Source organism: Acomys minous (genome assembly GCF_964271855.1).
Source record: "Acomys minous genome assembly, chromosome: 10".
Lineage (NCBI taxonomy): Eukaryota > Metazoa > Chordata > Mammalia > Rodentia > Muridae > Acomys > Acomys minous.
Window position 1 is genome coordinate 117,054,053 of NC_140491.1, and position 144,179 is coordinate 117,198,231.

The window sequence follows — 144,179 nt, forward strand, 5'->3', positions numbered from 1 at the left end:
CAGAAATTTGGTCACCTTTGAAACCACAACTTTTCAGTTTCTTAAACCACAGAGGAGAATGTAAAATAAACATAAAAACCAGCTAGAGATGTTACTCTGATGTCCCCACCGCTGACGCTGCCCTTTCCTGGCTTCTGTGGGATGAGCCTCTATGATGGCAGGGTACCAATCCTGTAAACACACGCAGGCAGGGCCACAAACGCCAGGCTCCAGTGAAAGCATGCTGAGTATCCAGATTAAACGTACTACTCGTTTCTTTTTAACTGTATTTAGTAAAACACATGAAAGTAGAAGGTGGAGTAGTTTTGAAGAGGGAGGGTTCCAGGGGGCAATTGGTGGGTGGGTGGATATGTTCAAAGTGTCTATGTACATGAATAAAAATGCCATAATGAAACATGTTATTCTGTATTCTTGGTACATGTTAATAAATGGAAGTTCTTCCCTTCCAAAAGCATTGCAGTAATAAACTGGATGCTAATAGAAATAGCATGACACAATCCAGGGCACAGTGTCCAGGGTTAGCTGCCCTCGGATACAGTAGGGTTCCTTACAGGCAAATGGCAATTCACAGATGTGTGATTTGCATAAGACCAGGTAGACAATTTTATTCTGTTTCTTACCAGCTTTTTGCTCCAGTTAAAAGTCTCAAATGTTGCAGTCATTTCCAGAGATGATGACCTTTAGCGACCCACATGAAATCAAAGTTAGCTTGTTACAGGAAAAGAAGACACTTTTTACGTTTTATTTTTAACTTATATATTCACTTTACATCCTGTAGCTCCCACTCTTCTCTCCTCCCTGCCCCTCCTTCCTACCCTCTCCCCCTAACCCCCTGTCCGGTTACCTTAGAAAAAGGAAGCCCCCATCAACCCACCCCAGCACATCAAGTCGTGTCAGGACTGAGCTCCTCCTCATCCACTGAGGCCAGGCAAGGCAGCCTGTTAAGGCAAAGTGATCAGAAGCAGAAAACAGAGCCCATGTCACAGACAGCACCTGCCCAACTTACTACGGGACCCATATGAAGATCAAACTGTCCATATGTGTACGGGGCCTAGGTCCAGTCCATGCATGCTCTTTGGTTGGCGTTTCCATCTCTGGAGACGATACTTAAGCTTAGAGCTGTGGTATGTAAAATATAAATCTGGTTTCATTATGCTATGTGGTTTTTTGCTAGAAAAGTCTTGATGGGTTGGGAAAAATAGAGTCTGAGTTTTAGTTAATTTCCATTATGATTTGGGGCAGTATCCATGTTTTTTTTTCTGAACAGAAGCATATTTCTATTAGTGAACTGGAACTTTGAATCTGACATAGTGAAAATGTGCAGATAATTAAAAAAAAAAAGTCCCTTATGCTGATGAGGGTTATAACTGTAGCTGTATGAATACAGGTCCCCAATAGGTGGAGCTGTTTGGAGAGCTTTAGGAGGGTCAGCATTGATGGAGAAAGGATATTAGGCTCTCAGAGTTTCTTTTTTTGTAATTTATTTATTTATCATAATTTATTCACTTTACATTCCAATTGTTATCCCCTGGCTCTTATCTTCCAGTTGCCCCCCTCCCTCCCTCTTCTGCCCTACTCCCCTCCCCTAGGCCTCTGACATGGGCAGGAGAGGAGGAGAGTCTATCATGTCTCATCACAGTGGTCTGCATCCCCTTCCTCTGTGTGCCCGCAAGGCCGCCCGGCCAAGGGTCAGTGATCAAATCAGACACTAAAGTTGATGTCTGAGGCAGTCCCCTCTCTCCCCACTCCCTACACACATGGAGCATGAGCTGTCCATCAACTACATCTGAACAGGGGGTCTAGGTACTCTGCGTGCATTGTCCTTGGTTGGTGCATCAGTTTCAAGACTCCGTGCCATCTCTAGTTCACTCCCTCAGCTTCACACCTGTGATTCAAAGTGTGAGCTCCCAGCTTCCTGTTCCTGGCATCCTGCTTGCTGCCTGCTACCTGCAGCTTGCCGCCATACCTCCCTGCCACGACTGTGATAGACTCTCACTCCATCGGAACTGTAAGCCAAAAGCAACTTTTCTCTAAGCTGCTTTGTCATGGAGTTTTATCACAGCAGCAGAAAGGAAACTAATACACTAATCTAATCTCCAACCTTGACCACAAATGTGTGTATTCTAAGTCTACCATGCACAGCACCATACATAACAATTCTAAGTTCAGTACAGCATACAAAAGCTTATAAATAGCATAACCCACAGGCTGTCATTCCTGAAAACACGGCTTACTATTTACTCTTAGGCCTGCCATATCTAAGTACATCAACAATGATTTATTAGCTAGGCACCTATAGTCAGATCATCCATGATATCTCACTGAGGAACACCTTGCTTGTTCATCCTGTTATCTACAGATTTGGAGAGGTCATAATCAAAATGTTCTCAAGGCATGAAATAGAAGATTGTGTCTGTAATAAGTGTCAGTTGTAATACAGATCAACTAAAGGCCCTTTCATGCTGAAAAAAAAAATCAACTGTAATCAAAGCACCAACAGAACTGGCTGTTTCAAGAACCGGCATTAGGCTCAGCTTCAAGTATGATGAGCATTTATTAATGGCAGTAGGCAAGTTCCTTTTGTCAAGAGAAACCCAAAGCTGGTGGTTGATATTTTAAAGCCACCAACTCGCTACATCTCAAAGTGAGGGATCCTCAGCTGCCATCTCAGGGACAGCTGTGCCACTTTTCTCTGGAAGCTTTAATCTGCAACCTTGAATTTACTCTTAAATTTTTACCTTTTTTTTGGTCCATTTTCTGACAGATTAATAAGGCAACACATGGACTCTATCTGACCATACACCCAGAATCCTCCCTCTGCCCTCAAGCACAGCTACAGCCACCTCCACCACCACACCTTTTTACTTACACTGTCCCTTCTTCCTGTGCAGGGCTTAACCCCAGCCATCCTATTTTAGAGAGGTGTATTTTACAATAAACAGTTTTAGCCCCTGCTCACCAAAATTAAGCCAAACGTTTGCCCCCTCCTAGATGTTATCACCCCTAACAGGGCCCTTAGATCACCCCAGACTCTCTATTCTGATCATACCAGGTTTACTGTAACATGTGTGCCTTAGATTTACATGTTTTTCTTAACCTGCAACATAACCAAAACCAGATGTCTGCATGCAAGCCCTTAGGCACTCATGCTGTCAATCATGCTGTCAGAGAGCGCTCTTGCCGCCATAGTGAGCGCTGCTTTCCCACGTCTTACTCCACACACCAATGAGCTCCCTTCTCTGTTCGATTATGAGCTTCCCTACGGAAGCATGCACTACCCATACACACTGGATTATTCGTTATCTTCGTGTCGGTTTATGCCTTTGTGAAAGAATGTTCCTGAAAAGACCCACACGTTCCACTGAAGCCTTAGCAAGGTAGAGTGATTGATTAGAACTTCAGTGACTATAAGGTTACAAGGTCACAGGCCCAATTATAATTTATTTTAGGATCCTTTCAACACTATGGGTAGCCATTCCATTCCCACCTCTGTCTATCCTAACGTCCTTGTGACTAACAAGGAAAACCTTTCAGAATACGTTAGCAGACCACTAGCTTCTACCCACCACAAGGTTAAGAGTGTCATCAGATAGCATCTGAAGCCTGTTTGAATCCATGAATTAATGTTTCAATAAACATATTTCAAACATGCCTTGATTTATTTCCAGTCTCATTCTGTTGCGACAAAAACTTCATTAAATTGTTACCAACTTGGAATGTGGAATTTGGGGTAACCTAAATCTGCATTCCAGGGCCCTGTTCACCCATACCTATCTCCAGAATAAATATTTGTCATCTCATTTAGGATGAGTATTGTGTTTTACACTGGCAGCTTTTTTGCTTTGTTTTTGTTTTTGTTTTTATTAAATGATCTGCACCAGAAAGGCACTATTTTTTAATAACATCGCAATTAATTGAAACAATCTCTGATACATAGTATGTATTAAATAAATGTTTCTCTGAATAATTAAGAACCCTGTGATTGCTTCTTAAAATAAAATGAAATAAAATAAAAGTCATCCCCTTCAAAATAAAGGTTACTCTGAGTTCCCAGTGTCTGGAGCCTGGTAGCTAGGAATGTGGTTTTACTGGAAACAGGGTCACTGCAAAGACACCAAATTTTGGTAAGATCGTTATGGCTAAGCCTAATCAAATATCACTGGCATGTTTATAAGAAGGAAACTTGAGGACAGACGTATCCACAGTGGAGTGTGTTACATGAAAACAGATGCAGGCAGACCCCTAAGTGAGGATGAAGACAGAGGATGAGGTGCTGCAGCGGTAAGCGGAGAACCCCAGGGACCGCCAGCAAAGGATGAAATGTCAGAAGAAGGCAAGAGAGACTCTTCCAGACCTCAGACAGATGACCTTGCTGACACTGAGCTTTCTCACATCAAGGCACATGAACAAAAAGAGCTTTTATTCCTATTTTAAGCCCCGTGGTTTGTAGTACCTTCTTTTAGCAGGTCCTAGGAGACTAACACAGTAAGTTTGTAATAAGCCATTACAAAGAAAAGTTATGATAAAGTTATCATAAATAAGTTCACTGATTTGGAGGAGCAATCTGATGCCAATTTCATTATTGTTCAAAAATCATTACAGAATATCTAGAGATCCTTTGGATTTTGTGATAAAAATTATTTTCAGTCTGTTAATCCTTCTTGATATGTGTTTTCAACCTAACTTATAACATCTTCCTTTTAAATCTCCGCTTTTGATTATTATTTCTGCAAGGTACTATAGATTTATTTTTCTACTTTTTATGAGATGTGTATACTTCTAATCACTATGATATATCCCTGAAATTACATAATTTTGCTATATGTACTATAAGCTTGTGTTATACATATGAAAATATTTACATACATACCTATATGCTATACATACAAATAAAATGCATATATTTATAGTCTATGCCACATTAATAATTAATAATAAAAGGTTTATTTAATACCCAACTGAAGCATTAAAACATTAATATTTATATATAAATGTTTATTTGATATTACTTCTGATCTGAAAAAAGAATGATATTTTTGTACAGTCAAATAGGAAAATATGTTCTAGAATTACAGAAAGAATTCAATGATAAACAGCCTAAGATCCAAAAATAAGGAAATAACTAGCTGGTGGAAGTTACCCTGATTTGATTGTCATACATTCTATAAATATTAAATTATCCCATTTTACCCCATATCCAAACATAAATAAGTAGCTGGTAGAAGTTACCCTGATTTGATCATCATGCAGTCTATAAATATTAAATTATCCCATTTTACCCCATAAGCATATGTAATTGCTATGTGTTGATTAAAAATTTTTAGGAAGTTCCATGCTTAGTTTTATAGATTAATTTAAGCAATGTATTTCCTCATTAAAAATCAAAATCTCTAGTTCAACTTTTAATCTCTTCAGATTTTAATTGCCAATGCATCTCTCTGGGTTTAGAATATTTAACTGATTGTAACAAACATAAATGCAAGTAAATTATAGTCTTTTGATTTTTTTTACCATATTAAAAGTTTGTTTTTAATGGCGCTCCAAGACTATTACCCTTTAGGTTCAACCTTTCTGCCTAGTATCCCACTTCATTAAAATATATTCTTTGTCTTGGTTGTTAGTGATTGCCAAATAGCCATAGGTAAAATGAGCAACTAAAACAGCAGATAGGCTGGTTTCATTTACCATGCACAGGATGTTCAAAATTCATAAAAAATTCATGGGCTTAAACCATGATAGCTGACAACCTTTTTCTCCTTCAACGTTTGGCACGGCTACAGGGGCACTGAGCCGGAAGGGCACGTTTCTCCACCGGAAGATCCAAGCACCACTGGTCTCCAAAAAAGGACACAGAGCAGGGTCCTGAATGAGTGCAGAACTAAGGCCGTGTCTCAAGACCTCCAGTCCGAGATGGAAGTGTGGGGAAAAGGAGATTTTCTCTTGCTTTTTTGTCTGGACTCCTACTGCCAGGCCAGTTGGCAGCGAGGAGCTCAGGGCTCCAAGACCCACCGAGTCCGTGGCTGCAGAGTCCTAGCCTGGCTCAGAGGAATCAGACAGCTAGCTGCTTTGGGAACAACCAGCCGCTGGCTCCCCACAGATCAGCACTGAGACAGAGACAAACAGCAGAAACTTGCTGAGGTTGGGTGAGCTCTAGCGGTGACCTTGGGCCTGGCCAGCAATGAATTAATTACTCAGGGAGAAGGGGGCTACAGCTGCGCCACAGTGCTACAGCTCAGAATAAGCAGACAGTCCCAGAAGCCCTTTAGTGAAGCGGATGGTGCTCATGGCTTTATTACATGTGAAACAGGGATTTATAACCCTTAGGCTGTGGGGCGGGGCTTCGAGGATGAACGTGTCTGGCTGGCTGAGACTTAGGATGCAGGCAGTGCTGAGTTTGCATGCGGAATGATAACAGGTGATAAGCTCTTGTGATGGACAACTGTACCACCTAGGGGTTGTGCCATGTGCTCCCCAGACAGGCGCAGAAACAAGGAGACAGCTCTGTCCCCCACTTTCCGTTCTTAGGATGAGATTTCAGATCTCAGATTGGAGATTTCCAGCATTTGAGCATGCTCCATCTTCCTAGTCCCATGCCAAGTCCCCTAGAGGCGCGAGCCACGAGCCTCGCACATGCGCACTGTAGCAGTGCTCATTGCCTGTCTTGTCCATAAAAATACAACGTCACGGATATGTTATTCGTTATAATAACCAATCACTTTAGGATCAGCAAAAAAGAAATCAGTTTCTAGAATTATGACACATTGGTCAGTCCATATAAGTCATCATTCATATAGTTCTTGAGATTATTAGCGATTAGTTGGAATATGAATTGGTAAGGGGGAGAAAAGAACTGAATTCCCCTGGAATTCGATGTAAGCTCATATTCCTTGGTACATCACAATCTTATACCATTCGGAATTATACATGTTTTAAATATTAATATATATTGTTGCCCTTTATAGATACTTTAAACTATCTTAAAGTTCCACCTCCATACTTGGTGTCTATCTACTTCCCAAGTTCTACCTGGTGCACAGAATGCCGATTTTATACTTAGACCATGCTAGCCCATCCTCTTAACAAGACATAACAATTAACATTGTCTTCACCTCCTTGTCACTTCGGAGAAAATGTTAATAAGCACCGTTGTGCGTGCCCTGCATTGAATTATCTGTGTTGGCTGATGGGCAGGGCATTTGCACCCATGAGCACAACAGCTAGGATTAGAATAGAGGCAGTTGTCTTCTAGGATTCATGAACCACTAAACGTTCCCAAAGGGGACTTATTTTTATCTTCTCCAAACTCAGAAACGTTGCTTAAGTTTTATATAAATGCCTCATTCTTCCACTCTTAACTATTGAATAAAAACCTGGTCTGTCAGAGGAAGATAAGCGGATTAAAGGTAAAGATTTAATTATTGCAATCAAATGTACCGATTCTGTACCTATAAAGACTGAAATAATCTGGTGCTGAGGAAGGAAGATCTCAGACTCTGCCGAGGGCCTAGGAGGGAGAAACACTAGTGATTTCTTCTATTGTAGAATTATTCTTACCATCTTTCCCGTGAAAGAAACCTCTCTGGTATACTCTCGAAAAGTGTGATGAGTATCATAAATTTAACTGGCTGTTGGCTCTGTGATGCCTCTGCAAATATCTCTAGCTATGAATTGCTTGCAATGGGTTTTAACCTTTTGCAGAGACCTATCTAAAATAAAAGGATGCCTCCAGTCTTTGTATCTGCTCAGCAAAGAAACCCACATGTGTTCTGTGCCTCCATTCTCAGTCATTCTATGAGGGAGTGATGGAAGCTTCTTATTTGACAGCATGGGCAGGAAGGACACATTAGATTAACTGCCCTCGTATTGTCAACCAAAACCAGGCATTCAACTCAATCATTTATATTGAACTTATGACCTTTTAATTTATCACATTAGAGGTACTTTCTACATGAATCCAATATTGATCTCATTAGGAAAGGAATGTGATCATTAATAGTGGCTGCTTTTTGCGGGTTCATAGTTACATCTTGCGTGGAAGCTGAACATAAGTGTACTTGTTTTCTACAAGCCCAGTGCATTTTTTCCTTCGTCTTTGGTGAGTAGACAGCTCTCATTTGATTAAGGAGTTTGTGTAAATCCAGAAATTTGGCATTATGTGTATGCTCCAAACAAATTTTCCATTAAGAGTTGTCATTTCATTTGGGAAGTTGGTACCTAATTTGTCCCTAATTTTAGTTCAAGTCACTGGTTCCATGTGAGTCATGAAATGAATTCAAGTCAGTTTCAGCTCCCTAGGTAGGGAAGCTGCACTGTGCTGCTTCCCCAGACTTCTCTGTGAATCAGAATGAAAGCTGCACAGTAACGAATGCATCCTGCTACATCTGGATCAAAGCCTTAAGTTGGGTGAAAGGGTCAAAGTGTTTTTCTAAAGATATTTATGTGCTTACTAAGTAGATTTCGTTAGGGTTTGTTCAACAAATTGATGTTGGGACTCTGAGGGTAGGCCTAGATAAATAATCCAGATTAACAGTGCTCTGTGGTGGTCCAGTCCTTCAGTGGTTGCTCAAGTGCATGTGGTGTGAACGGAGGGGAATGGGTATGCTGCCATCCCTGACAGTCAGAGGAATAAATCAGTCATGCGGGAAATTTTTATGAAACTAAGGCTGAGAAATGAAAGTTGTATATTGTTGAGACACATTTATGCAGAGGCTGCTCACAGTTTTACATGCATTATGCATAGTGACACAGACAGATTTAGTTCAGCTCCTCTTTTTTCTATGATTTGTACTAAATCACTTTTAAAGACAGATTATGATGGTACATGGTTAACTTTTTTGTCAATTTGACTGAGCTAAGATACACCCTGGTAGCTGGTGAGACATTTTGGGGGTGGGGTTTGCTCTGGTTCATTTACAGGGTTATATAAAATATCACTAGTTTTATGGGGAACCCAGAACAAGAGAAGGTTCTGAAAATTATCCAGGGATGCTCTGTATACTGTAAAGCACACATAATCCAGCACCTATCATATGATCTAACTTTTTCAATCCAGTACATGTAATAGTAACAGACAGAGATGTTATTAGGGGTCTTTGAAGCACTGTTAAAAGTAAATTTAAGTGTAGTCCTACAGGAATTTGGGAATTGAGGAGACAATGCTTGGCCTGTTACTGAGTCATAGGGGAAACTGGAGGCTTAATTATAGTTAAGGCTACCCAAGGATCTAAGTGTCTGACCTACGTTTTATGAATTGAGTGCTAGATGACACACCACATCACACCATTATGCATTCCCAACAATATTCTACTACTACAATCTCTTCATAGCTATTATGGAGCTCACTCATAGTAGCCTCTTTGTTACCCAGGGAACCAACTATCCTAATAATGTTCTACCATGTTGTTAAGATGAACTTATGTGTCATACTATAAAAAATAATAAGGTAAATCATGAAATTAATTTAACAAAAAATGTTATCTCGTTGATACTTATTCATTATTTTGAACTGCAGTATATTTTTTACTTTATTAAATATATAATCTTCTAAATTGCACATGGTAAATTATACCATATGTATTATATAATCGTCTGCTTTAAAGAGCCTCAACAATCTAGAAAAATTGGTACTCAAGTTGGAATGATCCAGTGCAATACAACTGGAAATCATCTTGAGTATACCAATACTCAAAAAGTAGCAAACATTCATAAACAACCAATGAGACAAGTCAGTCTAGATGCCTAAGATGATTTTGAGACAAATAAGAACACATAATATAGAAAGGAAATGTATAACAACCAATAACAAAAATATAGAAATATCTCAGATAAAGACCTACTGGTCTACCTAATCAAGCAACGAAAACTATGAACGATTTATGCACAAATTGGCAGAGGAAAAGAAAGAAGAAAACTAACAGTAGAAATCAATGAAGTAGGAGTAAAGGACACAAGCAGAACCACAAAAGCAGTCTTCCCCAGCAACTCCACTAGTCACACCACCACAGAAACTCCACTAGTCACACCACCACAGAAACTCCACTAGTCACACCAACACAGAAACTCCACTAGTCACACCAACACAGAAACTCCACTAGTCACACCAACACAGAAACTCCACTAGTCACACCAACACAGAAACTCCACTAGTCACACCAACACAGAAACTCCACTAGTCACACCAACACAGAAACTCCACTAGTCACACTAACACAGAATTAGGTAGGCAACTTTTACTCTCCTTCTTGTCCTTTAATTCCGGTTTCCCAGTCTTCTGCGCAGTTTGGTAGCAGACTACCTGCTGCAGCCCCTGTTTCTCCTCTGCCCCAACTCTCACGGAACTAAGCATATTCTTTCCTACATTCCTCATTCTTCATACCACCTTTCCAGCAGATGCCCACTCCTGTGTGACAGGATTCCCAGCAGTCACAACTGCCAGGGACTCAGAAGCACTCGCTAACAGATAGACCACAGATACCACATGCTCCTAGGATCCAAAGAGGGAAAAAGAACAGTTATGGAATATATATTAGAAAATTTATTGGAATAACACAGGCTGCAGTCCAGTTAATCCAAAATGATTAGCTGTGACTAGACAGTCTAAGAATCTACTAATTGCTCAGCCCGACAAGGCAGGAGGCTCTCAGCTGGTTTTCTGTATTTGTTGGAGTCCTGAAGAGTAGGCACCTGTGGTGCCAATGAAGGAACAGATGTGCTTGCAAGGTAAGGGAAAGCAGGCAAAGAGCAAAGCCTTATGTAGACTCTAGCACAAGGCATGTCTGGACTAAAGGCCTACGTCATTCAGCCTCAATATCCAAGTCTAAACCCTGAGGCTTCCGACTTCAATGTCCATATCAAAGATACACTATCTTCCTGCTTCAAGATCTGCATCACAGGTATGGAGGCCAGAAGCTTCCAGAACTAAGCCTAGGTTAACAGATGGAGACAGCAAGCCTCGGAAGCAAGAGTTAATACATAAAATATATAAAGAACGAAACCAAACCAAACCAAAACAAAACAAAAACACTGAGCAACAAAGAAAGCAAAGAATCTGATTAAAAACGGTTTACAGATCTAAACAGAATTATCAAAAGAGTAAACAGAAGTGACACAGAAGCACTTAAAGAAATGGTCAACCTCTTCAGTCATCAGGGAAGTAAAAGTAAAAACTACTTTGAGATTTAATCTAACACCAGTCAAAATAGACACAACCAATGAAACAAATAACAGCTCATGATGAGGAGAATAGAACACTCATCCATTGCTGGTTGGAGTAACAACATGCACAGCTACCATGGAAATTGGTGTGTCAGTTCTTCAGGAAGATGGGAAATCAGTCTACAGTAAGATTCACCTGTACCACTCTTGAGTATATACCCAAAAGGCTCAACATACTGTTACAGAGATATTTATCCCAATCACATTTAATACTGCACTATTCATAAGAGCCAGAAATTGGAAACAGCCTAGATGTTTGTCAGTGGATAAACAGATACCTTTACACAACTGAATATATCTCAGCTCTTAAAAAATGAAATGATAAATGTCACAGGTAAATGGACTGAACTAGAAAAATATCATCTGAGTAAGATAACCCAGACCCAAAATACAAATGTGTGTATACACATATGCATATATATGCTTATATGTTAGCTATTAAATAATTGATAAGCATGTTAAAGTCTTTATAGTCACAGAGGTTAGGTATAAAGTAGGTGACTAGAGATGATGCAAGTGTAACTTTTATTTGCCTGTTTTAATTTCTGTCTCAGACGCTTACTACTGAATATACTGGCCTTTTCTAGTTGTTTCTTTTTATTTTTCCTTTTTTAAAATGATTTTTCATTTTTTACATACATGTTTATATTCTTGCACATATATGCAATAAACTACCTACAGCAAGAAGAACAATGAAACAATCAGGATCTATGTTAATGTTACATTCATAGTGATTTGGTCATTCGTATTTGGCAACTTTGAAGAAAACTTCTTTCCTATTTTGCTGCATCTACAACTCTGAATGTAAATCAATATGTGTCATATCTCATCATTATTAACTTAAAATGCCTATCTGGAACTAAAAACATTTTAACCCCTAAACAGTTAAGCTTAATTGTAAAACTAAACTATCTGGTCTTCAATGCCATCAGAGACTTGAGAAGGCATAAAACTTAATTACCTGAGTAGATGGGAAGTGCAGGTTAGCAGCTTTCAAAATGAGAACATGACGGTTAGTTTGCTGCCTGAAAAGTCACCCAAAACTCTCTATAACATGGGAGCATCATCTTCAGCCTTCTGGTCCAGTATATCTGACAGACATATTTGTGAGGCAGGAACTGTTGAGGTTTTGCTTACACTATCTTGGCAGAGTTTGGTTGTCAACTCTGTCTGCATCCAAGCTTGCCCATTTTTAGGCAGAATTCTGTCTGTGGCAGAAACGAGGACATTTCATCCAGTGGCTTGTTTGCCACATTTGAAGCCATCTCCATAAGGAGGTTCTTTGATGCGCATTATCTTCTTTGAGGTAGGCTAGGTGTTGCCAGGAGTTAACCTGTCTTATTGTCAAAGAATCCTTAAAATAATAAAAAGATCCTTAAATGCCATATTCTGAATGTCTCTGAGGCTTTTGAAGACCTTATCTAACTATTTTTACCTTATCTATCTATAGAATTATATCTATATTTTAAACCTAGGATATATATTCTTGTGATAAGAATTGACTAGTTATTGACATGACCATGATTTGGTCAATTATCAATTAGCTTGTATTACTTAATTATTCTCAGCAGCCTGCAATAGCACTTTCAAAGTACTTTAAGTAAACCTTGTATTATAGAATCTTTAATCCTCTTGGATTTTGCTGGATACCCCATATTTTGGAGAGCCATGTAATACCTACCAAACAAAGCTGCAGCTCTGGTGTGGAAACACCCTCAATGGAAATAAGTACATTGCAGTCAAAAGGCTGAAAGAAATTGGAGATCTGAAGAATGCTTTGACATCAAACATGGAGAAACGGAATTTGGCACTTGCCCTGCTGGTTTCCAGTTCAGCATTTCCTCACTAAGCTATCTTCCTTCCTTTTAGGATTGTAATATAGACCGTTGTATGCTGGAAGTAAGTGATCAGCTTTTTATTTTGATTTTATAGAGGATTACAGTTTAAAAATGCCATGAGAAGAGATTTTGGACCTTTAACTTTTAAGCCATGTTGAGGCAGTCATAGACTATGGAGACTTTTGAAGGTGAACTAAACGCACTTTGGCATTATAACACGGCTATAGACTTATGAGGGCCAGGGAGTGGAATGCCGTGGTTTAAATAGGGGTGGCCCCATAGCTGCTATATTGGAATGCTTAATAATCAGGGGTGGCACTACTTGAGAGGGATTACAGGGGTAGCCTAGTTGGCAGAGGTATTGCCTTGTTAGAGGAAGTGTGTCGCACGGGATGGGTTAAGCTCTTAGTTCAAAAGTCCAAGTCTGGACCAGAGGCTCACTGTTTCTTCCTGCCTCCTACAGACCCAGGTGTAGACCTCTCAGAATCCTCTCTGGTACCGTGTCTGCCTGCATGCAGTCATGCTTCCCATCGTGATGATAATAGATTAACCCTTTAGAACTGTAAACAAGTTCCAAATAAATACTCTCTTTTATGAGAGTTGCCATTCTCATGATGTCTCTTCACAACAAAAAAATAAGATAGTTTGAAGCAATCATTGATAGTCTCCCAACCAAAAAAAGCCCAGGGCCAGATGGTTTCAGTGCAGAATTCTACCAGACCTTCAAGGGCGAGCTAATACCGACACTCTTCAAGCTACTCCAAGAGATAGAAAGGGATGGAACATTACCAAATTCATTCTATGAGGCCATAGTCTCATTGATACCTAAACCTCACAAAGACTCAACAAAGAAAGAGAATTTCAGACCAATTTCTCTGATGAACATCGATGCAAAAATACTAAATAAAATACTTGCAAAATGAATACAAGGACACATCAAAGATATCATTCATCATGACCAAGTAGGCTTCATTCCAGGCATGCAGGGATGGTTTAAAATATGGAAATCCATCAATGTAATCCACCATATAAACAAACTGAAAATAAAAAACCACATGATCATCTCTTTAGATGCAGAGAAAGCATTTAATAAAATCAAACACCCATTCATGTTTAAAGTGTTAGAGAGATCGGGAATACAAGGCACTTTCCTCAACATAATAAAGGCTATATTCAGCAAGCCAATAGCCAAAATTTAAGTAAATGGTGAGATACTCAAGGAAATTCCTCTAAAATCAGGAACAAGGCAAGGCTGCCCACTCTCTCCATATCTCTTCAATATAGTACTCGAAGTTCTAGCCAGAGCAATAAGACAACATAAGGAGATCAAGGGTATTCAAATGGGAAAGGAGGAAGTCAAATTATCCCTATTTGCAGATGATATGATAGTCTACATAAGTGACCCTCAAAATTCCACCAGAGAACTCCTACAGCTGATAAACACCTTCAGCAAATTGGCTGGATACAAAATTAACTCAAAAAAGTCTGTAGCCTTCCTAAACACAAATGACAAGCTTGCAGAGGAAGAAATTAGGAAAACCACACCCTTCACATTAGCCACAAGCAATATAAAATATTTAGGAGTTACTCTAACTAAGAAAGTGAAGGACTTGTTTGAAAAAAATTTCAAAACTCTGAAGAAAGAGATTGAAGATGACATGAGAAGATGGAATGATTTTCCTTGCTCATGGATCGGGAGAATTAACATAGTAAAAATGGCCATCCTACCAAAAGCAATCTACAGATTCAATGCAATCCCTATCAAAATACCTACACAATTTTTTAAAGACATTGAAAGTTCAATTCTGAATTTCATATGGAAAAACAAAAAACCCAGAATAGCGAAAATAATCTTGTACAATAAAAGGTGCTCCAGAGGAGTCTCCATACCTGATTTCAAACTGTACTATAAAGCAATAGTAATTAAAACAGCATGGTACTGGCACAGCAACAGGCTGGTTGATCAGTGGAATCGAATTGAAGACCCAGATATGAATCCACACACATATGGTCACTTGATTTTCGACAAAGAAGCCAAATCCATTCGATGGAAAAAGGATAGCATCTTCAACAAACGGTGCTGGTCTAACTGGATGTCTATGTGTAAAAAAATGCAACTGGACCCATATTTGTCACCATGTACAAAACTCAAATCCAAGTGGATTAAAGACCTCAACATAAAACCAGAGACACTAAGTCACTTAGAAGAAAAAGTGGGGAAGAGCTGGGAACATATTGGCACAGGAGACAACTTCCTGAACAGAACACCAACAGCCCAGGCATTAATGTCAACAATTAATAAATGGGACCTCATGAGGCTGAGAAGCTTCTGTAAGGCAGGAGACACTGTCAAGAGAACAAAGCATCAGCCTACAGACTGGGAAAAGATCTTCACAAACCCTACATCTGACAAAGGTCTAATATCCAAAATATATAAAGAACTCAAGAAATTAAACACCACCAAACCAAATAACCCAATTGAGAAATGGGGCTTGGAACTAAACAGAGAATTCTCAACAGAGGAATATCAAATGGCTGAGAAACACTTAAATGTTCAACCTCCTTAATCATCAGGGAAATGCAAATCAAAACAACTCTGAGATTCCATCTTACACCCATCAGAATGGCTAAGATCAAAAATTCAAGCGACACCACATGCTGGCGAGGATGTGGGGAGAGAGGAACACTCCTTCATTGCTGGTAGGAATGCAAACTAGTACAGCCACTTTGGAAATCTATCTGGTGCTATCTCAGAAAAATGGGAATAGGGATTTCTCAAGACCCAGCTATTCCATTCCTTGGAATATACCCAGAAGATGCTCCAGCACACAACAAGAAAATTTGTTCAACCATGTTCATAGCAGCCTTATTCATAATAGCCAGATCATGGAAACAGCCTAAGTGTCCATCAGTAGAAGAATGGATAAAGAAACTGTGGTACGTATACACTATAGAATACTATTCAGCTCTTAAAATCAAGGAATTCCCAAAATTTGTGGATAAATGGATTGAGCTAGAAATGATCATAATGAGTGAGTTAACCCAGAAGCAGAAAGACTCAAATGGTATATACTCACTTATATCTGCATATTAGCCCAAGGGGCATGTCCCGTGAAAGCCTTCACTTACCAGGAAACTGAGGCAGAGGGGAGGACATTCTATTGGGACACTAGATGAGAGAAGCATGGGAGAATGGCAAAGTAGAAGGATCCAGGGGGTCCTAGAAGCCTACAAGTAGAACATTATGATAGGCAGATTTGGGCCCAGGCGTGCTGCTCAAAGTAAGGCACCAGCCAAGCACAATACAGGCCATAAAACTTTAAACCCCTACCCAGATCTAGCCAATGGTCAGAACATTCTCTACAGTAGAGTAGAGAGTGGGATATGACTTTCTCACGTACTCTGGTGCCTCACTTTTGACCACATCCCCTGGAGGGGGAGACCTGGTGGCACTCAGAGGAAGGACAGCAGGTTACCAAGAAGAGACTTGATACCCTATGAGCATATACAGGGGGAGGTAATCCCCCTCAGGAACAGTCATAGGGAAGGGAAATAAGGGGAAATTGAGAGGGAGGGAAGAATGGGACGATACAAGGGATGGGATAACCATTGAAATGTAACAAGAATAAATTAATTTTTAAAAAGGGAAAAAACAAGATAGTAAGCAAACAAAATCATATGGACTCTTGCTAGTCTGAGAACCCCAAGGCTGCAGTCCTGTCCTCCAAACATTTTTACCCAGCTTGCTACCTCTGTGTGAGGTGCAGATGCAGAAAGGTTATTTACCATGGAAAATACGGCTGCTACCCAATAAATTTTTTGAGCTGAAAAAGTATACACCACAAATGCTATACCCAAGAAATAACTGGAACTAGAAAGAAAAAAAATAGAAATGAAGCAAACAAAAAACAAAAACCCAGAGACTATTTACAGAAAGGGAAATCTAATACTTTCATGCATAGGCAAGCAAAGCTAGTATATTGATAGATTCTTTAAGAAATTGATGGAAATATTAATGTGAATCTGGAAAAGAAAGGAAAAGCGAAGCCTGCTGGAAATAATTTACTAGGAAAAAAACTCACAGAAGAATATTGTTTTCCAAGGAAGACCATACATTTAAATCAGGAATATGAGATGACAGCTTGAGCTTCATAATTTCCGCTTTGTCTTCCCACTGAAACACTGCCAGTCTTTATGACGATAGCATACTCTCTGCTGCCAATGCCACTAATGTCAAATGTCATTAAATCAAACCTAGGTGTTCAATGATATTAACATTCATATTTTTCTCCATAAACACTAATGCGCCATTCCTAATACAACTGTAAACATCATCTCTCAAGTTATTTTGATAAAATTAGAGAAAACTTACAGAAAGCCTGATTTATTTGAGTAGAGACTCAATGAAGAAACTTAAGAACATTCAAGAAACAGAATATTTATTTGAGTCACTTTGGTCACAGAATGTATAATATATTCAAACACATACTAATTTTTGCCTCCATAGATGGGAGATAAAGCGCTCATAATAAAATGAGAGCAAGAAATAACACATACTAAGGCACATCTGTTAACAACTGCACAGAATCCTCTTGGATATTATTTTTTAAATGCTATAATGATTTTAAATAGATTTTATAATTATTACCTATCATAAATTGGGATTGTGATGTTTATTGCCCATTGGGTTAACAGTTGAAGGAAGCAGAGGCTGTGATATTTGAATACCTGGTTTTCAGTTGTTGACCCTGTTTGGTAGGTGTCTTCCTTGTCAGAGAAACCATGTAACCAGGAGAGGATTTTGAAAGTTTAAGATTAGTCTTAAACTGGCTGGAGCCAGTTCTAGTTTGTTTTCTCTGCATTGTGCTTGCATTAAAGATGTGGCCTCTAAGCTCACTGCTCCATGCACCGCCCCTGATGCCACAGTTGAAGCTCCCTGTGGTGAGGATGGACCCTTATGCCTCTGGAACAGTAAGACAAAGTAAGTTAACCCTTCCCTAGGGAAGTTGCCTTGGTCACGGTGTTTTATCACAGAAATAGAAAAGGAACTAATACAGAATATAAACTCACAACTATCATACATAAATGCCTAGTTGTAGACTCAATTTTCTTAACAAATCTATTTTATTACAAACATTAACTGAGAGTAAGTCACTTATAACTCGACTAACCTAAACAATAGGAAAAGAAGATTAAAGAACACAATGACAAAACCATAAGGCTATCCATTCTGGGGAACGATTCCTGGCACAATCAGCAGGATTTCTTCTGCTGGAACCTGGAGTAACCAGAACCCGAACCTTACCAGAAGCCAGAGCCCCGAAGCCTTCCCTTGAGTGGTTCTCTCTAGGAGCATCTTGAAGTAGAGCGATGAACAGCCAAAACTATCCCCAGTCTCCAAAAGCCCCGCCTCCAGTTTTCGGCTCATTTATATATCTCCTCCCAGAGTCTGTTCACAGGATCTTTTCAGCTGGCAACAATTAAGCTCCCGCATGAGGTGGTTTGTCTTCTAGTGGATTAACCTCACCTATTCTCTCTCAAGATGGTTCCCCATTCCACACTTGGAATCATAATAAAAACAGGTTTGTCTCTCCTTCACCTAGTGGGCTTTGCTTTGTTTTATTGCTTGTTTTTAGTGTAGTAAAGAAAACGTGTTATTCTGAAATAACCAGCAAGAGCTCTAACATATGATGAACACTGCCTTTCTAATGAGTTGTGTTGAGGAACCTATTGTTCTAAGATAACTCAAAGGCTTACATTTTCTTGTTATTCTTTTTAAAATATTTTATTTTATTTTTAATTTGTCTACTTTATATCCTAATTATGACATCCCTCCATCCCCACCACCCTCCCAAAGTCTTAATTTTCAAATAAGGCATACATGATTCATGAATCTTACTTACTATAAAGATTTACTAGTAATTTCAAATATATACACAATTAAAACATAGACAAATCAGATTTAGGATTTATCTATGTCTACAGTAGTACTGTCATATCCAAGTACCCTTCTATAAGCTGTAGCCCCACATAGTCACTTTTAAAAAGGTTAATTTACCAGAGAAATTAGTGTGTATTTACAATATGAAAATCTTTTTAACCAGGAAAATTGAATATATCATATGACATTGACAAAGAATACAAAAAAGTCCATGGGCAAAAAAATACTAGATTGCATTGTTTTGTTTTGTTAAATTTTAGTCTTTAATGAATACAGGTCTTCTGGTTGCCTATGTGTCTGTGTACTGAGTGTGTTTAGTGCCCCTTGAGATCAGCGAGGGTGTTAGGAATCCTAGAACTGGACTGACAGAACACTGTGAGCTTCTATGCAGGTGCTATAAATTGGAAGCAAGTCCTCTAGAAGAGCAGCCAATATTCCTAACCACTGAGCCATCTCTCCCCGAGACTAGGTTGTTAAACCAGAGATACCCTGCTCAAAGGGCTGTATTGGTTCCAGAGAAATGTCATCACTTTCTCTGAGGAGAGGTCAAGTATTTACATTTATTTTTACTGGTGAGATTTAAAAAAAAAAAAAAAAACACTTTATTTTCCCTTGGGAACACTTACCTCTTCTACTTTTTTTTTTTTTTTTTTTTTTTTTTTGGCTTTTCGAGACAGGGTTTCTCTGTGTAGCCTTGACTGTCCTGGACTCACTTTGTAGACCAGGCTGGCCTCGAACTCACAGTGATCCGCCTGCCTCTGCCTCCCGAGTGCTGGGATTAAAAGCGTGCGCCACCACGCCCGGCAACCTCTTCTACTTTTAAATGGAAGGAGAATGGACTTAGAGTTATCTGCTCTGTAAAGGCCCAGTGAGATAATTCACATAGGGAACTTAACCCAGTGCTCACCAAATTTAAATATACAGGTAAAAATTTGATCTTGCTGTTGTGACACAAGCCTGAAACACAAGCCACTTGGGAAGCTGAGGCATAAAGATGCAACTGCAAGGCTTGCTTGGATGGGAGCTACTGGGTTCAGGGAAAGTACGTAAATTAGTGATACCCTGCCTCAAAACAAAAAGTGTAGGTAGCAATTTATCGTTATCAACCTTCCGATATTCATTCACAGTTTACAAATTATCAGCCATAATAAAGGTGGAATTCAGTCATATTTAATATGAGAGAATATAAAATTATTGTTATCCTCTTTCATTCACTTTTGGTTTAATCACTAAACAGAAAATACCTTCTTTGCAAGAACAGTTCTCTTTTTAAAAGATACTAACTATAAATTATTGTCCTTATTCCTCAAAAAATAAGAAAGGTTGAAATAAAAGGAGAGTAGCAGTATATTACTTAATATTGCTAACTCTAAAACATTATGCTAATGATCATTTTTAGTTTTTTGATAAGGACTACTATAGCATGAAGCCAAGTTTCCTAGAATGTCTTTTGTAGCAGAGTAAAATCATAGAATTACTTTTAAATTTTTAAAGAAAATGTATTTAAGTATCTGAGCTTTAAAATCAAACTAATGAAAACCAGTTGCCTGATGGTTTCTGTTATATAAGGATGGGAAAGTTAAAGCTCCAGTATTATAAATCTTCCACGGCAAGAACTGCTTCCTGAGAGATAATTGTTCCACAATTAAGCTTACATCAAAACAATGGTTTCAGGATTTGAAGGTTATCTAAAGCAAAACACAAATTCAATTTTAAACAACAGAGCCAAAACAGGTGTTGATTATATTTGAAATCAAGTAGCTGTGTGATGTGGACTTAGAGATATTTAGCCTTTAAACAGCATGTTTTTCTCTGACCCTTCTTTTCTTGCTCAAAAATATTTTAATTTTGTATCTTTAATATCACAGACAAAAGCAGATGGTTCTAATGGTCCTTTAATAAACATCTTTTAATGATTCCAAACTTTAATAATATTCGCTTCCTGGGCCAGGACAGAAAAGAAATCTTTCACAGCATTAAGAAGTTCACACCATGCATGGAAAAGTCCATGCCTATAACCCCAGCAGTCCAGCAGCTGATGTAGGACAACTGTGCATTCAAGACCAGCCTGGGCTACATAGTTCGACCCTTTATCAACTGCACAGATAGACACAATGAAAGAGCATATCTTTATGAGTCCGTACATTAAAACTTTACTGTGATATTTTTGCATGAAACTTTCAAAAATAGAGGCAGTATTTATAGCTCAACTAAGATATTTTTTTATGAGAAGAGTGAGAGAAAAAGAAAGAACCAAAGATATAGTGAATATAAAATGAAACAACTTGAAAGTATATATAATATTTTTGGTAGTAAGTAAAAATTAGTGAATTTATAAGGATTACAAAGATTTTTTTTCAAAAGTGCACAGGAATGTTCTGTTTGTAGAGCATCTTAGTCAGGGTTTCCATCACCATGATAAAACATCATGACTGACAGCAGTTTAAGGAGGAAAGGGGTTACTTTGTTTACTTATCCTGAGTCCTAGTTCATTGCTGAAAGCTGAGGCAAGAATGCCAACAGGGAGGGACCTAGAGACAGAAGCTGATGCAGAGGCCATGGGGAGGGCTCTTTGCTAGCTTGCTCTCCAAGACTTGATCAGCCTAATCTTTTCTACACCCTAGGACCACCTGTGAAATGGTGCCACCATCCACAATGGCATGGATCCTCCCACACTAATGACTAATTTTAAAAAATGTACCACAGGCTTGCTCACAGGCCAATCTGGTGGGGAGCTTTTCTCATTTGAAGGTTCCCTCTTCCCAAATAACACTAGTTTGTGCCACGTTGACATAAAGTAGGCATTACATTGGACAATATCTGGAACAGCGTGACCAAGAAGAGTTTTCAGAAGAGAGATTGGAACCAGTATGACAAACAAGCGTGGGAGCTAACATGACAGCCGACACTGACAAGGGAGGGCTGTATGGAGACGCCCGACGAAGGGCAAGATGGTGGAGAGGGTTTTTGTTGCTTTGTTTCTTGCAGAATGTCTCCAAAGACTCACTTTATTCTCAGCTTCCTGTGTGCGAAGCCATATTAAAGATAAAGCTTTTCTCAGACTGTTGGCTAATTAGGTGAAAATATTAGCAACAACATAAAATCAAGCCACAGCTGATAAGCAGCTACCTTAAATAGCACTGCGATCCCCTGCACTGTTAATATAAACAGCCAGCTGGCACGGGATGATAAGAAGGTAGTGATATTTTAATTGGCACTTGTTCTGAGCACAGGCACTAGAATGGTTACAATACAAACTACATGAATCACTGACAATTATTCCATGTTAACAAAAAAATAGATTTCCTTTAATTTAGTATTATGAAGATCAAAAGTAAGGAAATTACAAAACCACAATTAGAGGCACCGTACTTAACTGTGTTAAAATGAATATCTAGTCTTTGAAAACATTGAAAAGCACCACTTTATTTCTGTGGGGGTTTTACACAATATGGTGTGGTTTTGAAAAAAATAAAAACAAAATGCTTCTGAACGCAAACATACTTCAGTGTAATAAGAATAAACTTAAATGTAAATAACTGGACAGTTAGCATGAGTCTCTGCTCTGTGAGAGTTTATGTGGTTTACAACTTTAAACACTATTATAAGTTTTTTGTTTTTTAATATTTTATATAATATAATTTGATCATATATTACCCTCTCAACGTCTTCCAAAATCCTCCTCATCTTCCTATCCACCCACCTTTATGTTCTATCTATAAAAAGGAAAAAAAAATACACAAAAGCAAAAGTCAAAACATTCAATGAGCCAATAAGGAAAATAAAAGCCCAAAAAGTCTAAAAACAAATCTATGGCATTCATTTTAAGTTGCTCAACTACTCCTGGGCACGGAGGCATGAGGCCTTCCTGGAGTGTGGTTGATACCCTTCAGAGATGAGACTCCATCTACCTTAAACTCCTACAGGTCTTGTGCATGCTTGACACAGTCTTTTTGAGTTCATATGTGTATCAGTTGTTGAGTCTAGAGGACACTGTTTCTTAGAGTCATTTGTCCCCTCTGGCTCTTATAATCTTTTAACCTCCTTTTCAGATAGACCCCTCAGCCCTTAGGGGAGAAATTTGAGGAACATATGCTATTTTGCACTGAGTTATCCAAAGTTTTTCACTCTTTGTACATTGTCCACTTGAGGGTTTTTGTGTTAAGAAGCTTCTCTGATGAGGGTTGAGCAAGGTACTGATGTTTGGATTAGCAATATATCATTAATCAATTTACTGCCCTGTTCTATTAGCACAATAACAGTGTAGGCTCTGTCCTGAGGCCCACGACCTATCTAGCCCCAGGCTGTTGGCCACTTTAGCAATGTCAAATAAGTGTTCCATCACATGGAGTGAGTCCTACAACCACTGAAAGGTGGTTAGTTACGCCCACTATTGCACCAATACATCTTGCAGACAGGTTGTTGCTGTGGGTAGTGGAGTCTTATCATGCCCCCCTAATAGTGTGCAAAGCGGCTTCTAGCACCGTGGAATCTGGTCAGCCAGAAATGAAGCTTCTATTTAGACACCCCCAGATCTATTTCTTCTTGTTTGACTGGCATAAGCAATGCCATTAGCAGTAGTGCCTTACAAACAGAAAGCAACCAAGAGCTTTGACCACAGCCTGTGATATTTGTGGGTGTGCGTAAGACTCTTGACTACTGACTCCACCAAACGTAACCCATTCTTGGCACTGGAAGTTTTACTAGTTGGAATAAAATGTTAGGGCATTGTCTCCCCCATTAGCTATTGTAATCCTTGATTTTAAAGGTAATCCTGTTTCACACAGTCTCTGTATCCTTCCTACAAAAGTATTCAATTAAATAATACTCTCTAGTAGTTTCTATTTTTCTTGTTTGGAAGGATGTAACTTTTGAGATCTTTCTTTGAGATCTTTCTTGAGATCTTTGAGAACTTTTCTTAAACCTAGTAAATAAAAAGGTGTCTATTGACGAGGTGTTTATAAATTTGTGGAGGATTTTAGTATATGGAGTTAATAGTTTTAAGTGGTCCAGAAAGAGTGGTAGTGGATACAGGAATCTTTGAAACAAACTTCTACTTCTTAGCCACACAGATCACTACTGTGTCCGGTCAGCTGCTCAAAAACAAGCATCTTGTTTTATACAATGTGCTCATCCCTATCCAGTCATGACTGACTCAAAGGGGCTGAGAACTTTACAAAATTAGGTTGGGTGGCTGAGAATAGGAGGAAGCAGGGTAAAGGATGCAGACAGGGCAAGAGAGATACTAAAGGAAGAGGGCAAAACAGAGGAAAGAGGAGGCCGAAGGGAGCAGGATTCTTTGTGGGATGTGGGTCTAACTTGGAGAGTTATGAGAGCTTGGAAGTGAGGCTATACAATGTCTTCGTTGGAGAAGATGGGTGAAGAGCCTTGCCTCTGGTCCTAGGTGCTCATAGAAGCACTGTAGAGCTTTGGTGAAGGGGATACTAGCTACCTTGGCTCTCTTATCTCAGCTTCCTGCCCAATACAATGTTACACTTTGTTTGGATTGTCTAAGGGGTGAGGGGTTTCCAAGAGAACCAGACTTTTGATCGAGGTCGTCACAATACAAGTCTCGGAGGCCCTCCGTCTCCTACGCAACCCTCCACTGTTCCGTGCAGAACGTAAGCTCGTGGGGCCACACGGGGCTGGTACCGGTCATTCGGAACCGAGGGACCAAGGCAAAGGAAGCCAGGAAGCATCAGGAGAGGACGTGAGGCCCCAGCTGCCATGGAGCTGTACCTCAGTGCCTGCTCCAAGACTGCCAATGTGGCCGCCAACAAGGCAGCCTCCAGCAGTGTGGCTGAGGACAGTCAACAATGTGGAGATGTGAGTGCAGTACCCTCAGGCTGGTATGGATGTCCTGGGTCTCTGGCCCGGAAGCATTCATCGTGGGCCTGGGAGGGTTAATCATTTCACCAGCTCCTGTTAGGCTATAGTAGGGTGCCCTAGGCTGGCTAGAGAAAGGGACCATGCAAGGCCCTTTTGGACCTTACTCTTTAATTCTTGAGTTTCTACCCTTGTTGTGTGAGGTATGGGTCAAAGCCAAAGACAAATTCTCTGATTATATTCGACAGGGGGCACGCAAAGCCCCACCCCCAGGGGTGGGAGCCGCTCAGCTCCTGGATCTTCCCCTTGGGGTCAAGCTGCCTATGATTCCAGGAACTGATACTGTATATTTTACTACGAATATCAGCGAAAAGGTAAGACAACTTCTTATAATTACATTAACGGTCTTAAATGTCTATGCTCATTTGTCTTTGTGTTAACAGAGTATAACACATTACATTAGGAGCGTGTGTACTAACAGACATGGTGCCACAGGTCCTGTTTAGACTGTATATAAAGCAATTTCATCCAATATCGATTTATGGAATCGTGACCAAAAGGATTTAGATCCTCAGCCCTATCCGAATTTATATTACAGAACAACATATTAACATTTAATTTCATGCCTATGTACTCAGTTTAGTCTTAGATTCATTTGATTGGAAAGCTATCACTATTGGCTATTATGTACTGGAATTTTAACCAATACTAACCTTTCTAGGAGAGACTTTTGTTGTTTTTGTTTTTTCTTTTGAGCCAAATGTTCTCTCTTGCAGTAAGTTTTTTTTTTCTTAAGCCGTTTTGAAATAATTTTTTTTATGTTTAATATTATAATTCTTACAAATGGAAAAAGGCCCTGGTTCTGTGAGGATGAGGCCCAGGATCGTCTTAGCTTCTCCCTCTACGCATAGCTTCAGAAGGAAGTCTTCCAGTCCGTGTGTCCTATGCCCAGTAAACAAGCAGCCACCGTATTTTTGGTCTAATTTGTCTCCAAACTTGGTTTGCTCTTTTTTTTTTCTTTCTTTCTTTTTTTCCCTCTCTCTTTTTCCTAGCTTGTTAATCTGAGTCCCTCTAGAGAATCACTTGCAAATTACATCACAGTTACCAATTTATCTTTTGATTGTATCTCACATTTCTTTAGGCAGAAGGATTTCACTCATCACTCACACTATACTGTGTGATATTGCTTACTTCCCTTAAAATGCTTGATTTTTGTTTGGTTTGGTTTGTCCCATCCCAAGTAGTCTCCATTCTTGGCCAAATGATTCTGAAGAAGGAAAAAGGCTTCATACATTTATGTTGAGTGATTACTTTAATTAACATTGAGAACATGTTTGTCACCATTAGACATCAGCATCTGAAAGGAGTTGCTAGCCAAATGTCACCACTTAAGAGAGGAAACCAGCTCCTTGCTTGACTTATTGTTTCCTTCAGGATAAGATGGGTACCTCTTATCCTATCCAGTCCTATTTTCATTTAATTATACTTTAGGTTATAGTCTAATTTGAGAGGGGTGGTGGGATGCATTCTGGGAAGCTTTGATAGTCATTTGATCTACTTTTCTGATTAGGCCTTTTGAAAGTTATTAAAGTTTTGACATTAAGAGCTCATAGACTTCACAAAGGCATGTTTTATGAGAAGAGCTCCTCTCCCAGCTCTGCTCCCTTCCGCTTCCCCTTTCTTCCAATAAGAAGCACTAATTCTGCTGCCTAGTTCTTTTTAGAGCCCTATTCCTCCCAGCTTTCCAACATTCAAGATGTGAACTGAGCTTGCAGCTTTAGGGAAACTGAACAGAGGTCACAAACTGGTACCTTGAGAACTTTCTGGATTGGTGCACAATACTGTGTGATAGTGTGAACTGAATTATATGCCTACAAGCATGACGCATTCTCCCTGCATTTCCAGGCTTGCTATTGCATTAGTAAGCATTAAAGCTGAAAGAATACAAAGAGGGCATTAGCACATTCCCACACAGATTTCTCTCATCCTCCTTTCTTTTCTTCCTCAGAAGCCCTGGTACAAGCTATTATCATCATTCTCCCTTTGAAAAATTAACTAAGAGTTCACATCAAAACCTTACTCTGATAATGATTTAGTTGATAAATGAGATTAAATAACTTTGGTGTTTCCTTACTAGTAAAAAATAGATAAGCACAGACATTGTTTGACTGTCTTTCATTATTATGTTATTTATATAACATTTATATTTACATGGTAAAATTATATTTATATGATATTATTTATTGTAAGAGGTTGTTTTGTATTAACACATAGGATGAAAACCCATTTTCTTTACATATGCCTTAAAACTAGTATTTAAGTGTGTTGGATAATTTGGCATACAGATTGACTTTTTGTATGACTGTAATACTCAAAGTGCATTGGGTTTGTTAAAGGTCCCAAGACACTATGATTCCTTATCCTTAGTCTTTAGTACATGAGTTCTAATTCTACTAGTTATGCACATTATTTCCATTTCATTATAATGAAAGATTTTCCATTATTTTTCTTTACTTGCAGATGATTGAAACATAATAATTATTATTATCCTTTTTTTTTTCTTTTGAGTATAATGTCTCACTCTGGGAGAGAAAGAAAAGACAGGGTCCTGGCATTGGCTTTATTTATTAAAACAGATTATACACTATTCCCTTTCTTTTCTTCTTCTCTGTTTTTATCTCATGGCCAGAGGGTGATGCATCAGGGAACGAACTAACTTCACAAGGCCAATTGCTTAAATGACTTCACGTGGGTGAGAGACAAGAAGGAAAGCCTTTCTGAGTAAATCCTCCTGTTGCTTGCATATTCCCAGTTCAAATTTAAACTGCATGTTTGATTTTCTAGTCATGTCAACAGGTTAATTAAAAGTGAAAATACATTAATTTATATTTGTGATATTTTATTATCTGTGTTTGCAGCTCTTTCGACCTTCCTATGGTTTCAACCTGAGTGATCCTTACTGCCGACTTTTGGAAACCCAATATAAAAGTCTCCATGATCCACACTTACGAACATACTACAGGCGCAAAGATATTCTGAGGAAACTAAAGAAAGGTGGCTACATCACCAGCAATAATAAAGTGAGTTGACGGTTTCCATTCTTTTAAGTCAATGAAAACTTATAGTATGTTGTGTTTGTTTCTCTATCCTAATAGAAAGCCAATCTCTTGATGAAAAAACACTACTCTTACCTCAAAGGAAATAAAAAAATAATTTCTTCTGGAGCCAAAAATGTGTGGCCATAGCACAGAAGCACAAATTTAAATTACTCCAAATTACATGATCTAATGTGGAAATAGCTACATGAAGCTTTTATAATAACCAAATAGAGAAAATCATAAATCAAGAGACTTTTCAAATACATTGGTAGAAAAATCAGAGAAGTTGGCACAGCCAAGCAAAAAACTCTCATCCATTAAGCCCAAGTTGCTGTGTGAATAGTATTCTTAGCCCTTTGATAAGGAAAATGGGGATTTTTGTTAATACATTTTAAAAGGCTTTTATCTGTGAGTGAGTAACGGAATGTTAATTCCAGAACAAGTGGGCAAGGAATGAGTGAAGAGAGACCCTAAGATCAATGATAACTGGGCTCTGGATCTGCCACATCCCAAGCTCTCCTTACTGCCTATCTCTAGGCAGCAGAGCAGCCTTCGCAGACACAACCTCCTTCCAGGAACTGTCTTTCAGAAACATCATTAACTTTGCTATAAGCAGATACTTCACTGGTTTTACAGAATATTCAGGGATCAGACAATGAGACAATGAGGTTTCACATGCGATTATTTCCCTCAGCCTTTTCTCTCTAATATTAAGAGATTCTTGACAACTATTTAGAAGAAGCAAAGGTATATTTATATTTTCAGGTGTCACAGTTCTCTTTTTCTGTCTGTAATGATACTGTTTTCTTGTGTGTGATTTATATTTTTTAAAACTTGAAATAGAAATGTATGAAAGTGTGTTAGCATCCTGATAGATTATTCTTATTGCATTTGAACAGTGTTTACAATCATAATCCAATTAATATTAATTCACATTATATTAATAATTACAATTATTTGTGAACAATAAATTTCTTATTATAGCAATCAGAAAGTTTTATTTTTAGATAGAAACTTCTTGCTTACAAATATGGAGGTACCACCTATAAAATTGTTAATAATTTTTTATTCTTCACATTAAAATGTTATTGTTGTCATTGGTTTTTTTTTTTTGTCCTCTACTAATCAACTGTTGTGACTGTTCAATCTTTATATATTTAAAATACTTATACAATTTTGGTTTTTGTTTTTAGATTGTATGTAGCTTGAGGGAGCTGAATAAATACAGGCAATACCTTACCAGCTTAAAATTAGACTTTGAAAGAAACTATTTAAGAGAACAGGTAAGTTATGAATTTAGTTTGTTTAAATAGAATATATAGAATGTTTTACTTATGTGTGTAATATTGTCTTATATTTTGAAGTTTAATTGTTGATTAAAATATTGTATGTGAAATTTGGAAGCAAAAATTAACAATATTTGGAACTTGAAGCATTTGCCCAATAATGGAAAAGGAGTTAGATCATATCATTAGTATAATTATATTTATTATTATTTATACTTAGTGTTAGTTTAGTAAGTACTTTAGTACACTCAGCATTCAGTAAGTCAGTTATGCTACTCACACGTCAGCCAGCACCAGAAGCAGTCTATTGTACTAGAAGATTCTAAAGCTAAAACCAAAGCAGGGTTTGAAACAAGTGATTTCTTTATTTCTTTTCTTTTCTTTTTTTCTTTCTTTCTTTATTTCTGTTTTTTTGTTTGGTTTGGTTTGGTTTGGTTTGGTTTGGTTTTGGTTGTTTGGTTTTATGAGACAGGGTTTCTCTGTGTAGCCTTGGCTGTCCTTGACTCACATTGTAGACCAATCTGGCCTCAACTCAGAGATCTGCCTGCCTCTGCCTCCCTGAGTGCTGGGATTACAGGTGTGCGCCATCACACCTGACCAGGTGATTTCTTTTGTTACATCTATGATATCCTACATAATACTTAAAAATCAAGCTGACTCTGTGTGTGTGTGTACATGAATTCACAAGAAAATCATAAAAATGAAAAAGAATTCTTAGATTATAGTGAGCCTTGAATCAAAGTATTGAGTACCACAGACTTCTCTCTCGTCCTCCCTTCCTCTCCCTCTGTCCTCCCCCGTCCTCGCTTTCTGTATGATATATATATATAAATGCCTGCAAGTTTGTCCTAAGAGTCAAGAGACCCCAAAATAGGGCAAGTGTTCTTAAAATGTTTTTATTACAAAGTATGAATGTTAAAGAAAAATGAGAATGATTCGCAATCCCAGCACTCTGAAAAGCTGGAGCAGGGGCACTGTGCGCTGACGGCCAGCATAGGCTGTATGTTGTGAGGCCTTGTGTCAGTAAAACTAGACAGACAGACATGAGTGGGAAAATAGAGACCAAAAATGTAGTATTGGTGAACCAATAAAATATTTCTTTTATTTTCAGAAAGACAAATCCTTATTTTAGTTCATCTGTTCACATTTGTAATGGATTCAAACTAGAATCAAACGCAATCACACAATTTATCATTTATAAAACATGATTTTTTATGATTTTATTTATGGGAAATGTAAAAAACATTATACATTTCTGACATTCATTTTTAAATTTAAATAGCAATTGATTTCAAAGCAACTACATAAGCTGCAAGAAACAAGCCAACTTCCTAAATGTTCTGACGTCACACGCTTCCAGAACTGGTTGTTACAGGACAACACACTGTCTATTAAGGACCAAGAACGCTTGTTAAGGCACAGGTGAGACTGAAGTTATAGCAGCTGTGTGTGTGTGTGTGTGTGTGTGTGTGTGTGTGTGTGTGTGTGTGTGCACGTGTGTGTGTGCACGTGTGTGTGTGCACGTGTGTGTGTGTGTATGGTGTGTGGACTAAAATTAATTATACTTAACAGTACTGTGAGGAGGACTTTTATTTTTTAATTAGTAGATAGTGTTTAATGTTCTCCATGAGACAGAGAATGGAAGGGAAGTCAGAGAGGTACGAACAAGAATTGTTTGTCCTAAAGGTGGGATCTTTTTCCAGGGGAGTTGGCTTTTCTGAGAACCCAAGATTTAATGAAGCGATAGGTGAAGGAAGCACCAGATCCCAGAGCCTTTGTATAGGAGAAATTATTTTAGCGGCAGCTGAAAAAGAAAAGTAATGTTTTATAACTGTTTTTTGAAGACTGACATTAAGTCTGAAAAAATGAGTGCAAGTCGAAAACAGGAGTTTAATGCCTCTGAAAAAAAAAAAAAAACAAAACCATTCTAAATAACAGCAGATTTTTCAGATAGTTCCCATTTATAATCACTGATTAGTACTCCATTACTGAATTTATCTTTCTAAAAGCAAAATGATGTTCCCGTCTTTTTTTCTTTTCTCAGAATGAGAGTTTTATGCTATGTTGTTGCAGTTAATATATCTGCATGGCCTAGGAAGCCAATAATTGATCCGTCTCAGTATGACCTAGGACACACATAACAACACAATGAGACAGAAGTGTAACTCAAAGCTGCAAGCACTGTGCTGAGCAGAATCTAAACCGCTACAAACGCACCAGTAAACTAAACTACTCTAATCCTCATAACCTTCTACATCCCGAGCACTTACCAATCTCATGCTCCTTGGGCAGCTTCTCTCCACCGGCTCACTCTGTCAACTGTTTACTCTCAACTCTCAACTCTTGGCTCCTCCTCCTCTCCTGGAAGCCCCGCCTTCCACTTCCTGTCCTTCTGCCCAGCTGATTGGCTAAACAGCGCTTTATTGACAACTACTAAATCCACTCAAGGCATTCCTCCACATTATGTGACTTTTACACTGTGTAGTTTTGTTTCTCAGACATAAGACAGGCCGCTGTCATTGTCCCAGACCATTGGTGAGAGTTTTGTGTTACTACCAAGAGCCTATTGTCACTTTGTTGTGAAAATGTCTTTCCAGTGAAGGTATTTGAAGCTTTGCTTGCTTTCTCTGTTGTTTCGGTGAGTCCAGATTTCCAATGCCACTGAGTTATCATTTGCCCACTGTGTAAAACAGTGAACCAATTTGCCCTACACTCCAAAATTTCTTTGACCATGCTAACAAATACATACTCAATGGGAAGAATTTAAAATAAGGCAGATGTTATGAGTACATCTAATCAGAAGAATAACGATTGGAAACAACCAAAACAAGAACGCAAATTACGAAAGCTCTGCGACATTTCTGTGGTTCAAACCACGTCAAGCAAGGCAGGGTTTGATTCGGAGTATAAGGAGAAAGCGTCCCAATTCACCCGCAATCATAATGTTTATCCTAACCCAGATATTTGGATATGATAAGTAAAGAGTTAGAGCAACTTGAGCGCACGGCAGAAGAGCAGCGCCTACTGCGCATGGACAGAGAAGAGAGGCGACAGCGGGAGTACACAAGAAAAAAACTCAGCCTTCGTAGAAAAATTGAAGAGGTAAGAGGAAAGTTTGAATATTATAAGGGACAACTACGTATAGTTTTTCCAGTTGTGAGTGAGTTTAGCTGTATTGCACTGTTTGAAAATGTTTTAGTTTTACACTTTCATATCTATACAGTGCACAAGTTACTTCATAAAATGTGCAGGCACAGGCAACCAATTTGTGTTTTTAAAGATCACTGTAAAAAGTTATTAAGCATTACTTCATTTCCCATTAAACTCAGTGTGCACAAGAAATACTTTTAAATTATCTTTAGTAAAAATTAACCATAGCTACTTTTTATTTTTAATTAAATATTGTGAAGTTATGTGAGCACGTGGCAGAGTGCAGTGGAGAAGTATTGACCGCTGCGTGAGTCGGTTCTTTCATCCTACCATGAGCGCTCTGGGAATTGAACCCACGCTAACAGGCTTGTCAGCATGACCTCACGCCCAAAACAGCCCCCCTCGCCCAGCTCCTTGTACGCTTTCTTAATACAAGTGCAGTTAGGAAAGCTCATTCGAAAAAGCGCTGGGTGGCTTTAAAGTATCTGGCCCGTTATCTGTTGAGCCTTTGGCCTGCCAGTATTTCTTGCTGGTGGACAAAGGCGTTTGCCGTGCACACAGAACGTGCACGCGCTAAGCAGGCATTGCTGTGCTCCCTAGGAATGGAAGGCAAAGGAGATGCTGCTTCTCACGAAGATCGGAGAAGATGTTAAGAGAGAACAGAGAGTAGAAGAGCAAAGGCGGAGAAGCCGAGAGGAGAGTGACAGAAAGGTAGGGTGAGCTTTAAGTTCTTCCCTGGAGTGTTTGAAAAGATGGTGTTTCAAAGGAAATATCTGTGTGACCATTATTCAAACCTCAGCCTTATGAGATGCATGGATAGGCCTTGTACCAACTGCCGTAAGCCACTCCAGCCGTCCATGAACACTTTCCCATGTCGTGTCTGATGCGTTTTGATATTGTACGAAGCCTCACGCCACTGTTTTGTGCTCTTTCGGATTAATCTTCACAATGAAACGGCACTTCTAGTTCCTAATCTTACTCTTAGAAAATATTCTTTTAGAGAACTACATATTTTAGTAAAGAAATCTTTGATTTTTCCTTAATTAAAAAAAAGTTTTGTCTTTTAAGATTAATAGCATGCTGTTGTTTGTGTTTAGAATGTAAAACAGAATTTTTTTAAAAAACTGTAGCATATAGACTCCTTTTACCAGCTTACTGTTAAGCGGACACACACACACAATATATACAATATTTATCAACATTTATTTACTCCAAAAAAGTAAGCACATTCTTTTGTATCTATTTTAAAGACGTGTTTAGGTTTATGAGTGCTTAGCAGCATGTATTCATGTGCACTACACGCATGCATGAACCTACAGCCTGCAGAGGCCAGGAGAGAGCCAGATGCCCTGGAACCTGAGTTACCCGTGGCTGTGTACCACCGTGCCAGAGCTGGGACCTGAACCCAGCTTCTCTGCAAGTGCTCCTAACCCACGAGCCCTGTCTCATGTTCTCGATCTTACATCTTAGAGATTATTTTGTAGGCTGATTCTTCAATTAATAAAACAGTAAATGATTTTTCATGTTAAAAAATGTAAATCTAAAATTCTAAATTTCAGACAATTTATTCTTTATAAATATAGATGTAAAATGTACAAAGTTTGATTTGTATTGCAGTATATCATTATACTTAAACCTCATAAAATATTGGAAGCTAAAGTATTTTATTTCACAATAAAAATATCACAGATTTAAGTTCATATTTTATTTTTATTTTGCTTCCCCTTATACATCTTAGTCTTGTGTGAGATTCACTGTTCATGTGAATAATTAGGCTTGTCTTATTTAGTATAATCTGCATATCACCTTATGTTCAACATTTTAACAGTTTTGTAAACAGCTACAGATAGAACACACACATACATACCTAAAAAATAATTACAGTAGGTTTGAATAATAAAACTGCAGTAGGCATAGTAGCTGCCATTGCTGTAGATTCCAGGGGAAAAAATTACATTTACTACAGTTAACTATAAGGTTCTCTGTGACTTTCATACACATTTTCCATCATGTTTTTAAAAATTCTATCAGTACATTGCCAAAAGTTTTATCAAGTGGGTTTGTCAAATATTTTCTTTTATGATTTTGTTGAATTTGTATTTATGGCTCTTTAGAAGTATATAATGTAAATCAAATATTAATTGTTCAATCAATCTAGAATCAATTCATTTCATCAGATTGTTTTGTAAATTATATTTTTTTGTAATTTTGATACAAAATGTCTAAATTTTGTGTATAATTCTACACTTGTTTTTAATCCTGTTTAGTATCTAGGTCTCTATTGGTGTGGCGCTGTCTCGTTCAGTCGGTTTGTAATTCCGGTCAGGTTTCTCCTGAACCTCTGGTTTCACTATTTGTAGCAACTTTAGGAATTCTTTGGGTATCCATTCTCAGATATTTTAACTATATCTCATGTTAGTTACTTTTCTCTCTGTGGTCAAATGTCTGACAAGAAATTACTTAAGAAAAGAAGAGTTAGTTGTGGTTTTCAGTTTGAGGGGACACAGTTTATTGCCTCTGGGGAATGAGATTGCAGAACCATAACAGCTGGTCACATTGCACCCACAGTTTGGAAGAACAGAAAAATGAATGTTTGTGGTCAGGTCACCATCCTCGTTTTTATTGGGTCCAGTGTTCTGTCTCCTGAAACAGCACTGCCTACATTTAGGATACGTCTTCTCCTCTTAGTTAAACCTTTCTGTAAACAAGCTCATAGACCAACTATGTGGCCCGTATGTCTGGTGATTCTGAATCCTAAGAGGTTTGCAATGAAATCCACTGCAGGTGTACATATAGGCTTTCCTCTTTCCAGGATGCTAGCTGTGTTAAACTGTCTCCTATATCTCTCAAAGTCTGGGTAGTTTCCTTTTCAGTGTCTCCTTTAAAGTGGTTTCTGTCACTGGACTCATACAAATGTCCTCTAAAATGTCAGATCTGTTACCAATGCCCCCTTCTTGTCATCTCACATACTAAATCATGTGAACACTTTTGCATCCACAGTATCCTTATATTATTTTTGCAAGCACACAGAATGCAACTATGCTGAGTGGACTGATACTCTTTGCTTGAATTCTAACTTTTTTTTTTTTTGGTCTTTTCTAGGTTAGTTTTAATTGCACGATTTATTTGTATTGGCCACGGGGCCCTGTTTCTTTGCACGCCTTGGCATCCTTTGCTTGACGCCAAACATTTGTGTATTCAGTCTTTTTATATTATTGGAAACAGTTTGATTAATCAGATTTTTTGTGGTTTATTATCTGAGGCTAGTGTTGGTTTTTAACTGACACAGTTGTTCCCTATTGCCAAAGCAAGGCTCATTTTAACATTTTAGCCAGGATGATTCTTAAAGCATTTATACTATGGCTTATATATAAGCTTCATCTTCATGGACACTCCCGCTATGCCATCTTAAGTGACAGTTTCTCTTATGGGATGCTCTATGACATTTGCAAGGCTCTCTCTGTACATTGATCTCTCTTGCTATGTCCATGGTCAGTAGTATCCCAGAGACACATAAAGAAAAGTTAAATTTCAAAGGCTGTATTAATTTTACCAAAGTACTCACTGAGGTAAATTTTACCTAAGTATTTGTCCAGAAATAAAAAGTGGACTCCTTTCTGCTCTCTAAGTTTTATAGTCTAAGTCACAAGACAAGAATAATTAATTATTTCTACTGTACCACATGGATTAAATCATTTTTGTGTTTACAAATGTCAAATTAGTACTAATCACTGTGCTTTCTTTAATGTTTTAGAAACAAGCAATGCTAGAGAAAAAAATGGCTTATCATATACAAAAAATGCAGGATACTGGCTTTAAAGATGATGCGGGAAGAAATGCATTTGAATATAAAGGACAAAATGGAACAACTTATGAATGTGAGAATATTATGACACTAAGCATTGATCTCTGTACCATGTAATATCTTATATACTTGTACCTGCTACCTACTTTATATGGAGTGCTAAACTAACCATTACCACATTTCTGTTGAAGTTGAGAAGATCACACATGGATATGCGCACACACACACACACACACACACACACACACACACACACACCTTAATGAAAATAATTTTATCAAATTTTGTTTCCCTTGCTGTTTTTAAATGAATTTTCCTTTAGTTAAAATAATGTATATTTTACTACTAAGACATTATAGCTAATGTATGAAGTAATTGTTCTCATACATCAACATGGTACTTTGGCTTATTGTCAGTTAGTAAGAATAGAAGGAACCTGGGAAAATAAGGAAATAAAGATGGAGGAAAAGTTGCAAAGAAAAGAAGGAAGAAAGAAAATGGAAAGAATGGAAGAAGGTGGAAAAGTAAATGTGTATGACATGGCTGTGTCCGATGCATATTAACTGCATTTTGTGTAACATCAAGAAGTCACACCCATTAGTTATTAGTTAACAAAGCAGATTTTTTTAAAGCTCTAAGGATACATACTATTGAAAAAGAACATGGCCATCCTCAATCTTGTCCCTTATGGGTCCCACTTTTGGCAAGACTCTCCATTTGTCACCACATTACCTTATTGCCTGATTGCAGTTGGACTCTGCTTACCTTCCCCCAACCCATCTTTGTATCTCTTTAATTCTGGTAATTTCTTCTGCTGACCCCAAACCTCTACCTTTCAAATTCAGTTTAAGTTGCATTGGCAAGCAAGCAATCATCACCACGTGAAGAACAGTCTTATTTAAACATCTAAATTTTGTTTTACACTATATGCTTGAAGATGACAGCTCTCCTCTACTGTGCTGCCCTGGGTCCTGGAGCCAGACTACTGCTGTGTGACTCCTCCTTAATAATTTTAGAGACCTGTACATGGTTTTGGCAATTTGTTTAGCCTTTCACAGACACTTTCAGAGTCTAAAACTGAATATCATACACTGAACAACTTCTGTGAAGACCTTCAAAATTCGAACACATAGTAAGGCTTCATAGTGCTGTCAAGTAGGAGTAGTGACCATTATTACACAGATTAAATTTCTCATCATTTTGCCTCTCTGTGTCCATTTTCTCAGCCCACATCCACCTACTCCCTGTTTCTTTCTAATCTTTCACACTCAATTTGCGTTCAATCAAGTATTACTTGATAATCTTAATTGCATGATCCCTCTTCTTGAATCACTGGCAGCTTGCAATATTCAATATAGCTACAGATTTATAACAGTTTTACTCACTAATACTAAATTTCTATTTATGTACATCATAATATTTTGAGCAAAATAACTCTACTAAATAAGTTTCCTAGAATTAACTCATTTTACCTCTTTGAAGGATTCCTACGGCCCATAGCCCCATGCTTCAGATTACAAACCACTTTACCAGCTTTCTAATCCTGACATCCCTTTCTCATACAATAGGGAATGTGAATTTTCAATGTCTTCAAATTTAAAAATGTATTTTCTGTGCAGAGTCTCTTTCTGTGTATATTTATGTACAGTATATGCATACTATGGCATCTGTACGGTATCTGTGGAGTTTAGAGGAGGGAGACCCTACCTCTGTGACTGTCCTGGGAAACAAACAAGGTCTTCTACAATAGAAACAAGTGTTCTTTACTTCTGAGGCATCAGCTCATCCCCTGAAATAGCAATCTTCAAACATCAAATCACCCTTAGTAAAAAAAAAACAGTATGTCAATATTTTTGTAATATTGAGGTGAGAAGGAATAAAGAATCAATTTCATAATTATATGACACTGTAGTAATATCCTCTTCTACCAAGTAAAAATCTCCAAGAGAAATTTATGTACACAGACAGATAGACGCACACACGCATACACAGAGAGAGAGAGAGAGAGAGAGAGAGAGAGAGAGAGAGAGAGAGAGAAGAGAAGAGAAGAGAAGAGAAGAGAGAGAGAGAGGAGAGAGAGAATCCAAAAAAACCTATAGTGCTTTTGGACAGTGGATCTCCATCCGTGTCACTCTGCAGGCATGCATTCCTATAGAAAGGAAGCTATATGTTCCAATACATGTTTCTTTCTTTCCAAAATAAAAAGGAAATAGTCTCTCCACGTATGCCTTTTAAGTTAAAGGCATATTTCAGAAATAGTTAATTTGGCAGTTTATCTGCCTTCCACACCTTCGTTCCCCACATTTAGGTTGACAAGGACTTGCCTCCTCCTGAGCAGGAAAGGACAGTCAACTTTAGTAGTTCCACTACCCAACATCACTACTAATAATATCCTTTCTTCCACTTTAAAGCTTTAACAAAGAAGAAAAAGAAGCCGTTGGATGATATAAAAGTAGTTTATCCTGGTGGTGACCAGAAAGCAAGTAAAGGAACATCAGGTAATTGACTATTTTAACAAACTAAATATTTAGAGGAGTGGTTTGGGAGTAAGGTTGAGCAAGGGGTGGCCTTCAGCTGAATGCAGAGCGACCTTCGGTTTGTTGTGATGAATGGTTTGTTTTGGGGGTGGCATGCTGTGTTCTGTTTTCAGAACTTAATCTCTCTATAGCTGAGGTAGTGTTTTCAGCTGGTCATCAGACTACCACCTAAGAACAGCTAAATTCAGCATTTATTACTACTAATTGTAGATAGAGGTTCATTGTAGAACATGTTAACTTCTCAGAATGATTTTAGAAAACTCAGAAATAGTTTATAAGCTAAATGCATTGATCCTAAATTACTGTGAACATTTGACAAATTAGCACTTTGTATTTCTTATACTCTGTCACTTTATGTTCTCAAATTAAGCTCACCATACTGGGAGTCCTCATGAAGTACTCTGATAAACTCCAAAAAAGAAAATAAGTAATAATATGATGTTCCTTTCAGTAATAACTCTCAAAGCTGCACTTAATGCCAAAACTTAGAATAACCCTGAAATTTACTGATTAAAAAAAACTAAGGAAAACAGAATCCAAGTTTTTCTTTCCTGTGTGGTTGGTTTTTGTGTAGCGGACACAAACTATATTCACCTGAGAAGGAACTTTGGTTGAGAAAGATGTTCCCGTTAGCTTAGCCTGTGGGAAAACACGGAGGCATTCTCCTGACGGATGAGTGATGTGATGGAGCCCAGCTGGGGCAGAGGCAGCCCTGGGCAGGGGGTCCTGGGGCAGATAAGAAGGCACAGTGAGCAACCCTCCATGGCTCTGCTTCTGCTCCTGCCTTGACTTCCTCCAATGATGGATTACAGTGCTAAGATAAAGCACACCCTTTCCTTCCAAAGTCACTTTCTGTAATGATCCCCAGTGCACTAGTAGAAATGTATACATAGGAACAAGAACAATATGACACTGCCACAAAAAAACCCCAAAGACATGTAAAATAACAGAATAAAACAGAGGACTCCACATGTTCACGCTACCAGACAGCTAACTGATTTTTGACGAAGATGAAAACAAACAAACAAACGCAAATTGGAGAAAACAATATCATCTTCAGCAAATGGTTTTGGGAAAGCTAGACAGCTACACATAGACAAATAAGCTAGGAGCCTGTTTCATGCCTTATCCAAAACTCCATCCAAATATATCAAATGATGTAAAAATTCTGAAACTGTTAGGTGAAAAATAGGGGAAATGCTTAAAAGATGTAGGCACAGACAAGGACTTAACAAGAACTAACAAATGTGATTACACAAAATTAAAAAGTCTTCCTCCCCTTCATAAGTTTCTAGACAATGGGATAGTGGAATGGAATGCTGAGTGCTGAATGCAGTAAAATTCTTACTACACATCTAATTTTTTATTAGTACCTGAAAAAATATCAGTTGTGGATGCTTACCCTAAAAACTTAAAACAAGTCATATAGAATGCTAATCAATGTTCACTTCAGTATCATTTATGATAAACTGTGAAATCAAGATAGCTACCCTTCAACAGAAGAATAAAGAAAATATGTTATATATACACAATAGAATTATATTTAGTCATAAAGAAAACAAAATTGTGTCATTTGCAGAAAAAATGTGCAATTGTAGAATATCATATGAAGCAAATTCAATGAGACTCACTGAGAAATGCTGAATGCTTATGCTCCTTTGTAGATTCAAGCTTTTACATAGATATACAAAATCTTTTATAAGTCAAGAGTGTAAAAAGGAAACCGTGTAAGAGAAAAGGTGACTATTGGGAAAGGGAAGAGAAAGAAAAGGAAAATCATGGCAAAAAGTCTATTATATACCTATATAGAAATGTCTTTATGAAGCCCAATACTGTATAAAGTGTATATGGCAATTCAAAACAATGGGAATTCAGAAATGTTTGCACTTCAACATTTTGTAAGTCTGTGTAAATTTCAGTTCCCTCAGGAATTTGTTGCAATTCTATGAAATCACTTAAACTGAAGAAGTCATTTGTATGTGGAACCTCTTTGTAGAATATGCTTTAAGCTAGTATTATATTAATTTATTAGACAATAATTTACATATATATAGGATTTGATATATGAATTTTTAGAGACAGTATATTTTGTGTTCTTATATCATACATTCTGCACTGTACTTCTTGATCATTTGATAGTTATCTGTAGACTCTGCTGTGTTGATTTATTTCCTTTCTTTTTCCTTGTCAGTCTTGTTTTTCATTTTTACTCAATTTGGAGAATCACCTGTTGGTATCATTACTTTTGATTTGTTTTTGGTATGTCTTTAAATACATAAACACACAATCACAATTTTCTTTGTTAGGTATTGACAGTAATATGTGAAAGAAGTAAAATTATGATCTATTGATGATTGATACTAAGATAGAGTGATCACTATTGTAAAGTTTTTGCGGTTCCTTAAAGTTATATTTACCATATATTCAGGCAGTTTTTATAAAAAGTTTTATTCACTTTAATTGAAGTAGATATAAAGACATTGATAATTTGATAGATCAATAGATTGGTTACAACTGTAGAGTATCTATTAATCGATATACATGTGTTGTGTTTACACACATACACACACACGCATGCGCATAAGTTCGTGCATGAAGTTTACAGAGGATCATTTCAGAAATTGGCTGAATGAGAACTGAGATGCCCATGCACTGATGGTAGAATCCAAAGTCTGGTACATCTGAGTGAAATGGGACAAACTTGAAACATGCCATACCATTATGCTGCATCAAAGAAATCACTTTACTTCCCCCAAAATGAAGACAAAGGAGAAGTATACAGACTATATAGTTACATTCGTGTAAAGTATCAGAAAACATGAATTACAGATCAATACTGTTGGGAAATATGGATTGTTTACAAACATTCAGGGAAGTGCTCATTTGAGTAATTCCAATGTGTTATTGATTGAATGAGGCTGTCAAGTGTATCTATTTCAGAAGTACTACTATGAATATTTCAATTTTTAATAATTAGTCTGAGAAAATGCAATTTGTTGCAATTAACAAAATGTTCAAAGCCTAAGGATGTCTTTCTCATTTACCCCTAGGACAAGTATCAGCTACAGTTAATCAGCCTCAGATTAGCTCAAAGACTGTTTCAAAAATATCAGGATCCTCAGTCGCTTATCAAACAGACATACAGAACAGTAGTTCAGAACAAAAGGTAAAATGTTTCAATCATATTAGTTCATCTTCTTAAGTTTTATTTACATGTGTTATCTCTTTTACTAACCTGGTATAGATTAATTAAGGGAGATGAGTTCTTGCAACAAAAACTGATTCCTCTCTGGGGCACGAAAGAGTCAATTTAGCTTTATTATTGATGTACTGTGAAATTTAGCAAAAACAAATCCAAAGCCATTATCAACTGTGGTGATGATGATGTTGCTATAAACTGGCAGCATAAGAAATCTATGTGCATGTTGTTGATTGGTCACTGGGAACATAAGGAATTCAGGCCATTAGAACGCGAAGGTGGACAAGACAGTCCCTTGTCTTAGGGATGCTTTGTCTAGTGAGGCGAGGGCAAAGGAAATGTTACGGTAATCTGGAGTGACTAATTTTTACTCTTGCGCTGGCTGGCTCTGGAGAGTTTTAAATAAGCATTATATCATGCTACATAGGATTTGGATTGGCAGAATTGTGACTCTGAAGTTTTAACACTGTCCATCAAGTGGGTTACTGTGGTGTTAAATAAGAATGGATGGGAAGAAGAGCGAGCTGTGCGTTGCTATAGAGGGAGCTCAGTTCTGAACCAAGTTTGAGATAGGGAAAGGTACCTTTGGAAGTTAATGATATGCACAGTTCCTCATACACTTCTTAGGACAAACTTAGGGCATGAAGCATAGAAAAGAGTATTTGGATCCATTTAGTTATGTGATAGAAGGCAAAATTTCTTCCAGAAGTATTGGCACTTATGAATAGTTTCTCTTTAATATTTTGTCTTATAGAGAAATGGAGTAATGAAAAAACCAAGTGATGAAAGAGGTAAGGTTATGAACAGTACTAATGATTCTGGTGTTAAGCACATAATTTCACTGTTATATAGTTTTGAAAGCTGTTTTACCTAATTTTGAAAGGATTAATGAATTTTTCTTAATCATTATGGTTCCCTTATTCCAATCACTTCTTCCTCTTTTTAGCTCATTGTACATCTTTCTGTGGAAAAAAAGTCATCCCCAAACTGATTTTTATCATTTTTATGCCTTTTGCCTAAAATCATTTTAAAATATGGCTTGTTTATTTCTTTGGACAAGTTGTGAGTTGTCATTTCAGACTGAATATAAATAAAACAGTCCAATGTCAAGAGCCCCATTACTTTCATAAGACTAAGATAAGAATTTCAGATTTTTCTTTGGCAGCAATGGGAAAGCAGTTACAGTTTTAGGCAGTAAGCATCCAAAAAAGATGTTTTATTTCTGGAGAAGCTTCCTTAACTTAGATTTCTAATTGTGATTATTCTAGCCAGTGTATCAGCTTAGTCAGCAGAATCCAAGCCAGCAACTTATGAGTCACCTTTGTTCCTGCAGTAATTTCATATTTAAACTATCTTTTATCTCTCTAGTTCCTGGAAACACGTCAGCCAGAGATTCAATTATTTCAGGTCAAAATTCGCCCACAAAGAATGCTAGGCTTTCACAATCATCTTTGCATCCTCAAAAAGAAGAGGTATGTGTCATTCTATTTACTCTAAATTCAATCAGAATAAAGGACATATCTTATAATCATTTCAATATATGAAAATGCCATCCTTTAACCTTATAGTATAATGTAATCCCAGGAGATGTATCATGCTATAGTAAAAAAACAATTCAAGTTCAGTGTGTCTAAGTATAATCCACAAGGCTTAATATTTACTGTGTACATAGAGCCTCAGTGGAATCAACTGACCTCCTTAGTGGGCTTATAATAATGCTGATGTAGCATTTTTCACCAGTAATCAGGTATCTGCTAATGGAAAGTTATCATTAGGGATCCAAAGTTTTAGCCATTATGTATAAAATAAATACATCTATAAATTGTCAACCTGTTGTCTTAGGGATAAAATCAATAACCTTTATTACAATATTAGCATGATACTAGCTGATTCACCATGCTAAGGAATTCACATGGTTTTCAAGAACTTTCCATACACTAGAGATTTAACAAATTCTTCATATTAAAGTAGAAAATTACATTTGATCTTACTTAAATATGTAACATCTGGCATCAAATAATGCAGAATATCTAAAATGTATCATGCTTCCCATGATATTATCTCTCTGTGATACATTTTTTTATAAATAAATATTTGTAAACTGTATATTTTACAGTTCACTCTTCTGCTATGCTACTAGTCTGGTATATATGCTAACAATCAGGGAAAATTAAATGTTGGAATAGTCACATTTTAATCATATTTTAAAGCCCCAAACGTTTAAGAGATAAGGGAGACCTAATAATACTGTCTTCTAAAACACTGCAGCACACGTCTTTGGTACATTTTCAAAACATTGCAAGGAACAGAGGCAGGAACGCTTGCTTCAGTTCTGTTCACGAGAACAGGAGTGAACACAGGCATGATACTGTACTGAGTGTGCTGATCGCTTCAGCACTTCAGACGCACAGTGAGAGTGCTGTGCATTACGTGTGGATAACTGTTCATTAAGGCACAAGAAAACGATTTATCCTGATGCAGTAAAATAGAATTGTAAGCTGCATCGTTGGCCTCTCTGAGAATAGCATGTTCTGCTCAATTTCCTCATTAATCCCAAAAGGGGAGCAGATGTTCACAGACACCAGCTATATGACAGGAAGTTGAACCGTGCTCCGGCACACCATGCAGAGCCTAAAATTGTCAGGTCTCAAATATTGAAAAATGAAGATGCCCATTGTCATGATTTTTTTTTGCAAGCAGGTTCAGTGCTAAGAAAAGAATCAAAACTTACAATCATTCATGGAGGGCGGACGCTCTCCCTTTTAGTGCCCCTAGATTGATTTTTTTCCCAATAATATTCTGCACTTCTAATTAAGTTGATTGTCTTCTATGCATTCTTCATGTAGTTAATTTGGTGTTATTATTGCATGTTGTATTTGAAGGAAAGAGGTTCCCTAGCAGGTGGACAAAGAACCTTTCTGCTAACCACCTAGGTCTTCATTTTTTCACTCCTAATGTCAATTCAAATTTTATATAAGTTCACTAAATTTTTTTGACATGAGTACCACTATATTCTGATGTGTGAGTGGTATTGTGGATATTTTAGATACACATTAGTTTTAATTATGTAAATAATAAATATGACATAGGTACAAACCATGCATATTTCTTATAGAGATTTGTGAGCGATGTAATATTATTAAATTTCTGACATGTAAACATACAAATAGTACTCAGTGGTGAAATTTTGGATAAATCTCCCTTTTTGATTATGCAGAAGGAGATGCAAGGTGACTGGAATGGAAGACCAAGCAAGAAATCAAGTTATGTTGGTGAGCCAGGTAAGCACCAGCAATAAATAATGGCGCTATTGAAATGTCTCTTCACCTGGTACTTACTATAACCATTCCAAATTCTTTGCCAACTAATGTATCAATGCAGCGGTTTCTGCTAGGTCTTATACAGAAGGGCATAGTAGCCCGGACTCTCACCCAGAGCTTTTACCTTGTAACAGAGAAAATCTTCCTGACAAACACACAAAACAAGATTATGAACACAATTAAATTGCATGTATAAAAGCCATAGCCTGTATGGAAAGAGCACCTAGATCAATAGTATTTGGGACACAGGGAAAGTCTTCTAATTCTGTTCATTATTTTTTGAGGTTATAGTGTAATATCATTTCTCCCTTCCTATACCCTGATCCAAAGCCTGCCACACACCCCTCCTTTCTCTCTCTAAAACATATGACTGTACTGAATATACTGTTAAATACTTAGGTACCGGGGGCTTCTTTTGTATACTGCTACCTATGTGTATGTTTTCAGGGCTGACCAATTGATGTGCTTATCCCTGAGGAAGACATTTCTTTTCTTTTCAGCATTCTTCAGTTGCCTGTAGTTCTGTGTTGGGACTGAGGCATTCTGGGCCTCTCCCTTCTGTTTTAACATGTCTATTACTTTGTCATTGCTCGGCTCTTTTCCAGGCAGTCACGTTGGTGCGACCTAATGAGTTTAGCTTCTGACATTTCTAGCAAACAAACTGGCAGAGCACACTCTCTGTTTCTCTGGCTCCTACCGTCCTTCTTCTCCCTCTTCCTCAATACCGCCTGAACCTTCCAGAGCTTTGTTTTAAGTCTCCGGCTGGTTTTAATGATCTATTTCTAATGATGACAGACAAAACTGAAATAATTCTCTGACACTTTATACTTTCTATTATATCAGTTTTGCTTGCGTGGCAGCTCACTTTTTCCATCTTCCAGACTTTGAGGCATAGTTTACAATTAAAATAGTATGAACTTAGGATGACTTATTTATTTGAGATCTGTATCCAATAAACCAATTGACATATCCTTCACCTCACAATTACACTTGTGTGTAAATATTTGCATGGTTAGAACACTGAATAACATCTCTGTTAATAAGTTTTTGTTTGCTTTTCTTATTTATTATAATTTATTCATATTACATCCCAATTGTTACCCCTTCACTTGTATCATCCCGTTCCTCCTTGCCCTCTCTCTTCTGCCCATTGCCCTCGCCTAGACCTCTGACCTTCTTCCCCCACCATCTGACCACAGCCTACCAGGTCTCATTCTGATACCCTGCATCCCCTCCCTCTGTGTACCCACAGGGAATCCCTGCCAATGGGAAGTGATCAAATGGGGTGAGGACACCAGAGATCATTTCAGAGGCACGCCCCTCACACACCACCCCAACTGTGGAGAATGACTTGTCCATTGGCTACATCTGAACAGGGGGTTTCATGTTGTGGTTAATTTAGCAGTATGGCCTAATAATGTTTATAATTAGGCCTATAATTATTATTATGGGGGATTTTCTAACCCACAAACAACCAGTGAAGACACAGACACCTGTTATATTTTTAAATAGCCTTAGTTTACCTGAGGCAAGGAAGATATTAGTCCTGTAAACTAACTCCCATATTGGGGTAGGTATCCCGTACACTTCCCAATCCCAGGCCATTTGCTTCTAATAATTTCTGTCGCACTACCTCCCATCCACAGTCCCAAGTACTTGCTAATTATCATCATCTGGGCCAAATCTCCATGTGCTTCTTGCTGCACCTAACCAATGATGCCAGCCCCTTCCTTATCTCTTCCTCCTGTCTCTCTCCGTAGATCATCAAACTTAGCAACACCTATCCCAGTTTCCCTGCCCAGATGTGATGACTTTTTATTGGTCAAACAGGAATAAGCTCAAAGGCAAGATATAATTAAGGGTACGGTGAGTCTGCTCATTTGGAAGGCCAGACCAACCTGCAACAAGTGTAGTTTCTCTGCATGCATCGCCCTGGGTTGGTGCATCAAATTGTGCAGGCCCCCTAAGTCTCCTTGTCAGGCTCCTGATCTTCTGGATCCTTCCTTATGCCCAGTCTTCTACACAACTTTCAGTGCATGTCCTGGCATGTGTCCCTGCCCCTCCCCCCAGCTGGGTGGAGTCTCTCAGAGGATTTGTATGAAAATAAAAAAAAAACTTAAAATGTCTTAAGAAATAAATGGAAGATGTTATCAGAAGACGGAAAGATCTCCCGTGAACAGGAAAATCAACACAGTAAAAATGACCATCTTACCAAAAGCAATCTACAGGTTCATTCAATCCCTATCAAAATACCTACCCAATTCTTTACAGCCCTTGAAAGATCAATTCTCGACTTCATATGAAAAATCAAACAACTCAGAGTAGCTAAAATGATCCTGTACCATAAAAGATCTAGCAATTTTTAAATATGTAACAAAATACTGTTAACAAGTGTCATAGTGCATACTGGATCTGTAATTATTGATTTTACAAAAGACACAACTGTACCAGTAGCTCTCCATTTTCTTTCCCTTTAAGTTCATTGAAGTCTGTTGTTGTGAGTTTGACGATTTATATCTCACGTGTAAGGGATAGCATGCAATAGTTGTTTTTCTGCACTTTTCACTTATTTCATGTAGCATAAGGCTTTCCAGATTTGTGAGTGCAGTTTCAAATGGTGCTTTTCCTTTTTTAAAAAAAAAAACAAACTTTTTTTCATTCTGAGACTGTCCTTAATTTTTTTAATACTTCTGCCTCCACCGTAAGATCCATCTTTCAATGTGCAACAAGTGTCCATAACAGCACATTCTGTGTTTTCAATCCCACGCAGCTATGAGGTGTATACTGTTTATCTATCCTAAGTATGTGTACCTTTATCCTGTAACCAGTAGAGATAAACAGCTATTGACACAATAGACTGTGTACTGTTTGTTTTTATTAATTTATAAATGATCTGGAGAATGAAGTACACAAGAGATATGGCTAGGTCATGTACAAATTCTATGCTGCTTTATATGAAGAACCCTCAGATCCACGGACTTGGTGATCCTCAGATCCCTCCCCGCTAAACAAATCTCCTAACAATACCAAGTAATAACTCTACATACCCACGGTCTTTATCCATTCATCTATCAGTAGACATTGCCCTGTGTTAGTACATTTTTGTTCCTCTAACAAATCACCCAACATGAAACAGAACCCAGTGTCTTCAAAACTCCATCTCTTGGGCTTGAGGAATTGGCTCAGTCAGTAATTACTTCCTGCTCCTGAACACTCTTTCATCTTGCTTATCGTTGTGTGGGGGAAGGGTTTGCATGCTTGTTGGTGTGAATGTTCACATATATGCAGGCACATATGTATGTGCTCATGTGTGTATAAGTGCAAGAATTGATTCTTGCAAATCACACATGGGAAACACACAATTTTTCCCCTTTTAATCAGGAATTCTCACTGTCCCGGATTTAAGCAGGCTCTCCAGAGAGGTCCAGGGATCTGCCATATTCCAGCTCCCTAGCAGAGGCTTTATAAGCATGTGACAATACATAACTTTTCTCTGTGTGTTCTTAATCTCAGTTTCTTCTCCAAAACCAAATACATGTAAACACACTGAAAAAGTATAGAATTCGTTTACAGTATACGTACGATATATGTTCTCTATTCATTATTTGAAAAGATTAAGAATTTCTAATTAAGTTGATTTTGAAATAGATGTAAATGAAAACACACATTTTTTCTTGACTTTCATTTCCTGATTTCCTGTTCAGTTGCATAACTGACATACACACATGTACACATGTGATCCTGTAAAGCAGTGGAGGAGCTCTACAGAAAAGCCTTATCTATGTCTTTATTAACCATAGTCAGGAGCAGAATCTCACTATGTTATACACAAAGTAAGTCAGACATTTGAAAGGGATGAGATAAATAACAAATCAATGAACAAGTGCTAAGAAAACATGAATCAATTAATATACTACACAAACAGGTGTTACTGAGAATATTGTGGTGAAACTATTACATTTTCAGAAATATAAAAGTAAACTTGTGATCATGGGATTATACTTAGTTTTTTACTTTTAATATTTATTTTTTAATATATTGTGTATGCCTATGCACAGGTGTACAAATGCAAATGCCTAATGAATATAGAGGATGGATTCAGATGCTCTAGAGTAGGAGTTACATAGCTTCTTAAGCTGTTTGACATGGCTTCTGGAAACTGGCCTTGTGTTTTCTGTGAGAGTGGTGCCTGTTGACAGTTCTTCTCAGCCCTTATAAATTCTTTAATATAAGCACTATAGAGTGTTTTATAAATATATATATTTGTTTAAGTGAGCTTCACAGAAATTTTCAAAAGTCTTAACACAGACTCAGCAAAATCTTTAAAAAATAAGAAGTATAAATATAACATACTCCAAAGGCCAGAGCAACAGTCCAGATGCGTAGCAAGCACATTACAGTAGGAGATTAAATATAATCCTATGTCCTTAGGCCGCAGAGTACGTACAGAGACTGGGCATCAAGAGAAACCAGAGAGGTAAATAAGGAGTTGATATTTTACAGTATATTGAATTCTATGCTAAGAACTTGGGAAATTGCTTTTAAATGTCCTCAAAAGCTTGTAAACTTGTTAGTTACAATTGAGAACTGGTACTTGAAAATGGTATTGCTGTTTAAAGATTACTGAGGATGGGGATAAATTACAGTTTTCTTTTCTTGCTTAGGATCTCAGAGTGGTGCTCCACCCCCAGGAATTTTTTCTTCTCCTGCTTATTCACGTATGTAAGTATCTAAATTATTTATTTGGAATTATGAATTCATATTTTAATAATTGCATGAGTGCATGGCTACATAAAATCTTTACCCTCTTTGTAGTTCTATTTAGGCTTAATGAAACTTCAATGCTTGAGAACTTTCAAAATTTAGCTTGAATTGTAGACAAAGTAAGTGACATCCTTCCTATATCCAGTACTTTGCTCTCTGTAGCCAAAGTCTTTTCCCTTTTTCTTCAGGAGGCTTCACGTAATCAGGAACTCTTTCTATTTCACTTTGAAATATTTACCTATGAATTCTGAGATTGTGGATTTTGAATGGCTAATAAAATACTATTTTTGTCACCATTTTCAGCAGACCTTTCTGATGAATTGATCTTCTTTTCCTTCTTAAAAATATTTGCAGTGTTGTCCAGAGTAATACCAGTGTTGTAAATTGAAACATTAAGAAAAGACACATTGAGTACCAAAAGTTTTCATTCCGTAAACAAATATTGAGAAACAGCTATTGTAGCTTTTTTTTTTCCGACTTGAGAAGAAGCTACTGTTTCAGCCCCATTGTCATCTTTGTAAAAACATGTTTATTTGGGGGTGGTGTAGATAAGTCAACATCGCTATTTGTCTTCATCTTCCTTTTGGTAGTTTATTTTTTGAGGCAGTCTCTCCTTCTGATCATGACGAACTTTGATCCATGTTCTCAGGATCTGAATCCAGCTCTCATGCACATCAAGCTCTGTGCACAGAGGACAGTCTTCTCAGGCTAAAGTCTTAAAAATAAATCAATAAATCAAATGAGGTACAAACTAAACAACATTATTTTTTTAGACTGCATTATTTACAAGCCTAGATTTCAATGTGAAGGACTATATATAAATGTAAAGATCACTGATGAGAAGTGATTTTCACATTCAGACTAAGCTGTGTCAATGAGGACTTTGAACTTGAGGTTGAAGGGTGTCAGTGCGTATAACTTAATGAATGTTCACAGAATACATAGAACTGTCCTATAGCCAGAAAGAGTGGATCTCATTTAAACGAAAAACGAGGAGGGAAGACACCCACCATGTGCAGATGATGGTCACTTGTGTTTGTTTCATATATAAGTGCTACAGGAGGAACATTACAGTGCCTTCTGCTGTTTGACGAGACACACACTGACTTAATGATGTGTTGTGAAAGGTTTTACCTTGGAGACCCCAGGTTCCATTCTCAACCACCTTTCACCTCCTTCAAATGCTTGTCTCATTTGTCATTTTTAAAGGTGTAAATGCGAAAGAAGGCTAAGGTATAAATGAAAATTCACATCAGAGAATGCAGAAAAATTGTGTTAGTAGTAGGAATGGAGTTGGAACTAGCAAGCATTAGATTAAAAAGTTTGAAATCCTCTGTCATATAAACTATGATTAGAACCTATGTTGTTCATTAAGTAAAAGTCCAATAGTTTGGAATAGCAATCTTATGATCAAATGAGTATATAATTAATTACTTTGTCAGCAATACGTGGATAAGTCTAAAGGCAACACATGAAAGGATATGTTCATCATGTATTACATAAAGATGATTGAAGTTAGCTTTGAATGTAGCCAGAAACCCATGAATCTAACCAGTAGTTACTGAATAGTTATCCACATACTCTCTTCTTACTGTGAGATGTAGCAAAGGCATGATGGGACTAGAGGATCTTAGAAAGGCAACAGAGGATCACTAGAGAGCTATGATCAGAAAACTTACTATTCCATCATCCCTTTTAATCAAAATTAAGAGAGTAATCACCTGTGCACTCCACTCTATTCCTATGTCTCTCCCCGAAGAAGCACAGAATGGACATAGCTAAGGTAAATCGGATTTCCAACTACCACCTACCTGCATTGTTTATGTGGCACAATTTGTACTATGATTCTACCCTCCTGAGTAAAAAAAAAAAACACACACACACACACACACAATCTTTTAGTCTGCAAGTTCATATCTTAGCAGACATTAACTAGGAACATTGAATAAATCAAAATAAATTTTAAGATGTTTTGTGTGTATGTAGAAGGATTCTCATGAAAAAGGAACTGAATACATAACAAGAATCTAAAAGTATTTTTAAAAATTATTTGTCCTAACCTAGCTAAATTATAACTATTTCTTGACTTTTACAGGCAGCAAAATCTACAAAACTGTTTGCAAGATAAAGTATGTATCAGAAAACCAACTTAATAAGTGCCACTCTAGAAAATAATTGTAAATTAGATACTAATAATTATCTACTGATATGTGTTGTTCTTACTCTTTGCCTTTGATTGTAATGGAAGTTTGTCTTTAGGTAATTTTAATAGCTTCCTGTTTGTCCAAGGTTATTATCAAAAGATACTCTTGGCACTATAGGAATGGTTCTTGGATGCAGAGTGGAGGAGCAGTCAGGACCAGCCGTGATGAGCAATATGAGATAAGAGAGACTCGCCTCACGTGGGAGCTTATTAATCAGTAAAATTTTACAGATATTCCTGCTGAACTCCATAGAGAATGAGTCAAGATGCCTGCATATATTTATAGCAACTCTCATGGGAAGAACCTGCTACTTAAAGTAAAAAACATAGATATGTGATCACCTATGAACTGAAACTTAACACAGAAAAAAATGGCATATTTTAATATGACTCAACTTAAGTCTCATCAGATTAATCAGGGGCATTAAGGAATATCATAGCAATGGGTTTTTTTCTCATGGAATCCTGCTGAGTCTGTAGAGAATGAAGTAAACAAAGCTTCAATGTAAGGAAGTATTCTTTATGTAATATTAAAATGGAAAGAAATGTAAAAACTAAGATTTCTTTAACCTCACTTTATTACATGCAAAATTTTAGGCGATGCCCTCATTTTTATGTTATAGTTGGAAATGCTTTATCCTTCACCCAGTTTAAGAATAGTAATATGGGTCTGTTGTTCATTGTATCTTGTAATAAGAAAATAGGTTAGATAGTATAAAATACGCTTTCACTGTTATTCACTTAAAATAATTATCTTCTAAGTTAAAATGTATTATTTATTATTAGAATTATTGAATAAAGATATATTTTTGCAAACAACGATTTGCTGTCATCTCAACCTGTGCTTACCAAAGCACTAGCCATCACCTATAATATTAATGAGAAACTTCGTAAGAAATTGAGAAATTTGAGCTAGGTGGTCTTTTGTGAGACGCTCCATATGAGCTCCAAAAACTGACTGGCAGAGAGCGTGCTACATAGACATTTAGTTTTTCTCATAATGTTGACCTAAACCATGAATAATTTCAGTTTCTTTTAGATATACTTTGAGTGGGATCAACATGTCAGGCTTGCTGTCATGTCTTGTGTTTTCATTTCACCCTTTTCCTGCTTTCCTAACTAGTTTATACTGATAAGTCATGTTACCTACAAAGCCAATCTAAAACACAATAATCTTTGTATTTCATAAAAATAGACTGTATACTTATTGTTATGGCATGAAATGGATATGAAGATGATTTTTAATCTCTGTATAGGAGCTAGAAAAATGTTTCTGAAAAGTCCAAAATAGTTTTACTATACCTGTTTGGAGAAATACTTTGAAATAATTTTATCTATTTTCAAAGCATAAAGCAGAGTTATAAATACCATATTTGGTTTGTTTTCTAAAAACATTTCATGAGATGTGATTAGGTAGCAGTCTGATAAGATTAATTTTATGGTAATTTAACAAAGTAATGAATGTTGGGAAATTTTTATATAGCTTCTTATAGCATATAAATAAAATTAAATTTTATGTTCAAAATATTTCTCTTTAATATGGAATAAACCAGCTTAAAACAGACTGAAATTCCAAATATATTCATTGTCATTTTCTTATAAATCATGATGGCATTAAACTTACGAATTGTTTAATATAAAAAGATGAATGCTACCCCCTATCTCCCAAAATAGAGTAAAAAGTTAGATGACTTTCTTTTTATATGGTTATCTTTTTTCTAGGTAACTTCTGAAGAACTAAATAGCATAATTCAAAATATCATGACCTGGGTTGTAGCTACAGTAACCAGTATATTATATCCAGCCATCACAAAATATGAAGAAAGAGTGCAGAGTAATATGTACCCCGTGTCTAATGACTCAGATCTTTCTTCAGATAGTTCAAGTTTCTGCAGTACATGCAGTGAGGGCTTTACCTTCAGAAGCTACACAGCTGCAGCAGCTGCAGCTACAGCTACAGCCACAGCTACAGCCGCAGCCACAGCCACAGCTACAGCCACAGCTGCACCTGAAGCTACAGCTACAGCTAACACATTTCAAGCAGATCCGTGTACACATACCAGTGACATGCCTGTGAAGAAGCCACCCACACCTTTGAAACCTCCCTCTGCGCATGTGGAGAGAACAGTTATTGGCAAAGCCTATCAAAGGGAGGGACAATCTATAGCTACACAAGTCAATTACAAAAAAACCAGCTTGGACTATCCGCTTCCTAAAATAGGAAGTAGTAAATCCGATAGTCAACTTTTAACATCATTTGAAGAAAGCACTATAAAATCCAAAGACGCTACCACAGAAACAGAAAGTTTAGAGGTTCCGTGGCTTTATGATAAAAAAGCAAAGGCCATGGATCAGGTGAAAAACTTAAAAAATGTCTTTGTAAACTTTAAATGTCACTTGAAAGGAGAAACACAACTTATTCTGGAAAGTATTTTTCAAGAAATAATGTCTGACTTAAGTCAGGCCATTCCTTCTCTCTCTTCGGTGACAGCAGAAGTTTTTGTTGACCAAAGTGAAACCGAGAGAGAAGAGTTGCTCTCCAATGTTGACATATGCTCAGTAGCTTCAGAGATTGTGGAAAACATGCTTGAGAAGCTGGAGTTTGCTGTTGAGAAAAAATGTGTGCAGATGTTTTCACAGGAAGATTTCTCAGTGGACATTAAACCAAGTTTATCAGCTAGTGGTGAATATTTGTCATCTGCCGAAGCCAAACCTTCAGAAGATATGCTGACTTATGCTTTGGAACCAATGTGTGATATTGCCGACGATATGGTACATTCCATTTTAGAAAAGCTGGTGACTCTTGCATCTTATAAGAAAAATGAACCTCCTCCTGAAGACCCAACTAAATATTTCCACCAACAAGTTAAGACAGAGCCAATGCATAAAGTCCATCAAAAAACTGACCAAAGGAAATCTAGTCCTGCGTCTGACGCTGCTAATCTTATTGTGAAAGAAGAGATACAAAACCTAATATCAAATATTTTTTCGCAGTCCTCTCTGGTTGGTTATGTAGAAGAGGCAATCAGCACTATACTAGGCTATGTCCAAACAGAACTCAACAATGAGAGACTTATTGCATCGGAGGAAACCGTAGTCCTTCTGCAGCTGCTGGACGATGTTTTAACTCAGCTTCACCAGGATCCATTAAAAGCAGGTGGTAAAAAACGTAGACAACCCAGAGTGAGAAACCTTTCCGACCCCGAAGAAAAGTACAGACTCGCCGGCACTAGGTCATATAATGGACACAGGAATAAAAGACCATTTCCACCTGTTAACGTCCCAGGCATGGTTCTCTATTCTGAAGATGATAGTGAGGAAATAGAAAACTTTGTGCAGAGCGTGCTTGATTCATCCTTCAGTGATAAAAAAGTAAAATCACCAGAGCAGATTCCTAGCTATTGGCCTCCAAAGAGAGAAACTTGTTTTGAATCCAAAGTAAGTAATAAACTACCAACAAAACCTACTCCTCAAAGCAGAGCTGGACCCAGTGACTGGGGATTAAATTTGGACTTCTCGCTTAGTAGTGAAGACATTAGGATGACAAGGCACTGCTTGAGTAATGACACTCCAATTTTCAGCCAAGACCAAAAGCACCAAATACAAAAGGCTTCAGAAAACATTGTGAAATACATTTTGGAAGACATGGTCAAGGATATGTCTTCCGTTCCATCTAGTCCCTCTGGAAGCAAACAGGGAGAAGAAGCTTCTGTTTTCATGAATGAAAAAGCTCCAGGATTATCTGATCAAGAACGAATGGAACAGATGTTCTCTGGGCCAGAAATCTGTGCATTTGCACATGAAATAACAGATTCTGTGATAAATATACTTCATAAGGCCTCAAAGTATATCCCTAATACCATTAAAAGTGCCTTTTCATCAGCTAATCAAACTTGTTTAGATCATTCTGATATTGCCCACTCAGCCAAAGAAACATCAAGTAAAACACCATTCAAAGTATGGTTTGACAGTGAAAAGAAAATGAAATATTTATCTTCTCTCAACATAGACCTTGAAAAGACTTCACAGACAAGATCTGGAGAATGTGGACCTAAACATGTAAATGATATTACTGATAAGATTATTAATACAATTTTTAAAAGACTAAAGCTGTTTATTTGTCCGAAGTTGAAGACAGGCAAAAAATCTTCACTGATAGAGAAATCGTTACATTCTCAACTTAGCTCTTACACAATGAAAATAGTCAACATTGTTTTGCATGCTATCCAGAATGAACTAGAAATCAACAAGATAAACCCAGCTCTTAGAGAGACAGGTCATACCAAGTGCCACACAAGTGAAGGGTTGTTTGCTGGTTCCAGTGAAGCAGTGGACCCCCATATCACCAATGTCAATGACACCATGGAAAATCCATTACTGACATGCATCTATGAAATTATATCAAGTACAAATGAGGATCAAAAAAATGCTTCAACCTCTACGGACAAGGGAATGTCTACAACTTTCTGTAGGTCAGAAAATACTAAGAAACAAAACATTTTGTCAAGTAAACAGGATAAAAAATCTTTCCGCAAATGTTTGGCTACACCTTGTGTTTACCACAGTGTCACTAATGGAAAGGATTTTAAGGATAGTTCCAAATTGCAGGTGTTAGATCGAATTGGAGAGACGCTGCATGAAATGTTAAGCAAACTCACAGGTGCGCATAATGATTCTCAACCATCTTGCAATAAGGAAAACACAGAGAACTTACAAAAAGATCCTCCCAAGCTGTCTAATGTTCAGCTCATTTCCAAAGCAATTCTGGAATATGTCCTTGCAAAACTATGTGACATTGACATAGATACCAGCACCAAAAACTCTGGATTGAAAACTGTCTCAGAATCGCTTGACATTGACAGCCTATCATTTTCCTCAACAATGGAGGAAATGGCCAAATGTACCAACATAATCTCTAATATAATTTCCAAAATCATGACCAAAAACACAGTGTCTTCTGAAATAGAGAACTCAAAAGAAATATGCCCAAATAAACTGAAAACTATTGCTTCAGATATTCTTAACATGGTTTTTGCAAAACTAGAACGATTTGCCATTGGAAATGTAGAAAATATTGATGGTCTTAACGATGAAAATAAAAAAGAGACTACGCTGGGTTGGGAATGTGAAAGCAACAGTTCCCTCACAGATTCCCATGATAAATCACTGCAGTCTACTATATACACTCATGCAAAGAAGGTATCAAGCGCTATTTTGAAAGTCATTCAAACGGAATTAAATATGAACCCATCAGAGAGTAGGGCAGATAGAAAAATCTCAGAGCAGGAGACAGAAACACTTACAAACATAGTTGATTTAATTTTAAAGGTAGTGTCCCCAGATGCGTTTGTTGAATCTGAACCCGAGGACAGAAGCATGGAAACTCATGGATACAGACCAACTTACGGTAATTTCCTCCCTGGAGGAGCTGAACCAGAGGCATTTCCAGATGACCACATACAAAATGAAGAAGGCACCAGAGATCAGACATCACTCAGAGAGGAAACCGGAAGTTTCTCTACTGACCAGTGGGTTCTAGAAAGAACCTTAAACAAAATTGAAGTGAAACTCAAAGAACCACACAAGTCTCCGATTGTTCCCATTATAAGAAATATTTTGAATGAAATCTTTCGAAGTGCTCTAATCCGTCAACTCAATGCGGTCTCTCTCTCTTGCTCTCATTTCCGTGGTATGCCCCACAGTGCTCCTGCGTCAGCTACTCAAACATCTTCTCATTTGGTGGATCAGCTGATGAGCCCGTTAGTGTCTGACACAGACGTCACTGTAGTGGTGAACGATGTGGTTAAGACGGTATTTCACAAGCTTTATTCAGCCGCTATGACAAAGAAGCATGTAAGTGAAAGCAGATGTGAAACCATCATCTTTTCAGCCAATGTTTCTTTCCATGAGCATACCTATGGAGAAAGCACCCATGTCATTGGGTTAAACGGAAACTCATGTGATCTTCAGTCCAGCTGGAATGTTGACAAACAGACCAAAATAAATGTCGTAGAAGATATTGTGCAGGCAATATTAGAAAATTTAGAAAACTTTGCTGCGTCCAAAGTAGAATCACTCTTTTGTCCCCAAGTCGACTTCAGAGTTCCAGTAACTTTACCAGTACAGGAGGAAGGGGGGACGTTGAGCAAAGTGTTGTCAAGCACAGATTCATATTCTGATAAGCAATTTCCCTGTTGTTCATTGGATTATAGTAATCCAGGAAATGTGGACTCATGGTGCCAGCTGTCACTGTCCAAATTAAATATTTACGCTAAGGAAGTGGCAAGGAAAATTTTACAAGGTATCAAACATGAGTTAGATAAAGAACAAGGAAGTCCTCTCTTGACAAATAACATTGTGGTTACTGAGAATATTGCAAGTCAAGTTGTTAACACAGTGCTCAATATTGTGTCCTGCAAGAGCAAGTGTGACAAAGCCAGCACTGACAACGAGAGTTGTTCAGAACAGCAAGACCCTATTATTGAAAGGCTAGTCAATAAGACAGACTATGGAAAAATACTCGAGTTTCAAATTCAGGATACTATCGAAGGGATCTTATGTGATATTTATGAAAACATTGTGTACCAGAATAATATCTCTCTTACCACACCAACTCTGAAATATAGTATACCTGGAAAACACCCAGACACAAACTTCGAGCAAGTTGTTATGGGTACAAATATGATTCCAAAAGTGTCAGTCCCTAAAGCAGATGTCATTTTGGTGTCCAAAGATATAGTGGACATTGTGCTTCGTAGCCTTACGTCCTTGGTCATGCTTGCCATAAATGCAAAGGATTCTGCTTCTGCCAGACTGGCCTTCTGCGATCTGTTCCCCAAATCACTGTACCAACAGCCTCTTTTTATAACACAAGGAATGGAAGGGAAACCAGAGCATTTGTCACATCCAACAAATAAGGATTTAGCTTATGCCGATGCTTGTCAGATGCCTGCGAAGGGGAAAGAAGACACCAAGGAGCCTACTCCTGACTCATGCGAAAAAAATGCCAACTTTATTACTGAAACCATTTTCAATCGGTTACATTCTTTTGCCACCGAAAGAATGAATTCATTAATGAGTCTTGCCTTTCAGTCTAAAGAAAACATATTTGTTAGCACAGAATTGACAAATGGTAAACAAGATGGCAGCATTTTTCATGAGTCAGGCCAGGTTGAACATGATGTAAATGCCCTAAAATTAACAACAACCAAAACAGTCTCCAGCCAAGAGCTTGCAGAACCCATTTTTGCCAGTTGTGGAGAAAATTTTGAAAGCACAATCCATTTATCACAAACCAGCCTTAAGGAGTATGCTGACTTCATTGCCAGTGCTATTTTGAAACTTATTAAAAATGACTTAGACTTAGAAATACAAAGTATGCACACATATTCAAACCACATTTTATTTCAAAAACATAAGATTGTGAGTGAAATTGTTAATAGTATCTTAAAGATTTTACATAATAAAGAATCTGTAAAGGAATTTTTTCTATCCTCACCAGAGAATCCTAGCTGTTCACAGTTAAGCATATCAAATGATGAAGTTTTGCTGGGAAACAAAGAGAAGGAGAAGACTACCATATCATCACAGTTAACAGATGACCCCTTAGAAGAAAACCAAACAGCACTGGAAAATGAAAGTGAGAGAGTTGTTTTGGAAGAAATATTTATGCAAAAAGGAGAATCAAAAGCAAGAAGAAAAGCTGAAATACTCAAGGCAGTGGAAGAGATTTTGAAGAACTTGAGTCAAAAAATAGTGGAAATGATCGGCCACTTACCCTCATTTAATGAAACTCCCTATATTGTGTCTAAATGTAGAAGTAAAACATCAATGATAACACAGAAGAAAGTCCTTCAGCCACATATTAACAACGTATCAAATTATATACTTGAAAATATTTTGGGAGAAATGCACTCTGTGGTTGTGACATCCTTGTACAAAAAAAGTAAAAGCAAGAGAGAAGTAGAAATGCACGACAGCAGCGACACCTCATCGACAACACAACCATGCTTTAGAGAAACTAAGCCGAGAAAAAGAAGCAACCACCTTAGTCCTGGGGCACCACAAATGCGTCCTTCTGTTGACAATGTAAATGCTCTTGTGTTAGAAAACACTTCTTTGCCATATTCACCTTTGGAGATTGGAAGATATTTAGTTCAAATAGTTCTTGATAGGTTGTCACATTTTGTCTCCATGCATCTAGAAGAGACATTTCCCCCTGAAGGTAGTTATGATGACTTGTACCTCCTTAGACTACATAATAATAAACTTAGCCCCAAGAACAGCCCTAGGCCAGGATGTAAAACAAGTTTAAAAGCGAGGTCAAAAATTACCCCTCTCTCTAAATATAAAACAAAACCACATCTAGGACTTAGTAGTACTAAGTCCAAAAGCAAAACCAAGTTAGGTGCCGGAGAGAAGAGTCCAAGAGAGAACCGATCCAAAACTGCCATTGGGCTGCCACAAACGCCACCAGCAGCGGACGCCAAGACCGTACTGAGAACCAATCTTCCGGTTTCCGAATTAAGAATTCATGCCAAGAATATAATAATTGAGATTTTAGAAATAATTATGAAAGAACTTGAAAGAGTGGCGCAAAGTAGAGCCGTGCTAAATACAAAGGCTTTATCATCTGGCGAGATCTTTGAAGCAAGTAAAATTGTTAATGCAGTGTTGCAAGAGTTGTACGCTACAAACAACCACAATTCGGCTTCTCCAATTCTCTCGAGTCTGCATGATCTTCATTTATCAAAGCAGAGTCTCGGTGCAGGTTCCCCGATTGAACAACACGCATGTTTTTACTTAGAGAATGTTTCCTCACAGTTAGAACAAATTTTTCCTAAAGAAGGTATATTTAAAAAAATGTTTGACATATGGCAAGCAGAAACAAGTGACACAGAAAATGAAAAGTCTAACCTTTTAAGCATAGCTGAAAACATTTTGACTGAAATTTCAATTAAAGCAAAAGACTTAGAGTATTCACTTTCACTTTTAAATGTGCCGCCTCTTGAAGCACGTGAAAACAAATTCTATGGTGGTTCTACCAGGTCTGAGGATACAAAGGCACAGATCAACATGTTTGGACGGGAAATTGTCGAAATGCTATTTGAAAAATTACAGCTGTGTTTCTTGTCTCAGATGCCTACTCCAGATAGTAACAGAGTTCTGGCAAGTGGGAAAGAACATGTTGCTTCGAAAAGTAAACATGGTGTCCCAACCAAGCATGTCCTCAGCGCCGTGAAAACCTGCCCCACAAGGACGAAAGATCAAGTGTCTATGAGCCCAAGCAACCAAATCGTGCAAGAGATTGTAGGAAGGGTTTTAAACATGTTAGAGTCGTTTGTGGACCTGAAGTTTAAGCATATCTCTAAATATGAGTTTTCTGAAATAGTAAAAATGCCCATAGACAATCTTTTTCAAGTGCAGCAGAGGCAATTAAGCAAAAAGATGTCGCCAAAGTTACAACCACTTAGAAAGGTTGGTGATGAATCCAAGTCAAGTACTGTTGTATCCAAGGAAAATGTGCAGAACACACTCCTACAGGTTCACAGCTTCCATTCAGAGTTACTTACGTATTCTGTCACTACTGTCACTGACATGCTCAGTATCATCAAGAACAAACTAGACAAAGAAATAATCCAGGTGGAAGCGTCCCCAGTTAGCACACTGAGAGAGAGCATTGCAGCAAGTGACATCATTGGTACACTGATAGACCAGTGTGCTCATTTTAGTGAGTCTTTAATCACAAACCTTCCAAGCAAAAATTGGTTTAACGGAACTGACAATGTTTACATTGTTAATCCAGTTGAATTTGCACCTCATGTGAAAATATCTACACCAAGCATGGGGGACACTAACGCCCGGGGCAATACTCCACGAAGGAGTTCATCTGGCTCGCGGTTTAATTCGGAGGATGACACGGAGGAAAAGCATGGCGTCACACCTACTTCACCCTCACAGATCAGTTCCTGTGTTGAAAACACAATGCAAAGCTCAGAGCCAATGAGAAGGCCCAGTTCAAAAGCCATGCCATCATATTCTAGAAACAAAGCCCAAGACCACAGCCAAAGGAAACCCAACCTTAGGTCTTTTGAGGAAGCCAAAAAAGGTAACAGCTGTCTCCCTGAAGGCAGTGTGTTACAAAAATTGTTTAAGAAAGCAAACGACTCCACGGAAGAATCGTTAAAACAAGTCATGTCATTTATAGAAACAAGGAAAGGTGAAAACCCAAGGGTTTTTCATTATGAGACCACCAAGCCAACTGAGCCAAATGAAATTAAGACAAATGCTTCCCCACTTAAAATATGCTTAGCTGCAGAAAATATTGTAAACACAGTACTGTCAAGCTATGGCTTTCCTCATCAGCCAGACCCTAAGGAAAGCGTGGAGACCATAAAACCATTTTTTGTGTCAAAGCAAGACTCTTTGTCTGAAGTTTTTGAAGGACAAAAGAATAAAGAGACAAATTTGCTCGGAATGTGGTGTAAACGAATGACCTGTGTTCACGACAAAGAAACTGGAAGTCTTGAAGGCCACCAAGGAGAATTTTCTTTACTACGAAAGTGGAAAAATAAAACCCCAAAAGTGCCGACAGAGACTTCGGAGGAAACTGACACCATTATTTTTGCTGATCATGAACTGGGTCCAAATGAAATGCATTTAGTGGCAAGACACGTTACTACATCCGTGATCACACATCTGAAGAATGTCAGAGCTTCAGGTAAGCAAGAGATAACTTATATTTAATCCGGAATAATTTAAGGAAAACAGTGTAAGATATATTTGAAGGATTCCTTCTCTGAGAGTTTACATTTTTGTTTTTCTGAAAATAGCTTAGAACAGTACAATAACTATTTGATTATCTTTAAACTTTCATGGTGCATAAAAGATGTTACTAACTAGAGAACTTTGCTTGAGCATACATCATGAATTAAAAAGTGCTCAAAGTACTTATGCATGTTTCTGCTGTTCCTGTCTATCTTTAACCTTTCTGGAGTTGATGCACTTGTGTTTTATTCAGTATGAAAATATAAGACACCTTTTTATATCTTACAAGTAAAATGCAGCATAGCATCAAATATTTGACCCAATACACTTTTAAATAATCACATCACTGGAGCTATGCCAGGATGTTTCAGTAAACCTGAAAGTCTGCTCTCTTAGTATAGATAACTATAAAATCAAGGCAGAGATATCAGTCCGCGACTTGGAGATTTGAAATTAAAGACCTATTTTCTCAATATACAGGGTAAGAGTTCACAATTGAGAAGTATTTAGGGAAAATCCAGTTTCCTTTTAAATTTCTTTTATCTTTTACTTTAGTAAGGTGGTCCAAAGACAAAATGCATTGCCAGTCTATTACATTTTCCATATTTTCTATAATCCATACTGAAAGTTCTATGTTTCTATTTCTCTCTTTCTCTTTTTAAGTTTCAACTGAGACGTTGTCTCCTGTATCTTCACCCTTAAAGAAAAATTATGATGCAAAACAGCCTCTAAAAAGCATATACAGTAATTCTTCAGTTTATCAGTTTTGTGAATGCCTCTCGGAATCAGTTATTTGCTACCTAATTTCAGACATTATTGATGGCACCAAAGAGAAAGCATGGGAAACCCAAGATGCGATATATAACAGAAATATCTCAATCCATTCTCTAGTGTATAAGAACAGATCTACTTCGATTGGAGAACTCGCTTTAAGTATTTTTGAAGTTATTATTGAAATTCTTTCTAATGGTAACATGATAAATGCTATCAAGGCACATCAGGCTTCCATAAAAGCAAAGTACATGTTCTGTCCAGGAGTGACATCTTCTGACTTTGATGATATCTTTCAAGATCTTTTAAAAGGGGTGATTTTTGTATTGTCTGAAGCACTAGGAGTAGATCATTTTGAAAATAGCGTAAGAAAGAAGTCATATTCCACATTTAGCAATAGTGTGCCCATTTTCAACAGATTAAATACCATGGAAAGTCAGAGAAGCCCCAGAGACTGGGGACCATCTCCCGACCTAATTGATCATCTTGCTCAGAGAAATAAATTAAATTGCCTGGCCTACAGATTAAGTAGCCTGGTGGGTAGCCTAAAATCTCACGAATCCAAAGAAGTTGTTAATGAAGTTTTCAATATTATTTTAGATTTGTTTTTACCAGACGAATTTCCAGCTGAGGGTATGAATTCCAGTAAGCTAGCAAGAACATTTTTCTCCTCGAATAATCAAGAAAGCAATAGAATTGTTACAAACAATCCCGGGCTTTCCCCCAAATCAGTTTTTCTTCTCAATATTGTGTGTGAGAAGCTTATTAGAACACTTCTAGAAAAGTGCACGGGCACTGCGTTTTTTGAGGATCGTCCGTGTTTTCCTGAAGTAGCAGACCAATGCCAACATGTCAAAGTCCTTCCAAGTGTTCAGGGTGGGCATTTCCATTACTGTAAAGTACCAATGGACTGTGAGCAGTTTCAAGGAGATTACACGTCAGAACTTCTAGAAAATCTGGCAGACATGGATCAAGATTTATCATCATCAGACTATGTACTTAATTTTGTTTCCCACAGCTTGGTTAAATCTTTGATGGATAATCTGTCTCATGGTTTTCAACAAGTTCCTTTTGAAAACAAATACATGAACTACAGCACAAAAGAAATACAGCCTTTTTATCTAAAACCAAAAAGGCAAGAACCCATAGCAGTAGGACAAACTAAAGCTCATGTAGGGTTCATGACCTACGATGATGATTTTTTCACCAGGCCCTTTAATAATTCCAATGCAACTAGCTTTAAAAGGCAAACGCCATTTGGCAAACAACATTCAGTAAAACCTGAGAGAAAAGAAACAAAGGGGATGAACCCAGAGGCCTTTCACAAGCTATGTCAAAGAGGTTTAAATGGTGCTGTTTACTCAGCCACATTTTTGGAGGAGATAATCTCAGAACTGTTCTTCAATCTGTCTATGTCATTGTGGAAGAAAAATGTAAACATCAGTGAAGCCTGGCTCAACGAGATAAATACATTACTAATCAACAGTGTAGTGAATGAGTTAAACAATGCCCACATTACTGTTCTAAGGTATCCTGAAGAGAGGTTATATTTTCCATCAGCACATAAAGGGTGTGTGACTAAGATCGTTGATTCCATTTATTATAACGTTTTACAGCAGTATGAGTTTACAGTAACCTGTGGCAGTCATCTGCCACATGATAACACTTCAGTAGCTGAACGAATATCCAATGGCATATTGTTGGAGGTTGCAGACTATCAGCTTCCATCCTGCTTCAAGGGAAAGCTCAAATCAAATTTATACCATACTCTCAATGCTGAAATCATAGTGTATAAGCTTCAAAATAACCTAAGAAAAATTATTTCCGAACCCATGTCTTCAAAAGGTTATACCACCATGTTACCACACTCATTTTTAGAATATGCCATCAGAAGACTTTTAGCTCAGCTTATTCCATTTCATATGAATCCTTCATCTTTAGAAAAAAAGTATTTGATGAGTTCAGATTTTAATGACATGTCCAACTGTATAACAAATAAGGTTATGTCAGCCATTTCAAAACATAAAATCTGTTTCACCGTCTATGATAATCAATGTTTGCACACAGATAGAAACCTCCAAAAGATGGTAGATTCTGTTTACAGTAATATTTTAGAAATGTCTGGTTCTCTCGATTTAATACAGAAAAATATAGTCAGCCGAAGTCCAATTATGATTGACCAAATAGCTAGTTTCATTATTCAAGAGATTATTGAAAACCATCTTCGGCCATTTTTGTGTGGGGAGAGTTCACGCCCCAAAACTCCACTGGATGAGGTATCTTACATGGTTAAACAAGTCCTCAGTGAGGTTGGAGACTCACAGAACCCCCAGAAGCCATCACCTTTTGGCATGTGCCCCAATAAGTTCGTAGGGGAAATTGTTACCAGAGTTTTAGCAAAGATTTTTAGTCCTAAGCCTAGTATTAATGTGGAGCTAGAAAATATGACCCAAAAAATAGTAAACTCAGTGAATAACAATTTGGACGAAGCTAAGATTCAGATTCTCCATGATAAGCAGCCGTCCTTTCCCTTAGGCGATACAGACACTGTCGATGAACTTGTCACCTCAGTTTACAGGAATGTCTTGAAGCAGCATGGGCTAGACCCTGATATTAATGAGTCTGAAAATGGTGATGCTTTTGTAGAAAATATTTCCAAATTTATCACAGCAGCTATTTCAGACTACCTTCTTCATCCATTGTTTTCTGGTGACTTATCATCTGCTTCCTGTTCTAATTTGATGGCTTATAATACCGTTTATGATGATCTTGGTAACATCAATAAATCTAGTAAGCCAAACCAGACATACCCTCCATATAATACATTACTTCCATATACATTTTTAGAAGATATGATCAGAGTACTATTATCTAAATTTTTCCCTTCTCCTAAGACAGTTTCAAATATAGCAGCTACAAGAGACAAAGGAGTAAATTTTAATGAAATTGCATCCAATCTGATCAGTGATATTAGGAGAAAAATTTCCCAACATGAAATTAGATTTTCAAAAGATGAAGAGAGAACCAAGTCTTTTTACTCAGAAAATGATGTTCAGCGTCTTGTTGACTCTGTTTTCAATAATATTTTGGAAAACTTTGGTTCCCAAGAATCAGTAGAACAAAATATCACAAAAAGTAATGATGTTTTAATTAATAAAATGGCAGGCTTTATTATTAAGTATATCTGTGAACAGCATCTTCAGCCATTTGTGGAAAAAAAGCAGTCACCTACTTCAGCAAGCAAATACTTTGAAGATAGCAGACAACACTTGTTTTATGCTAGTGTGTATCCTTCCACTTTTTTGGAAGATGTGGTCTCTGGAGTAGTAAGCAAAATAGTTCACAGGGCGGTTGGCATTGTACAAGTGGAATCCTCAAGAAATTCAGAAAATGTTTTGTTTGATAAAGCTGAAAACCTCATATATTGGATAACAGAGGAACTTTCAAAAGCCCAGGTTACCACTGTAGAGAATGCTGAGGAGCGGTTGTGTTTGTCCCCTGTAAAGAAAGATGTACTCCAAAATATTATTGACACTGTGTACAGCAAAGTTTTAGAAAAATATGAAATGGAAATCATGCCCAATAAAGATTTTCTATATGACACAAAGGCATTGGGTACTGAGATAGCCAAAATCACCCTGACTGAAATTCTTGATTTCCAAATTTCACCAGATCTTGTAGCAAGGTTGCCTTTAAGCTTCCATTCTAAACTTAGTCCAAATATTTTGGTAGATAGAGTTCATTATGACATTAGTAAGTCAAAATTCCGGAGACACGCTTCAGCAAAATACACCACCATGCTCTCACACGCTCATTTACAGAAAATAGTCACTCAGCTTCTGTCTCAGATGAGCCCATCGCACTCCTGTGTAGAACATGCTGATGCTTCTCAATCAGACTTGAGTAACACAGTCATAAAACTAATAAACGAAATCATGTCAATAATTTCAAAACATGCAATATGTATTGTAAAACATGGGAATGAAAAACAGAGTATGATTTCAGAAAGGGACATGCAGTCAATGGTTGATTCAATTTATGCTGACCTTTCCCACTCAAATCTGTACCAGTCTCTTACAAAAGATAAAAAAGGTCTAAGAAGCATACCTGTTTCAAAGATAGCAAGTTTTATAATAAAGGAGATCTTCAATCATCATCTGGACTCATTCTTATCAGGAGATAGAAATATTCTTTCAGCTTCAGTTGCTGAAACCTGCAAGCCAAAAGCAACGAACTTTCAGCAAAGAGAATTGTCTTCCATTGTGAACTCAGCTGTGTTTTTGGAGGAGGTAATTACTGAGCTTCTGTGCAAAATCCTTCAGACATTCATACAGAATTGCTTGGCTGCTGAAACCACAGAACGAGCAGTAGCCGAAATCATGGACATCGTTACAGCATTAGTAAAATCAATTATCTCAGAGTTCACCACATCTGAGATTTTGGTTGCAGAACATTTGGATGAGAGTCTATGGTGTTCAGAAATATATAAAGAAATGGTTCAAAAGACAGTCAACTCCGTCTACGGGAATCTGTTAGATGAATATGAATCTCTGACTCAACTACACTGGTCTGTACAACATGAGACTTGCTGTTTTGCAGGAAAAATATATCACTTACTATTGGAAGAAATTTACGATTATCAGGTACAGTCACTAGTTTCGGGCGAATTAATGCCTTCTTCTTATTCTTCCCCTCAAGCTGCAAATATCATAAAAAATGTGCTCAATATCATCTTGAAGGACACCAATGCTTTGCCTTCATGCATTACAGTGCTCCCTTGTTCTTTGATAGAAAACATGATTTATAAGCTTTTAGAAAACATCTTCCCTTCAGACAACACTGAAAATGAACTAGAGGGAGGTGACAGGCCGTATGATGATGATGAGTTCCTGGCAGCAGCCTCAAAACTGACGGATGAAATCATCAAAGAAATTTCTGAACATGAGATCAGATTTGCCACCACAGAGAAGGATGCAGCCAATATACAATTAGAAACTACTGAGAATTTCATTGACTCTATATGTAATAATATTTTGAAAAATTATGAATTCCAGGAAGAAATACAGAAAGGTGCACATAAAAAGGGAGACTCATTTCTCAGTAAAATAGCTGGTTTCATTATTAAAGAAATCTTGGACCATCATTTGAGACCATTTTTATATGGTGAAGACTCACCTCTTAGTAGCTTGCCTGATTATGCTGGTGCTTCTGTTGTTGCTAAGTCTGGGAAAGAAAAGGCACAACCCTCTCTATTTTCAGCTGCATTTTTAGAAGATGTAATTGTTGACCTTGCTCACAAATTTTGTTCTTTTGCAACTCCTAGTGAAGATTTCAGGAAAAAGAACATGCCAGATGCAGAATTTGTAAGCTTAGCTATCAACTTTGCAAATTCTCTTATACAGGAGTTTAAAAAAAGTGAAATTAAAGTTTTAAAACATGCTGAAGAAATATTTTCTTTGCCACCAATTGCGAAGGAGACAGTTGATAAAATATCTAATTTTGTATATGATCAGTTTATAGGGAAATTTGGATCTGATGTTATTCAGAAAGATGACACTGGTAACATTGTTATCGAAATGGTTTCCTCTTTGGCCCAGAAAGCAATCTCTGCATTCAAGATTCAGCCACTGTTTTCAGGAGACTGGTGTTCAACTTTCTTTTCATTTCTAGACCCAGAAACTATCACCAACAGGGTTCAGCTCCTACCAGAGACGACTCCCATGCAGACTAGTAGATCCTTACAGCAGAGCCACACTGCTTTACCTAAAGACGCGCCGAGGAAGGACCATGGTGTTCAAGACCCAATAGTTGCCTCGATAGATGCCATTATGAAATCCGACATCATCAACCTCAAGTCAGAATCAACTGCAGGTGCCACAGACACAAAGAAAGACGATGAGAAGGAACTGAAACCTGCCGCCCCAAAAGATGAAAATGACCCAAAAGTCCTATCTCCAGCAACCAGTATGAAGAGCAAAGATACTCAGGAACAACATTTGAGTGACACGTGTAAAAGTGACGAAGTTGGGAAAGAGAACTTAGTCCTCGTCAATGATCAGGGAAAAGTTCTTGAGATATATACCCATTTTTCAGTTTCTACTGTTGATAAAAGTTCCAAGAAGGAGGTACTTGGATCAGATTTTGAAACAAAAAAAGAAAAGAAGACTGACGAAGCTAGTAAAAATTCAGTGGAAACAGATGATGAGCCTAAGAGTAAGAGTAAAGAGACCATGGTACAAAAAGCTGTAAAAATAGCACCAGAGTCAATCAAGGAGGAGAGCAGACAGTCCGTAGCTCAGATGTATATAGAGGAGGGACACTACTCAGAAACTGTTGAAAATGTCATTGAAAACATTTATGACAATGTTTTAATAATATCACAAGAGCCACTGGATTTTTCCAGACCAATATACAGTAGAAGCCTCATAAGTGATGGAGCGTTGGTTATACTTAAAGATTCTGCACAGACTGTTACAACAAAGGATGTGTCCCCATCAGTTAGCAAAGACACTACCACTGCTAGAGAGAAGGCAAGTGAAGAAACAGAAACTAAGGTAAGAGGAAAGGAGAGTGAGATAAAAAGAGAGATTAGCAAAGACCCCACTGCTAAAGAGCAGGCAAGCGAGGAAACAGAAGCTAAAGTAAGAGGAAAGGAGAGTGAGATAAAAAGAGAGATTAGCAAAGACACCACTGCTAAAGAGAGGGCAAGCAAGGAAACAGAAGCTAAGGTAAGAGGAAAGGAGAGTGAGATAAAAAGAGAGAAAGAGATTAAAAGTAAGCCTAGCATGACCGCCCATCCTCAGCCATCAGAGAGTAAATCTAGAATTGTCCCTGCTAAGTTTCTAGAAGATGTGATCATTGAAATGGTGAACAAACTCATTTTTACTTCTCCACCAGAAACAGAAAAGTGTGATAAAAGTACAGATGTAAATGAGGACCAAAATAAGGAAGAACTTTATGACACAGCTATGAAACTCATTGGCTCAATGTTGAAGGAGTTTTCAGATGCAGAAATTAAGGTATTTAGGCCAGAAAAGGAAAAGGAAATAGTTTCCCAAGAAATCAAAGAATCGGTTCATACCCCACCTCCTGTGTGTAAAGAAGCAACTCCAGAAGAACCACCACCCAGCAGTAATATTAAAGATGTGGATAAAACATCACATGTGGATAAAACATCTGAACAATCCTCTGACAAGAAGCAATTCATTATTGGAATACCACCAATTGAGAAATCAGTAGTCAATAAAATTGTTCACTCTTGTGTTTGCAATGTTTTAAAGGAATGTAAATCTCAGGAGTCTATTTGCAAGAACATCAACAGTAATGGGGACAGTCTAGCCAAACGGCTAACTGGCACAGTGATAAACGAAATTTTTCAGCATCAGCTCAACTTGATATTTTCTGATGAGATACCAGCTTCAGCGTGTGTGCCTCTAGAACCAAAAGATGTTGAGAAAAAGATCCAAAAGGTGGTGCAAACATCCAGTAAGGAATGTCAGACCTCATCTCCGTACACCATAAAGTTGCCTTTCAAATTTTTAGATGATGTGATTTCTGCTCTTTTAGCAAAGGTTTTTTCAAAACTATCTAACATCAAAACAAAAATATCTCAAGAAAATCTGTTGACACAACTTGAATTCCTTCGAATGAAGTTAGTAAATACAGTTGCAGCCGAGATTTCCAAAAATGAAGATTTGGTTATACAGTATGTTGACTCCTTGCATCCAAATGATGATGAAATTATTCAACTGGTGGTTCAGACAATTTATAACAATCTGTTGCCACAGTTTGGATCACAGGAAACCATACAAAGTTGTATAGTTAGTGGGTGTAAACTCCTTTCTCAAACTATTGTTGACTTAGTTCTACGAGAAGCGGCTGGCAACCAGTTGCAGAACTATTTTGGTGGTGAGTTGACTCCATATCAGTGTGCAGAAGTTGACAATGTTGTTGAAGATATCCTCACCAATGTTATGTTAACTACTTCACCACAGCCACTACGTCCTCGTAAACTGTCATATAACATAATAGAAGCAATTGCTGTGAAATTTCTATCCAAGCTTTTATCTGGGTTTCCAAAAGTGGATACAGAAAGAACTAAATCTCAGGAAACTGAAATGCAAAAAATAGCCTCAAAAATACTAAAATCAATCCAACAGTTTTTCTCCAAAAGTAAGATCAAAGTTGTACAACCTGCCAAGGACTCAGATGCTGTGCCTTCAGCTGACAATGCAACTATTGAAAAAGTAGCTGATTCGGTTTATAGCGATCTTATAAAACACTCTGGCTCCCCTACATCTGTATTTGAAGATTTGATGGGTAAAGGTGATGCCCTTTCTGACATAATAGGTTGTTCAATGGTGAAGGAGATTTCCAACTCTGAATTTCAACCTGAATTAGAGGAAGAACTTCCAAGTTCAGAATTAGTTCTGGAAGCTGTCAAAATTATGGAAAAAGTGGTGAAAATTATCGATGAACTTAAGTCCCAGGAAAAATCTGTATCCCTAAAGGATGTAATAGTAGACTCCAGAGTTTTAGAGGAAGCTCTGTCCTTGTTCTTGGCTAAACTAGTACCTAAGCCTGGTGCGGCAAGCAAAGACCCGAACAGTTTAACAGAGCCTGAGTTAAATAAAATTGCATCTCAGTTGACAAAATCTGTAACAGCTGAAATTTCCAGAAGTAACATTAGCCTTGTGAATTCTAATCCTGAAGAACAGTCGTTAGATCCAGCGAACGTTGAAATGATTTCTCAGGTTATTGAGTCTGTTTACAGTAATGTAATAAATGAATCTGAAACCCATAGTGAGGTCTATGATACAAAAGGCACAAAGAAGGCCTTCCCTAAGAAAGTGGCCAGCTTAATTGTTGACGGGGTTTCAGGAATCCCATCGTGCCGAGTTAGCCCCAAGAGTTCTTACGCTGCTACTTACGGAGACCTAGACACGGGTAGGATCATTGAAAGGGCACAGAAGCATGCTGGACAGCTGAGCTCTGACTCTGACAAAGAGTCTGACGAGGCAGAAGAAGATGAACTTCCAGTAAGAATAATTCCACATGTCAGGAATAAACCAATGAAAATAGACCCAAATATCGTCTCGGAACACTTGGCTGTTATTTCTATGAAAACTCAACCTCTGGAGACACTCAAGATGGACTGCGTGAAGAGGACCGGGTGCAACATAGCAGAGCTGAGAAGAGCGTCCCTAAGTGGGAAGGGCCCCTCTTCCGCGGAGGTGGCTGATTTAGGAGCCAGACAGAAGGAAAGACGTGCCTCACTGGACACGACAGGACGACTCGATGTAAAGCCCTTGGAGGTAAGTACTACAGCAGTGGGGAAAGTGGGGAAAGTGGGAACCAGTTCTGTGATTTCCATCCTCTCCTGGTACGTGGAGAGGCATGCTCATTATTTTTGCCAGCCAAACAGGGAATTGTTTACACGAGCTCATTTCTACAGTCACGGTTTCTAAGGACTTGCCGTATTATTTGCATATTTCAAAAGAAAGGCCCAAGGCTAGTTTCTATAAGACAATCCACTAAAATTAATTTCTGAAGCACGGAGACATAAGTATGTATGTATCCTTATTAACACTACACTGACTGAAATCTTGAGGCAGCACAGTAGTCTCTTTCTTGAGGTATATTTTAATCATATCCCTGCCTCCAATTACTCTTAGTTCCTCCACACTTCTCATCCATTCAATTCCACATTCTTTCTTCCTATCTCTCTCTCTCTCTATTAGAAAACAGAAAAAATAAATAAAACAAAAGAAACCAAAAGACAAAAAAAATACCAAAACAAAAATCATACAAAATAGAATTCAGTTTTTATAGGCCAATTCCTCCTGGGCATGAGGCTTCTCCTGGAGCACGGCTGATACACCGAGTAACACTCCTTTAGAAAACACTCAGTTTCCCTTTCCCAGCATGTTACCAATTAATTTCTTGATCTCTTCATATACTTGGGATATTAGCCTTCTGTTAGATGTTGGGTTGGTATCATTTAAGAAAAAATGACAAAAATAGAAAATAGTAAGTTTATTTAAAAATAAAATATAAAATTTAAAGCATTCTATTATACTGAATATTTAGAATAAGCTATGACAGATTAATGTCATCTCACCGTAAAAATAATGCTAGAGACAAGTAACTATTTCATGTGACTTATCTACGTAGCTTTCTTTTAAAAATAGTGACAATATGCTAGTAAAAGTTATTGGAAGAAATTTGCTAGATTAAAGTTAGAATTCATAAAAAGTAGCTATGATACAAAGTAATGTCTGAAAAGTGCCTGAGATACGTATTTTTAATATTTATTACAATATTTATTGTATTTTTAACTCAAGGCTGTTGGCAGAAATTCATTTCAAAATGTAAGAAGGCCTGATGTCACCAGAGTGGAACTTCTGAAAGATATTCACAACAAAAAAGAGCTGATCGTGCGGTTAGTAGCTCATGACATTAGTAAGAAAGATTCAGAAAGTAGCTTCGGAGACAACATGGTCTCAGAAGATGAGGAGGTTATTTTAGGCGAGGTCGTTGGACGCCAGTGCTTAAAAGAAATACCTGAAGACCATGTTCCAGAAGTGGTGAAACCTGTAGAACACCAAGTTGTTTCTCCCAAGACCACAACAAGCACGAACAGCCTGAGAAAGTTCTTATCACTAAGCAAATGCTGTCAACCCACTTCCAGCGAAAATACTGAAACTGTTGAAGCCACTGGAAACCAGACAACAGAACCTAGCAAGGCGCCGGTTAAAAGAGCTGTTGCAGAGCTCGACATGCCGTCTTCGAAAACCTTGCCAGAAGCACCGCCCTCTAAGGAAAAGATACAGCCTAAGGTAGGTGAGACGCTACCTCCCAGCTGCTGGGAGCAGAAACAACCTCGTACTTTCTGTATCCAACAAAGCATACTAGAGTCATTATTTGCATTGGCCTGCGTATACCATAGGCTAAACAATTAACAAAACGTGAAACTCAGTTAACTATTCGATAGAAAGAAACCTAGAAATATTAGTTAAAGGAAAAATGGAAAACAGAAACTGCTTAAGGAAACTCAACCTTATAATTAAACAATGGATTCCATTTTGTATTGGGGCTGCAAATAGTTGGTGGCCATCCATGGAAAACTCTATGTGAATAGAGTGAATCCGTATCGGCTGACCAAGTTATAGGGAAGTAAATAAATGATCTATGGAAATTCAGACTGTTGCATAAGATTTGTTAAGACCTGGGCCTAATCCACAACACTAAATCCAAATAATAACAAAAAGAAAACCATTACCTGGGTTTGAATTCAGACTTCCACTTACTAGATACATTACCTTTCTTAAAACTTACATGGTAAATGTAAGTTCTTTTCTCTCATACAGCTTTCTACAGCTTTCCTAAATATAACAAGTTATTCAAAGTACTTTGTACCTCACAATTTCACTCATCCATTAAACTTTTTAATTCCGATGGGGCACAGCTCATGTTTCTGAATCCAAATTGTCAAATGAGAAGAAACTCAATGCCCCTTTTTGGCTTTATCCTGTCCAAAAGTCTGTCCTAATCGTATTTTTTGGAATAATATGAAGTGGGATTCCCTGGTGAAACAATTGCCTTAATGAAACTTCATAACACAGTGTTTGTACCTGTGTGCTTGGGCTAACGTAGAGGCTGCAGTACACTGCAGACAATAGACACACGTGATATCGGGAGCACTGGATTCGCCAACAAATAGATCAGAGTGTGTGTTAAAAATGTCTGATCAGACAAACTTATGAGATGCCTAGAGTTCTATCTCTGCTCTTGTGTTTAATACAGTAAACTGTAAGTAACATATTTTAAAGTCTAAATGCAGAATATATGTTCTTCATTAACTGTATTAGATTCAGGTTTAAAAGATATTTAAAACCTAGTATCATAATTTATGATTTCTCACAAAGCCATTAAAAACCCAAGACTACCATTAATTTTTAAATAATATTTAAAGTACTCTCTAAAACTTTCTTTTCCTTGAAATATTTTTTGAATGCAAAAAAAAATGCCAGTGAGGGAGAAAGTACCTATCAAGTTCTGTGGTGTGTGATACATGATTTGTAATTTTACAGAAAGAGGAAATCCTTGCTGCTGAACCAACACATTACTTCATACACAGAATTATGAGCACATCATCATACAACCAAGAAGACCTCCTTTCCAGGTACATAAAATATAATGAGTACAGACATAAAACCTCGGGGGGGAGTAGGACTTATGGCCAGGACGGGGCTGCTGGTTAGTGTGTAGCTGAGCAAGCGTCCAGCATAAAACTCTCGTTCTGGTTTTCCAGCCCTGGGCGCCACTGTGAGTCTGAAGTTTTCTCTTAGCACAAGAAGTTGTATTTCTAGTTACCTAGTTTCCACACCTGCTCTTGGGTGTGCAAATGTCTGGGGTCAGATATTTGCTAGCATGATATGGGGCTGTTGTTTACTGTGGTTGTTATTAAAGCCTGAAGAAGATCCATAGAGGCAGCAGCAGAAAGCGCCTCATCAGCACGGAAAGACTCCTGCTCGGCTTTGTTAAGTAAGCTAAAGGTTGTAGTGTATAGCCCTACATTACAAGGAGAATCTGAAGACAAGGGGAAAAAATGTTAATTTCAAGCACTAAGATCAATTTTAAAATCACAAACCACTAGTAATATTAATATAAAAACCCCACAAAAGTTAAAATATAACCTAATGAACAGAATAAGAAATAAACTGTTTCCTGGAAATTTGGCTGTTTCTATGTCAGAATAAAAAAACAATACAAGGAAAAGAAAAATAGCTGCAGTTTACACACACACACATCATATATATATATATATATATATATATATATATATATATATAAATTTTTTAGAAAACATATGTTGGATTTCCTAGTGAGACAATTGCCTTAATGAAACATCCTAACACAGTTCTTGAACTTGTGTGCACAGACTAAGACAAAAACTGCAGTAAGCTGCAGAAAATAGACATTTGTGATTTCAGTCAACTCAGGGGCTCTGGATTTGAAAACAAATAGATCAGTGTGTGTGTTAAAATGTCTGATCAGATAAGCTGATGAGGTGCCCAGAGTTGTGTCTCTGCTATTTTATTTAATGCAATAATCTATAATTACCATATTTTAAAGTCTAAAAGCAGAATATATATCATTCATTATCTATATTAGGTTCATGTTTAAAATGTGTTCAAAACCTAGTATCATAATTCACAATATCTTAACTTCACTTCAATATATATATATGATAGTATATATATTATTATACATATATATGACATTTTATATATACATATATATGTATGGGTCAATATCTAAACTGTTCCCAATACCTCAAAATAAAACAAAACAGTAAAAAATAATAATAATTGAATAGAAAAGTCCTCTAAAAGATGTACAAAAGCCCATGAAAGGCACTCCACATCACCAACCACTAGGCAAATGCAAATCAAAATTGCAGAAGATGCCATTTTAACCCACAAGGATAGCTGAAGGAAAAGGGAGAGTTAAGAAGGCAGGGAAAGAAAATAAGTATCAAGGATGGAAAGAAACTCTGCCATTATGCACTGATGGCAGAATTATAAAGTTGGGAAATCACTATGAAAAACAGGGTGAAGAATCCCCAAACAATTTAACATGAAGTTAACATGTGAACCAGCAATTCCGAGTATATTTCTCAAAGAACTGAAGTATATTTATCAAAGACGCTGCAGCTGATATTTGTGAACTTGTGTCAATAACAGCATGATTCACAATAGACCAATGAAGAAACCAACCTACAATGTTTGTCACTGGATGCATACATGAGCAAAAAGTGTCTTGTGTATTTTTTTTTTATTATTATAATTTATTCACATTACATCCGGATGTTATCCCCTTGCTCTTATCTTCCTGTTCCCACGCTCCATCCCTCCTCCACCTCTGACACAGGGCCTCCTCCTGCACCTTACGACTGCAGCCTATCAGGTCTCATCTGGATAGCTTGTATTCCTTTCCTCTGTGTTCCCACAGACCCTCTTTGCCAAAGGACAGTGATTAAATCGAGGGCACTGGAGACAGTCCCCTACTCTTGCCCCCTTCTCCATGTGGAGAATGAGCTTCCCATCAGCTACATCTGAACAGGGGGGGTCTAGGTTCTCTGATTGCAGTGTCCTTGGTTGGTGCATCAGTTTGTGCAGCGCACGCCCCCACCCCCACCCCCACCCCACAGGTCCAAATCTGCCAGCCTTGATAGTCTCCTCCCGGAGCTCCTAACAACTCCCTGCCCATCCTTCCATGCCCCAGCTCTTCCATGCAACTTACAGCTCTTCTCTCACAGACTCGGGAAAGATGTTCACCAACCATACATCCAATAAAGGGCTAATGTCCAAAATATATAAAGAACTCAAGGAATTGAATGCCACCAAACCAAATAACCCAATTAAAACTGGGGTACAGAGCTAAACAGAGAATTCTCAATGGAGGACTATCAAGTGGCTAAGGAACACTTAAAGAAATGCTCAATGTCCTTACTCATCAGGGAAATGCAAATCAGAACAACTCTGAGATTCCATCTTACATCTGTCAGAATGACAGCACATGCTGACGAGGATGCGGAAAAAAGGCAACACTCCTTCATCACTGGTGCGAGTGCAAACTTGTACAACCACTTTGGAAATTAATTTGGCACTTTCTCAGGAAATTTGGAATAACGCTACATCAAGACCTAGCTGTACCGTTCCTGGGCTCCTATATGTCCCTCAACCAAAGAATGGACAAAGAAACTGTGGTACATTTACACAATGGAATAGTATTTTCTTTTAAAAAGAAAGAAGTCTGGAAATTTCCAGGCAAACAGATACAACTAGAAAAGATCATCCTGAGTGAGGTAACCCAGACCCAGAAAGACATGCATGGTATACACTCACTTATAAGTGGCTGTTAGCCCAACATAGATGTCCTCTGAGGGACTCCACCCAGCAGGGGATTGGGACAGATGCTGGAATTTGCAGTCTTAGGGACTCTTTAGAGTATATCTACTATTTAAAGAAAATCCTCACATTCTACAGTACGCATGAATATGGATGACACTGGGGTGAATAAGTTGCAAAATTAAAAATATTATGAAACTACTTGTCTGGAGTATTCAAAACCCTTATGACACAAGGTAAAATAGTGATTTCCTGACTGTTTAAGCACAAATCATGATCAGGAGGTAGAAGATAGTGATATTTGCACAGTAATGTAAATTTTCTTCACAACATGAAATAGTATATTGCAACTTTCTCAGGCGTTAGATTTAATGTGCATTTAATCATGAATTTAAAATTGGAGAAAAATCAAATTACAAATTATTCTTTTGACTTGAATTTTAGCAACATGCTATCCCACATTTGCTTCCATATGAAGAATGGCAGGTTGTTAGCTAGTAGCTTCTTCGTTTGTTAAATATACATCTTTAAAAAAATGTTCTTTTTATTTTATTTTAGTGAAATTGAAGAATTTATGCCAGATTCAAAGGCTAATGCACTAGAAGGTTGGTTGGATGCTTTTCTTAACTTCTAAAAATGATGAACAAAAAACTTTTTTGACTATTTCAATAATCTAATTATTTCCTAAGTTTAAAATGTCAGTTATCAACCTTGAAAGTGTTTATTTTTCCATTAGGCCTATTTTACCTTGATTCTATTCTGTGGAAGTAATCCATTATTATTATTTAAGCCAGCTAATAAGGCAAGCTGAATATTTTTCTTATATGAATTTGGTATGAAATATGTAAATTTACACTGACCAATTTCAAATATGTATTGCTATGCTGGCTTATATCTGAGCTACAACTGGGTTTAATTTTATCATTGAAAAGTTACGCTTTGCTGCCTCAGAGCTTACCTCTGCTAAGACGCAAAGGCCTTATAAAGACTAACTAGTGTAGCTCACATTAAAATCTGGCTAGCATGAACCATTTTGGGTTTGTTTTTTGTTTTTTTTTTTTTTTTATGGATCTTTTTCCACATTTTTAGGATTTTTAGTCCAATATTAGTTCAGACCTCAATCTATAAATCTGATTAAGTAACATCAATACGGAGAAGCAGTATAAGGATCTTTTACTACAGAACGGCCTTACAATTCAAGTCAAAGGTTTAACCCATCTACTGCTCTGAAACCCACTCAAGAAACACCATCTTTCAACTGAGATGTATAAATAATTTTCACCGTTGTCAGTGATAACTCTGTCTGAACCCCACTAAAATATCTGTAGGTGTGGTGGCTGAGTTATGAGTCGTAGGCCTTAAGATCCAGCCAGGAAATGCTCAGTGCTGCTCTGTGTTTTCGTTCATTAGTGTCCAGCATCTGTCTGAGAGCCAGAACTAGGGCTCAATCCCTGTGGTTAAAACTTATGTATTATTCTGTTTTGCCTAGCTTTGATGTTTATATTACACACATTTCCTATATTCTTCACTGACTTACTCATTAACTTAATCTGAAGATTAAGCAATCAGTTCTTTTCTGTTATAATATTCCATGCATGGACAATACCGAGCCAGTTTACTCTTATGGGATTTATGTGTTAACTTGAGGTGAAGAGACCAATGCTACAAGCATAAGATAAATCCAGAGGCTGAAAAGTCCTTTCCATTTTACTAATGACAGAACTTCAAGAGACTGCAGTAGTTACAAGACCATCCATCATTAGCCCAAACTACCCCGATTACCTTTCTTACCTCTTCTTCCGTTTCCCTGGTGGCTTCCTCTCTCTGCTCCAGGTGTCCACCACACTACAGAGCTTTCCCTCCTGCTTACCCTTCTGGAGTTCCTTCTCCTTACTCTGCCTTACTTTTTTCCTCAACTTAGACGTTTTCCATTTCACTCTCCCAGAGAGGTGTCCTTTGAGTCTTCTGTCACAGCCCATGAGATTGAGATGTGTTGCCTTCTGTATCTTTGCGGTGTATTTGCGTTCTTTTTCTCCAGTCCAGTTGTCTAAGAGATCCTGTATTTTAATTGTTTGATTTTGAATGCCAGCTTGCAGAATTGATGTCCGTCGAGGCCTGAAACTGTATGTTGCTATATACACGTTAAAACGCTGAGTGATAGAGGATACGGATGAAGCTAAAGATGTGGGGAGGAAGAATGCGAAAACAGTTAGGCTTGTGAGATTAAAGTATCCACTAAGATATTTAAGATGAGTTAGTGTGTGAGCTACTGGATAGTTCAGTATAAATTTTAATGGAGAGGTCATGCTGAATATACTTATTCCTAAGTTCATGAATTATAAAACTAAATCTCAAGTATGAATAGCTTGAACAGCTGGAATTTTTACATATGTCTTTATCAAAGCAGCTTCCTAGGCAGTCCTGGGAGTCCAGTGCCCACGAACGTTAGTAACATAATAAAAACCTGGCACTTGCCCTTATGGCCCTCATGTTAAGCCCACATAGTTCCAATCATTTCAAAGGAAAAGTCAGTTCACTCACGTACAATACAAAGTAGAATCAAGTCAAATCCCTTGGGAATATAACTAACCAATTATAAAGTTACTAATGTTGTCAGCTACCTCATTCTTATTTACCTGATGTTTTGCCTTTACTCTTTTTCTAGAATATATATTTCTCCCAAACGATAATTTGTATTTACTTGTGATGGCTTTTGATGAGACTTGAAGTGCTGTATTTCCTCATGTCTTTTCATAATATAGTCAAAAATAAATTGTCTCACTTCCATTTTACTTACAAAGAAACTGAGTCGGAGAACTTAGATTTGTCACCCAGTTGTAAGCACTGAAGCTAAGGTTCAACAGAGCTTCTCAGCTAGATTAGTTGCTTCCCTGACAGTGGGTCTCTAGGTGGCAAAGTAATCTCTATTTCCTTGTGTTTCAATGATATGCTGACCTCCCTTGGAAACTCGGGCAACTTTTTGATCTGAAGTGATTCCATTGGATTTTCTCTGAGTATTGATGCAACCCCGACCCCCCATTTCAAAACATCATCACTTTCTTCTTAAATGCATTTACGTGTTCTGATTTTGAGATAGGGTCTTACTATGCACCTGTGGCTGCACTGGAACCTGCTATGGAGATCAGGCTGGCCTTGACCTCACAAAGATTAGATTATTTCTGCTGAGAGTGTGTGCCCCCATTCCGGGCTCACTTACCTTTTTTAATTAAATAAATATAAAGCTTGCTAAAGTTGGAAGGCCTCTTTAGATTTGTCATTAAGTTAAATCTTTTATAAGTTAAAAAAAGTTTTAAAAAGGCACAGGGATTGGGTAGCTTCATACAGATGCGTAGCTACTGAAGCAAGGAGCCCGTCTCTCCGGGTAAATCCCAGTCATCTTGCATAATTTCCAGGTGGGAGGCAAATACAAGTTCTAATAGTCTAGAGCTCCCATTTCAGATTTGTTCCAGTTGCCTATCCAGTAAAAATAATAATAACTATGCATACCTATATTATAATGTAAGGTGACAATATTGGATTTGTATCAACAAATATGCATGCATGTGTGTATATAAGAAAAACATTTTTCCTGCCTTTTACAGCAAGTCCTCGGGAACCACAAACAGAGAACCCAAGCAATGTCCAGGTAAATACTTTTCAATATCCTCTAATTTGCACACACTGGAGTCCTGTTGTAAAATAGCTCAGTTTTCATATTCTACCAGAGACTATGAGGCATCACTGAGCAACACTGGGAAACACTGCTCTTTTCACAAGTCTTTCACACTCAGATCTCCCGTCTCAATGAGGCTTGTCCTTAATATCTGAAAATCCCTCTGTGAAAAGCTTCGCCCCCTGATGTTGAAGCGGAATTCCTTGTTTAGGTGAGCAGAGCCACGGACCCTCAACACCTAACTTCAATTCTGTTAAGAGCTGGTTCTGTTTCTCGATTCTGTCCAGGGCTAAGGGTTCCGTGATTATGCGGCAGATGTAGACGGGACAAAGGGTCACTTCAAAGGCTGGCAAGAGGTTGGCAAGAGGGCGAGGAACGCCTGGATCCACCCACGCGTCCTTGTTCCTTCACACTGACTTCACATGCGGCTCAACCACACGGCGTGGGCTGAGGGGGACCTTCCCTCTTCCTCAGCTGTTTTAACTCAACAGATCCTGCTGTTAGCTTCTCTTTATTCTTTTTCACATTGCCTTTTTGGTTTATTTTAATTCAGTTTCATAATTTCCCCATGAATACAAGATTACAAATTAACCAGCAACCCAACTTTGCAGCAATACAAAATATTACAGCTTCAGGCCCAATTCATAAAATCCTGTATCACCCTGAAACAAATTTTTGCAATTTCTTAAATAAATAAATTACACTGGCATCCAACCTGATCATTATTTATGAATACAAATATCTATTTAACAATCTCTAATCTCATTTAATTCATAGCTTGTAGAAAACAAAATTGTATGTCAACAGAACAGAGGCCCTGATGTTCTACTCTGGGAGTCATTAATGTTCTTTGAATGATGCTAAATTCCTAACTAGTCTACACCCATCCACTGTTGTAATTTCTCCTTGTTACCTTTTCCATGCCCAAACAATGATTAAAATTGTTACTTAGAGCATCTCTAAGTAAAGTTGCATAAGTACACCTCAGACATACACATACCCACTCCTTGGTTACAACTGAAAACTGTTACCAATACTGAGGATCTGCAGATAAATCATAGACGTTTAGCCTGAGAAATCAAAACTCAAAGAGCAGTCAATATTAGTTCTTCCATTTTCTTTCACTATTTCATGGCGCAAATTTTGAAATTTCATAGAAATGCTAGCGGGAAGCCTTCTAAGCAAGTGGGCCTGTTGGTTTCATTTGTTTATTGTCGTGGGAAAACGGAGGTAGATGAAACATAACATACAAGGGGACCAGGGAGAGTGCTGGGGCATTTTAAGCAGAAGATTAAAGGGAGAAAGGTCTGTTAGTCAAAGACTGAGGGAAACCATAGAGAGAGACTCAGGAAAGGCTGTCCTTACATGTCTGTCTGAAGTTTCTCTTACGCACTTGAAATTATATTGACAAAAGGTTTTGAGAGCTGAAGTCTTGGCAGTGGCTTCATCTTGCCTTTTAGGGACAATTACTCCTCCTCTATTCAAAGAAATGACACAAGTTTCCAGAATAAAACCAGTTTCTGGATGTACCTCGTAATAGCAAAACAAGTGGCTCTATTGTTTCAGAACCTGTAAATTACTAAAATTTCCCTGGAGGAAACTGGGAGTTGCAAAGTTAAGCATTTTGCTTCTCTCTTATAATTTTATATTTTCTCTGAAACATATCCGCAACCAACTGAAATGTATTGCAATTAATGCAAAGGAGGAAGTGGGCAAAGAGCTAACATTTTCCAAGGGTCAATAAAGCTCAGCCTCTGTTTGCCATGTGGTTATAGCCAAGGTCATCATCCATCGCAGAGCAAATTCTAAGAGTTATAACTTGTAAAATTCACCTGCTTTGAATCAGGGCTGGGGGGAGGGAGGGGGGGCTAGGGGCTTACTCAAGGCATAAAAACACAGATTTCACTTGTGTGAAATTGTGTAATAGTTGTTATATCTTTGGATATTTCTTGTTGTCTCCTTGGTATATTTTTACTGTCTGAAAACTAAGTCTTCCAATTTGTCTTGACAGTTTGTCACCATCTTTGAAGGATCAAAAAATGTGGCCAGCAGTTCACGTTCCTCAAAGGAACACTTTTCAGGTACAAAAGGCACTAAACATTTAACCATCATTGAGATGTAGCTCTTATTGATATTATTGTGAATATAGAAATTTTTATCACTGATCTTTCCAGGAAGAGTGACCCTTTTCTTGTACATTGTTAACGCAGGACTGAAATAATATCCATAGCATTTGTGTAAAAGTCTAAAGTTTTATTATATAAATTATCTTTACCTTTGAAGACCAAGGAACAACAGATGGCATAACTAACATTTGTTAGGCCACAGATATCCATACATTACTAAAGAATAAAATGGGAATAACTGAGGAGGAAAACTATGATGATTTCTGTAAAGCTACATAGCTGCTGAGCTACACTGAGCACCGTCGTATTAGGGCTTACATTCTTTCTGCAGCAGCGTTGTTCACGTGAAAGTATCACTTGCTGAGCAAAGTGGATGATGCAATAAAAGGGCAGTAAGGTGCTCAGTGGAGCTAGCATGGTCCATTGGTCACTGAAATGCTAGATAATAAGCAGCCTTTTTAGAGCTAGGAGAGAGAGAGAGACAGAGACAGAGACAGAGAGACAGAGAGAGACAGAGACAGAGACAGAGACAGAGACAGAGAGACACGGAGAGAGAGAGGAGGGAGGGAGGAGAGAGAGGAGGAAGAGAGGAGAGGAGAGAGAGAGGAAAGAGAGAAATTAAGTATGTAAAGATCCCTGACTTTTGAAAGTTATATATTGCAGTTAGTAAAATGTTGGGCTTTTTACATGTGTTTTCCAGTCCTATAACAATTTATTATATGTTGAGATACTGTCTTTAAGATTCAGGTTATTAATAGCTGATACAGAAAAAATTGAATCGAAATTCTGAGGTTTTCATTATGTGTGCAATAATATCTTGCATGACAAAGAATATACCTGTGAGCTTTCAAAAGGAAATTTATACAAAATTTCTCAGACTTTACAGCATTTCAATAAATTTGTGCTCTCACTTGAGCACTATAAAATAGAACCCATACACAAAACACTGGAGTGTATCTCCTTGCTTAGCTCATCCAGTATTTTCAAGCAGGGATAAGAGGAGGATTTACATATCTATCTGGAGATGCCTGAAGGTCAAGTGCCCCAAGAGACAGAATCACTGGATGGTATTCCCAGCCTAGACTCGCTTCACCTGTGTCATCTTAGTCACGGTCTTTGACCTCACCCACAGTTACCATCCATAAACAAAGACAACGCTGTACACAATTACTTCAGGAAACCATAGCAAATCAAGTGAAAACATGGCAGCTGTGCTTCATATTTCAGAGATTATTTTACAAATGCCAACCTCTGAATTCTAAAGCATTGCTGTGATGTAACTACTCTGATACTCACCTTTATTCCTTTCCCCGACAGAAACATCCAGGAGCAGTATTTCCACGCAAGGCTCTAAAGTGCTAGCAAGGGTATCCTCAACTCTATCCAAGGTGTTCTTCCGATCAAGCGGTAGTACTTCTAAATCCTCTCTGCCACCTCACCAGGAGAAGCGCTGAAGCCACTCCACTTGATAAAATTGTGATTTCCTATAAAATAAATTGATATTTGAAGTAGAACATACTGTCCAATTATTACAGTACCTCAACCTGAAATATATATATTAGTTAAAGAAATAGTAAAGGTTTGCATTTTAATAAACTCATTTTTTCATTTTTTTTATTACTGAGATTACAATTACCTTGCTCTTCCCTTCACTTTCCTTCCTCCAACACCTCTCATATATGCCTCCTTCCTCCCTTTCAAATCCATGGCCCCCCTTTTTAGTTGTTGTTAAATGCTTGTATGGATATTGAATACATCTAACCTGCCTATTACTGACATGCATCGTCCCAGGGTTGCCCAGTTGGTCCTGGATGAGCCAGGGTGTGCTCCTTCCTGCCGAGATCTGTTTCTCCTTCTCCAGCTCTCAGCTGTCCTTGGTTGCCAGCAGCTCTTTGTGAAGGATTGAATCCTCTTATTCTTTCTCCCTTCCACGTTAGCATGTCTATTGTTGTCCTCCTTTAGTTTGTGTTTGGGAAGCCATGTTGATGACACTTTATAGATGTAAGTTCTGGAATTACCAAGATACATAGCCTCACAGCAAATCTCCTGTTCCTCTGATTGCTATGATCTTTCTGCCCTCTCTTCAACAGTGTTCCTGGAACCTTAGCTCTGGGAGTTGCTTTATAGATGCTCTATTTGGGCTGATTTTAATTAGTACATAGAAATGTTATATTACAAAAAAAATGTATAGAATGTAATAGCATATTTGGTCAATATATACACATGCAAGTATATGCATACATGTGTATAGTTTAGTTTTTAAATTGGGTCAAAATGATTTGTTTCTTTAAAAAGTTATAATTTCTTTATTGTTAGCTTCAAAATTAATTTGAGCTAGCTTTATAGCCATCTTGCTGTATACACCATAAGTATCAATGATTCAACGTCTTTGTATAATAAGTGTTTTCAAAGAGAATTTTAGTAAGACTTTAAACTTAGTAATTATCTATATGCTGTGACAGAAAATGACTAAATTATTAATTTATTACTAACATTTTCAATAATAGTTAATCTAATACAATAATAATTTACCAATAACAATTATTTTGTTGATAATTAAATTGATATTAATTTAATGTTAATTATTAATTGTTGCAATTATTAATAGTAAGCTAAAATACCTTTTAGAATTAAATATAGATTTTTCCTGTTACAGTATTAGAAGATGTATCATTGTGATGGTTAGCAAGTAGATGACAAAGCCAGTATGAGTTATACAACACAATTATGAAAAACGCTATTCAGTGGCTAAGGCACATTCATGTTTCCAAACTTCTCTCTGTATCACTGAAAGTTAAAAAAGAAACTAACATCATGTCTTAGCTGGGTTTCTGTTGTTGTGATAAACATAATGACCAAATACAACTTGGGAAGGATGGTATTTATTATAACTCTCAGGTAACCGACGAACATAAAGGGAAGTCACAGGTGAGAGCTTAGAGGCTAAAGGTACAACAAAATCCATGGAGGAATGCTTCTTACTAGCCTGCTCCAACCCAGGACCATCTGCCCAACAGTGGCACTGTCCAGAGTGATCTCGGTCCAACCAATTTGAATCATTAATTACGAATTGCCTACAGAGCAGTCTTAGGAAGACATTTTCTCAACTAACAGTCTGTCTTCCCAGATATATTTATGTTTGTATTAGGTTGACAGAAGCTTACTAGCACAGATATTAAAAGTACCAACTAGATTTTAAAAATATTGATGCTAAATATATTAATAATAATAATGAAAAGAAGAGATTTTGAGAAAGAAAATATCTGGAAACCATATGCAAAAAACTGTTGGATTTCTGGAATTAATTAAAGGCAAATTGCTGGGCATTCCTGTGAGGCATTTTCTTGGTAATGTTATCTGAACAGGAAGAACCACTCTAAAATGTGGGCAGCCAAGATAAAAGATAGAATGAAACTTTGCTTTTGCCTGCTTGCCATTACTTAATCTTGCTGGCAAGTGCATCCATCTCACGCCTGCCACTGGTGCATTTGTTCTTTGAAGTTAGGGCTCATCCTCAGGCTTCCAATGCGGATTGAAGACAAGAGCCTCTCCTGGAATCTTCTGATCATTTTTGGAGAATATTTCTACTGGTGTTCATCAAAAACATGGTTTGGTGTTTTGAAGTATCTGTGTTGAACATGATATAATGAAATATGAGGTAACCAACAACAAGAAATACTCTGGTAAATCCACAAATCCATAGAAACTAAACACCAGTGTCTGAGCCAAAAGAGGAAATAAAAAGTGTGTTTTAAAGACTGCTTGAGAAAAATGAAAATAAAACATGATAGATCATACCTTTGATGGAATTCAAAGAGCACTAAAGCAGAATATTACACAGATTCTGCCTGAAAATGGGCAGCTTGGATGCAGGCAGAGTCGATGGCCAAACTCTGCCAAGATAGGCCAAGCAAGTGCTACATAGCTGCTGCCTTGCCGATAACTCTGGCAGAGACATTGGGCCAGAAGGCCGAAGATGATGCTCCAATGTTATAGTGTTGGGTGACTCTTCAGGCAGTAAACTGTCTCGCTTATTTTGTTCATTTTGGAAGCTGCTAACCTGCACTGCTTGTTCACTCAGGAATTTAAATCTTATTCCTTCTCAAGTCTCTGAGGGGTGTTGAAGAACAGATTGTTTAGTCCAAATTCAAATTTAGTCTGTTAGGGGGTAAGATCTTTTTAGATCAAGGTAAAGGAGTTAAGTTAATAGAGATGAAATAGGATAGATATTGAATTTCCTTCAGAAATTTAGACCCAACAAGACAGGAAAGATGTTTACTCTAAGCTGGACAAATACAGATAGCCAAATTACTATGCTTGTAATATATATATATAGACCTCATGATTGTCTCATGGTTCTCCCTGCTATATGTAGTTTGTTTTATGTACGTGTAATAAAATAAATGTATAGGAAAAATGAAAAAAACATCAATTTATCTCTCAGTGACTCATAAAAATAAGAAAATACTAATCACAAAATTATAAGAAAGGAAATAAGTCATATAGAGATCAAAGTCAGCAAATAAAAAGTTTGTTTGAAAAAAAACAATAAAAAAATCTTACCTCACCTAAGAAGGAAAAGAAATCCAAATGAAGTCAGAGAATTAGAGCAGATGCCTCAGAAGTGAAAAACAATTATGAGCTATTATGAACAATACTGTGCAACAGATTACATAATCTGAGGAAAGAGATATGTTCCTCAAGACACATAACTTTGCCAAATATGACTCAAGATGAGGCTGAAAACTTAGACAAATCACAAATGAATTTAAACATAAACATCCCATAGAAAAGCCTAGTAGGCTATGCCTTCATGGATGTAGCCTGCCAGTATTCAAAGAATAATTAATAACAATTACCTACAAATATGTCTAAAATGTAAAAAATACAAATCCTTCCAAACTCACTCTACAAGACTAGTGTTACCCTCTTAAAGTCAGGAATGAGTCATTACTTTTCTGCTTAAATTTTTGTAGTGTAAATATAAAGAACTTTACAAAAAATTTTATGCCTATAATAGTTTCAAGGCAATGTATTATCAGCCAAGTGGTTTAAATATTATGACATTAAATTTTAAATTGACGATATAAAGTTTGAGCATAAATTACCAAATTGTATATTTCCCAATATCAGAAACACAAGCTCTGGTCTTAACTGCACATTGCTATGTGGCAGGTCTTACCAGAATGTTAACTGAAGTTTTCAAATGGTGAAGCACATTTTTGTGAGGTACATTGTTTAATGTTAGTATGTAATCTATCATCTTTACTTTGATTGGATGCAAATCTATCTGTGCTTAGTTTTTATTTTTAGTCAGGGTCCAACTCAGACTAACCTCAAAATCACTGTGTAGCATACACTGGCCTACAATAACAATCTTCTTGCTTTTTAGCCTCCAAAGATCTGGGATTAGAGACATGAGCTACCACAGCCAGCATATATTTAGAATTTTTAAAGGATAATTACACTTTACTTTTTCATATACATTTATATTATTACACATATATACAAATATTACCTATAGCAAGAGGCACCACGACACAACAGGAACTATATAAATGTTACATTCTTAGTGTTTTGGGTGACTATTCAGGTAGAAAACTGTCTTGTCATCTTCTCACTTGGAAAGCTACTAACCTGCACTCCTGGCATACTCAGGTAATCAAGTTTAATCCTTCTCAAGTCTCTGATGGAGTTGAAGACCAGGTAGCTTAGTTTTACAAGGAAGCTCAGTTGTTTAGGGGTTAAGATGTTTTTAGGTCTAGACGGATGTTTTAAGTTGATAATGGCAAGATGTGATGGAGACTGATTTACATTCAGAACTTTAGATGCACCAAGATAGGAAAGATGTCTTCTTCAAGGCTGTCAAATACAAATAGCCAAAACACTAAGAATGTAACACTCTGAATTTTTAAGAGACATTTCATTTTGAAGATATTATAAAATTTCAGGAAAATGATAGCTGACAAGTTATTTCATCAAAATGAAGGAAATACACTAACAAAAGATTAATATATACAGAATCCAGTACAGTCAGATTCAGCATAATAACTTCTATAGTTTACAAGTACAATCTTGACAGTTTCTCATTCCTCCTATGAAAATTAAAATAGCCCATAATATCTTACTGTATGGAGAATGAGAGACCTTGGAACCCTCAGGCCTCAATAGGATGTAGCTATAAAAATCCCTCTTCTCAGGGCTCAGGTGACTGTGAAAATGAGGCAGAAAAAGTGTAAGTATCCCAAAGCACCAAAGAAACAAGACCCTCTAAACACAGCAGGACTGTCACCGAGGATGGTAACAGGCACAGATCTGGGCTAGGTGGTGTCCCAGTCCTGGGAGGGTAAGTGGACACATGCCCCCATCCTTAACCCAGGTCCTATCTTGAAGTGATAACCACTCACAGATGAAAAGTCAGCTCTCTCCAACAGAGTCTCACTGGGAATTAAACCACTCTTAAGCACAGGCGGAGTAGATACATGAGCAGAGTAGATGGTCAGCACAAAACGAACTCAGTGGCATCGTAGGATGGTCTTTTTTTTGGTTTGGTTTGGTTTGGTTTGGTTTTTGTTTTTTTTTTCGAGACAGGGTTTCCTCTGTGTAGTCTTGGCCATCCTGGACTCACTTTGTAGACCAGGCTGGCCTTGAACTCACAGCGATCCGCCGGGCTCTGCCTCCCAAGTGCTGGGATTAAAGGCGTGCGGCACCATGCCCGGCCCTAGGATGGTCTTTGTCCCATAAGGTTTGGCTGTGGCTTTTTCCCCTGTAACCCTTACAGATCCTTTGACTATCTATTATGCAGGTTTCAGGTTTTGTGATTTTTATGGGATTCCTGTGTGTACAAACGTGTGTGTCTCTGTGTCTATAATTTTTTCTCATGCTTTTTCTTGGCTCCTTTTCTTCTTTTTGTTTGTTTTGTTCTATTGTCTTAGTTTTGGTTTTTTATTGTTATTTTTGCTATATTTTATTGCAATATTATCCTTTAGATGTCTATTTGTTTTCTAATAAGAGACAGAAAAAGATGTTGATTCTGAAAAAGGAGGTGAGGAAGATCTGGGAGGCTTCCATAATTAGAACACAGAGTATGAAAAATCTATTCTCAATTTTACTTTTTATTTATTTATTTATTTATTTATTTATTTATTTGGTTTTTTGAGACAGGGTCTCTCTATGTTAGCCTTGGCTGTCCTAGACTCACTTTGTAGACCAGGCTGGCCTCGAACTCTCAGCGATCCACCGGCCTCTGCCTCCCGAGTGCTGGGATTAAAGGCCACCACGCCCAGCTTATTCTCAATTTTAAAGAATAGTTTTGTAGCAATTATCTCAGTATAATATGTAGGAGTAAACATTAACTGATCATTACATTGTGATAGTCTCACTAATGTAAGTTTAAAACAAATTTTTTTTAAATCTGATTTACAAAATCACATAATCTTTAAATATAAAACTTCAGTTATGTCATAATTCTGAGAATTAATCCTTAGAATTTAAAATAGAAACAAATATATATTGTAATATGGTCTTTATAATAGAAGTCTAAATGTAATAAGGGAAATCAAAATCATTGTACTGTTTTAAGATGTTCACTTAAAATATTTTAAAATTCAGAAAAGTATATGTCTGATAGAATTCATGTGTTCCTTTTTAAAACTGTATTGTTATTGTTGGTTTTATGAATGTGGTGTTTTGTCTGCGTGTATATCTGTGCACCATGTGTATGCAGTGCCCACTGGGGCCAAAGAAGGTCATTGAGTCCTCTGGGACTGCTTTTATAGAAAGTGTGAGCTGTGTCGTAGGCACTGGGGATCGAACTGGGTCATCTGGAAAAACAAAGTGCTCTTAGCCAAAAATTCATCTCTCTAGCCTCTGTTTCTTCCTTACTTGCCATTTAATTATCATGCAAGTTTTCAACATTAAATAATCATTTTTTTATAATACAACATCCAAATTTGCCATCTTTAGCCATATAGAGAGAGGCAAAAAAAAGTGTACACTTAGTGATAATTTTTAAAATGCTTAACAGTACAAATCAACCAACTACATTTTCTTCAGAACATCAAATGCATTTGGGGGGGGGGTAACTGAGAGATAATTTCATTTAGAATTTTCTAGCATCATAAAGATTCTTCATTTCTTTTCAAAAAGTGTCATACTATCATGTGGGCATGAGACTTAGTTCTTAATCTTAACATTCAAAGTCAATATTTTAAATATATATTTCCAGAAAAAATTAAAATCATAAAAAAATAATTTCTGTGGCCTCACTAAGACTTACTAGTCTATTGATGCCTCATCACATCATTCCTGCTTGGACTGTACACCTTTAAGTGTCATGCTCCTTGGAGATGTGTCAAATAACCTGGGAGTCCACGTTTAATGTTTAATAAAGTATATTAAGTGATACCTGCAATGTCCTGATGCTTATTACGGCACAATAGACAACACTAGTAACTTCTGTACAGGAAAATAAACTTTCATTACATTTCACTGCAAGTAAGATTATTAATACTTAAGTAAAGTGGTATTTTTACATAAAAACAAAAATATGTCAATAGTTTATTTAATCTCAATTTCAACCGTGCTTTCATGAGCTCAAAGAAATCATGATTCAAAACCCTCTACTAGTGATTTTTTTAGATAATAAGTAAAATAATTTTGAAAACCTACATAAGTTTGAGTTTGGTTCAGTCTGCAGTTTTTCAGCCACATACCTCCATTCACTTTGGTCAACAAAAATCCGTTAAGATTTCCATAAGATAAATACTAAATGACAGCAGGGCGTGGTGGCACACGCCTTTAATCCCAGCACTTGGGAGGCAGAGGCGGGCCTGGTCTACAAAGTGAGTCCAGGACAGCCAAGGCTAACACAGAGAGACCCTGTCTCGAAAAAAAAAAAAATACTAAATGACTGAAAGATAAAACCTGTCAATGTTAGAATATACTTGTTGTTAAAATATTAACTTATGACAACAGTTATTAGTATCTGTGTAATGTAATTTTTTTCACAACTTGTTCTCTTCCCAATACTCTATGGTGAAAGGTCAAAGTGTAACCATCCCCTATAGATACAATATCCCTCAGCCTATTTCTCCGGGTGGAAAGTCTGTGTATAGGGAAACAATGGTTCCATTTGGACAATTTGCATTAACATGTGTGTGTCACACACTCAGCAGGAACTGTGAAGAGTGCAATTCAATGTCTATTTTGGAGAAATTACACACACACACACACACATGTGCACACGCACATATAGTTGAAATTACCTTTCTCCTTTGTGAAGTAATTTCACTCCAGCTATAATGCTGCTCTGGAAAAGGACGCCATGTTATCCAGATGTTATACAGACACAACCTTAGTATATACCTTTAATCCCCAGGGCTGGAATTTAGTGCACACTTTTAGTCCCAAACAATGATGTCTATGAGGGGCAGACAAAGTGGTGAATCAGAGAAAGATTTGACAGAAGGAGTCAGAGATAGGATACGCCCAACTCTCAGAAGAAGAGACAGAAGCTACTTAAGAGCAGCACAGAGAAGGAGCAGTTCATGGAGAGAGTACAGTGGACTATGGGAGGACAGTAGAGTTTGGTGCAGTCCAGTTGAGTGCAGTTGAGTTTGTGTGGTTCAGTTCATGAAGTTCAGAGGCAGTTTGTTTGTTTGTTTGTTTGTTTTTCAAGTAGATCAATTCATTGAGTAGCCAAGAGAAGCCAGTTTAAATCAGTCAGCTTGGAGAGGAGTTTGAGCCAGAAAAGCTGGGGTGAACCAGCCAGCAAGAATTCAGAAAAACTAGAAAGGATAAGCTTATTCCGCAGTAAGTCTCGGAAGCTGAAACATTCTAGATCTAGGTTAGTAGACAGAGGTTGGATACTGACACCATCAAGGTCTGGGACTGCAGATGATTAGATTGCATGGAAGGTAGAAACTTTATGGCCTAGGCCCAGAGGTACTTAGATAAAAATGCTCTGGGCCCAGCCCATGCCATATATTCGTAAAGCTTGGGTACCATCTCTCATCTCATCCCCTCATCTGAAGAAATAAAAACATTTACACTCCTTCTTCAGGACACACACACACACACACACACACACACACACACACATGTTCCAAAAATATTCTTCATAAATTCTGATCCTGTAATTTGTTGCTATTTGGTAGATAGAGAATAAACCATGTAGTGTAGCATGCTCTTAGGTCACAAAGCCAGGTGAAAGCAGTGTTCTGTGGTGGGAGGAAGGTGGTACTGAAAGTGCTGTCTACAAATTATGTAGATTGAAAAATAACCACAGAGACAAACACCCTGAAACTTTTATCTGACTCCCGTGTGTATTTAACTGAACTGTTACCATTGTTTGAAATTCTTAGAATCAGACAATATGACAGATATTTTAATTGTCCTGGAGTGTAATGTGGGAAAATGTGCATCTATCTCATGTACCATGATTCAACATACAGTGCTTACAAAATTATTACAGGGTGCACAAGCAAGAGCATTCATTTATTTCACTCAAAAGCACATAAACCAATAGCTGTGATGTTAACATCAAAGAGCAACCTACCTCAAAAGCCTTTGTCCAGCTTCTGGCGTCCGGTCAGTACTCTTACCACAGCAAGATTAGCAGTCAGAGAAGGAAAAAGAAGTGTGCTTGATACAGTATTTTGTTATAGAAGCCCAGATCGACTTTGATATCAGTGAAGTCTTAGAAGACACAGAATCTAAAGGTTCCCATAGTAATGTAGAGACGACTTTATGCATGAGCTGTTAGGCAGTTACATGTCCCACTTTCATGAGCTCAAAGGGCAGTTGGTCTTTCCAGCCAAGACAATGTCTCCATCAATACTTTTACTGCTGTGTTACAAGTTAATCATTTACCTTTGCTTTTGTGTTTGCTCGCTCGTTGTTGCTGCTGCTGCTGCTGCTGTTTTTGCCTGTGCCCACCCCTATTGAGCCTCTGTCGTCTTTCAATTGCATAAATACAGAATGAATATTATGAAGGGATGATTTGACACAGAACGTTGTACAATGCAATCACACTAAGCTGGACACAACGCAGCTGTACATTCATAAAAGAAACCAAATATTGATCAAAATTATCAGGGTATATTCTAATAACTATTCAAAAATTCCCAAGGCTTTACTTAATTTAATTATCTGTCATATATACACACACAAAAGCATTGGGAGGTAGAACTCTTCTTTCCGTGGTCATTCAGGCACCAGGTAAAAGGAAATTGATTCTCAAAACTTGGTTTTCAGAATTATTACGAAAAGAGAAATAAGACATGATAAATTGTCTGTAGCTTCTTAAATAGCACACTACGAAATGCCAAAAAGAATTTTTATTAACACTCCCTTGGCCAAAGTAAGCCCGTGTATATATGCAAAACATCTAAGAGGCTTACAGTACTGTATTTATCAGAATATAAAATTTATAAACAGCCTTAGTGATGCTCAAAGATCCTTATGTTTTTATCATTTTAATGTTTTATGTGATGATCAATAAGCATTTAATATCTTTAATATCTATCACTATAGTTTAGAAACTGCAACCTTTATTCACAAATGATAATTACTTCAATTTATTTTTAGTTTAATTTTTGCAAAGAAGTTTTTAACATATTTCATTAAAATAGAATTATATCATGTTTTTGTCTTTCTTTCCTCCCTCAAATATCTCCTGTGACCTACTCTCAACTTGATAGTCTCTTTTTCTTTTATTACTATTGTTACATATATTTACATAATGAATACAACTTGCTGAATTATCTGTATGGTTTCAAGACCGACCACTCTGCATTCATTAAACATTCTCAGTAATATAAAGTGACTTTAGGACCTGTCAAGTATAAATTCTAAAAGGAAATAAAATATAAAAAGAATGAGTCATAAAGAATTATTTAGAAAAATTACGAGAGCACAGATTGCAGAATGTCTTCAGGTGTGAAAATATTATTAAGATCCAGTGTTCATAACATTAACATCACTGCCATCAATCAAACCTAAGACAATTCAGTAGTACATTCATAAACACATCTTCATAATATATAAAAAGTATTCCTACATTTCCAAAAAAACCACAAAATAAAATTACTAACACTTTTACAATTCTCAACAAAACGCCACAATGCAGGTGCACCCACTTCTATATGTGCTAAACGCATATTTCAAATGAAGATTCAAGAAATTTATTCAAAGACTAATTTTATTTCCATCAGTGATACACTGTAAGGAATGTCAAATCAAAGTATTAGAACTGGAGGAAAAATGCCTGCTCTGTAAACCATTGAAATGGAAATAAATGAAGGGTTTTAGAATCAATAGGGGAATTTTTTTAGGCTGTTATTAAAATAATGAATATAATAATATTACACGGTTTGATTTGTATGTATAAGTGAATTAAAGGGAAAAACCTCAAGTTTCTTCCAAGAGGCTCTTCTCCAGTCAGACAATACCTGCCACTTAATAGAGCTTTTAAATCTCATAGATTTTGTACTAATATGTAAAAACTATTGGTTATTAGTTACATATATTTGGCTTTTGCTTGTCTCCTTAATAATGGTTGTAATCATTACATATTTACAAATGCACCTTAAGTAGTTGTGATTTTGTGTTTCCATTTTGTCTTCCTATTGATTAACTTACTTCATAAAACCGAATTCTGAACCCATCAAATCACAAACCACATGGCTGCCATTTTGAGCTTGGCATGCCTGCTATCCTCTAGTGATCTGTGTAATGAGTTCCTTGTATCAGTTTCTTCCTTTGCTAGTGTTCTCCTGCTATCTGATAAACACCCTTGAGATTTTCTCTAAATATATAGGTGTCCATGTGATGATTGTTTCCAGCTTTGGTTTAAAAAGTGTTTCTTTGACCTCTGCTCCCCGCCCCCAGTAAAAGGAATTTTACTTTGAACTCCTTTTTTGGGGAAAAGAAATATTTTTATTATGTTTCTTTTTTAACATATACATTTATAGCATTACACATGAATAAAAATAAACTACATACAGCAGGAAGAAACAGGAGGCAATCAGGAATTATATAAAAGTTACATTCATGGTGACTTGGCTATTTATACTTGGCAAACGTGAAGTAAATATCTTTCTTCTTGGGTCTAAATTTCTGAATGAAAATAAGTCACATATCTCATCTCTATTAACTTAAAACATTTATCTTGATCTAAAAACATCTTAACCTTTAACCAACTAAGCTAATTTGTAAGACTAAACTATCTGGTCTTCAACCCCATGAGACACTTGAGAAGGAATAAAACTTAAATACCTAAGTGAACCAGCAGTGCAGATTAGCAGCTTCCGAAAAGAAAAATGACTGAGCCTGTTTACTGCCTGAACAGGCGCCACTTCTGGGAGGTCCTTCCACTGCTGCCATCTCCTGTATTTCCCAGCATCACATGGCCTTCTGTAAGTCTGACTCTGCAGGCTTAAGCAGCTGAATAGTGAAACATGCCAAGGATCCTGAAAATCTGTCCCTGGTTTCCTTTCCTTTTATACCACAAACTTCTACACGAACCTGGTCTTACAACAAGAGCAATAGCTTTTCAAAAAAAATTCTTACAAGGGACAAGGGGGCAGTTCTGATTACTCTATTCGTGTCATCTTGTCAAAACAGAGCAGTTCGTAGATTCCCAAAGTTCGCCCAACACAGGGGACAGGGGACTGGGAGGAGAGCCTAGCAGGGCAGGTGTCCTCCAGTCATATGCTCTGAGGCGGGGTGGGAAGGACACTGAATACTTAGAGGTCTGGCCAGGTGGCTGTCCTCCACAAAAGGAGCTGCCAAGTTAGGACGATGTTTGGTAATAAATTTCTGGTGGGGCCAGGAACCCCTGAAGGGAATACTTTTTAAAATAGTGGACACAGGGAAGGGAATGAAAGCTGTTGTCCAAGAGCTCCTATGCAGTAATAGCAACAATAACAGCAATAAAGAGAAAAGAAAAGTAAAGTCTTTTCAATGGATTTGGGCCCTGGGATGCCTTCTTTCCTTGGAGGGATGGGAATGAGTCCCACAAACTGTGAACGCATTCTTTGACGTGGTCCCTACGTTTTTTGTTTTTGTTCCAGTGCATTATGATGAGCCTGTTTGCTGGCTGGGGATTGAAACCTCGGTTGCTCTTCTTCACTCTTCACTTTGATGTCATTGTCACTATTGCTCATTTCCTAGGGCCTGGGTAGCCATCACCTGATAGCCATCACTGCCCCAGGGAGGAGTGGAGGGAAAGGGGGAAGTCAAGACAATAAACCAAGTGCAGCCAAGGCACATACTCAATCACTCACTGACTACACACACACACGCACGCACACACACACACACACCACAGGCAACAACCTTACTCTTAAATGAATTTTCTTTTCTCAAAAAAAAAACCCTTAAACTGTTTTTGTTTAATGTCTAAGAAGAATTATACTTGGCCAAATATTCTGTCATATATGGAAAAGGAAGAAATTAGATACATTCCTTATTGTGCCCATGAACTCCACCTGAGCTTTAACAGACAAGAGGAAAATCAAGTACGCACACAAAACAAAGCACAGCAGCATATGAGTTCAGCTTTTTACTGAGAAATATAATGATTTAGATAAGTCACTGTCTTTTTTAAAAAATTCATTCTAATTTATTCAGATTATGTCCCAATTGTTAGCCCCTTGATGTATCTTCCCACTGCCACACTTCCTCCCTCTTCTGCTCTATTCCCCTCTCCCAGACCTCTGACAGGGGGACCTCCTCCCCCACCATCTAACACAGCCTCTCAGGATAGCCCGTATCTCCTTCTTCTGTGTGCCTCTGGGCCTCCCCGCCAAGGGGAAGTGATCAAATTTGGGGAACCAGAGTTCATGTCAGAGGGGGTTCCTGCTCCTCACACAACTTTGGAGAATTAGCTGTTCATTGGCCTTATCTGAATTGGTGTCTAGAGTCACTGCATGCACTGTCCTTGGTTGGTGTCCAGCCTTGATGGTCTCCTTGTGAGGCTTTTGAGCTCTCTGGATCCTCCCATCCCTCCATTTTTCCTTATCACTCTCAGGGCTCCGCCCAGAATTCAGCTGCAAGTCCCTGCGTGTGTCTGTAAAGAATTGTTTAGGTATTTTGATAGGGATTGAACTGAATCTATAGGTTGCTTTCAGCAAAATGACCATTTTTACTATGTTGATTCCACTAATCTGGGAGCATGGGAGATCATTCCATTTTCTGATATCTTTTTCAATTTCTCTCTTCAGAGACTTGATTTTTTTTATATATGTCTTTCACTTGTTTGGCTAGAGTTACACCAAGATACTTTATATTACTTTAGCTATTGTTTCCCTCATTTCTTTTTCAGCTGACTTGTCATTTGTGCAGGAGGGCTCCTGACTTTATTGAGTTGATTTCTTATCTAGCCACATTGCTGAAAATGTGTATCAGCTGTGGGAGTTCTCTGGTAGAACTTTGGGGCTCACATACTTACACTAACATGTCACCTGTGAATAGCAATGTTGCGGCTTACTCCTTTTTAAAGTGGATCCACTTGATATCCATTTGTTGTCTTACTACTCTAGATAGAACTTCAAGTACTATATTGGAGAGCTATGGGAAGAATTGGCAGCCTTGTCTAGTCCCTGATTTTATTGAAATTTCTATGAGTTTCTTTCTGTTTAATTTGATGTTGGCTATTAGCTTGCTGTATATAACCTTTATTATATTTAGGTATGTGCTAAGGTATCTCTCTAAGACTTTAAACATGACTGGGTGTTGGGTTTGAAACATCTCATGCAAGCAACTTAGTGACACATCTGGAACCCTGGGCGGGGGAGGAGAAAGAAAGAAAGCAGACAAACCAAAGAGGAGTGGATGGTTGGAAATCATCAACTTAAGGGCTGCAATCAATAAATTAGAAGCAATGAGTACAATTCAAGGAATCCACAAAACTGATAGCTGGTTCTTTGAGAAAATCAACAAGATACACAAACCCTTAGCCAAACTAACTAAAATGCAGAGAGACACTATCCAAATCAACAAAATCAGAACTGAAACGGGAGACAAAAACTACAGACACTGAGGAAATCCAAAGGATCATTAGGTCTTACTCCAAACCCCAATATGACACAAAATTTGGATATCTAAATTAAATGGACAATTTTATTGATAGATTCCACTTACCAAAGCAGAATCAAGATCATGTAAACAAATTAAAAATACCTATATCTTCTGCAGAAATAGAAGCAGTCATCAAAACTCTTCCAACCAAAAAAGAACCAGGGCAAGAAAGTTTCATTACAGAATTCTACCAGACTTTCAAAGAAGAGCTAATACTAATATGCCTCCAACTATTACACAAAATAGAAATGGAAGTAACATTACCAAACTCTTTCTATGTCACCACAGTCACCTTGACACCCAAACCCCACAAAGACCCAACAAAGAAAGAGAATTTCAGACAAATTCTTGATGAACATTGATGCATATACACTATGGAATACTATTCAGCTATTAAAAACAAGGAATTCCTGAAATTTGTAGATAAATGGATTGAGCTAGAAATGATCATAATGAGTGAGTTAACCCAGAAGCAGAAAGACTCAAATGGTATATACTCACTTATAGATGCAAAAATACTCAATAAAATATTAACACACTGAATCCAAGAACACATTAAAGACATCATGCACCATGACCAAGTAGGCTTCATCACAGGTGTGCAGAGACAGTTCAACATACTTAATACATCAATGTGCTATGCCATATAAACAAACTGAAAGTAAAAAAAAAAAAAAAGAAAAAAAAAGATCATCTCTTTAGATGTCAAAAAGGCATTTGAAAAAATCTAACCCCTGTTCATGTTTAAAGTCTTGAAGAGATAAGTCATTTTCTTATACTATTAACCAATGTATCACATGATTAGAAATAATTGTTTTACATTTTCTAAATTCCCATTGCTAATATGAGCCCTGAGTGTCTGGTAAACTTTGACACAAGTTTCATAAATAACCATTTCTTACAGATGACTATGTATGGGATTCCAACATTCACAAATTCAGTTTTCCTTAAAACTTAAATGCAATAAAATATAATTTCTCTTTTATTAAACAATACATTTCAAATTTTACTGGAACATAATTAGAACAATTGATCATCATTAATATATATCCATTTTCTGAGAATAATACATTTTTTAACTTGCAGACATCCAAATTTAAATACTGAATAAGCTACTTCATTCTCTAATGCATTTTTTGTACAACTTATCTTATTTGCAGTGTAAAGAACAAGAAAGCAGCTGAATTTTCCAGCTGTGGCAAAATGTTCAGTAAAGGAGGCAAGTCACACCAGCATTAAATAAAGCAATCGGTTCACTCCTCACAATGGCTACCCACAATGGCTATCTCTATTTTAAAACAAAACCATAGCTGCTCATAGAGACCAGCAGCTGCTATAGCTAAACTGAATATTTATGAAGAAATTAGCTTGCCAGTATATTAGCGATATTATATTGAGACAAGAAAACTCAGATTCCTATAGAAGCAATTAAAATCCTTCCCTTATAATTCACTACAAAAAGTAAAAAATAAATCCTGTTTTGTTTTGGTCACTGATACTAGCTGAGTGACAGACTGTGTCCATTTCTGGTAAAAAGTAATCTCATACTAAGTAAGCTTCTACTCCCCTTTGTAGACAGAGATTTCCCCCTCACCCTTTAATAGTAGCTGGGAAAAACTGTAGTGAATCCATAAGAGTGATACAGAGAGCTGAGATGATGTTGTGTCTCTGGAGGCTGCTGTCTCTCTAAGAGTCATGGAAATGGAGTATATTCCAATACAAATCTTGCCTGTAATCCATCACTTTCATGCACACACTTCGTGTTGTCAGCCATCACAAGTTGCTGTTTCGTGGCAAATTTAAACTTCCAAAAATGTCCGGAAGACTGTTATTTCTAGCAATCACTAACACCATTAGGATCTACAATTAAACAGAATTGCTTCTACAGTAGAAAAGCCAGACATTGACCCAATAGGCATGTATCAAATCCCAGCCTTGAACTGTGTTGATGCTAAAGCTAGGATATTACAGATCAGTTCATTACTTACATATAGACCCATAAATGTGCCTGCAACTTACATATTCTCATGTCTAAAAATTACTATCATTTTCTTATTTCTCTGAAATAATTATAAATTATGCTGTTATACCACCGTGCACACTATTTTATAGCAGCACATTTTAACAGTCATGCAATACAGGAGATAAATTACTGTCCTATTTGAGTTATCAACAGTTTTAGAAGAGTAAAGCTATACATCCGGCTTCTTGCAACTTGTTTGCTAGACGGGGAGAAGGGAAGAGCAGGAGCCAGTTGTCAGGATGAGGTCTTCAGGTTCCGTGCTGTTTGACACTCTCTAAGTCCTGGTTTTAGCAAGCGTTCTGCTCATCTTTGACTTTAGTGATTTTTCCCACATTATTTTTTAATATTTATTTCATTGTTTTCTATTCTTCACATTCCTGGTTGATTTAGAGTCTTCCAGCTTCTTGAAATTGGAGACTGTATTGGTTCGTGCTCCAGAGTCGAGAATGGGTGAAACCTCAAGAACAAAAGGCAGACACTATGGCTGACCCTGGGCAAGGGGCAGGTAAATGACGTTACATGCAAGTGGACATAATGGTCTCTTAACTGAGAATGTTGAGAAACAACCTTACTACCTTACAAGAACTAGGTGCCAGCTGTGTCAGTATGAAGAAATATCTTAATCAAGGATTTTAATGAACAGTGTTTACCAGAGCAGATTAGATGGTTCAGACAACAGATTATCAAGTTTTAGTTCATTATACTTTTTCAGCACCAAAAATGAATAGTAAAGCAGCAATGCCATGCTAGAGAAGCCATGGCTGAAGAAAACAAGTAATGAAGGTTGTGAAACATCAGAGAAAAGAAACTAATGGTTTACTTCGCCACAGCCCACGTATATGTCAAGGGACAGCCTGCAGGAGTTGGGTCTCTCCTTCCACCATGTGGTTCCTGGGGACGGAAATGACGTAGTCAAGCATGATGTAAAATGCCTTTCCCCACTGAGCCATCTCACAGGACCAGTGTTTTATTTTAAACATTAAAAGTCATTTCTCGCACTGTAGTCTGACATCATGTGTAACCATGGAGTCTGTAAAATCAACTCCTACCTTCATTACCTATAGGCCGGCAGTTCCACTCCATGTGGAGTTCCTCTCAGGGTCGTGTATCACACATTTAAAGCACTTAATATGCACCCTGGCACCTAAAATTGTTTGATGTTTCCTCAAAGATTTCAAAAAATGTGCTGTTCACATAAGAAATGTGTGTTAGTGTCTATGTTCCAGTCACTACTTTTAACACTTACAGCGGAATACTAAACCAAATAGCCAGTTTCCAGTTTTATAGAGGTTGCAGTGTTGAGAAATATAAATGTTCTATAGAGGATTAGTGTAAAGGCAGGTCTGCAGAGTGATCATGGACAGGTTCTTTATAAGCAGAAGGTCCATGAAGAACTATTTAGCATATAACCTGGAGCCAAGACCTGAAGACAGTGAGGGGACAAGCCCCATAGAGGGAGAGAAAGCCCTATGGAGTGAGTATGGTCTGTTGTCACTCAACGCCTCCGTGAGGCTTGCTCCATGTTGTGTTAGAGCCTGTTGGGGCAGAGCCCTTATCAACAGCACCGTGTCGTTCTCATATGATTGAGTTTCTGCTCTCCCAAGAACTCTCCTGAGAGGCAACTGTATAAAGCTAGTCACTATGTCACCTCCCTTTTTTGCAACTATGTTTGAATTATTATTATTTTTTTTTACAATTTCCCAACACTGGAAGTACTAATGTAGCCAACTTCTCAATATTAATAAAACTCTTTACGTCTATCAGTTGGGTTAAATTAAAGAAAATAGTTTAACTGGTTTTTTTTGTTTTGTTTTGTTTTGGTTTGGTTTGTTTTTTTTTTTAAACTGGTTTTTCAATGAGATAAACATAGCATTTATAAAACATATGTACACAATTTTTAAAATTTAAGCAAATATTGATTGTTTTTTTTATTTAAAAATGCATTGAAAATCTTTCCTCAGTACATAAGGCCAGATGAGTAATAGTGGCAGCTAAACTGCTTTATTCAGTTCAACAATATAAAATATTCACAGTAAGAATTTTTGTGACATAGGTAAGACTATAGCTTATATATTTTCTCTTGTCTAAAATACTTTGGGTAACCAAATATTGAAGAAATTAAACTCTGAACAGCAATACTCAAACTTTGTATGATGAAAAATGAAACATGTTTCATGTAGCTTTATGATATTTTTAAACTTACATATTTTAATGAAGATGTCAGCACTTGTTGTAAGCTTTAAATAAACAGATTGTTTTTGTAGACTTGAAAAATATAGCTGAGAGTAATTTTTTGCCAAGAAGCTTGAGTTGATAATCAAAAATAATGGAATTTTTTTTCAAAATCTAATTCTTTCTGTTAATAGAATTCAATTTTAAAATAGAAGAGAGATTTTATGAAGTAAATAATTAGTTCTTCTCTCAGAAAGAAAGCCTCCAGCTAACTACCTTCTGAAAAAAAAGTATATTCCATAGTTCTAAAGTATGTAAACATAAAATGCAATGCTTAAAAGTACAAGAGTATTTCATAAATTAATATAGAATATCATGTTTAAATACCATTTTAATATTAATAATGAAACATGCTATAAATTATTACTGAATTTATATATTGTTTCTATATAATTTGTAACTAGGCCAACTACAGTTGCAGTTTATGTTACCATTGAAGTGAGATTTCATGTAATTAAATCATAAATTGCATCTATTATACCTGGACTTTATATCTTTATTCAGCATAAGAGTTCTAACATTCTTAATTGTATCCTCGGTTGTTTTTTATAAAATGCTTTGTTTTGTAGATTTATTGCACAATTATTTCAGAACAATATGAGCACATAGAGATATCACATTTACTTCCTATGTACATTTTTCTTCCCATTTTGTTTTATGGTTGAACAGGGAATTGTTAGTCTATATTTCATGTTTTATTTGAATATTGGTTAGTACATTAATTTAATTGAAATCATAAAAATGAAAAATAAAACCCAATCCTCACAGAACTCTATAGCTAAGAAACTTTATTTCAGCCTTTTTGGTGGATGTGCAGACACACTGCCAGATTGCCCAATCAGGAAAGGCCTTGCTGTACATGAAAGAGTGGAACACCTGTGGACCTTAAATTCTTCAGAGTCTGGCTCAACTTCAGGTACCGGATATCAGATATCACCCAACTCCATGGACTTCTCAAACTACCTCATCTAATGCAATTAAGAAAGCTGCGGATTGTGGAAACAGAATGGCCAAACCCCTGTAGCCCACCAGAATACAAATCTCATCATCTGTGTCTCCCCAAAAATCTCCCTTCCAGGCCTCATTACACTTTTTAATCATTTTCTACACAAATCAAAGTCCAGTAGTGTTAATATCCACTAAGGCCTTTTAAAATATATAAATTCCTACTTAAGCTTGTCCAGTTAGATTAGATAATCGGAAATTTCCTTTTCAGCACATCCAGATGCTGATAAACGCTGAAGTCTGAGAAGCACCAATTACGTCACTGGACTCCTCTCTCTGCCTTCTCATTGTAGACGGTAAGCTGTCCCGTGCAGCCTTACTCCTCAGCACCCGGACTGCAGTAACCAATGTGTAAGGACTTGATTTTACCGGTACCCATTTGACCCAAGTCTGTTAAACAGTGACTTAAAATAATTACGCCCAACCTAAAGTAATTCTTTCTGCACACTTCCTCAGTGACTTCTGTCTGCTCTTACCTAAGGCCCTGTATAAGACTCTAAAGTTAAGCATTGATCAGAAGTATTGGCTTATATCTACTAAACAAAAGTATGATGGAACTAAAGCGACATGATCTGTGATATGAGGTCATAAAAAGACTGGGTTCTCTCTCTTTAGCCCTCTGTATCCCGCTGGCCAATTGGAGAAAACTAGTATCACACCACGTGTGACGGATCACATTTACTTTCAGCTTGGAAGGCCCTGGAATCACTGAAAAGACAAGTCTCTAGCTACACCTGATAAAGAAGAGCCAGATAAATGAGCTTCTGGGGGTGCCAGTGAGAGGTTACCTAGGTCCGGCTAGTTGAGGTGTAAAGGCTTCACCTTCACTGTGCTTGGCGGCATCCCTTGCGCTGTGTCATGGAGCCATTCATTGCCCTCGGCTGCCTCATGGTGGAGAGAAGGCCGTGGCCAGCTACTCTCTGCTTTTTACTACAATGACTTCTTCACCATAGCGGAATGTAACTCTGAGCTGTGGCCTGACATAAATCCTCCCTCCCTTAAGTTGATTTTGTTGGGGTAAGTTCACGATAGCCTCAAGGAAAATAACAAGAATTAAAAGTTTATGTGAAACTGAGGTCATTGCGTAAACATAATTATGCAAATCTTAGGTGGCAGGAACTGGGTTGTGTGGAAAATGTTGAACAATTTGACAGTTTTGAGTAGGAAAGCCCTTGAACGCTCTCAGCAGAGTTTAACAGACATTCTGGTGAGAGGTTGGAAAATAAGAATTGCTGGGAGATTCCAGCATCTTCTCTTGAGCCTACTTGTTACTTAGCTTCTTTGGGTCTTTGGACTTGTAGCATGGTTATCCTATACTTTACGGCTAATATTCACTTATAAGTAAGCACACACTGTGTTTGTCTTGCTGTATCTGGGTTACCTCACTTAGATTAATCTTTTCTAGTTCCATCCATTTACCTGTAGATTTCATGATGTCATGATTTTTATTAGCTGAGTAATATTCCTTTGTGTAAATACAGAATAGTTTCTTTATCCATTCTTCAGTTGAGGTTGTTTCTGTTACAAATAAAGCTGCTATGAGCATAGTTGAGTAAGTGTCCTTGTTGTGTGATAGAGCGTCTTTTGTGTGTATGCCCAGGGGAGGTATAGCTGCGTCTTGAAGTAGAACTATTCCCAATTTTTCTAAGAAAGTTCCAGATTGATTTCCAAACAAGTAGGGCCCAAGGGAGAATGCTTAATCACACCAGGAAGGGAAAATAAAACAGACATCTTGGTTGGATGGAGGAAGGGAACTGGGTGGAAGAGGCTGTGGGAAGGGGAAGAGGAGAAATCAGGGGCAGAGGGAGGATGGCAGGAGAGAGAGCTGGAATCAGTGCTGGGGGCAAATCTCTGGGGCAGCTGGAAATCTAGGACAATGGAAACTCCCAGGAATCTATGAGGGTGACCCTAGCTAACACTCCTAGGAGTAGGCAATACGGAACATGAAACAATCAACTCCTATAACCAGGCAGGATTTCAAAGGGAGGCCTGGGGATATAGACCCAGCCATGATCCTTCAGCCCACAATTTCTCCTGCCTATAAGAGGTGCAGGGTTAAAGAGGGAACGGAAAGTGGGAGGATGACCAACCAATGACAGGGCCAACCTGAGTCCTATGCCATGAGAGAGAGCCCACCCCTGACACTATTAATAATATTCCTGCTATAACTGCAGACAGGAGGCTAGCATAACTGTCATCTGAGTGTGTTCACCCAACAGCTGATCAGAACAGATGCACAGACCCACAGCCAAACATTAAGCAGAGCTCAGGGAATCTTGGGGAAGAGGGGGAGGAAGGATTGAAACAGTCACGAAGTGGAAGCTGTGGTCTGGATGTAAAGTAAATACTTAATGAAAATAAAATAATATTTAACGTCAATTCTCAAGCAAATCAAAATGGAATAAAAAGAAACACAGGCGTAGAGGTGGGACTCAGGAGGCTTCAGAAGGAACAAAGGGTCTACCAGGAACTGAATAGAGAGCCTTTCGTGTGATAATCTGGGCAAAGAGTCTGGCTGCCCTCAGCCTCCGGTCCTGAGAACTTGAGTGTGGTTGATAATCAATGCCACGGATTTGCTAGTGGGACAACCCTTCAGGTCAAGAGAGCATTTATGTCGTGGCATGGCTACTGTCTCCTGCAGTTACTTTGAGTTTACAATGAGAGGGCAACAATAAGTTGAGCAGAAAGAGTTTTTAAACTTTCAGTTTGGTGAGGGAAAGATCTAGCAGCACAAGTTTAAAGTCACAGCCTAGATGTTTGCTATAGAACGAGGCTCTAATAGCTAAATGAAAGATTTGATCTATATGAGGACAGTAGGGCAAGGCAAAACTCCAGATAGTAAAGACTCCAGCTCACGGGGCTGAGAGATGGCTCAGCAGCTCACAGCTCCTGCTGCTTTTGCAGAGGACTGGAGTCCAGTTACTAGAACCCAAACTAAACAGTTAACTACCAGCTGTACCTCCAGCCCCAGAGGCTCCTACATGCTCTTCTGGTTTCTCTGGGCATGCACATACATATGTGAAAAAGCCCATAAACAAATCTTAAAGACTTCAGCTTATGAAAAAGCACACAGATTTGAAAGGAGAGACGCTAAGCTGAGAATGCTAGTGAGGCCATTCCGAGCTTGACGACAAGCACCCAGCGAAGCACTTCTCCAGGAAAAGCAAGGCAAGGAAGGTCCCGCAGCAGGCTCCACACAGATGTGGCATGACAGCTCAGCAGTGTCCCCATGTAGTACTAGTATTGATAGCATGCAAAACGCAAGAATGAAGGGAACATGGAGTCTTAGCACATTTCCAGAGAACCACTGAGGTGAGACAGGGTATGGCTGGGTAAAATCTTTGCAGAAAGGCCATAAAAGACCATTTCAGGAAGCTATGAAAGTGAAGCTTAAGTCCTAATGTGGACCCCTGTAGGTGGAAAGGCCAGAACCATGGGACTTCTGTCCAGAAAAAGCAGGGGGCATAAAGTAGCGCTCACCCAGGAAACAAGCTCTGTGTAACAGGTTGCAAAGTTGAAGGGGTGAGTGTACTGGGGGTGTTTGGAGCCCAGATAATTCCATTCTATAATACAGATGCTGGGATTTGGTGTTTGCTTTGTTGAGTTTCAGTCTCGCTTTGGTCTAGTCTTTGTTTCCTATTTATTTGTGCCTCTGTTTTGCAATTGGAATGTTTACTCTATACCACTGTGCATGAGGATAGCAAAACGTGACACTGAGACATTTAATTTAATTTTATTTTTATTAGAATGTCTTTCTTCCTTTTGTTAGAAGCTTTATAATCTTTATGGTCACAGAAATAGTTTAATTTTTATTTCTTGGTGTCTATTGAGGCTTTGATGGAATCACTGACTTGTCAAATACTTTATTATAATATATCTCACTCTGTTTGTCTTTTATAAATTACAGTTTAAACTTCATGTTTTTGTCATTAAAAATAATAAGAAAAATAAACACTGAGAAATAAGGATTCCAGAGCTGTTTTGTTTAGGTTTGAACTCCAGTTTCCATGTTTATTACTGATTTAAGAATAGTTGTAAACATTATCTTATCAATGTATTTTCTTACAATTAAAATAAAAATGATATTATTTAACTACATATTATGACTAATTCAATACAACATTAGCACTTGGAATCTGGAATGTTATAAAAATAATGTAATTTTTATTTTTCTATAGCTGAATTTTGTCTGATGGAACCATCAATTGATAAAATGTAGTATGGCAAAATGAGTAACTATGCATGATGATTTGTGTTCTCCATGTGACTGTATCAGTCATTATTTATATATTTGGGGGCTATGTCACAAGATGAATAAATAAAGCAATCACAATAGTAACACTCAATGAACTACTAGCATATTTCAAAAAATGAGGTAGTTTAGCAAAATTAAGTTTTTCTGTATGTAATTAATTTACTAAATATTAATTGAAATAGCATTATGATATGTCATTAATAACAAGTATAATTTTGAACAGATACTATGCATCATAACATTATCTAATAAAGCAAACTAGCAAAGAAATAAAGAAATAAATATACTATCTGTACAAATAGCAACAATATGGCAATTATATTACTTATAAACTAAAAAATGAATGTAATTTTGACAAAATCCAATAAAACTATTTTCACCTTATCAGTTTTTCAAGTTACATTTAATGTAAATTAGCAAATTGTATATGAATCTACACCCATGATGTAATCTTTATGTGAAATGTTATGCTTACTGTGCCCCTTTGAATCACTTGTCAGGACCACGCCTCTGTTTGGTAGTCTCTAACAGATATTACTTATAAAAACATTTCTATATACTAGCTTCCTTTTGTGTGTATGGAATCATAAAATATACCAAGTGTGTGAGTGTGCATCCTTTTACCTAACATGTGTTTCTAAAAGTTACTCTTTTCATATCTATGACTTTTTCACAAATACTCTATCTACTCATCATATGGATTTTACTGCTGAAAAAAGTACTGTAAAAACACATATAAATGACTTTAGAGTATATTTTTTAAAAACTCATTGAAACTACCTAGGAATAAAATTATTATGTAGCATAAGTTTGCATTTATCTTCAATAGATGCTGCATTTTCCAAAATTCCTGAATAATTTGAAATTCCTACTATGCAAGTCAGTTTTATGAGTGTTATGACAAGACATATGGCCAAAAGCATGTGAGGAAAATTCATTTTGGCTGCTGGTTCCTGCAGCTCTTAGCACCATCTCTGGAGAGGGATAAGATCACTGTGAGAGAACATGTGCAGAAAAAGGCTACCCATTTCTTGACGCACAGAAAACAGGGGACCGTTAATCAAAAAGGTCCAATACAGTGTGTCCCTCAAGGACACACCTCCACTGACCTAGTCCCCTAATGCCCTAACCAGACCCCACTTCCCACAGTCCCACAATCCTTTGGTAAAGCATTCATGCTCACCAGAAATACATGAATTCCTCTTCCTCCAAATCCTCGCCACTGCTAATATAGTCTTCATGAATTTTAATCATTCTCGAAAGCTTCAAATGATGTTCTGTTATGGCTTACGTAGGTGCGTGCCAATGACATGGAACATCTTTTCCTTTGCCTCTTTACTAGTCACTTAAATTTGGCTAAAGATAAGGGCAAAAGTTTTCTTCACTATTAAATGTTTTTTCTAATGGAAGTGTTGTTGTACTTTTAATATTTGTATACACGTCTTCTTATGACAATGGTTTTTACATTTTCCTTCCATCCTGAAATTTGTCTTTATATTTCTGTATAGTGTCTGTTGAAAAAGATTCTTTGAGTCATGATAGTCTCATTTAACATTTTTCATGTTTTATGGGCTTATAATGTTAGAGACAATCCAAGAAATACTTACCTATCTCTAACACACAATACTATTTAAATTATTTTCTTCTGAAATCTTTAAAAGTTTTCTTTTTGGAATTAATGTCTAATCAATTTTGATTGAAGTGTAATAAATTGTAAAACATATGATGTTTATATTAAGTGTTTATCACATATAGATACTTAAATGTTCTTATAGTGTTTTCATTAAAATGCTGTCATTTTACCTCAGAATTTCCTTGACACCATCATAATTTCTGTAGTGATACAGCAGTGTAATTTTGTGCCTGAACTCTTCATTTTCTGGCATTGATCTGCATGTCTGAATTTAAGCAACAGACCATGTCTTGATGATAAATTGTAACATCAAATGGTACAATTTCTTCAGTTTCAAATGGTTTTGGCGGTTCTAGGTCTATTATATTTCATTCCCAATGTCCAAACCAACTTTCAATCTTGAGAAAATTCACACTGAGATCTTCATCATAAGCTATTGTTTGTGATTTTTTTATATTGCTGTTTTTTAAATGTCGTTGGAACAGAGAAGAAAAAACTCTTCAAATTTCTCACCCCACAAAAACCTAATTTACTTTATACTAATAAAAAGAAATATCTTATCCAGTAGTTTTTTTCAGTTAATAATTTTCTTGGGGCTGTAGAGATAGCTCAGCAGTTACGTGCTTTTGCTGCTCCTGCAGAGAACCAGAGCTCAGTTCCCAGTATCTACAATTTCCCAGGACTCCAGCTATAGAGGATCTGAAATCTTCCTCTCATCCCCATGGACACAAGGGGAATACCTACACACGGGCATACATATATACATAATTAAAGATAGACTATCTTTTAAAAATAATTTTTATGTAAACATATATCTAGCAATAATTATTATTAAGTGTAACAATATTTTTAATTCTTTTTCAGTTTGTAACTCACTTTCTATAATTATGTAAACTGATAACATAAAAACATCTTATTCAGTAGCTTATAGGTGAAAATTAAAAGTTTTGTGCAAATTAACAAGACTTGCTATAACAGGTACGGCATAGACTTCTTCTTAAATCTCTTAATATACTTTAATGTAACATCAACACATTTTTATTTACATATGATCTTTCATTATAAACACAATTAGCACTCATTTGTCTCACATGCACCACCTAATGAGTTTGATCGAGCAGCTCTCCAGAGAAAATGAAGATATGTATGACTAAAAGAAAAGTTTCATCCAAAGCACAGAGTTAAAAGTGCACTGGGCTCTCAGAAACACGTTTAAGCTCTGTTTCATTTAGGGCATACTTGTTTTAAGATAAAAACTAAAAGCAACATAGATGTGGTTGGGTTAGTGTGAGTAACTAATTCTAAAAAAGACATGGTTTGTCTCTTACCTTTTTTAGTCTATTTTTGCCACGACAGCGATTTAATGACATGCATTTCGCCAACCCCAGCATGCTGACACCTTTGCTGGTGGGAATGAGCAAAGAAAGTTGTGTCAAATGAACACACGAAGAAATTTGCAAGTAAGTTGTTTCCCTGAGGCCAGAATGCTTTCTGCTGAACGAGACGAGACGAGCAAGGTGAGTGTTTACCAGGCGCAGAAGGTTGCCAGGGACGCTCTAGATCCCGCCGTTCTCAACCTGTGGGTCGCTACCCCCTGGGGAACTAATGACTCTTTCACCAGGGTTGCATTACAATTCATAGCAGCAGCAAAATTACAGCTATGAAGTAGCAATGAAAGTAATGTTATGGTTGGAGGTCACCACAACAGGAGGAGCTGTATTAAAGCTTGGCAGCCTGAGGGAGGCTGAGGGCCGTGGCTCTCCGTGCTCAATCTAGGCAATTCGCTCGTTGCCTCATATGACTTTGGTGTGACTTAACTAGTCCATCTGTCTGAAATTCCAAATGCTTATTACTATGTCCCTTGCAACTGACCTTCGTCAATGTCACTTCACAGATAGATTATTATAGCAGATTTATAAACAGATTTTCCTTGCATTTATGTGGTCTATTTTCAACTCAAAACCAATGCAGGCTTTTTTCAGCAGATGCCAAAGTTCTTCCTATAGCTTACAGAGACCGTCCACAGGTGGGTCCTTGCTAAAGGTGTGGCTTCTTTTAAAATGCCCACCTTATTTGTTAGACAATAACTTAGCTGTTTCCTTTACATGTAATTGTGTCATTATGTTATCTGTTCTTTAAGTTTCTTATGCTATAGCCATCAAATATCTGCCCTCCCTACACACAGGCATTACGTCACTGCATTAATGTCAAGTTAGAACTTCCAAGTTTCCGATGATTTGTAGTACATTAAAGCAAATCAAACGTGTAAGACCCTGGCTCCAAGATTCAGAATAGACTATAAGATACTATTGAAGAATAACAGCAATACATCTCAAACTACTCTGGTGAAGAAACAATGCTTATGTGAATCCAGATTTTCTCATTTTTTCATCATAACTTTTCTTCTTGATGTGTGGGGCTCCTTCCCTAAATTCTCCCACCACTCAAACAACTGAGGAAATACAGCATCATTTCTATAATAAAACACATTCATAACGGTGTATTGCCCAAGGCCCTCTAAGAGAAAGGCTGAGAGAGAGAGACAGAGGGAGGAAGAGAGAGAGAGAGAGAGAGAGAGAGAGAGAGAGAGAGAGAGAGAGAGAAACCACAATTCATTTTATATGAATTAAAGTTGTTCCCACAGCTGGTGGTCTGGATTTGCAGAGTGACTCATGCAGGTGCTGCAATGTGTAAGAAAAGGGTCCTTTAGAGAATTCTTGCAAGCTGAGGATAGGTGTGACTGAGAAGAGAAAATTCCCATTTTGTTTGTTTATTTTTGCTGCTACACAATGTACCTAAACTGTGATTAAAAGATACTGAACCTAGTAACATTTCTCATAAGGCCAGTTCTACATCTCTAAAAGAGTTTCTATCCTAAAAAAAGATGATAATATTCTTGTAGAAGAAATTAAGCACAGGATCATAATAGAAGTTTTGTTCTCAAGAAACAATGCATATAGCACTAGTGAGAAACCAGGGGAAACCGCAGCTTTTGTGCAGGCATTACATGACTTGAAATTCCACAGGGGAGAGTTCAAAGAGGGCAGCACCCAGCGAGCTCTATCTGGACAGCAGGACCGCAGTGCCTGCAGAGTGAGTGAGAGGCCATGCTGAAGACTTGAAGATGCCAGCATCTGTGTTGCTATAAGAGGAGAGCATCTGTGAGAGAAGAGCCTATGGGTGCCAGGAATGAGCTGTTAAAGGCCCTGGCCACTCGGCTATTCTCACCATCCTGGGGAAAGCTCTTGGGTTCCAGGGACACTCAGTCCCATCTCCCTGGGTTGCAAGCATTCATGGTTTCAGCTTCTGGACACGTGACTCCTGGGATCCAGGGAAAGGGTCCCAAGCCTCTGGTCCACAGCTCTATGTATCTGCCCAAGGAGACCATCTAGACTTTCATCTAGAATATACAAGATTTCACTCTAAGATGGAGGCACACTGTGTCTGGGCAGCTTACACTAACAGACTGTGTGGGGAGGGGGAACTTCTGACTCCAGGAATTACCCCCAGAGAGATGAGGGCTCCCAGGTTGCTGAGGAGACCCGTCAGTCCTCAAGATCATATAATCACTCCCACTCCAATCCCCTGCCTGTGGATCTAACTGGGACACAACCAGCTATGGAGAAAGGTAGGCTATTCCTAAAGATTCAGCAGCCAGTCCACAACCACACACAACATCCCAAGGATAGCTGCTCCAGGAACACCCAGGCTTCTGCTCAGTACTCTTCCCAGAAGAAATTCAGTGCCCACCAGGAACAACCAGTCAATGCCGGAGACAAGCGGATGGATATGGACTATTGTAAGAACCCATCAACAACATGGCACCTCCAGAACCCAGTCATCCCATTTCAAGCAGCCCTAGATGCCCTAACATAACTGAAACACAAGGAAATAGACCTTAAATATATCCTTATGAAAATGATAGAAGCATTTAAAGAGGAAACAAATAAATCCCTTAAAGAAATACAGGAAAATACAAACAGGTGAAGGAAATAAACAAAATGATTCGAGACCTGAAAGTGGAAATAGCAACAATAATGAAAAAATAAAACTAATGAAATCCCGGAGATGGAAAACTTACAGAAAAAAAAAAAACAGGAACTACATAAGCATCACTAACAGAATATAAGAGATGGATTGAAAAGAAATCTCAGGTATAGAAGATACAATCAAAAAAGTTGATACATCTGTCTAAGAAGAAGTTAAATATAAAATATTCCTGAAGCAAAACATCCAGAAATCCAGAACACTATGAAAAGAAGAAACCTAAGAATAATCAGAATAGAAGAAAGAGAGCATCCCCAGCTGTGGGTCTTCTCTTCCCAGGGGCGTGGTTGGCTACCAGCCCTGAAGGCAGGAGGAGCAGAAGGCAAAGCGCAAGGCTCAGAAGGCTGTGAGCACAATAGAGAATGACCACTCCAGGAACCACTAGTTCAACTTTATCTGAGGATAACAAAGGCTTTATAGTCTTTGGGAAGTGGGTGTACATAGGTACACATAGGATAGATTCATATTTATCACCCTGCGCAAAACTCAAATCCAAGCAGATCAAGAAACTCAATATAAAGAAAAAAATGGGGAAGAGCCTAGAGCTCATTGGCATAGGAGACAACTTCCTGAAAAAGCACCAACATCTCAGGCTCTAAGATCAACAATTAATAAATGGGATCTCATGAAATTGAAAAGCTTCTGTAAGGCAAAGGACACTTTGAACAAAACAAAATGGCAGCTTACAGATTGGGAAAAGATCATAACCGACCTTATATCTGGCAAAGGGCTATTATCAAAAATATATAAAGAATTCAAGAAATTGAATACCAAGAAACCACATAATACAATTTAAAATGGGGTACAGAGAAATTGAGAATTCTCAACAGGGGGATCTCAAATGGCTGAGAAACACTTAACGAAATGCTCAATGTTGTTAGTCATCAGGGAAATGCAAATCAAAATGACTCTGAGATTCCATTTTACACCTGTCAGAATGGATAAGATAAAAAAATTAAAGTGACAGCACCTGCTGGCAAGGGTGGAGAATGGGGGAATGCTCCTCTGGTGCTTTCTCAGAACATTGGAAATAGTACTACCTAAAGAACTAGCTATACCACTTTTGGGCATATACTCAAAAGATGCCACACCATGCAACAAGGACATTTGCTCAACTATGTTCATAGCACCTGTATTCATAATAACCAGGAACTTGGGGGGGAAACTAGATGTCTTTCAACTGAGTAATGAATAAAAAAATATGGTATATTTAATTAATGAAGTACTATTCAGCTACTAAAAACAAGGACATCATGAAATTTGCAGACAAATGAATGGAAGTAGAAAGAATAATACTGAGCTGGGTGACTCAGACCCAGAAGACACACATGGTATGTACTCACTTATAAGTGGAAATTAGTCTTACAGGATAATGATACTATAAATCAGGAGCTCAAAGAAGCTAACAAGGAGAACCTCCCTTGAGACCTTGAATCTCACTCAGAGAAATAGAATTGACGGTGGAAGAGGAAGAACAGAAGTAACTAGATGGAAGAGGGGATGAGCAGGAAAAACAATGGAGGGATCAGACATGGGTGGAGTCGGGAGGGGAGATTTGAGAATATGGAGAGAAAACGGAAACCGAGGTTGGGGGCATCACTGAGAGGAGCTGGAGACCTGAAACAGGGTCTCAGGGAGGCTATGGAGATGTCTCTAGCTGAGCCTCCTAGCAGCTTGACACAGGAGACTGAAGAGGCCACCTTCTGGCCAGGCAGGACTCGTAGTGGTGGGAAGGGATCACCAATCCACTTACAAAACCTTTGACCCAAAATTTAGCCTGCCTACAAGATGTGCAGAAATAAATATAGAAGACTAAGGGAATGTCCAACCGATGTCTGGTCCAATATCACACCCTCCCAATGGGGGAAAGCCAACCACTGACACCATTAACAAAATTCTGCTATATTTACAGACGAGAGCCTAACTTAGCCATCCTCTGGGAGGCCCCACCCAGCAGTTAATAGAATCAGTTGCTGAGACTCACAGACAAGCATTAGGTGTAGCTCAAAGAGTCTTGTAGAAGAGTGGAGGGCAAGGACAGAAGTACCTGGAGGGGCCAAGAGTGATGCAGAAGACCAGCAGAGTCAAAAACCTAGACCTGTGGGGGTGGACAGAGATAGAAGCACCAACCAAAGGGCATGCATGCAATGGACCTAGGCCCCTACATATATGTAACTGATGGACAGTTTGATCTTCATGTGGGTCCCACAGTGAGTTAAGTGGGTAGTGTCTATGGCATGGACTCTGCTGCCTTGCCTGGCCCCGGCGGATGACTATGAGCTCAGTTCAGATGCAACTTGATGCGCTGCGGTTAGTTGGTTGAGAGGCTCCCTTTTTCTGAGGGCAAGGGGAGGGAGGGATGGGGGAAAGGGTGGGAGAGGGGGACTGGGAGGATAGGAGGGAGTGGGCTACAATAATGATGTAAAGTGAGTACATAAATAAAAAATAAATGTAAAAAAACATAATTTCTAAAAACCTTAAATAAGTTATTTATTTAAGATTTAGGCCATCATTTTTTTTTTTTTTTAGGCTACGTGCTGGTTAGGTCAGGTCAAAACACTTACACTCCTTCTTGCAAATGGAAACAAACTGGAGCAACTTTAATGGAAGAAAATGTTTTGGATTTAACATGCTTATAAATTAGTAGTGTTTTAGTAGAGAACAACTGGTCATAACATAACAGCAAAAGCATATGTATTTACCTAACAAAAATATGTAGGATTTTCACACATAATTTTAAGACTCTACTGTAAAGGAGAGCAAAGGGTGTGTATATAAATAAAGACTATAACACCCTAAACTGAAGAAAAGAATAACTATTTTAATGTAATCAGAGTGGTAGAAACCACCAGTGTTAACAATATGTTGTCATTTTCTTTAAATTGATATAAACACAAATATAGAACCATATAAAGGGTCCTAAAATCTGCATGAGGAAATAGATGCTCATAATGAGCTACAGAAAACAAAAGAATGGCCATAAAAACAACCAAAGAAAATGGACACATCCTCCTTCTTGAATATGTGTTTCTTCCTCATTCTCTTCATTTCCCCCCTATCACAAGTCTCTGCAGGGCGGTCTCCTGAGCATGCCTTCCTTATATCTGTTTTAGGGACAGCCCCAAAGAAGCTGTAATGTTCCAACTTCCTCCTCCTCCTCCTCCTCCTCCTCCTCCTCCTCCTCCTCCTCCTCCTTCTCCTCCTCCTCTTCTCCTTCTTCATCTTCTTCTCCTTCTTTTCTTATAATAGAAAGCATTTATTTAGTGTTTGCTTACAGTTTTGGACAGTTAGTTCATTATAATCATGGTGAGAGAATGATAGCATTCTTGATGTTGGAGGAGCAGTAGCTGAGAGTAATATCCTAATTCGTGGGCAGAGAGATACAGTGGGTCTTTAAAACATAAGTTGGAAGGCATGTATCCAAACCACTAAAAAAAATTCAAACTCTAAAAGACCAGCCAGAAGAATAAGATAAACACAAGTATTTCATTTTTTTGTTAACAAAGCATAGTCTATCAAACTTTTACGTTACAGATAAATGAGAGTCTCCTTGAAACTGCAATAGAATAGAACATTAAACCATCAACCATACTCAGACTAAAAACCATCCATCCACAGGAGCTCATCACATGCTTAGTAATCAGTTCTTGTTCGGCTGTCTTGAATTTGGCTGCCTTGTTTTCCCATCTGCTTCTTAACTAGAATTCTGGAATTTATGACTCCGGGTACTGGTATAGTTTCAAATTTGTTTCAGTGATGCCAGAAGAGAAGTTGGAACCTCTAAGTACCTGGCATGGTCTTTTCCACTGAACTCGCAGGCAGCTTTTGTTTAAGACAAAGTGCCAGAGACTGCAGATGTTAGAAAGCTTTTTCAGGGAAGCATTAGTGTAAAATTAAAATCAATGAATAGATGACAGATGTAAATACTGTGTTAGCCTAATCGTGATAATTTTTTTAAATTGAAAGCTCTGATAAGTATATATAAACATAATAATATAACTGATAAAACCAACAGTGTTGGTGGGGTGTGAGAAACAACAGCAAAGGCATTCTGGAAGCACAACTATCTATACTGGCTATATATTAACAAACACAATGACTAACCCTATTTTTAAGAATGAGTAAAAATTGCATTCAATTTATAAACATATATGAATTGAATCATTTCAGAAAATTCTTCAGGCATACAATATAAAATCCCTAGAACATTCTATGCCATGGATGCATCAAAAATAAAACTAGGAAACAAACTATGTCATGGATGCACCAAATATTCAGCTAGAAAATGTCAAGAATCCAGCAAGTTGACAAAGATTTTCAAAATCTATTTTATCATAAATGATTAAGTGATTGATGGATTGATGATTTGATGATTTTATTGGAATATAGTAGAAATTAAGAAGTAATCTTTGCTACAGAAAACAATATCTCTAAGCACTAAATAAATTATTTATTTATTTTAGAAAGACATACTTTGTCTGTTACTCTTTCTATTTTTCTCCTCTCCCTCCATCAGAATGATCTTCCTCACCATGGCTGAGAAACAATGGAACCAACTTACCATGGACCATGGTTGAAAGCCTCTGAAATCACGAGCCAAAATAAATCTGTGCTTTCTTTAAATGGTTTCTCTCGGGTATTTGTCATAATGATGAAAAATGGGCCACAGAAACCATAGATTAAATTTCCATCTAAAATGGAGTTATATGAAAAAAGGAATATGCAGGAAATAAATTTATCATGATGACTACTATACTCCAAGAAGACAAGATGCATTATTTTAGTGAAGAAAACAGGCTCAGGAAAATAATGTTTTGCTTACAAATTGGTATCTGTGTATCCCAAATGCTCTATAGAGGCTGCATTGCTTGAAGTGGATAATAACTTGAGTTAATGATGAGGCCACATAGATGTCAATTATTTAGTTGCCAAAGTTAAAAATTCAAAAACATTAAAGGAAAACTTAAGGGCAGCATATGTTGGGACTGATGCCACTTTTTCTTGCTCCTTTTGCTTAATAGATACAAGCTGCTGGCAATGTTCTCAAAACATACTAAGGTCCAACAAGATTTAAATCAGCAATTATGGATTAAGTCTTTGACAATTCAAGTTTGCATCACTGCAAAAAAGGAGAGATTGTAGAAAATAAAAGAGTTGATTACATTTAAGGGATTAAGAGAAAATATTGGTTATAATTTCTTGTCTAAGGGCAAGAAGAGTCCACAGATATACTAAAAGGTACTGTCTCTAATCTATCCATTGCTTCAAAACACACTACGTGTCCCCCCACAGATATACACACATGCACATGTGTGCATATGCCTACAAATGTTTAAAAATAAAACTATAATTATGTTAAAATGAATGAAAACTAATCCAAGGTATGTGGAGAGGGAACAATATAACTAAGAGACCCAAGTTATAAAAAGTATAGTTTTACGCACATAATTGACATAAGTTCACACTCTCAGGGAAACAACGAGTGGCCTATAGAAAGTTACAGACTGTTGATTTTTGTCAAAAGAGAGGATATTACATTACATCCATTGCTTGGGTAAGTATTTCTGCAGAGGCCAGTGTGTTAAATGCTTGATTCCAGTCTGTGGTCAGTAGAGGAGGAAGAGGCCATTAAGGAATGAGCCTGTTTAGAAGCCTGTGTCGCTGGAGGTGTGCCCTCAAAGGGAATTATGGTAGCCTGGCTCCTTTCACACCTTCTTCTGCAGCTTGGCCATGGTGTGAGCAGTCCTTTCTGTCACGCATCTGTGATGTGTGGTCCCTTCAAAGCCACAGGGCATGTGTCGACTTAAGTCACTAAAACTGTGAGACAAATTAACCCTTTCCTCTTTGAAGATCTCTGGTGTTTATGCAATTTCAAAAAAAAATGGGAAACTGGTACCAAGAAGTTGATTTGTATACATCCGTTTAATATTGTACATGAGGATGATTTGGAAATGTTTAGAGTAGGTTACACAATCCTAGCATGCTCTAGCAGACCTTAACCCGCAGTTCAGTTGGAGATGGAGAATAATGGGGTGCTGCAGGACCATGGGCATCAATAATGACCATTGATCACAGGACCACCTGTGGGATGCAGTGGCTGCATTTTTCCTTCCTTGAGTGTTATGAAAAATTGAGCTTAAAGGTGGAAGATCAGTTTACTTAGCAAGAGATTTCAAGGAAGGCCGGCACTCAGGCAGCATATGTCAATGGTTGCATTTAGCCAAACACAGATCATAGAGGAGCCCAGGGGGAAAAGCTTTAAAAATTTAGAGCTGATCTAAAACAAAGAGCATATAGAAATATGTGGCCAAGAAGGTCTGGGAGATTTAGGGTTATATTTTTTTTTTCAAAAAGCCAAGAATTTGCACCAGGGCAGTAAGAGAGACGCTGTGAGGACATCTCATAAATCATGAAAATGACAACTTATCTCAAAGATATCCCAAGCCAATTTCCAGAAATAACCCCTCCAAAATTCCTTGACTGCCCAAAAATGCTCAAACCAGGCAGGCACTCAGGAGTTCTGCAGCTCCTGTATGAGAAGGCTTGGATTTAGCTTCCACAAAAAGGCTGGTCTCAGCAGAGCCCATGTGATTCTGGCACTACATACATGTAGAGTGAAGAACACTGACTGCATACAAGTTTCATCTGAGATTTCAAAAGAATATCTGGGCTAATCAGTGGCCTGCAGGAGTGAAAGCCCTGCACGCATCCTTCTGCCAGGACAATTCATGGGGCTGGGTGAGTGCCCACAACGCATCTGAGATAACGGAAATGAGGCAACGCTAGTGGACAGCAATGTCAGCTAAGGAAATATGCAAGCACTAAGAAAGGCGCTCAGAACCATGAGTCGAATGAAGCGTTGTCCTTTGTCAGTGGATTTGTGAAGCACCTGTTACAAAGTTGGGAACCTCACACAGAGAGTTTGGGAATAAAACAGAAAAAAATTTTTAAAGATTTATTTATTATTTAGACAGTATTCCACCCACATGTGGGCCTGCACACCAGAAGAGGGCACCAGATCTCATTGTAGATGGTTGTGAGCCACCATGTGGTTGCTGGGAATTGAACTCATGACCTTTGGAAGAACAGACAGTGCTCTTAACCTCTGAGCCATCTCATCAGCCCATAAAACAGAAACTTTAAAGGGAACTTGCCTGAATAATTTTACTGCCATTGCTAAAGGATTTAAACAATACCAAATGACTCAAACATGTAAAGTAGAAGATTTTTATAATCACTGGTGGAGAATTTATCAGTTTTAGTAAAATTCAAACCATACCAAACCCAACAGCAATAAAAGTATGTTTTTACCAAAAAAAAAAAAAAAACTTTTAAAAGTCATTTACAGCAGATTTACTAATAGTGATTTAATAGTGCAAACTATGTAAATGCTGATTGACAGGAGAATAGGTGTTTTTTATGGTCATTCTATACTGCTAGCACTAAATGGTAAAAGTTCCTGATGCTGGCAACAAGAAAAATTTATCATAGGTAAATTTGCAAAATATCAAAAAATTATTAAAGTCAGATGAAAAATATTTTATGACTCAATTTGTACATAATTCAGTAAGAAGAAAAGCAAATCCATGGCAATGAAAAGTCAGAGCAGTGGCTAGCTAGAGTCGTGGGGCTAAGGGTGGTCCCCCACCTATCTTTTAGTATTCCAGTATGTTGAAAGTACCCTCTTATAGACAGATCAGGAAAGTTTTTCAGTGGTTGTAAAAGTATTTTTAAATGGGTTGGTACTCTGGCACCATCTTTCATCATGCTGTGGTGGTGTGTGACCATAAGCCCAGAACCTGGGAAGCAATAAGAGGAGACAGAATTTGGGAGGCTGAGACAGGGAAATTTGATCTGGAGACAATACTCTGCTACAAAACAAAACAGCAGACGTTCCTAGCCTGTGTAAATTTATCAAAACTCACCAAATTGTTTCTTTAAACATGTTAATTTATGCAAACTAACTCAGTTAAATGTATTTTAATTAAATCTGAAATGTTCATTCCAAGACAGCAGTGACCAGGGTGCACTTTATCTGAGTGGCAGAAGATGAGTGACTGAAGGTGCAGCGAATAACCTGGCGGTTGACTCCAAAATACAGATGCTGGTGTTGCCTGGACAGGAGGGAACATCCTGGGAAGTAAGGATGCACAGTTCCAGGCCTTCTGCGCTTGTCTCCCTGGTCCAGGAGTCTGCATTGGTCTGGTCGGGGACTGGCAGTGCCCCAGGGCACTTCCTACCTACTTTAGTGCTGGTCCACAGTTCCAGCTTCAGCATCCAGACCTTGGATTCCTCCTGCTTCCCTGGGGGCAGTGCCTGGATAACAGGGACAGCACCTCAGTGTGATTCTACCGGTCCCCCTGGGGAGACCAGATGGACCATAGGAGTATACAGGGGCCTCGGTTCAGGATGATGGAGCCCAGGCAAACCAGAGTGCCAGGGAGCTGTCTCCAAAACGCCGTCTTCTGATCATGTCCTTCCAGATGTCCACTGGAATCCTGAAGAGGACTCCAGACTCCAGAGACATGCAGATCCAGCCTTCAGCCCAGTTCTACTAGCTGTCTGTGCTCAGGATAGCAGCAGGAGCTCACTGGATCACAGAGGTGCAAGAAACCCAGCAGGTTTCTGGGACAAACAGCCAAAGATCCAGGAAAAATCAGATGGCTAAAGGCCAGGGTAAGAGCACAATCAACAAAAACCAAGGCAATGTAGCTCTGTCAGAATCACACACATACACACACACACACACACACACACACACACACACACACACAACAACAACAACAACAACAACAACAATAACAACAACAACTGATATTCTAATGCAGTTGAAACACAGGAAAATGATCTTATATCACTGCTTAAGAAGTTGTTAGATGCACTTAAAGTGGAAATGAATACATCCCTCAAAGAAATACAGGAAAATACAATTATACAGGTAATGAAAATGAATAAAACGGTTCAATACCTGAAAAGGGAAATAGAATCAATAAATAAAACACAAACTGAGAAAATTCTGGAGATGGAAAACTTAGAGAAAAGAACGGGAACCACAAAGTTAAACATCAACTACAGAATAGAAAGGATGAAGGAGATAATCTCAGGCATAGAGAATACAATTGAAGAAATCAACACATCTGTCAAAGAAAATAATAAATAGAAAAAATTTGTCACACAAGAAAGCCAAGAAATCAAGGGCACCATGAAAAGATGAAACTTAAAAATAGGAATAGAAGAAAAAGAAGATTTCAGGCTCAAGGACCAGAAAATATTTTTAAGAAAATCATAAATTAAGAAGAAAAGAAAAACAAAATAAAAAGTTATATTTTTAAGTCAGGAAAAAAGAAAATCATAGAAGAAATTTTCCCCAACTTAAAAAAAGAAGTGCCTTTAAACATACAAGAGGCTTAAAGAACACAAAATAGATTAGATCAGAAAAGAAATGCCTCCTGTCACATAATAATCGAAATACTATATCCACAGAAGAAAAGTATTAAAAGCAGCAAAGGAAAAAGACCAAGGAACATATAAAGGCAGACCTACCAGAATCTCTCCTGATTTCTCAGCAGAGACTGTGAAAGCTGGAAAGGCCTAAGCAGATGTGATGCATACACTAAGAGATCACAGATGCCAGCGCAGACTGCTATACCCAGCAAATTTTGAGTCACCATAGGGGGAGAAAACAAGATATTCCATGACAAAACCAAACTTCAGCAAAATCTATTCACCAACACACCCCTACAGAAAATACTGAAAGAAAAAATCATATTATCATCTCATTAGATGCAGAAAAAGCCCTTCGCAAAAATCCTATACCCCATCATAATAAAAGTTTTGGAGAGATCAAGGATACAGGTCCAGACCTAAACATAATAAAGGCTATATAGAGAAAGCCAGTAGCCAAAATCAAATTAAATGCAGAGAGACTTAAATCAATTCCACTGAAATCAATGACAAAACAAGGCTCTCCACTCTCTCCATAATGCTTCAATATAGTACTTGAAGTGGTAGCTAGAGCAATAAGACAACTAAAGGAGATGAAGGAGACACAATTGGAAAGGAAGAAGTCAAATTATCAGTATTCATGAATGGTAAGATAGTAAACATAAATGACCCCATAAATTCCACCAGGAACTCCTATAGCTGATAAATACCCTCAGCAATGTGGCTGAATACAAGATTAATTTTTAAAATTCAGTATCCCTCCTGTATGCTGAGAAAGAAGTCAGAGAAACCACAGCCTTCGGAATAGCCATAAATAATACAAACTATCATGGTGTAACATTAACCAAGCAAGTCAAGGACCTATATAATAAGAACTTCAAGTTTCTGTAAAAAGAAATTTAAAAACATATCCGAAAATGGAAAGATCTCCCATGCTCATGAGTTGGTAGGATTAACATAGTAAAAATGACCATTTTTACCAATAGCAATCTACAGATTCAATGCAATCCCCCATCAAAATACCAACACAATTCTCCATGTTAAAAGAACAATTCTAAACTTCAAATGGAAAAAAAAACCAACCAGAATTCTTAAAACAATCCTATACAATAGAACTTCTGGAGATATCTCCATCCCTGACTTCAGGCTATACTACAAAAAAATAGCAATAAAAACTGCATGGCACTGCACAGAAATATACTGGTTGATAAACAGAATTGAATCAAAGACCCTGAAATAAACCCACACAACTATGGATAGTTGATTTTTCACAAAGGAGACAAAACCATAAAATGGAAAAGAGACAGCATTTTCAACAAATGATGTTGGTCTAATTGAATGTCTGTCTACATGTAGGAAAATGCAAATAAATCCATATTTATCATCCTGAACAAAACTCAAGTTCATGTGGATCAAAGACCTCAACCTAACACCAGATACACTAAATCTATTAGAAAAGAAATTGGGGCAGAGCCTTGGATGCATTGACACTGGAGACAACTTCCTGAACAGAACACCAACAGCTCAGGCCCTAAGATCAACAATTAATAAATAGGGTCTCATGAAATTTAAAAGCTTCTGTAAGGCAAAGGACACTGTCAATAGAACAAAATGGCAGTCTACAGACTGAGGAAAGAACCTAAACAATCCTACATCTGACAAAGGGTTAATATAAAAATTTATAAAAAACTCAAAAAAAAAAAAAAAACAACCAACAAACAAAATAACCCAGTTAAAAATGGGATATAGAGCAAACAAAGATTTCTCAACAGAGGAATCTCAAATGGCTGAGAAACACTTAACGAAATGCTCAATGTTGATAGTCATCGGGGAAATGCAAATCAAAATGATTCTGAGATTCCATTCCTATCAGAATGGCTAAAATAAAAAAACTCAAGGGACAGCACACACTGATGAGGATGTAGAGAAAGGAGACATTCCTCCATTGTTGGTTGGAGTGCAAGCTTTTACAACTGTAGAAGCTTTTCAACTTATTAACTGAGCATACGTCACTTATAACCCAACTAACCAAAACAATAGGAAAAGAGGATTAAAGAGCACAAAACTGTAAGGATATCAGTTCCAAAGAACAATTCTCCTGGCATAATCAACAGGATTTCTTCTGCTGGAACCTGGAGTAACCAGAACCTGGAACCTCAGCAGTAGCCGGAACTCCGAAGCCTTCTCTTGAGCGATTCTCTCTAGGAGCATCTCGAAGTGGGAGCGATGAAAAGCTAAAACTATCCCCAGTCTCCAAAGGCCCCGCCTACAGTTCTGGGCTTATTCATATATCTCCTCCCAGAGTCTGTTCACAGGATCTTTTCAGCTGACAACAATCAAGCTCCCACAAGAGGTGGTTGGTCTTCTAGTGGATTAATCACACCTGTTTTTTCACAAGACCATTCCGATCCCACACTTGGGATCATAAAAAACAGGTTTATCTCTCCTTCATACAACCACTTTGAAAATAAATCTGGAACTTTTCAAGAAAACTTTACATAGCTCTACCTCAAGACCCAGCTATACCACGCCTGGGCATATAACGGAAAGACGCTCCACTATACAACAAGGACATTTGCTCAGTTATGTTAAGAGGAGCTTTATTTGTAGTAACCAGAATCTGGAAACAACCTAGATTTCCCCAACCAAAGAATAAACAAAGAAACTGTGATACATTTACACAATGGGATACTACAGCCCTTAAAAACAAGGAAATTATAAAATTTGGAGGCACGTGGATGGAACTAAAAAAGATCATCCTGATTGAGGTATCCAAGACACACGTGGTATTTTAGCCACTTAGTACAGGGTAAACAATTCCAGACCCAAAGAAGATAATTAATAAGAGAACCCAATGGAGAATGCTTAAGTTTCACTTGGAGGAGGAAATAGAATAGGCAGAAGCAGTGGTTGAAAGAGGGAACAAGTGAGGAGAGGGAACACAGAAAAAAAAAGTAAGGGTGGATATCAACTCTAGGGCAAGCAGGGGAGGGAAGACAAAAGACCTGAAGAGAAAAGAAAACTGTGGACATCTCTGTGACAAACTGGAGATCTAAGTCAGAATAGGCCTCTGAGAGGATATGAGGCTGACTCTACCCGAGACTCCTAGTAGCAAGGGCCATGACAACTGAAGAGGATGTTCTCTAATGAAAAAAGACTCCTAGTGGAGCAAATGGAACACCAACCCACCCACAAGAATTTTGATCCAAAACTTACCCTGCCTACAATATGTTCAGAGACAAAGATAGAACAGAGAGACCAGAGATTGAGGGAATGTGCAACTGTGCAACCATTGCCTAGCCCAACCTAAGTCTCACCCCATAGAAGAGATCCAACCCCTTACACTATTAAAGGTTTGTGCTTTGCTCGCAGACAGGAGCCTATCAGAGCTGTCCTCTGTGAGGCTCCACCCAGCAGTGGTTAGAAACAGATGCTAAGCCTTACAGCCTAACACTGGGCGAAGCATAGGGAGTCTAATGGAAAAGTGGTAGCAATGATAAATAAACAGTGGTAACAAGAGCTCCACAAGAAGACCGACAGCCAACTAACCAGGGCCCAGAGGGGCCTGTGGAGTCTGAAGCATCAACCAAGGACCACGCACGAACTGGACCCAGGTTTCTACATAGATACAGGCAATGGGCAGCTCAGGCTTTATATGGGTCTTCTAGTAAGAGGAGCAGGGTCTGTTTCTGACACAGATGCTGTTGCATACTTTTAGATCACTTCACTCTGGCCACAGGGGAAGAGGGCAAACTCAGTCCTGATGTAACTTGATGTGCTGGAGTGGTTGGATAGGAATAGTGGAGGCAGAGGTAGAAGGGAGGGTGGAATCGTTAGAGGAGGGGAAGGGGGCTCTTGCAGGGATGTAAACTAAATAAATAAATTAATTAATAAAAACTTTTAAAACAAAAAATGAAATATATGTATATAACAGCATAATTCTCAGACATAAAATATATTGACTACTGTATTCATGCAACATTGAACATACTTGACTGAGATCACATACAATGATCAGTGCTGTGTTATAGCGTTTACGTGGATTTCCTCAGTGAGCAAAGGCAAGTAAGGTACTGAAGTCCGGACAGTGTCAGCTTTTGGGTAGTGTTAAGAGAGCTGACTCACAGTTGAGAATGACAGACATAGAAGGCTTCGGTGATAATCCCTGTGCCCACCACTCCAGTCTAGACAGGAAGCCATTGAAGAGAACTCTTAAAGGTTGTTACAGGAATGCTGAGGTGTAGCTCTGCACAGTGATGGCTTCTGAAAGTACTGGGAGTGGGGGAGGACTTGGTTTTCTTTAAGGCACTGGCCACTGGAAATTTGACCATGTTCCAGTGAGTATATCGGCAAAACAAATTAGACTTGGTATAGTTTTTCTATCTTTCTTTTCTTATTTTTTTTCTTATTTTTTCTTCTTCCTTTGTTTTGGGTAAGGTCACAAAGATCAGGGGTATATCTGGGAGGACTGAGAAGTAAATGTGTTCAGGGTAAATTATGGGAAATATCCAAATAAACAATAAGAATATTATGTTAAAAATTTTTTAAAGAGAACTGACCAGAAAGGAAAAAGGCAGAAATTTCTAAGATGATAAGAATATGGCCATATGCATATAATCAAAATTTATATTTTTTCCGGAGTTACTTACAGTTCACCAACTAAATAGAATGTGGGATTTTATGGTTTTCATTCTGAATATTTTTTCTTTGTAGCTGTTTTATTTGATAAGTGCTTTCTGAAGCTTTAGTTCTCATCTCATCATCAAAGGACTACTGTCCAGAAAGAAACAGAATAAAAACAACAAAACACAAGCTGGCTTTGCTAGTCCCAAAACGCGACTATCACATGAACGGACTTGTTTTCCACGTGCAATACATGGTTTTGAGTACAAATTTAAAATTAAGAAGATCAGCAAGAAGGATGGGTGCACAGGTCTAATTTTTAAGTGGAAAGCAGGTTAGCAGTAAAAAGACGGGACGCCGCCTTCCCTAGGACCTGAATAGGCTCGCTACTGTCTAGTAGAAGTGAAAAGAGAGCAAAATGCCAGCGCACAACATTTTCTTGATGAGTTCAGATTCATCTTGAGACAGACGAGCGGCTGCCAGATGTATCAAGATCTAATCATGCAGCTCAATGACCTGCATCTACGCGCCTACCGCTGGAGAGCGAAATTTGCCCATAACTATAACTAAAGGCTAAATTGAAGCTCCAGTCAATCCATCATCTGTTTAAACTTTTTTCACTCATGGTGACATAAAAATTACTAGGCAGATAATGTCCAACTCCTCCAACACTCCTACACTACTTCTTATCGTTTTATTTAGTGATTTGAAAAACATGTCCGTACATCAATCATCCCTCTGCATCCTGCATATTTCGGTTTGTTGGGTCTTTTTTTTTTTTTTTAATAAATTTCAGATCATGTTCACATTTAAGGGAGTCTGATGGAAATAAATTCGAAGACTGAGCTGGGAACCTCTTCCTTATTTTCCAGAGGAGAGTGCCCCCATAACAAAGGCTTTGCTGCCTCCCTCTCCCACTCATAAAGGACGCATAAAGTGTGTCCATTATGAATTTGATCCCACATTTCAGACAGATTTCTCAGCTACATTTTGATACTCCAATATGTTAGACATCTACTTATAGGTCAGTTGTGACATACTCTGTAGGACCCAGAACTTTATGTTGTCTGGCTACAGTGAACATATCTTTTAATTATGTTGGAGCACCAGGATGCTTTGAAAATGTGACAATAGTGTTAACTGTAGTTCCTATAGAAGCATACACACACACACACACACACACACACACACACACACACACACATACACTCACACATGCATGCATACATACACATTTATAAGTTGCCAAGAGCCACCCTGTTAAAGGAGCTCTCTAGGTACATGGGCTGTCAAGGAAGTGATCTGGTGTTTTCAAGGTCTTGTACCTTGATGCACCCCCAAACTGTTTCCAGGCTCTGACATACTGTCAGGAGCCATTGATTTGGGGAAGTTCAGTAGGCATGAGAGGTCTCTGGAGGTGATTCGGTATTTGCAAGATCTGTATTGTGATGTACCCCAGTATGGCTTCCAAACTCTAACTACCCAGTCAACTGTGCTTTGTTATATCTCTCTAAAATCTGGCATTAGAGCCAGGTATGGTGGCGTGTGCCTTTAATCCCAGCACCCAGGGAGGCAGAGGCAGGTGGATCACTGTGAGTCTAAGGCCAGCTTGGTCTACAAAGTGATTCCAGGACAGCCAGGACTACATTCACGGCCAGCCCAGTCTACAGAGCAAGTCCAGGACAACCAAGATTACACAGAGAAACCCTGTCTCAAATAACCAAAAAGAAAAAACATCTGGCATTGATGTGAACTGTTACTCTCTGGGTACTGACCAGCTCTGATTGAGCAAACTTCCTACAGGATCTTGTTGAACATGTACTGCTTGTTATTCAGATGAATTAATTCCTGATTATAGAATTCCTGATTTGATTCAAATAGTTTTAAAAGTTAGTTTATGGCTACAATAAATACCTCTGTGGACCTCCAGATGTCTCACTAAGGATAGCCTTGTAGCAGATTTGCTGCTTGAGATAAGCCTCCACTGCAGATGGCACCATGAATCCTGGTATTTCCCCATAAATATAGGCAAGTTTGTTTAAACTTTCTATGAACCTAAGTTGGAATGAAGCTACCTAGAAAATCTGAATTTACTGTTTCTTAGAATGAAAGACAGATAAAATTATTGTCCTGAACTCATTATGAACTAACAGATAGTTGGATAATGTATAGTTAGGTCAGTCCTAATTGTAAGTGATATACTCTTGTAGCATTTGGGCCTTGTCACTCTGAACTCACTGTGAACTTATGTAATGGATACTTAGATAAGAAATGTTTAGATTTAAAGCATGTATTAATTGATACCCTTTTCTCTTGAATGTACTGAAATTAGGAAACTTGGCCTGGAGAGATGGCTCAGAGGTTAAGAACACTGACTGTTCTTCCAGAGGTCCTAAGTTCAATTCCCAGCAACCACATGGTGGCTCACAACCAGTTATAATGTGATATGATGCCCTCTTCTGAATAAATAAATAAATCTTAAAAAAAAAAAAAAGAAGAAGAAGAAGAAATTAGGAAACTTAACTTCAGTTGAAGTTGAGATGTCTGGCTTCATCCACCTTTTCTCTTGAATCTTTTCTCTTGAATGCATGTGTGTGAGTGATTTATTTTCTATCTCTTTCTTATTTCTTATTTCCCTGTAGATTCACAAATAAGTTAGCAGACTCAGGGCCATCAGCCTTCTGTGGCTAATAAATCTAAGTTTACATTGGCTTACTGGAGATCTCCACAAAGGGGCCTATCTACAGATCAAAGAGCCTCATTTTATGACCCCTGTGCAATTTCTAGCCATTTGTACAGCCTCAGCCACAGGAAACTTGTGATCAGTTTAAATTCTCCTCCTCAGCCGCAGTATAGCCAGTTCCTAGAGAAGAAACCTTGGGCTCTTTTTCTTCTCCCCTCTTTCAGTCCTGATCAGTTGCCTGAGCCATCAGCTCTGGTCACCTGAGAGATAAAGTGAACTGGAAGGGCATCTGTATCCAGCCCCAGAGACTCTACCCTGGACCTCTTCAGAGCCGCAGCTGGGCATTAACAATAAGTGTGTATGTATTATACATGTATGTGTATATACAGGCCGTCTAATTTTATTAGTCATTAATAAATGATGTGTATTAAATAGCAAGTTCAATTCTCAGCAGATTCTGTAGATTTTTCAAAACACCAGATTCAAAAAGTTTTCATCAAACTGACTTATTCTTTCTTTCTTCCTTTTTTTCCTTTTCTTTTTTATTTTTTCTTGTTGTTGTTGTTGTTGTTGTTTTTCTATTTTGGAGACAGGTGTCTCCCTGTATCCTTGGCTTTCCTGGACTTATTTTGTAGACCAGGCTGGCCTCAAAGTCATGAAGATCCACCTGCCCTGGCCTCTCCAACTATTAAGATTACAGGTGTACACCTGGCTTGTTTTCTTAATTGAACTATTAGTGCTACAAAGTATTCATGTGCCTCTATCCTATCAAGTTTGATAAAACTGATAAAGTTTGTTAATGGTATGGACCCAGGGTGCTCTGCTCAAACTGATGCACCAACCAAGGACAATGCAGGCAGAGAACCTAGACTCCCTATTCAGATGTAGCCAGTGAACGGCTAATTCTCCATGGGGTGTGGAGGGACTGCCTCCAGGGAAGCCCTGTGGGAACACAGAGAAAGGGGACACAGGCTGTCTTGATGAGCTCTGATAGGCTGTGTCCAGCCTGTGGGGGAGGAGGGCCCCCTCTGTCAGAGGTCTAAGGGAGGGGAATGGGACAGAAGAGGGAGAGATGCTGGGAACAGGAAGATAAGAGCAAAAAGCAAGGGGATAACAATTGTGATGTAACGTGAATAAATTATAATAAACAAAAAACTTTTAAAAAGAATCAAGACCCACAAAAATAAATGCTACATTGTATGTACCTCCCCACGCGTAAGAACACCCAGAGGTCTTTTGATGTCAGATATTGAAATGCACTCCCACATCTGTCAGTTCAAGGTTCTGACATTTGTCACCAGTTTCTGGGGCCTCTTGACCAAGGAGATCTGGGCCTGGCAAAATATCGTAAATTTCTTACTGAATTGATTTGACTTGGAAAAGAAAATAAGTTAGAATTTGGAGTTGAGAGCTGGAAAATTAAAGTGCCCTAAGGAAGGTTACCGATGGCTTGTCATTGAGTATGACTATGGAGGACCTGGTCCTTGTGGGCAAGTTCTCTAGAAAGATAGTTATGATATAGGGTGACCTTATATGACTTGTGCTACTATAACCAAAACTCATATTCTGGTGCTTTTTTTTAATGACAAGTTATTTCTTCTTCTTTTTTTAACTTTTTATCGATTCTTTATGAATTAAGGCATGCACCTGAATCTCACTCGTCCCCCTGCCCATCCCTCAGTATCAGCCCTCTTCCCTTGCCACCTCTCTGAAAATAGAAAACAAAAATAAAATGAAAATAGATAACAAATAAATATTTTTTAAACATCTAGCCATGGAAGATGCCGAATGTTATGGTGTGTGTCACACAGTCCATCCTTTTGCACAAACTGCATTGCTTGCCAGTGTTCATTGATTGCACTTCTTTCGGACATCTTTTTGTTGCCCAGTGTCATGAAAATCCTACAGCTTTGGTTCTGCAGGACTTGCCCCCTTCACTTGCTCCAGCAGTTCACAGTTGGGGTATTTGTTAGAATGGGCCAACTCAAAGCCCTTGATTGGGCCTTGGATGGGAGCTGAACTGGTCAACCCACCAGTTCCCCTGTACCCAAGCCACAGACGCCCACTCCTCCAGTGCTGCAGCCAATGAGGGGCAGGGCGAGCTCTGCCCAGCACTTAGACAACAACATGGCCCCAGGCCACAGCCCAGCCCAGGGAGGGAGGCCTGCATGGTCTTTGGTGGTAACATGTGTCATGAATATCCACACAGACCCACCGCTGCAGGGCAATGGACCCAGACATGGCCCTCGGTGGCAGCAAAGCCATGACGTCACCATGACCTCAGGTGGCAGCACAGCAGGCTGTTACCACCCTTGAGTCTCCAGGTCCATTTCTCATCATTGTACACTCACCAGTCTTCTCCTCTCCCATCTCCCTAACACATACTTGCTCTTCTTAGTGTCGCCCAGGGCCTCTGGATGTCTGTCACCTACAAAAGACTATTTCATATAATTTTGAAAGCAGGAAGGTTCTAGAATAAGGCACTTCCTGGCCTGGTTTGGTGGTGAAGTCCTTCCTGCTGCATCTTAACATGGTGAAAGGTAGCTGTCCTCTCTCTGTCTCTCTCTATCTCTCTGTCTCTGTCTCTGTCTCTCTCTGTCTCTCTCTCTCTCTCTCTCTCTCTCTCTCTCTCTCTCTCTCTCTCTCTCTCTCTGTCTCTGTCTCTCCTCTGTATGGCGGCTGAAAGCTATTTCTGATAAACCAGTATTTATATACTTTAAAAAATGTTGAAGGCAGGGTTACACACTAAAGGTGGTGCATTTTTCAGATATGACTCAGTCCTGTCCAATATAGAGGATTCTTATGACATAATTACTTTGAAAGGCCTTAGTTAATCCAGGTATGGTGATGCACGTCTTTAATCTCAGTACTCAGGGGGCAGTGGCAGGCAGACTTTTATGAGTTCAAGGCCAGCCTGGTCAGCAAAGTGAGTCCTGGGCAGGCAGGACTACAAGAGAAACTCTGCCTCAAATAACCAAAACAAAACCAAAAGAGTCTTAGTTATAAATACTACCACATTAAGATCATAGTGTAGAAGGGACAGAGTCAAAGTACTGCCTTCTTTGCTCCAAAATTCAGTGATATGAATTGTTTTAGTTAAAGCTTAGAAATAGTTTCTCTTTCATAGTTGGCCTTTTGCTCTTTTATTTACTTAGTGATGAAATCTAATTTTGCCTCCTCTTTAATTACTATATTTTCTACTATTTACAACGATTCTCAAATTTAAATATATTTCCACTCTCCTACATTCCTCCAGGTCCTCACTACCCACTCAACTTGAAATTTGTTGTTCCCGATACTGGAAGAAATCCCGTCAAACCCAGAAAACAAGACACAACACAAAAACGAATGAAAAAAGTGTAATCAAATGGAAGCACACAAAAATCTGTAGGATCTATTATCTGTTGGTCAACCACTCCTGACACAAGACTGGCCCTGAGGTGGCTCGCATTCCCAATGTCATTCCATTGAGAAAACCAATCTTTTCACTGCCAGCAAATGAAAACAACAGCTTGACTCTTAACCCTCACACTCATTCACTGGCCCACTTGCCCACTCACTCGTTGATTGATTGATTGATTCATTCATTCATTTCCAATATAAGACTAAACCATCACATCAGAGTTGGACGAGACAAATAAACAGAAGGAAAAGAGCTCAAAAGAAGGCACAGAGTCAGAGACCCACTCATTCATAGTCTACAAAACCCTATGAAAACATTAATCTGGAAGCCATACTGTAAAGGCAGAGGACACGGTGCAGAACTTGCAGGCCCATGCATGCTACTTCAGTCACTGAGTCCATACGATCTTTACTCATGCTGATTTAAAGGGCTTTACATTCTTGGTGTACCCTCCCCTCTGCCACTCTTTCCACCCCCTCTTCCAGAGGGTTCCCTGAACTCTGTAGGGGGTGATGTGATGGAGACACATCATTTAGAAATGAGTATTCCAAGGTCTCTAATTCTCTGCGTAACATCTAGCTGCAGTTCTCTATATTTGTTCCCATCTGCTGCAGGAGGACGTATCTGTGATGAAGGATAAACAAGGCACTGCTCGGTGAGTATAGCGGAATATCCTTAGGAATCAATTTATCGCTTCACTTTTTCTATTTTTTTCCTTTTTTTTTTCTTTTTTAGACCACTCTTATTTGGTTTGACTGAGGTCCCTGGGATATATAGTCTCAAGTTCTTGTTCACCCAGACAGGTCAGCTATGTGTTCTGTCTTGTGGAGTGGACCTTTAAGTCATATCTATCATCTATTGGTTACTCCGAAAAGCCCTGTGCCACCATTGCGCCTGTATCCCTTGCAGGTAGTACACTATCACAGATAAAGGATTTGTGGCTGGCTTTTGTGTTTATGCTGGTCCTTGGAAAGTAAATAGAGTGCATTCTTGTACAGAAGGCGCTAGAGCATAGGACTGAAGGTTCTGTGTAGTCACCAGCCTGACATGGTCATGTTCAATGAGTTGTGTAGGTATAGTCTCCAGAATTGGGGCTTTGCTGTTAGTTTGTAGGAAACAGCGTGTGGTCTTGGCAGTAGCTTAGCTGTTTGGAGATTCCCTTGGGACCTCTTTTGACCAACAAGTCAATTAGATGTAACCCAAACCTGGTATGGGAAGCTTCATTTAGTGAAAAGACATGGCCAGTTGGATCTCTGTAAAAAATAAAAAATTAAAAATTCCTAACTACATCAATACCATGTTGATTTGTACCTATATAACTTTGCCAAAGAGTTTTATAGTTTTAGACTGTGTGTTTGAGGGTCTAATCTTTTTTCAGTTAATATCTGTTATGGTACAAGACCTATCTACATCTAAATTTTTATTGGTTATATATTACATCGAATTTATTTATCTTAGCCCTCTGTTGTTTTGGTTTTATTTCTGATTTAAGGCATAATACACATTAATGTGGTTTACAGAACTGAAATTGGAGGAGCTTATCACCATCCGTTCACCATGGCTGGCAAAGGCCTCATCCATTCTAAGAGACTGGCTGCTCCGTTTGATCAATCAGTTCTATTACAGTAACAGTTACAAGCATTCTTATGGGTTGTACTTATCTATATGATAAATTTCTAAGAGTAAAATTACTTCCTAAATCTATTCTTCCTACAGAAAGCTTTATATTAGTTTTAATGCTTAGTAGAAATAGTAGTTCCTTATTGCATTTTATATAATTTAATTTAAATCTTTGTCTATGTTAGTTTAGAATCAGTTTTCTAGTTAGAAATTTATACTACCATACCATGAGAAATCTCTCAAAATTTAAATAAATGTTGGCATATATATTGCTCTGTGCTAATGACTCATTCTGAGATAGTAACATGAGTGTAGTTTTACAATATCTTAAAAATTCTTAATTTTTTTGCAAATTTAAACATTTCTGATTAACTCTTTAAGTTTAATTTTATTTTGAAGCTTTTGCTAACTCAATGTGCTCTTTACCACAATGTCTAATTACAGTAAAAGTTTTAATCATAAAATCATCAATTTACGTATTTTGAAGTTCTCTTCTTCAAGATATGACCCAATTTGCTGCACTGACAAATTGTGCTTTTTTCCTAAATACACAAAAAATCCCAGTAGCCACATCACATGCGCAAACACACGCACATACATGCTTCTTTGAAATTAGGTGGATAGACAGGATTAAGTTCCAATACAAATTGTGAGCAGAAGCAGAAGAATATGAATTTTCATGACTTATCCATGAAAATCGCCTGCAAAACCCTGCATACACTTTCTGCCCAAGCACTCCCTGTCTGCCAGCCCAGCTTGGAGGCTAACAGGAGAGTCACACCCCACGGGCTGCCAGCAGTGTGCTGGGGGAAGACTACGGAGCCTTTAGACCACCCTGGGAAAGCTGCATAGACGGGTAGAAGAGCAGGGACCAGGCACCGGACTGGGTGGGTTAACACATTCCATCACTGTTTGTCTTATAACAGTGAATTTCGGATGACTAAAATTTTTTAGTATGTAGAAATGTGTTTTTCAAAGTGATCTTCTGCTAATCTATGAACAAAAGATATTATTTCTTTTGCTAGTCTTTTGCTTACAAGTCTTTTTATTTAATTGTACTACATAGGAGTTCACAATTGTCATAGAAAAGATGAAAGATGGGTAGACAATAAATAGGTCATATGTGTACAACCTTGACTTTGACCTTACAGTCATTTATCTCTTATAATTTTTATCTGATTTCCAGACTACTGACTACTGTACATGAAGGAAATATATTTCCCTTCAAATGAGATGGCGTTTTATGGCCCATCATTTTTGTAACATAAGAAAATATAATAGCAATTTTAAATATTTAGTTACCTGGATCTCTGTTGGTCACTATAAGTGTTATGCAATGTTCTCTAATTGGTAGAAATAAAATTCACCAACTAACACTCAGAGTTTGTGAAAACAATATTATTTTGTTCTCAAAATCATCTTTCTTTTATTTTATGACAGGTTCTCTTACTTTATGGTGCCTGCAAGTGCCTTTATTATGTGGCTTTTAAAATATCATTTGGTAAACAAACATCTGAGTGTACCTGTGGTTTTCGTGGGATAATAGAGCAATTTCAATGAGCTGTGGGATTATGACAGCATTTGTAGGGTACTTGATGAAGTTCATTAGTTCACAAAGCCCAGGACCTCTAGTGTCTCTTAAACAGTGGTCTTCTCCTCACGACTCTCCACAGTCATTCTCTGTGTCTTCACAGTCTTTTAGTTACTTTTTCTATCTAGCCCACTGAAAAAAGCATAGGCTTCTATATTACTTGTAAATGTTGTCCTTAGTTTCTAAGCATACTTACAACTAATTTTTTCTTAATATACTTGTATTTTGCTCAACTTCAACCAAATTTATCCTAGAATAGTTATATGAAAAAAACTGCCTGTACATTGTATTTCTGATTACTTTTTTCCTTCGAATTTTTCTCTTTATTAAAGAAAATGTCAAGAAAAATTCTCTCCCTTCTCATACTACTATCCAATGCCTTAGTAGCCATTTGAAGAAACGGCTATGGTGAATTTTCTATGTAGAGCTTAAAGGTTATTTCAACATTCACTAAGTGTGGGTAGGGAATAAGTCATATGGAAAGTGCTAAAGCACAGAATAAAAATTTCTATTTTCTTTTATACTAAAATACAACAGGTTTATTGCACTTCAGAAAAACCTAAAATGTATTTATAATAAAACCATCAATATATTCACACTATTTATTCATTGCTTTAAGTTCTTTAGTGAAAGTGGGTTGTGTTCATAAAAGAGTAGGAGACAAAAGGAAAGATCTTGCCTGTGTCTCTGCCTATTCTTTTCCTTTACAGCTTTATTACTTTACAATCATAGAATACAGCCCACAGTGTTTATGATTTATGAGCATTTCAGAGTCTGTCTAAGATAAAATCATTTTAAAATATTTAATTCTTATATAACTTCAGAGAAGCGATAAAGACAGATATTATAGACAGCATTGTAGAGACGTTTGGAGATCTAACTGGGGCAGCACAAAAAAAAAAAGTCTCAGATTGTATCATTTGTTTTTCTAAAAAAGAAAAATGAGCAGGAAATAATTAAACACTCCATTTAAGGAAGAAGCAGAAGTAGGAGCTGGCAATAGAGTTAAGCAGGTATAAGACTGTGGATTCACACACACACACACACACACACACACACACACACACACACACACCACACACACACACCCCACACACACACCACACACACCACACACACACACACACATAAATAAAATAATTGGATGAGCCCATGAAATTTTGATGAAAGAGATAAAATGCAAATGATATACTTAAAATGTTTACAACCAGTACAAAGAGCCAAATGTCAGTTGCTTGCTGCCAAAGCCTACTGTAAAATAGATAAGCCATTAGTTCATCTAATTAAGAGAAAGGCCAAAAGCACAACACACAAATGAAAAGAAGGAATACTGAAATCCATAAAGAAAGATTTTTAATTTTCTCAACAGTTCATTCAAGATGAATAAGAAATGAATAAAAAGGAAACGGTGACCTAAACGCTGCTATCAGGGGTGACATTCTCTAACTCTGTAAGCACCAAATGACAGAAAGTGCGAGCCATGCTTAGTTCTGTCTCGTGCCCTACGTGTTCAGCATTGTTGCTGTATTTTCAGCTTTAAAGCCAAAGCATAGATTTGATACCACAGAGAAAAGGTGGGGGCTTCAAGCGGCTGAGGTCGAAGCATTCATATTCCAAAATGTACAGGAGACCTGGGATTCAACCAAAAGAAATTTAAAACAAACACGAAATTGATCTCAGGCATCGCCAGCCTTTTCACACTGTGTATAGATTGGATGGCCTTTGATGTGCTAAGTTGCTTTAAAAAGAGAAAGCCTTGTCTTTTCATGGAAAATAGAGCTTGCAGCAGGCAACTAAAGGCACGCTTCGGTCTGACGTCGCTCGACATGTCCTCCAGCCCCCGGCTGATTTCAGAAGTCAGCTAGTGGTGTTGTCTGCGCTTCAGTGGACGGATTTCTCAATACATTGCAGCAAGAAATCCTCCCAAACCAAGTCTTTTAGCCAGACAGAAGTCCATAAAAATACTCAGAATCCCTTATTTTAAAGTTTATAGTTTTGTTTAACAAAACAATAGGAAACATGAATTCACACAGAACTAATTTAATGTATTTTCATATTACATATGCATAATGCCACCAACGGACTTAATCATCTGTTTGCCACAAAACAAATAGATTAGAAGCAATATGGACATCACCATTTTCTGTTAATCTAGTGTCAGAGAAACTTAATTTCTTCCCTCGTTCATATTGTCGAATATATGCTAAGTGGAGGTGAAAAATTCTGCCTCACTAAGGTGCCTCGTATATGAGCTGTCTCCCATAGGCCATGTGTGTGAACACTCGGTCCCTCATGGTGGTGCTCTTGTGGGGAGTTGTGGAACCTTTAGGAGGTGGAGTTTGCTGAGCAAACTGGATCCCTGGGAGCAGGCCTTGAGGTTCCGCAGCCCACGCCCACTTCCTTCTCGGCCTGCGATTTCTGATGGGGTTGTGGGAGGCCAACAGCCCGTCTGCTTCTGTAACTCTACCCCCTTGAACACTGAGCAAAATAAACCCTCTCTTCCTTAATTTGTTGCCTATCAAGTTCACAACAATGAACAAAGAGGTTAATGTACTCGCTGCTTAAAATCAAGGTATAATAAAAAGAATGCTTCTGTTATTTAGCAAATTAAGTAGCTAATCAACTTCAATAATAAACAAGAGTAGATTTTCATATTTCATGTCTTAATGAGAAAGATACTTTATAACTTTTTTTGTTGTTTTGTTTTGTTGTGTTTTGTCTTTCCAGACAAGGTTTCTGTGTATCTCTGGCTGTCCTGGACTTGCTTTAGAAACCAGACTAACCTGGAGCTCACGGAGATATGCCTGCCTCTGTCTCCCCAATGCTGGGATTACAGGTATGCACCAACATGCTTGGTAATTTTATAGCTTTTTAATATGATAGAAATTATTATTTTGGGGTGGGCTTCAACATGGGATAATTATTTTTAACAAATACTTAAATTTTCAAAGTTATAAGTATAAAACTTTCAAATTTAATCATGCATTTCTTATAATGAAAATAATATCTTGCACTTAATTCAGTTGATAATAGCAAAATTTTGTCCTCCATTTTTTAATATTTTCAGCCTGAAGAAAAATATAACATTTCAGATCTTTAGAAGAATCAGCTGAGCCTTGAATTCCAGGACATTTCCTTTCCCTCCTAAAAGAATGACATGTTTTTAAATTTCAAAATGATCAAATAAGGAAACAAAGAGGTAGATTATTCCAAGAAAATAACTTTGATTAGTTATTTGATTTTATAATTTTTTCTATTTAAAGTAATAGCAAAGAGACAGTAGCACATTTAGATTTATTTATATGCAAATAAATTTAGTTTTAAATGTTATAATTGGACGGAGGCTTCTGGTTCTATCATTTTTGCATGCACTTGTAAGAACCTATCAATGGACAAAGACAAAGTGAAACTGATTTTGTCTTAGTGTCTGAGCTCTTAGGGAGAACGTGTAGAAGAAATCTTCATGCTGAATCTTGGATCGCCGAGCACTTCTACTTATGAATAAGTTTGGAGCACTCCACCATTAACTTACTTATTGCAAGGCAACTGGGAAAACATCTGGGTTCTATTCATCTTCTACCTTCCCAACTTCTTAGCTAAGCATCTTATTCTTACTTGATATTCACGGATAACCACTCCAGTTCAAACCCAGTTTCCAATTCATGATGTGACATAAAAGTTGGCTTCATTCAGCAACTGATGGGAGCAGATGCAGAGACCCAAAGTCAAACATGAGGCAGAGCTCAAGGAACCCAGGAAGACGACGGAGAGGAGGAATTATAGGAGCCACAGGGATCGAGGATACCATGAGAACTCAGCCCGCAGAATCACCTAGGCAGGGCTTATGGTGGCTCACAGTTGACTGAATCAACAGTCACAGACCCTGTTCGAATCTGAACTAACCTCTCTGCATATATGTTATTGTGTGTAGCTTGGTGCTCTTGTGAGACTCCATATAGTGTATGTTGCGGGGCAGGGAAGGGGTGTCTCTGATTCTTTTGCCTGCTCTTCAGAGCCTTTTTCTCCTACCCGGTTGTCTCGTCCACCTTTGATACTAGGTTTTGTGCATCAGGCTCCTCCTCATCCACTGAGGCCAGGCGGCCCCGTTGGGACAAAGGGATCAAAAGCCGATAACAGAGCCCGTGTCATAGACAGCGCCTGCTCAACTATGGGACTCACATGAAGCTCAAACTGCTGTTGTTGTTGCTGTTTTATGAAAAACAAAATTTGTAAGTAACCTATTCAGTGTCGTTGTGAGGCGCGGAGCTTTCCTCCACCCTCTGCACGTGGGTCATGTGCCCTCTCCAGGGACAGAAAAGGCATCATATACGGACAGCTGGCTGAGGTATACCCCTCCTCCTGGGAGACAGCACCCTGCTCCTACCGTGTTTGTATACTAGATGCCTTGCGCAGTGAATTTCCCATAAAACACATCATGATATTAAAACATCAGCTAACCCTCATGTTATACAATTAACAAGAAGACAATTGATTCAGTCCTACTGTGTGGGCCTGTAAAGTACATTTGGCACTGTTGAAATAAGCCCCTTTGTTTGAATTGCGTGATTTCTACAATCTCTGTGAAAACTATCAGAGAAAACTATAAAGGATTTTGGGAGAATTTTAACTGATGATGACAGCTGAGTTTATTTCTTTAAATAACTCTATTTTTATAATCAGTGCGCAGATCCATCTTGGAAATGTGTACATACTGATCAAGTCTTCTACTTCTATACCCAAACCCTTGAATATTTCTCAATAATCTTTAATAATTTTTTAAAGTGATACTGAATCAAAGTTTTAACTTTAGTATAAAATTATCATATTTTAAAATATGTCATAAAAACCTGTCACTACTATATTAAATTCTTTTTGCTTCTTTTGGTTGTTAATAATAAATTTTATTTATGCTTTATGTTGTTCTTAATGTTTTTAATTAGTAAAATCATATCTGGCTTACTGCTCAAAGATGACAGATTATATAAATAAATAGTGTTCCCTTATCCTCAGCTTGTACTTCACTGTGATCTCCACTGTTGCTTTCTGCATGATGCTCACGGTCTATGCCATTTGTGGTCTAATTTAGAAACAAATTAGCTTTCAG

At 37.9% G+C, this 144,179-nt stretch overlaps 1 protein-coding gene across 1 annotated transcript; it reads left to right on the forward strand.

Annotated features, from left to right (window-relative positions):
- Positions 1 to 24,650: 24,650 nt before the first annotated feature.
- FSIP2 (fibrous sheath interacting protein 2) lies at positions 24,651 to 85,935 on the forward strand. The gene is made up of 23 exons (XM_084798922.1): positions 24,651 to 24,819; positions 25,068 to 25,193; positions 27,738 to 27,899; positions 29,111 to 29,200; positions 30,486 to 30,625; positions 32,164 to 32,305; positions 32,954 to 33,064; positions 36,108 to 36,231; positions 38,570 to 38,656; positions 41,746 to 41,861; positions 42,649 to 42,685; positions 43,263 to 43,366; positions 45,112 to 45,175; positions 49,879 to 49,936; positions 52,074 to 52,107; positions 53,904 to 62,901; positions 63,612 to 73,033; positions 74,063 to 74,557; positions 75,812 to 75,903; positions 79,193 to 79,239; positions 82,237 to 82,280; positions 84,319 to 84,388; positions 85,751 to 85,935. The coding sequence occupies exons 1-23, from the start codon at positions 24,721 to 24,723 to the stop codon at positions 85,885 to 85,887; spliced, it is 20,799 nt and encodes a 6,932-aa protein (XP_084655048.1). The 5' UTR covers positions 24,651 to 24,720; the 3' UTR covers positions 85,888 to 85,935.
- Positions 85,936 to 144,179: the final 58,244 nt, after the last annotated feature.

Excerpts from the sequence above, each read along its gene's own strand:
- FSIP2 (XM_084798922.1), top strand. The coding sequence starts at position 24,721 with ATGGAGCTGTACCTCAGTGCCTGCTCCAAGACTGCCAATGTGGCCGCC. Across the intron at positions 33,065-36,107 it reads GAGAGGAGAGTGACAGAAAG|AAACAAGCAATGCTAGAGAA; the intron begins GTAGGGTGAGCT and ends TTAATGTTTTAG. Across the intron at positions 62,902-63,611 it reads GAAGAATGTCAGAGCTTCAG|TTTCAACTGAGACGTTGTCT; the intron begins GTAAGCAAGAGA and ends TCTCTTTTTAAG.